The sequence below is a fragment of the Polyodon spathula genome, chromosome 8, assembly GCF_017654505.1.
Source record: "Polyodon spathula isolate WHYD16114869_AA chromosome 8, ASM1765450v1, whole genome shotgun sequence".
NCBI classification, from domain to species: domain Eukaryota; kingdom Metazoa; phylum Chordata; class Actinopteri; order Acipenseriformes; family Polyodontidae; genus Polyodon; species Polyodon spathula.
In genome coordinates, this window is record NC_054541.1 from 34,045,639 (window position 1) to 34,189,817 (window position 144,179).

At 37.3% G+C, this 144,179-nt stretch overlaps 7 protein-coding genes across 12 annotated transcripts in view; 4 read left to right on the forward strand and 3 right to left on the reverse strand.

Moving 5' to 3' along the window:
• Positions 1 to 820: 820 nt before the first annotated feature.
• elk3 (ETS transcription factor ELK3) lies at positions 821 to 14,643 on the forward strand. 2 transcript variants are annotated; one of them, XM_041257697.1, is made up of 5 exons: positions 821 to 1,076; positions 5,957 to 6,165; positions 7,256 to 8,032; positions 11,198 to 11,320; positions 13,988 to 14,643. In XM_041257697.1, exons 2-5 carry the CDS (start codon positions 5,959 to 5,961, stop codon positions 14,084 to 14,086), a joined length of 1,206 nt encoding a protein of 401 aa, XP_041113631.1. In that variant the 5' UTR covers positions 821 to 1,076; positions 5,957 to 5,958; the 3' UTR covers positions 14,087 to 14,643. The 2 variants fall into 2 exon arrangements, with proteins under 2 accessions (XP_041113631.1, XP_041113632.1); XM_041257698.1 differs by having other exon boundaries at positions 821 to 1,070.
• A 420-nt stretch (positions 14,644 to 15,063) lies between these two features.
• Positions 15,064 to 89,208, reverse strand: cdk17 (cyclin-dependent kinase 17). 3 transcript variants are annotated; one of them, XM_041257695.1, is made up of 18 exons: positions 88,842 to 89,208; positions 71,546 to 71,630; positions 47,314 to 47,462; positions 38,244 to 38,408; positions 30,577 to 30,710; positions 23,466 to 23,591; positions 22,810 to 22,866; positions 22,502 to 22,616; positions 21,757 to 21,851; positions 21,214 to 21,276; positions 20,160 to 20,283; positions 19,452 to 19,572; positions 18,708 to 18,805; positions 18,087 to 18,192; positions 17,859 to 17,901; positions 17,624 to 17,714; positions 16,991 to 17,068; positions 15,064 to 16,717 (listed from the first exon to the last, which is right to left on the reverse strand). In XM_041257695.1, exons 3-18 carry the CDS (start codon positions 47,438 to 47,440, stop codon positions 16,680 to 16,682), a joined length of 1,581 nt encoding a protein of 526 aa, XP_041113629.1. In that variant the 5' UTR covers positions 47,441 to 47,462; positions 71,546 to 71,630; positions 88,842 to 89,208; the 3' UTR covers positions 15,064 to 16,679. The 3 variants fall into 3 exon arrangements, with proteins under 3 accessions (XP_041113629.1, XP_041113628.1, XP_041113630.1); XM_041257694.1 differs by lacking the exon at positions 71,546 to 71,630 and having other exon boundaries at positions 88,842 to 89,207; XM_041257696.1 differs by lacking the exons at positions 47,314 to 47,462; positions 71,546 to 71,630; positions 88,842 to 89,208 and adding an exon at positions 44,980 to 45,196.
• Positions 89,209 to 91,771: 2,563 nt separating this feature from the next.
• Positions 91,772 to 99,102, forward strand: phyh (phytanoyl-CoA 2-hydroxylase). Its single transcript, XM_041257700.1, has 9 exons — positions 91,772 to 91,960; positions 92,492 to 92,547; positions 92,877 to 92,987; positions 94,216 to 94,384; positions 94,734 to 94,815; positions 95,591 to 95,772; positions 96,670 to 96,819; positions 96,977 to 97,111; positions 97,531 to 99,102. Exons 1-9 carry the CDS (start codon positions 91,895 to 91,897, stop codon positions 97,582 to 97,584), a joined length of 1,005 nt encoding a protein of 334 aa, XP_041113634.1. The 5' UTR covers positions 91,772 to 91,894; the 3' UTR covers positions 97,585 to 99,102.
• A 1,879-nt stretch (positions 99,103 to 100,981) lies between these two features.
• On the forward strand, positions 100,982 to 106,185 carry LOC121319843 (unique cartilage matrix-associated protein-like). The gene is made up of 5 exons (XM_041257701.1): positions 100,982 to 101,800; positions 102,167 to 102,235; positions 102,343 to 102,438; positions 105,228 to 105,326; positions 105,659 to 106,185. The coding sequence occupies exons 1-5, from the start codon at positions 101,743 to 101,745 to the stop codon at positions 105,754 to 105,756; spliced, it is 420 nt and encodes a 139-aa protein (XP_041113635.1). The 5' UTR covers positions 100,982 to 101,742; the 3' UTR covers positions 105,757 to 106,185.
• A 198-nt stretch (positions 106,186 to 106,383) lies between these two features.
• Positions 106,384 to 113,601, reverse strand: LOC121319841 (protein MCM10 homolog). Its single transcript, XM_041257699.1, has 11 exons — positions 113,498 to 113,601; positions 112,908 to 113,048; positions 112,529 to 112,727; positions 110,922 to 111,087; positions 110,488 to 110,655; positions 110,202 to 110,318; positions 109,867 to 110,063; positions 109,372 to 109,460; positions 109,050 to 109,157; positions 108,639 to 108,759; positions 106,384 to 107,534 (listed from the first exon to the last, which is right to left on the reverse strand). Exons 2-11 carry the CDS (start codon positions 113,023 to 113,025, stop codon positions 107,495 to 107,497), a joined length of 1,323 nt encoding a protein of 440 aa, XP_041113633.1. The 5' UTR covers positions 113,026 to 113,048; positions 113,498 to 113,601; the 3' UTR covers positions 106,384 to 107,494.
• Positions 113,602 to 116,060: 2,459 nt separating this feature from the next.
• Positions 116,061 to 127,754, reverse strand: optn (optineurin). 3 transcript variants are annotated; one of them, XM_041257705.1, is made up of 14 exons: positions 127,553 to 127,754; positions 123,552 to 123,688; positions 122,983 to 123,170; positions 122,424 to 122,579; positions 121,931 to 121,998; positions 121,371 to 121,508; positions 121,046 to 121,193; positions 120,428 to 120,543; positions 120,076 to 120,225; positions 119,888 to 119,972; positions 119,190 to 119,345; positions 117,677 to 117,819; positions 117,445 to 117,539; positions 116,061 to 116,999 (listed from the first exon to the last, which is right to left on the reverse strand). In XM_041257705.1, exons 2-14 carry the CDS (start codon positions 123,679 to 123,681, stop codon positions 116,878 to 116,880), a joined length of 1,695 nt encoding a protein of 564 aa, XP_041113639.1. In that variant the 5' UTR covers positions 123,682 to 123,688; positions 127,553 to 127,754; the 3' UTR covers positions 116,061 to 116,877. The 3 variants fall into 3 exon arrangements, with proteins under 3 accessions (XP_041113639.1, XP_041113638.1, XP_041113637.1); XM_041257704.1 differs by lacking the exon at positions 127,553 to 127,754 and adding an exon at positions 126,860 to 126,962; XM_041257703.1 differs by lacking the exon at positions 127,553 to 127,754 and having other exon boundaries at positions 121,931 to 121,995; positions 123,552 to 123,714.
• Positions 127,755 to 129,099: 1,345 nt separating this feature from the next.
• LOC121320257 (coiled-coil domain-containing protein 3-like) overlaps positions 129,100 to 144,179 on the forward strand; it is a 20,097-nt gene continuing 5,017 nt past the window's right edge. Inside the window, exons 1-2 of the mRNA XM_041258508.1 lie at positions 129,100 to 130,063; positions 131,874 to 132,048. Coding sequence (XP_041114442.1) covers positions 129,693 to 130,063; positions 131,874 to 132,048 — 546 coding nt within the window. The 5' untranslated portion in view covers positions 129,100 to 129,692. The remainder of the gene's footprint in view (positions 130,064 to 131,873; positions 132,049 to 144,179) is intronic.

A 144,179-nucleotide genomic window follows, 5' to 3' on the forward strand; every position in this document is an offset into this window, starting at 1 on the left:
GCTAATGCCCAAAGTTATTGCGAAATAACACCACTATCATTTCTTATTACAAAATAGAATGCTGGCTATTTTTTTCTGTAGCCTGACCAGGAGGTTTGTAGAAGGTACAGAATGATTTTATACAGGATACAGGACCACCTCACATTCAGTGGAGAGACTGAGTCTGAACACTTGCCCACAGCTACTGGTAGATTATACAAAAATAAATAAAGAAATTGACCATCTAATGCACGATTAGTAAACAGTTACTATGGGCTAAGCGCAGAAGTATGTTTTTGTAGTAATAGCGCCCATAACCAAAATGACTTGCTGATGAGGGTAACAGCAGCAGTCCTTCTGTATTGCTCCGATAAACCTCAGACTGAGACCAGACATTTTTAAATGGTCAGACACGAGGGTGCAATTTAATGCACGCAATGCAACTACTCTGATGTGGAAAAAACACTGTTCCCAGCTCAACACTTACTGCATCTGTCTTAAATAACAGTACCCCTGGAACTAGCTTGTAAACAATTGAGCCATCATATCTGCAGTTAAACCCAATGCATATATAATTTAACTTATTCAGTCCAGTTGTAGCATTTCTGTTTTATATCGCCATTACTTTAGTTCGGACAGAATGGTGAGGGTCACCAAGTCAGACTGGCTGTTGAAATTGATTTAATCTGCTTGCACTTGAAAACCCTGAAGTTTGCTCGCGCAAAGTGAAGCAACAGGAGCTCCTCCCAGCGGTACAGAACAGGAAGATGATGACGTCAGTGGGAACTGTGTGTAGCTAGTGTTACAATATTACTATAATACTGTTGTAATACTAGAGCGATGTTGGACATCATTGGGCAGAGAGAGAAGAGGGGAGGAAAAGGCTGTTTACACAGACTGCAAACCGCCTGGGGAATAATGCAGGAAAGGAAGTGAGCCGGCTCTCTGTCTGACTGCTCCAACTTCCTGCTAAAGCAGGATCTCATTCCAGAGAAACAGAACAGAACAGTTCAGACGACAGTAAGAATGGAAAACAAGGGGATTTTACAATTTTCTTTTTAAAAGTGTTATCGAAGAGAAATACATCACAGGTCTGGGTACGTTTAAATAAGCATGTTTTATTTTCTTATTGGAAGTTTACAGTTTTCAGCAACGTGTTGTAAATAACATGCTAGTATTATTTCTTAAACTTTAAAATTTAAAAAAAAAAACAAAAAACAAAAAAAAACGGAAGATGTACAAACCACAAAAATGTTTCACTGGAAATGCGGCATATACAGACAGTACTGACTGCATATATAATGCTGTCGGATACGTATGTATGTTGTCTGGAAAAGCAGAACTCACTCAGTATTTTTTTTATTCTGGTAAGAAGTAGTTAAATCAACTATATTGAAACCAACGGGGAGTGGTGTATATTGAGTGTGGGCCAATTGTTACATCGGAGATGTCTTAAAATTAGCAACAAGTGCATTTGAACTTCGCTCTTTGCGACGCTGAAATGGTGCTAATCACATTCATTAATGTAGAGACATTTTACAACCAAAACAGTAAAGTTATTATCGTGTGTATTGATAACTTTTTTTTTTAGTGATACTGTTTTTTATGTGAAGGAGATTGTTATATATCTGTAATGGTCAAATCCATTTATTGTTATTTACCAATAGCGTTGTTCCGAAACATACTGTATTAATCACTAACGAAATAAGACGGTACCCCTTTAAGTAGAGTTTCTGGTTTGTCTGGAAACAGCAAGACTAATTGCCATGCGCTTCCGGTTTGAAACTGGCACCAGACAACATCTTGAAAATGAGTCACTGGAGCAAACAAAGAGGCGCACGAGTTTCCCTGTGCTCGGGTTTTTAATAGATTTGCAAGTTTTGGCTGAATTTGTTAGCGCTCATGCTTTCTCTGAATGAGACAAAAAAAACCAAACAAACAAACAAACCCGGCATGTGGCGGTGTTGGTGTTGTTTTCCAAGGGGCAGCTTGTGTTAGGAGAGGTAGGGTGATGCTGCAGAGAAATGAAGACTGGGGCTCCTTGGAGTTTCCACTGGCATCTTACAGGAAGAGAGTAGATTTAGTCATGGCTAAGTAATGTCTGCACACACCAACTAATCTCATTAGGAGTTTCCGTTCTCCAACACAGGAGGGTTTTGTGAAGCCCCCAGAGGCTTTAAACCAATCGAAAAGGAAACAAGTCACATCTTTATTCACAGGCAGCTTGCCTAAACAGTCGCCTTGTGTATCTTTGCAGAGGCCCTTGCTACCTGTGTTGCCCTAAATTGTTTATGGGTAAATCCAGTCCTAAATGTTCATTAGAAGCCTGACAGATTTTAATTATTTTTTGTACTTTCAGAATACTGCAGCCAACCGTAATCACTTTTCAAAAAGGCTTTGGAGAAACTCGATGCTGTAAGATTGACTAATAGTAAATCATGTTTATAATAAATAACTGAAAAAATAAACAAATAAGACTAATAGTAATAACAGTATTGTTATAATTACCTTAAAAAACAAAACGAAAATTAATTTAAAAAAAAAACACATAATAGCAATGTGTATAGGTTTCATCTGCCGTGGAGAATGCTAGAGGTGTCATTACCGTCAAAAACAGCACGCCACCATGATTTCAATAGTACATGTAAAATGTCACCCAGAGCTACTGAAAGTAATCACAATTCAAAAGCTCAATATCTTTTTTTTTTATAATTTAAAAATGCCAAGGAAAGCCACGTTTCATCAAAACTATTAGCAGACCAAAATGTAAGTGGCGGGGAAATTCAGCCCGAACAGGGGAACAATACGCAATTTGCCTCGTATAACATATCCTGTCGTATTTTGTAAAATAACTACTAAGTAAAGTTTTATCTTTGGAAGCACGCTTTTTTATTGATTTTTTTTTTTGCCAGCAGCCAGTGCCCCATCCGCTTGATGCGATGTTTGTTTTGGATCTGCTATGTAAAGTGAATCATGTGATGCATTGTGCGCAGAAATGTGGAGAGCACTTAAAAAAACCCCAAAACAAACACATATTGTCAGTGCATCCTGGTCATTGAAGGGGATAATTGAGTTTACAAAATTAAGGATGAGAAATACTTTTCATGAGAGGGACAAGTAGCTTCAAAGGAAAGTGTAGACCTAAAACAAACTGCCAGCATCATGACAAAAACGTGTGTTGGCGCTGTGGTAAACAAACTCCAGACCAGCTCATAGTGATGGACAATTCATTAACATGCATACATGCCTGTTATTCGTGTGGCCTTGCATCAACATTTTTATGTGTTACAACTAGTTATGAAAGAGAGAGTTAATGAATCACACATAGTTGTTAACTTTCACAAAACCATCTTCACCTTGCTCAGGATTGACAACTCTTACAAAATGTTAAGAAGGTTCCAGGCACCTTTCCCTTTCACCACCTCAAAAACACTGGTGTTTACAGTTGCACAGGATGATAGTGTTTGGCCAGGGTGTAAAAAAATAAAGCCAATTTTCATGCATAAAGTAAAATGCACTGGTGACTTTTTTTTATTATGTTATACCCAATTAGAAATAACATTTTAAGTGTAGTTTGTTTAGCAATTTTTAATGCCACAGACACGGAAAGGAAATCTCCCCTTTGGAAAAAAACTTCTCTTAAAACCTTTCCTGAGATGACTCCTGTGGCAGGAATTCCTACCTTTTTGTTTTGGATCTGCTTTCCCAGGAAGACGCCTTTAAATTAGAATTGGAGGAAGTCCTGATTTAGACAGTTTTATAGTTTACAACGCAGATGCAAAACTCTGAGGATGCTTAGACAGGAAATCTTTTAATTCGCTCTGTGTGGAAAAATCAACATCATTTCATTTTAATTTCACCAGGCACTCCCTGATGCGCAGTGAGCGGCAGGCACTTTTATAAACCCTTACGCATGTTGATATAGTGCTTGGGTTAGTGTTAATGGTGTGGTGGACGTCGGCTGTGCACGTATACAGTATTGAACTATTGTGAATAGGATCCTTCAATACTCTCCTACTCTTGAGAGTTTGAACAAGTCCAACCACATCCCCTCTTTGTCATCGTGAAAACATATAGCCTGCTAGCTATGGGTGGTACTGTTGATCCTGCATTGGTTTGCTTATTTTTGTAAAGGCCATAGCTCTATGACATATATTTGTAATTGTTATTCCGCAGCATTTGATTTACCCCTACCTTCAAATCACATCCCCTTTTCCCCCCTTACGTGCGACTCTGTAGTTAAACCCCATTCACAGGAGAGCAACGGTACTGAGCTACTAACAAGGATACCCATTTTAGATTTTTGTTGAGTATTATTAAGGTCTCCATACACTGGACGCAATGCAATTTGTCCAGCGATACAATGGTAACTTCACACCAGTGGCGATGTCTTGGAAAACATATTAAGAAAACATTATTTATGCATCAAAACAACCAGCATTTAATCAATGTAATGTAAAGCATCCTTAGATGGTAACAAAAGATAGAAAAATATCAGCATTACAATTAAATACTAACAAAAAAAATGCAGATATATTTGAGTTTTCACTGTTTGACAGACACGCATGGACTCTGATTGTATCATCAGCCTGTTATACAGCTAATAAAAATGTATACGTGATAGCTTTTTAGAATGCTTTCAGTAAAGGTAAAAGAATCATACACACCTGCTTTATCCAGTTCCCTGGAAATGAATTCCCAGATGTTCTCTCTCATTGCAGTGTCTTTAGAATTTTTGTGTCTTTTATTGTACAGCTCCATGTATTTTGATTCTGCAAGAAAATCTTTTCTTCACCATTGTTTACTGAAGCCTTCAAGACACACAAGGCAAGCTGTTCCTCATTGGTCAGTTCCCCAGCTGTTGCCTGATAAAATCATAAACTTGGACACCAATTCTATTTTTTCTGCGTCGCTTTGGTGTCGCCCTTCTCATCGCAAGCAGTGTGACCCTATCAAAAATAAATGATTTATTTGTTTTGTCGTGATGTGGTTGTCATACGACACATTCACTTGTTGCATCGTGTCCGGTGCGTGGAGACTTTTACTTATTTTACGTTAAAAACAATTGACTAAGGATTACCAGACTTGCTGCTGGTAAAATATATGCAAGGATGGGATTTAAACTTGGGATCTCTTGGCTCTTGGTCCTTTGACAATTGAAGTCACTTGGCTGTGGTTAAGTTCCTGGCTTTACAATTTAAAGGCAGCTGTACATAAAATATCTTTTAACAATACCTGTTTGAAATCAGAAGGCTCTCTGTATGCATCAAAGCTGAGAGTTCAAAGCGCAGCAAGTTTCAGGTCTTGGCCTCAGTGGATAGCACACGTGGCCTGGTTTTAATAATTAAGAGATGCCTTGGCTTCTGACTGACCACTTTAATGCCACATTAAGGGAACTGAAAACCCAGCCATGTCTCAGAGTCATTAAAAAGACAAAGGTCAATGGTAGCTTAAAGTATACAGACAACTGTATGGTGGAAATGTACATTTTGTATAAAAAATGTACCATTACAAGCAAAAAGCCAAGTAAATCAAACATTACAGCCTATGTAATGCAGAAACCAGAATTGCATGTTTAATTTGTCTCTAGATATCATTAAAACAGACCATTATGAAACTTGCATATGTTAAGAGCATGCTCTCAGCTCTCTGAATACAAAGCATGTCCACCATTGGCCTGGTTCACTTCCTGTGGCATTGAACTCATGACCCCACACATACTTCTTGCTCAAATATGACCCTGTTCCTCAGGAATACTCTTCCTTAATTTTAACTGGACAAAAAAGGTAATATTAAAAAAAGGAAAACCAGTAAGTTTAATAATTCTTGCATTTCTAAGAAGCTGTAACGTGTAAAAAATATTAGTTAAAACAGATATATAAAAAGTTTGGATTGCTATTTATGATTCACCATAGGTTGTTCAAACAGCAACTGTCCAAATCACGTTTTAATGGTGATCTGTCCCTTTGCCCTGCAGTTATGGAGAGTGCTATCACACTGTGGCAGTTCTTGCTTCAGTTGCTTTTGGACCAGAAACACGAGCACCTCATCTGCTGGACGTCCAACGACGGGGAGTTCAAGCTCTTAAAGGCGGAGGAAGTGGCCAAACTGTGGGGACTTCGCAAAAACAAGACCAACATGAACTACGACAAACTTAGCAGGGCGCTCCGTTATTACTATGATAAGGTCAGCCTTGCTGTTGTGACGTGTGTTTACTTTCTAACATTGTTCAATATGCAACAGTGTCCTTTATCCTAATATTTACTACGTGTTTTCAACCCCATAATAAATTACAGGTATATCTAATCAATAAATATACACTTACTGACACCAAAATAAAACGGAAAAATAAGTTTTGTTGAAACAGCCAGTCACTGAGTCTGGTTCGACCACATTTTTAAAAGGGAAGAGAGTTCCACATTAAATGCCATAGCAAGTATACTTGATTCACTGTAGATTTTTATGTTTATGGGACTTTGAATTGTGTCTGGAAATTTTCCCTTGAAAGAGTGTGAAGGAGTAATTAACCCAGAAGCACAGCAAGCTGTGATGGGCTGTTTTCCAGACATCAATTGAGAGATAATGTACTGTAATGTACGGTAGAGGAACTTGTAATGCAAATATGCATATTAAGTCAACTACGGTATCCCCCATCAGGGAGCATTCCATCATCGTGTAAGCCTTCAAGGAGTGTTTGTGGTTTTGAAAAAACCTGATGACAATAAACCACTTGGCCAAAGCTATGGGAGCACAGCAGCCTTCAACTCAGACCCCTGTGCTACACTAAATGCCTGTCTGAAATTGGATAATCTGAAGTGCTTCAACAAGCTTTCCCAAAAATGATACCTGCCACCTCCAGTTCATCTCTTCTTATTTATTCTAGCATGTACTGGTAATTTAAGGAAAGAGCTTTTCCAAGAACAACACAGGGGTCTCCCGAACCAGTAAATCTTCCAGCATCCGTGATCCAGCTCTGGGTTTGCCATCTACATGCAGTTTCTCCTTCCAGTAGTTGTGGATGCCACCTCATTGCCCGTTTTTCTCTGACAAGCAGTGCATTTCATGTTTCAATCAAACAAAAATCCTTATTTCAATACTTAACGTTGTGGGAACAAGATTGACTAGACTGTTTTTAAAACATAAGGATTTCATGCTTATACTATTTTTAAGTATTAGTTTCTCAATTTATTGACTCACATTCCATTCAGCCTATTGGGGAAGATATAAATTTGCATTTTTTTTTAAACCAAATGAAATGTACTTTCTTTCTTTGCAGAACATTATCAAAAAGGTGATCGGACAAAAGTTTGTATACAAGTTTGTCTCGTTCCCTGAAATCTTAAAAATGGACCCCCACACAGTGGAGCTGGGCAGAGAGAGCATGCTGTTACAGGACAGTGATTCTCTGAGTCTGGAGACCAAAGAGCAGCAAACCCTGTCGGCCTTGAGAAACACCGGCCGCAACGACTATATCCACTCAGGTCTCTACTCCTCCTTCACAATCAACTCACTACAGAACCAGGCCGAGGTTTTCAAATCAAAAATGGAGAAGCAAGACGAGAAATCGGATGACAAGCTGCAGGGGGACGAGACGCGGACTGTAATCCGCTTTGTAACAAACAAAACGGAGAAGCCGGTGGTTTCCATGCCATCCTCTCCTTCTATGTCAGCTGAGGCCGTGGCTTCTGCAGCTTTCTTGACATCCTCTGCCTCTGCCAAAGCTTCCCCAACTTTGATGTCGGCTCACGCCACAAACTTCTCCTCTCCCTCCCCCAGTTCTTTCCTGTCAGGAAACAGGAGCCCCAACCCGGAGGCAGATGATTTGGAACTCTCTTCCCAGCCTCTGAACCTTTCTGCCAGCCACAAGGCCAGGTCTCCTCAACTGTTTGAGAAGAGGAATAGCAACGACTTTCCCCCAAAGGCCAAGAAACCCAAAGGCCTGGAGATCTCAGCCTCCTCTTTACTATTCTCAGGCACTGATATCGGCTCAATTGCCCTCAACAGCCCCGCACTTCCCTCAGGGTCTCTGACACCAGCTTTTTTCACTGCACAGGTAAGCCTAATCCATGTAGATGTTAAAGCTGTACACAACTGTTTTTCATTTTTGCATGTGAAGTTAAGTGGAAAAGTGGTCCTATGTCGGACCAGGTCCGACACTACAATTTTCCAGTCCTGTCCGACATCATCAAAAAGACGTAAAGCACAGGTCTCTAGTCATTTTTCATCTTTCAAAGGTCGAGTGAGACCGATAGGAACCGAACAAAAAAAAAAAAAAGGTTGTATCTGATAGCCCCATCCATCACATAGATAACATGGACATAAATAAGGGAGCTAGCTGCTTCTGCATCCAGCGCTCAGAGAATATCACAGACATTTGCAGAGCTTTGTGAGATGTTATAGTAATAAAATAATGACTTGGATCGCATACTGAGAAGTTTGGTGATAAAACGAGTGATCAGTATGCACGTCTACAAAGAGGTATGTGAAAAATACAGCGAACAAGGGGTGGGGCTTGGCTGGAGATACAGTACGGAGTGTCCTTTTGCGATTCAATGCCTTTTAAACCTGTATTACTCTGAAAAAAAAATATTGTAAACTGTGTGTGTAAAATAAACAGAGCGTGTGAAAATAAATAGGACCTGACTCGTCTGACAAGCGCTAAATAAATGGACTGCAAAGGGTTAAACCAAAGCTATAAAATGTAGCTCTCTGAGTAGGCATGGGAAGGGGCTAGCCAATCACACCTGTTTGGTGTATCCGTTGGCTTCTAGTTCCAATAATAATGGAACATTTTAATCCACAGAGGTTTGGAGTTTTAGCACTCTTTTCTTTTTACAAAGTTTAGGATTCAGAATAGGTTCATAGCATGGCTTACTATTCCAATTGAGGAGTTGGTGTTGCGTGAGCTCTCAATTACTATAGAAGCCATATAAGAAGGGAGAAACAAAATCATTATGCATTCCAGCACATCAGTCACAAACAAAGAACCTAATCATCTGCTAATTAAATTTTTTGAAGTTTTGATAAATATCCTTGGTGTTTCTTTGGCAGTGCTGTAATAAACCCATCTATTTCCTTACGAGTGGATTTAGTCCAGGCCATGAAGTAATTTTCCCCAAAGTAAAACTTAAAACAAGGCAACCGCCATAAGAAAAAACTCCCTTGCATTATTTTGCATTGTAAATATTGCTAAGCTATGGTGTACTGACGTTGTACTCGGCTCTTTAAATATATTATTTTTGTTGGCAAAATGATACACATCCGGCTAAAGTACAGCTCTGGGCAACGGTTTTGCATCACCTACAGTTTTAGGATTGAGACTCAATTTTCAAACAAAAAAACTGTCCTATAACAGCAGCCTCTGTCTGCCCAGCTCCACTGCGTGTGGGTCTATTTTTAAGATTTCATTTATCATGATGTAATCAAAGAAACTTCCAAATGATATCATAAGCACTAGCTGAAGCCATAATAGGAGTACAGTATTTCATTTTCGATTTAAAAAATGTCACATTTGTCAGTTTTTCATTAAAAGTGGTATTTAATTCAATATGTTAACGTAACATTATTCTGTCAGGTTTCACTCACCTTTCATGAAGCTTTTTTTTTTTTTTTTTTTTTTGAAATTCTGTAGGGTGATGTAAAACTTTAGTGAAGAGTGCGACTTGAATGGGCATTAATTGAAGATTATGCAGAGCATTTTAAAGCAACCAGTACACAAAATGGGTTCAACAGGAAAATGGAAGACACACAAATATTTATCTAGTGTAGAGCACTGTATAAGAAAAAAAAAAAAAAAAAAAAAAAAAAAAAAAAAAAAACACATTTAAGTGATGCCACATGTTCTTATTACCATGAATCATGAACCAGAGTCTTGGTTTCTTAGTAACACTAGCTCACTTCATTTAGGTGACAGGGAAAAAAAAAAGTTAAATTGATTTCATATGTTTTTTTTACGAGCCTGATTCTAAATCTGACCTAGGGGGTCGCGCAAATCAACAGCGTAATTTCCAGCAGTAAACTCTTCCTTTTATCTCCTCAGGGCTCAGAATAACTAGCCATGCATACCTTGTTGGATTCCTGCACAAATAAACTTGCACTTGTTTGGTCTAGTAAAGCTCTGTATTATCAGAAGGCAATGACTTTGATTGCAATTGAACCATGCTTGCAACAACTAAAGTTTTTGGCCAGTTTGCTATTGCATCTAAGACGAGTGCCGTGCAAGCCAATGTTCTGTGCATTTTGCATGCCCGTGTGTCATTCTGAAAAGTTTTTATTTTAATTTGATTTATTTAAACCAATTTGGAAATGCCGAATTTGAATATCGGGGTGGGGACAACTAGACAGGACTAAATATCAGCCCTTCCAAATCTACTGTTCACCCAAACCCCGTTGGACATTTAAGATACTGAGCTGAAAGCAAGGGCACAGCCTGGGAAGCTGACCAGTAGGGGGCATCGCTCAAGTGAGATGAACAATGGTAGCACAAAAGTCAGTTCGGCACCACCAGCATTCGTACTAGGAAGCTCCTGATTACACAGCCGGTTTTTCTTTCAGAAATAGAAATAATGATAATGGCAGCAATTCTTCATTCAGTTTTATTCAGAGATAGTGAAAAAATACTAGGAAAGCATTCTTCGTTTTTCAAAATGTTCTTGTATCTAACTCCAAATATACAGTCTCATTTTAACTCTCTAAGGACTAACCTTTTTTTTTTTTTTTTTTTTTTTTTTTTTTTAAGTTCAGAAACCCATGTTTTTCATATGGCCCTTTACAGCACATTAAAATAAAAGCCAGTATCAAGGTCTCTATTCATTATAGAGAAGAGGTAGTAGGTTTGGTGTCTAGGGGGATTGTGCAGCTTCTGTTTTTGGTCAGATGGAATTCACTGTGGAGAGACATTTATTCCACTCCCAAAGTGATGTTTTTAAAAGCAGTTATTGAAAGAAACCGCTTACTCTCACAGCCCCTCAATTCATGTAGATGTGATACACAAAGATTACTATTGTTAGATATGTAGGTAATAGCTGGAGGTTGTAGGTCCTGTTTTAACAGAATCTGAGTAGAATACAGTGATTAAACTGAGAACTGCTCTATCTTGCTGTAAAAATGTCACTGCACCCACATCCAGACATCAGTGGCAGAAAGATGTAGCAGTTGAATGTTCTGGGTTGATGAATAACTATAATAGACTTTGTTTTATATTGTTTTTACATTGCAGACACCTACAGGATTGTTGTTAACCCCCAACCCATTATTATCCAGTATTCACTTCTGGAGCAGCTTAAGTCCTGTGGCTCCTTTAAGTCCTGCAAGGCTCCAAGGAACAAGCTCTTTATTTCAGGTAATGTTTAATAAAATATTTTATTACTATATAATAAAAGTCTTCCACGCAAAAACATGTTATCAAGGTTGCTGTTGTTCCATGACACCAAAATGTATTGTCAGAATGCAGTTAAGCCTTCATGAAGTTCTGGAGTTCACAAAGCAGAAAGGAGATGTTCTTGTACTTGGACGATTTGAGTTGGTGGTGCCTGTTTCTTGCCATGATGACACACGGTCTATCTGAGTGACGGATAATTAGCGGTTGGATATAAAAGTCTAGACTGCAGTTGGAAAAGTTTTTCATTCATGACTCGTTACCTCAGTTGTATTACAACCCTTATGGCTAATATGTTCATAGCTGACGTGTGTTTAGGGTTATCTGCTTCACTGCTGTTTACTGGTCTGATAAGTTCAAGATTATTTTCTTATCAAATATTTTAGGTTTTAAAACCCTGGTAGGGTTTCCAGGAAACCAAAATGCTGGCTCAGTAATTCACATGACAACTTACTAATGATGCACTAACCTTCCGGAACAAATTGCAATCAGTCTTAGAAAAACTAATGATAGCTCTTTCAATAATATCAAGTAGATAGGGGCGGAACTCAACTTGTGGCACAATGGCCTTTGAACTTTACATTGTAGTTAACCACAAAGTTACCACTAACCAAATACAAGTAATGTGTTAACAGCTTAAAGCATTTACAAATTAAATCCAATATTTTTTAAAACTTGGGAGAGAAATTATGATGCCTGTATATGAGTTCAAGTGAAGACAACAACCCCTCTGTTGTCTGTAAGTTAAATGTGTTAAATGTAAATGTCTCCACTGGATTTTCCCTCCCCCACTTTGAGGCATCTGACCATTGTAAAGGTTATTTTTCAAGTGTGTGTGTGTATGTATGCATGTATGTACAGTGCCTATAGAAAGTCTACACCCCCATTCAAAATTGGTCACCTTTTGTTGCCTTATAGTCTGGAATTAAAATGCATTAAGTTTTTTTTTTTTTTTTTTTTTTTTTTTTTCATTTATCTACACATCCTACCACACAACTTCAAAGTATAAAAAATATTCCAGCAATTTGTAGAATATTAATTAAAAATTAAAACTGAAATAGCTTGGTTGGATAAGTGCCCATCCCTTGTAAAAGCAATCCTAAATTAGCTCAGGTGCAACTAAGTTAAGTGGCCTCCCACCTGTGTTAAATTCTAGTGATTCACATGATTTCAGGATAAATTCAGCAGTTTCTGCTGGGTAGTGCATTTCAAAGCAAAGACTCAATCATGAGCACCAAGGCACTTTCAAAAGAATTCCGGGACAAAGTTGTTAAAAGGTCTGTATGGTAGGGTGGCAAGAAGGAAGCCATTACTCAAGCAAGCCTACCTTGAATCCCATTTTGAAGTATGCAAAAAACACTCAGAAGATTCTGTAGTCATGTGGCAAAAATGTTGTGGTCTGACTAAACTAAAATGGAGCTTTTTGGCCTAATTGCAAAGAGTTATGTTTGGCACAAACCCAACACTGTGCATCACCCAAAGAACACCATCCCTACTGTGAGGCTTGGTGGTGGCAGCATCATGTTATGGGGACGTGCAGAGAAGTCCTTGAGGAAAACCTGATGCCCTCGGTAAGAAAGCTGAAACTGGGAGAGAAGCCCACCTTTCAGCATGACCAAAGCACACAGCCAAAGCTACACTGGAGTGGCTAAAGAACAAAAAGGTAAATGTCCTTGAGTGGCCCAGTCAGAACCCTGATCTAAATCCAATCGAAAATTTGTGGCATGACTTGAAGATTGCTGTCCATCAACGCTCCTCAAGGAAATTGACAGAGCTTGAACAGTTTTGTAGAGAAGAATGGTCAAATATTGCCAAATCTAGGTGTGCAAAGTTGGTAGAGACCTATCCCAACAGACTCACAGCTGTAATTGCTGCCAAAGGTGCTTCCACCAAGTATTAAAAATCAGAGGGGTGGAGACTTATCCTATTATGATATAAATGGAAAAATGCATTTAAATGCATGAAACTGAGGCACTGACACAACAAAATGTGAAAAGTTTCAAGGGGGTGTAGACTTTCTATAGGCACTGTATATATATATATATATATATATATATATATATATATATATATATATATATATATATATATATATATATATATATATATAGTGTGTGTGTGTTACCTTTCCATTCAACTGGAAAGTACATACAGCTTGCTTTATATATTACATATCTCACTATCTCAGATCATAATCCTGCCTGAAAACCTGGAGTCTTGTATTTTTTAGCTGGCAAATGTTACTTTGTCCTAGGATGACCGGTCGGGAAGCGCGTACTTGTTGTCAGCTGCTTTTATACTGAAAAGAGCTCTCAGGGGATACCATTAATCAGGTGTTCACAAAGATGAAGTCATGAAATTGAACAGTAAAAGTCAAGGACAGAGAAACAAGTCATCCAGGAATCAAATACAAGCTCAGCCCCGAGACTCAATCTTTTGCATCAAATTTACTTCAATATTATTACATTTTTCATTTTAAAATATATATTTATTTTTATTTAGTTTTTTTTTTTTTTTATTTGGAAGTCCTTGGGGCAAAAAAGATTTAATTTTAGTACGCAACAACTTAGCTCACAACATGCATGCCAGACCACAAGAAGCAATAATTCACTATCTTTTGTTTTATTACAGTTCCCCTCCTTGTTAAACGGTCACTTACCGATGCCAATTCCGGCGATGGATGGGTCTTCTTCACCGCTGCTACTTTCTTCTAATGGTCAGAAATCCTAACTTTGCCCAAGTGAATGCTTAACCGAAGACAGTATTCTTTTTTTGTGCAATGCAAATCACTTTTGGTTCTGCACATTTACAGTATACAGACAGATACTGATTATTTTTTATTTTTTATTTTTTGTAAGGATTTGTATAAGGATATTGTTAAATCTTTGATAAACACCTTACTGTTTTAAGTGTTTAACATTAAGAAATGGTGATCCTTCTAATACTGTGTTTAAGGTTGCCATTGGCGGCTGTGAATCTATGTTGCTTGTCCTTTTTTAAAATTTTTTATTGTATGCACTGTGCTTTAACGTTGTAACCGGCTGTGCCTTCCCACGTATACAATTAAATATATCATGTAAATATATTCTTTTTCAGCTTTAAGAAACAATTTATAAAGACAAAATTCCAGTAAAGTATAAAGGCTCTATAATGGCTCTCAATTACTATTTTCATAAAGGAATTGATAAAATGTATTCTCATATTAATTTTGTGGTTTAACAGTGTAGAAAATATGCCTTATATTTGTTGTATAAATAAAAGTGTAGCATGGAATGTTCCATTAAAAAGAACTAGTTGTCCTTTTTATAACCGTCTTTGTGCGATGCACTAATCGTACACAAATCCTCAGTAAATCATATAAAGTACTTACTGAAATCAGATCTGTCAGTACAAGTGCTTTATAAAACAAGGTTCAAGTTCTGTGTGTACATGTTAAGGTACTTGCATTAACTCAGGTTGATGTGCTTGCACAGATGGCTCCAATTACAAGGAAGAATGACACTGGCTTTAATCTATTACTTTATCCCACTATAAGTGTCCAATGTTATTTTGTGCCTAAGTAAAATTTACACTAGATTTACTTCAGTCCTTATATGGAACAAGTACACAATCTATTCAAACAAATTGTTAATATTCTGCCTTTGGTCCCCATATTTCATAGAATATCTACACAACACAGGTTTTGCAATAAGCCTCCACATTAATGGTAAGATCATGTCATTTTTATACTTGAAAAAAGTACAATATTAATACATTACTGTCGAAGACACCACAGCAGTTTGTTAGGCCTACAATTTCAATTTGAAATCTTTTTTCTTCTTTATGTACAAATGCTGAAAAAGAGTAGTGGTCCAATGGATATCATTATACAATAAACAGTTTTTAGCAAAATTCCAATTTAAACCTTTGTTTTTGGCAAAAACAAAAACAAAAAAAAAACAAAAAAAAAACACAAGACACTAATTGAACACATTTACCCCAACATGCCACGAGCACAATTCACAAAAAGTTAAAATGTAACATACAAAAATTCTCTTAATACTGTTAAATAACTACATGATTTTATATTCATAAGCAGAAATGGTAGGACACCTGAACATGTTTACAGTGAATGCTAGAAATGAACTCAAACAGGGTGTTTATCCCCATAAGTGGCCAAGCATTTCAAATGCACTAAACAATTAAATTCTTAAAGGCAAACAAATGCATACAATTACTGCTGCCAAGACCTACTTAAGATACTCACTGAGCTGCATTAGCAAGGTAGGGAAATTATTACAAAATGAACCAAAAATGACATGTAACAGTTCAGAAAGGTACATCTTATTCTCATTTAGAAGTTAATTAAATAAGCTGATCACATCTTGTCATACTTAATCTTGATGCCCATTGTTAATACCTTGCTCCAGTGTATTCTTAAACTGTGTGCTTCATCAGTTTAGGAAAGGCGCAAAAATAATGGAATATTGTTTTACTTATTTAATTGTTTCATAGGGGTTTCCCTACAATAAAATCTAGGTATTTATTACCTACTGTAATGTTAGTTTTTTTGTGAAAATATATTTTTTCTAAATCTCCCTAAATACTTAAATAAATACACATACTTGAAGGTCATGTATCCTATCAGAAGACCAAAACTTCCTGAATATAGAGCACTGTTTCCATTTAGAATACATCCATTAAAATGAAAACTGCATGTATGAGGAAAACTGAAGAAAAAATTAGGGTTCATACACATGCATGTGCCAAGTACAGAAGAAAGTTTTGTAGGTATAGTCTATGAATTCACTTTCTGTAGCCAAGCAAAGCTGACACTAGAATTTAAGAAAAAAAAAAAAAAAGTACAAAATTTCAACGATTCAACACAGCTCGCAAAGAACAGACGAACCAGTCACATGATAAAAGCCACTGCAACTTCTTCAGCTATTCCAACGTGTTAAATATAGACAGTAGTGGTTTAGCAGCAAATGTTTCCACAATAAATAACACACTGTTTTAGTCCTGCTCAATAACTGCGGCAGCTACAGTTACATCAGCTGCTGTAACCTACTGGCTCCAACAGCAGAGGAGAACCTTAAAACCATCTGTACAAAATAAATGTGTCACACTGTGACAGGTGAGTATAAAACACAGTTCACATGCCTAACAGGAAATAAGACGCCTTTGTAAATAGGGCAGTGTTGACGCAGAGAAGTCTTGCAATGAAGTCCACTCTACTGATCACAAGGAGATGCCTTCAAATAAGTCCTTGACTGGACGGTTGCTTGGTTGGTTTAGATAAACAGAAGAAGGTCATGTATCCTAAACTGTGTTATCAAATAGTCTAAAAGAGCATACTCTGTCTTCTGTTTTTGCCAGGTCCTTAAAAACAAACAAACGATTTCAAGTCAGTTATTTTGCTGGAATTTTTTTTATATTGAATACTCCTATACTAAAACAGATATACAAACTGGAGCACCCCCTCCCCCAGCATCTCTTACTCATTCATTGAGGAAAAAAAATGAAAACTCTTAGAACTGCCATCTTAACATTACTGCTCAGAACGTAGTCGCTATGGTTTATATTCTTCTAGTGTTTTGCATTTCCCGTGGTGTTTATATGTACATGACGTTGTTCAAGATGCTTTTCCATTACCTGTTTCTGGGTACGATGAACTTCGAAAGCCTGGGTCCTTCTGTAGCTGGATTTCCTTCAGAGTAAATACTGACACACCTGATAAAAATAACAAAAAACAAAACAGGACAGTCTGGTCATAAAGTTACAAGTTGTGATTTCAGCCGGCAAGATTAGTCAGAGAGTTAAGCCCCCAAACCCCACCCCCCCCACCCACGTGACTAAGTGTTTAGCCCCTTCGACTCCTGTAGACATGTTTTCTCATGTGTTGAGACGCCACCTCTGGTAAATGCTGATATTCTTTGTATGGAGAAATGGTTTTCCCCAGATACATCTCAACATTACCGTTCATGATGGCTGCAGGAGGTAATACAGTCAGAGGCACAAGTCACAACTGCGTTTTCATTAAGCGGTTTGTCGATTCCATGTTCTAAGTCAAAAAGGATTTTCTTTATTTCTTTAAAAAGGATATGAATAAAAGTAAAACTACATATTTCAAATATATTTATATATTTTTGCCAGTTGCTAGATGGTTAGCAAGGATTAGCAGGATTTTTTTTTTTTTTTTTTTTTAATAAAATCAATAAAATCTTTAAAGTGCCTAAAGCATTAGGAGTCAAGTTCAGGCCTGTGGTATTAGGAGAGGGCACTTACTCTCAGGCAAAGTGTGTACTCGTGTTCCAAGGCTTTTGAAGTAGGCTTGTTTCATTGACTCATCTGCAGAGATTCGCTTCTTAGATTCATACTAGAAAGAAGGAAAGTAAACAGCATATTTTCAATTTAATAAAACATCTGTGATACCAACAAGATAAAATAAATATGCCCATAACTATTCCTTTAATTTTTATTATATATATTAACTAAAAAAAAATAAGCCCAAGAGTCTTACTTTCAAAAACATCAAGACCAGTTCAGTTCCTTCAGAATCCAGTCTGGGGGGAAAAAAAAAAGAACATTTGGTTACACCATTTTCGTATCTGGGTGCATGGTTAAATACCTGGGGGCATGGTTAAATACCCTGGTGCATGGTTAAATACCCGGGTGCATGGTTAAATACCCGGGTGCATGGTTAAATACCCGGGTGCATGGTTAAATACCCGGGTGCATGGTTAAATACCTGGGTGCATGGTTAATCAAAGGCTGTGGTTTATATTTGGGAAAGTTGTATGATTTAAATTCTTCAATGGACGATATCCCTGGCCAGTTGTCTTCCGATGGAGTGCCTATGTATAAACGGGAGAAAAACAACAAGTTACCAAGTACACAGGTGTTTTTATGGGATTACTTTTTGAAACAGTTTATCTTAACTACATCATTTCATAATTACATACATTTAATTTCTATATATTCACCTTTATTAATATTGTGACGAGTGAATAAATTAATTTATTAAAGCGCCAAATAATTTGTTAGCTGTACCTGGCTATTTATCTGTAATGTAGGCAAGTCCTTTGCAATTTATTATTTTACAGATCAGGTTAATGATGATGTGTTAACAATAAGTTCCCCAGACAGTTAACCTGAGATGCTTGCTTACAGTGAAAATGCCCAAATCCACAGATTCAATTTATACGAGGATGACCTCCACTACGTCCACTATCAAACGAGACCATTGGTTTGTCGTGCTGGAAGGCACCTGCTGAAGTATTCTCACAGACAGGAGTCAGAGAGGCTTAGTCCCTAAGGAATGGCCCACAATAAACAGTATTTGGTTTTCATATAGAGGAGAAATGCTTACCCAAGAGCCTAAAAATTAAGTGCAATTCATCTTCTACTGTTGAACCAGGGAACAGAGGCCTTCCGGCAGCCATTTCGTAAAATATACAGCCCACTCCCCTGAAGGGAAAAACAAATTAGGCACATTACATATTTTTTTTTCTCCCTTCCAGCCTCATGAAGCTACAAAGCCTTATCGCAGCAGACATATTTCGAAATGTTCAAATCTGGTTTCGCGGTTATGCACACTGACATCTCAAAGTGAGAGCTGTATCTAATTGTGCATACGGTTAGTTTTAAGCCATGTTCAAACATACAGAATTGGGCAGCTGTCATATGAGAACCAACAGAAAAGCTCTGAGGATTGTTAGCTGTGTTTTGAACAACTGATGGTCTGCATTTGTCCTCGCATTCTAGGTTGTTCAGTCTGCATTTCAAAATGTTGGTCCTCGACACTTATTTCAATCCCTGACCATGTGGTTATAGGGTATAACATTTAAGATGGTCCTTAATGTAGATCATTATAAAACAAAAATGCTTGTGGTATAGAATATAATTCCAGTGTAACAATGTAAAAAAACAGGAACCAAAGACTCATGACAAAGCAACACAATAGACAGTTATATTGAGCATTAGAGAAAATGCAAGCATTAAAACAACAGAACTTGGAACATTCTAGAATGATTGCAAACATCCTAATAAGACAAGAGAGTGATAAATAAATCACACTTGCATCTGCATGTTCTTTAAGCAATAGTTTGCTTACCACATGTCAATCTGGGTGGAATACTCTGAAGATCCCAAGAGAACATCAGGGGGTCTGTACCATAACGTGACAACCTCATTGGAGTAGGTCTTTGTAGGGACTGACTTGGCTCTTGCTAATCCTGCACAAGAAAAGCCTCTCAACTTCAACACAGCATAACTGATCACAATGACAGCACACAAATTAAAAAATAAAGTAAATAACTAAAACAAGCAGTAAAAGGTATCTCACAAGAAATACAAGAAAGGTACAAAAATAGGAACCCACCAGCCCAATAAAAACCCAGGGTGACAGCCAGCCATCTTGATCAGATCGTCTCAAAAATCTAATCATCACACTTTTAAAAGGAAGGATCGTTGCACAATAAAATGTGAAATAAATTAATTTAACCATTTGGAGCTAACAGGATAATCAAGAAAAAAAGGGATTCGACGCAGCCATATAGGTAGAAGGCTAAAGTCAATATAACCCAGCATACAGCGATAACCAATGCCAAGCACTAATCAGATAGACTGCTCTTCTGCTCCTGTGCTGCTACAAGTTCTTTCAGTAACTGGCTTCTTGTTAGAGTGCTGCGTGTGGGTTCTTACATTTTGTACCACATTGTATCGGTTCCCAATATACCCAAATACAAATAACTTGGTAACATAATACATTTAACAGTGCAAAAGGAAAGCAAAACTCAACCATGTATTCAGTATTACTTACCGAAATCAGCTAATTTTAGTTCCCCTCTCTCATTAATGAGCAAGTTCTGTGGCTTCAGGTCTCGATGTAAAACTTTCCGCCTATGACAGTAGGCCAAACCTCGTAAAATTTGAAATAAAAAGATCTGAAAAAAAGGAGAGAGAAAAGAAAATAATATAAACAGGCGGTAAGTTCTTATTCTGCAGAATAACAAGTAGGGCCTTTCCAAAACATTTTACAAACAACTGACAGCTTCAATTCAGGCCTTATAACCAAATAAGGGCTCAAATTGAACTGATCTAAAAAATAATTAAGTTAAGACTTTGAAAAAACTTTGAAATGGAAATTAACCAAAAGAGGCTCCAGAAGGATTTGCAAATTTTAAAGGCACACTGAGGATTGTAAATCTGAATCTGTAGGCTGCCTAATCTATGCAAAAGAAAATGGTGATTACATTCCAAATGCAGAACAATGTTTCCCCCACATTGTAAAATTGACTACATGGAAATGCCAAGAGTGTTTTTTTTTTTTTTTTAACAAATACATTTTACAAAAATATACTTGCATAATAATGGACAATAAAACCTGTAAAGTGTAATTATCCTTGTGATTCTCTGAAAAAAGCAGTACATTACTCAAGGATCTAATGTAAACAACATTAAAGGATTAAACAAAACATGAACTTCAACATATTGTATTGAAACATTGTGAGCCTTTGAATTTCATTTACTATGCAAAAATAAATAAATAAATAAAAATAATAAAACAGACATATACAGATTGTAATCGCCTTGGTTACATTAGCAATCTAATCACTTGAAAGGCAGGAGGAAAAACACACAAAAAAACACATCAGAAAAACAACCTTTAAAAAAGTATTCCAGGCTGGCAGTACAATTAAGAAGCTCTCAGTACTTATCTGTCAGCAGATAGGCTGATTGATGAGTTATTGAAGCCCACATAGTTTTATATCATGAAGAGCTTTTAGAAAACAGGGGTTTGATTACTTGCAATACAGGAACTGAGGCTCTGCTACTGAAAAAAACAAGCCCTTTCAGTATGTATTAATGCTTACCTTCACATTGTGCATACTCATAATGTTTCCACAGTCATCCATGTACTGCTTCAGATCCTTGTCCTATAAATGTGGACATAAATGAGATAATTTGACATATAATTTAACAATCATTCTACCGTAATATAAATGATCAATGTTATCTCATAGGGGTATGCACAGGCTTTAAGAAACGCATTAAGTAAAAATACAAGAGTACACAGTTTTTGTTTTTTATTTTAAGTATTTACTCATAATAGTGTTCATATTGACATCAAACTACCATGTGTACGTCCACACACATCTGAGAACAGTTAAATATGCATATAATAACTTGATAATTACAACTGCCTAAAAGTTGTTTTTTGGGAAGGGGGGGCAAAAAAAAAAAAAGCACTGAAAAAAGACACAAAGTACCTGCTAAAACCACACACACACCAGTTACTGTGAAGCTGTTCTTAGACTAATAATCAATAGCAACATCTCGCTTCACAAGCACGTCATCCCACTTCTCAACACACATCATTGCTTCATCACGATACTCTCATAACGAATAGCCCTTACCAAGTATTCAAAGACTAGTGTCAAGGATTTGTCCGTGTGAATGATATCATGTAAGGTGACGATGTTCGCATGCTTCAGATCTTTAAGCAACGATACTGCAAAAGAGAGAAAAAAATGACATTACTTTATGCACTAGAAATGTTTTACATTCCATTCACAAAATACAAACTCACTTGTTTATAATTCATTTCAAACATTATTTAATTTTAAAATAGTATCAATCTGGGCACTGAAGGGTTTTTAGTCTTCAAAGTGGCTTTAAAATGTCCAACCATAAAGCACTGGATGTGTGTCAGATGGATTTAGGAAAACGCTGCCCTTGTTGCACCTCAGCTCCTGGTGTCAGATTTGGCATGACATTACTGTATATAACACTTAAAAAGCTTTGAAGAGACTGTATATTTTGGAAATCTGTTTATCTGGCTTGTTTACAAAGCAGTTAAAAACAATCAGCATGTCTACACAGTGGAGGGGACTTTTAACAACTCGTCCAGGCTCAGCATGGGTTTGTACTGTAGGGTGACAAATGGGATTCTAAAATGACCCTGTGCAGTTATTTTTGTTTTAAACTGACACCCTCAGTTTGTGTGTGCGTATGAATGAAAATCTTGCTCCGTGCACTCATTTTGAGTCCCCAAATGACGTATTCAACCAAGTGACTCTCAGATACCTTCAAATTTAACGAGGGCACATTTGTACTGTGTCTACCCACCCACACAAATACAGGTACAACAGTTTCCTTTACCTTCTCGGATAGCTGTGCAGGGCGCTCCCTCTTCATGTTCCAGTCTGATCTCCTTAAGGGCTACCAGGTTGTCTGTCAGTTTACTCCTACCCTTAAAAACAGTTGCATATGTTCCCTACAATGCAAAAGAAAAAACACAACAGTCTCGTGATAAGAACAACATAACTGCACCATTCACAATGAACTTTATAAAAGACAAGGTTAAAACAGGAGAAACACTAACTGTTACAAAGACTGCATCAGAAAAGCAAAGGCTGTACACTGTGTACAGTAACATAAAACAGAGAAACTAATAAACCTAGACTAACCTCTCCCAGTTTGTCCAACTTGATGTAGGTCTCGAGCTTTCCAAATCCAATTTCAGACTACAAACACAAGAGAGACATGGCTTTAATAGGATTATGTCATTCATAATGCCAAACAGACCAAAGTCAGCATTTCATATACACTGTTTTAACACAGTTATTATGTGTTTCTAATTGGTTTACTATCCTGCATGTCTAGTTCTAATGTAGATGTACTCTGGTCATTTCTCATCTCCCCCTGGCTCACTGTTGCTTACTGTAGATCAATAAAATAACCCCCTTTGTACTGATAAAACAGCATTTTTCAATGGAAGTCCAGCTGGCTGCACATCCTCGAGATTCAAGATGTTCATTTAGCATTGGTTCAAGACGACATGAATTCAACTGACCTAACACAACAAATAACTGGGCTGCTAAAAAAGTAGCACATAGCATAGATAATTGCCATCAAAACAGAAATGAGAAATAAACCTACACTTTTTTTTTTACATAAACATTTGTTATTACTATATTGTTAATTCAAATTTTGGATAAATAAATGAGACCTACACAGCTTGCAACACAGAGCTATACTGTGCTGTGTTACCTGTGTGTCAGTGAAACGCCACCTCAGTAGCAGACAGGTTAATCTTCACAGAGTGCCATGGAGACAGACTCACCAGTGATGCTCTGCGAGACCGCCTGCTCATTGGCTGGTCGAATTGTGGGCTGTTCAGCTGCAGCTTCTCCAGATACCCGTCTGGTATCCTAATGTCTGCAGGCAGCGACAGACGCTTGTTGAGGTCCTAGCAAGCACAGACAAGCGCGTGTATATTAAACAACACTTGTCAAGCCAGAAGTGCCTCTTACTACATTTTCAAACATTTTTTAAGCAAGTACTTGAGCAACAACATCCTCCACTTCAAGCAGATCTTAATTAATTACCTTTTTCTGTAAACAGTTTGCTGGTCAGGCTTTAGAATCGCAGAGTAATTATTATGGTATTACTGGTAATCCACACATTTCTTAGGATTTCAAGTAAAACACTGCAACATTTTCATCCAATAATGCTTCCAATAATATACAGCCTGGCTAATATACAGCAGTCTTATCCATCTTCTAACTAAAGGTACATTTTGTATGTAGTATAGTTCATTCTGTAAACTAGTCACACAATTGCAGTGGAGGCCAACAGCAGGAAACAGCTGTTTCAGTCACGACTAGTAAGTGATTATTGGTCTGCGAGTCAGTACTGTATTAGTGCTTTAAAACTGTTTGATCACACAACCTTCCCAGTTGGTGTTAAGTCAAAGAAATACCACAAGCACCTTAAAAAGACACAAGACCTCTCTGTTGTTAGCTGTAAGCAAAGCATTATGCCAATTCGTTTACTGGTAGTTTCCAGAAAAGACCTGTGTACAGCATTTTAATTACAGGAACTAGAATCTGGGAAGGAAGTTAAAAACAGATACAAAAGATCTGAATAAACATGACAATGTAAATAAGGAAAATAAAATGTTTCCATTTTGAAACATGGCACATACTGTAGTTCAGCAGACTGCTTCTACAGACACTCCAACACTGTTATAGTTACAGGCTAGAAATATATATATCTATATATATATATTATATATATATATATATATATATATATTATATATATTTTATATATATATAATATATATATATATATATATATATAAAAATTAAAAATTAAGTTCAAAAATTAGAGGTATTAGCATTTTTCAAATGGCAATAATTTAATCTAGAATATTACATGATGCTTTTTATTGTTAACGTTAACTAGAAAACAAACTATACCAGTAACAACCAACTCAAAACAGTGTCCAAGCTGTTTGTTAGATGAACAGTTAGAAATTTGCACTTGGAAATCTGTTGCATACTGGCTTATTTTGGAATGACCAAGTTCACATAAAAACAGTATAATGAAATAAATAATCACTTCTATGGGAAATGTGGTTCTGTTATATTTAGAAAAGTCTAATTTCTAGTCTGAGTGGATGAAAGTAATCCTAAATGTTATGCCGCTTCATTTAGAAGAAGAATATGTTTTTAAATGTCTTGATTAACCCTTTTTGAAATGCAAAATGATTGCGTGAGTTTCAACTCTCTACCTAAATTAAACCGCACTGCTCCAGTAGGAGTACAGGAACTCCAGTCAGCTTATATGATGCCTCCAGACATGCCACCAAAACACTTTCTGCACAATGTCCTCCAAGGAAGGTTACTTTACAAGCAGAGTAAGTTCATGTCCAGATCATCTTCAACTCCTCTATCAAAACTGACCCAAGCTTCAGCATGCATGAGAATTGCATCACTCAGCCACCAGGGCCTTTTAGCTTGAATCAGCAAGGCACCCCAGTTGCCACAAGCATGTGCTGAGGCGCACTGATACATCCTCTCCACGTGTGACTAACACTTGACTTAGATCCCTCAGTGTGCAGATCCACAGCTGCAGAACGGCAAGATTAGAAGGATGACACGTCACGCAGGGTCCAAGATTATCAGGCTAAGCCATAAAGCAAGGTATAAGACCAAGTGCATAAAACACCACTGTAATTTGAGTAAATAGAAAAAACAAACTGCCTTTACAAACTGTCTACTATATTACAAGACTACTAGACCTATTGGATCTACAGGAGAGCAACGGGAAAAGGGCAAAACTAAATGACTTGTTAGCAGCAAACAACAAAGTATTTCAGTTAAGGTGTTTATCTGTAACTGTACAACTGTTTCTTTAGAAACTGAACTTCCTTCACAGAGATTAAATTTGCATAACCCAATGAGCTGACATAGACGATCTTTGTGAACTGCTGTTGCCTTTATAAACTGCTGGTGCAGCTTGATCAGTGGGTCCTGCAGTGAGCTGCAGACCTGCTCATGTCCCAGCACAGCTGCTGAAATGTGTCCCAGCCTCTTCTGAGCACATGCTTTTTCATTGACTGCCAGCATACAGCATGTTTCCACACCAGACACTAGTATGGCAACGTGCTATGTTGTTTGTTCGGGTGCAAGGTAGCCAACAGTATTTAAAAATTGGACGTAAAATGACACTGATGCAACATGAATACACTTTAACACAAATGGATAAACATAAATACTTATTTTGAGATTGCACACTTGCTTTCTTGTTCCTTAACTTCAGTTATTCAACCTTTTTTGCCTGTCACAATGCCTATAATGATGATTCCTTCAATATAACATAAGTATCTCAGCACTTCCATGCCAACATGTAAATACATATCGGGTGGTACGTCAGTAGAAGTAGTCATCTGATCTGAATAAATTTATTAGTTTTAAAACATGCCGCCTGAAAGACATTCAAACGGATGTATAAGAGCCCTCTAATACCCAATTTCATTTATTTAACAACAGTAAAACAGTGTAACTGTGCTCTGTGCTGTGAAATCATCCTCCACCAATCCTGCACTAAAGTAGTATTTCTGTAATTTGCATGCCTGGCTACTGAAGCAAAATACAATGTCCAAAAGCTGTAAAATCACTCAGCATCCCTGTACAAACCAATCACTGCAGTATTAATGTTACTGTTATGGCAACAGTATTACCAGACACGTGTGGCTATTCCCAACTGCCGATGCATACTGTTAGTCACCAGAGGGCAGTAGCTATCAAGCAAGCACAGAACACTCTTTTGCATTGATGCAGTAGGGATTTGCTACTCCAATTAGGATTACCAGCAGTGCTACAGTAAGATTCTTTTGATTATCAGCCAAATTCATTTACAAAACAGAAAAGCACCTAGCATTACCTACTGACGGGGATCTTTCTGTGCTGTACTGAAAGGAATTATCAGGGTAAGATAACCATAGTGTCCCAATATTAACACCCACAGACTGCTCCAATGAAAAATAGGAGAAATGTCAGCCCTGTTTACAGAAGCAAGGAGTCGTTACAGGCTGTTTCGGCAAGCAGCTTGAAAGAGCGATTAGTAATGCTGCTGCAAACGAACATATACGTCTGAAGATTCTAAACAACGACACCAAACCCACTGACACGCTAGCCCTATCACTACCATCAAATTAGTATTCTGCCACTAAACAAAACCTGTTTGTCAGTACCCAGAATCAAAACTCAAGTGTAGTGCTCAGTTTTTAAGTAGTTGCAACCTCAAATTGGTGCAAATTTCAAACAAAACCTGTGTTTTATGGGCTAGTGAATAACATAAAACACTGCAGTAGGTGTATTTACCAAATGTAATGATTTATAAAATGTATTTGCAGTAAAACTACCACAGGATTTATGAGGAGTATTTAAAATGTCAGTGTTCCAGCTATTTGTGTTGGATTACACTTGCAACCAAAGATATTGTCACGCCCTTATAGAACATCTAGGAGACTTTATTTAGGATTTATTGTTCAAAAGAAGTAAAAGCTACGAAAGAAGTTCTTAGAACCCAATGAAAATTACTATGGTTACCCTATACATTTATATAACATGTCAAACTAAAAATAGCAGAAGCAATTGAGACTGGATGTGCTGAAACACAATGTCACTTGTGTAATTGCACTGTAAAAATAACAGGTACAGTAATTCTTAATTACAACCTGTGGTTTCCCTCGATATTCACTGACACAAAAAAAACAAAAAAATGATATATACCTTTTAATTTAGCAATAGTCGTGTAAGCAGAGAACACACAACACTCTCTTTCCAGTGTTTTTTTCAGGTTTGACGTGCCTGCCTTTAAATCCACCAATTTTATTTTAACTTGGATTTTGCTACTCTATTCGTTACCTTGTATGCTGAATTCTCAAAGAACTGTACACAAAAAAGGATGAAGTGCTTTTTAAAAAAGATGCCTCCTGTTTTATCATGCAGCTGTACACAACGATATGACAGATGAATCGTTGCTTGTAGCACACAGGTAAAGTTTCATACAGGTTAATTACTTGCATCATGAACAGCATTGCTTCAGATTTTTTTAAATTTCCCTTTGTTTTTTTTCTGGACATGCCCTCAGTCTACAAGCTGAACTTGGGACAGAAAGCCTAAATAGAGTAATTGAGTAAAAACTGGGCCCAATTTCGATGAAAATGCAAATGTAGAGGGCAAAGGGCAAAATTATGTTTGCTCTGTCCAATAAAGAAATGCTGCTAGCAAATAAAAAGCAAGTGACATTCCTTTAAGAAAACAATGCCTTTGCTGTGATCTCGATGAAGAAATTGCTCTCTATTGCCACAGCACCATTTGTTAATGCATTATTTTGAAATATTTACATTCATTGAACAATTTTTGCACATGTGATTGCAGTGTTTCATTATATTCATAATCATAAAGAGCTTGCTCAAAATCAGGGGCAAATGAGTTTTGCCCTAGTGTTAGAGGTTCACCCATTCATCAAGATCAGGCCTCAGACTTCTAGGAATATCAAGAAAGGAAATAAAAACGCCATTTGATAAACTCCTGATATACTCCTTCATTGTATTTGACAGTACATGCCTGCACAACCTGTTCTTATCCAGTGTTATATAACTTTAGCATAACAGAGGCAGAAGTGTTAGAGGAACTAGGAGCTCTAAAAATAAACAAATCCCCTGGGCCAGATGAGATCCTCCCAATAGTACTCAAAGAAATTAAAGAAGTTATTTACAAACCACTAACTAATCATGCAACAGTCTCTTGAGACGGGGGTTGTACCGACATACTGGAGAATTGCAAACGTAAAACCGACCCACAAAAAGGGAGACAAAACCGAACGAGGTAACTACAGACCAATAAGCGTGACTTCTATTATATGTAAGCTTATGGAAACTATAATAAGATCCATAATGGAAAACTACCTATATGATAACAGTATCCAGGGAGACAGTCAGCATGCCTCTAGGAAAGGGAGATCATGTCTAACTAACCTGCTTGATTTTTTTGAGGATGCAACATCGATAATGGATAATTACAAAGCACATGACATGGTTTATTTAAATTTCCAGAAAGCTTTTGACAAAGGCATGCATTAAAAAGCAATTCTCAAACTGAACCCAGTAGGAATTGAAGGAAATGCATATGGATTAGGGAGTGGTTAACATGTAGAAAAAAGAAAGATTAGAGGAGAAACCTCAAAATAGGGCGAAGTAACCAGTGAAGTACCACAGCATTAGATCCTCTGCTATTCCTAATCTACATTAATGACTTGGATTCTGGCATAGTAAGCAAACTTGTTAAATTTGCAGAGGACACAAAAATAAGAGTGGCAAACACTGCTGCAGAAGCAAAGGTCATTCTAGACAGCATTCAGAACTGGGCAGACACATGGCAAAATACATTTAATTAAGAAAAGTGTAAGGTACTGCACATAGGCAATACAAATGTTCGTTATAGATACCATAGGGATACTGATATTGAAGAAGGAATCTATGAAAAAGAGTTTATGTTTTCTCAAAAATGTCTTCATCTAGACAATGTGGAGAAGCTATAAAAAAGGCCTAAAAAATTCTAAAAAGGTTTTTCTCTCTGCAGCTACCTCCGAGCTACAGCTTCAGAGGACAATGCAGCTCTGGGCAGCGTACAGGCAAGCCTGCAGGCTCCTGGCCAGTCTACAAGGGTTGATGGTGCGCGGTGAGCTGGGGACACCATGGCCGAACTTAAGCCCTCCCCACCCGTACGACGCTCGGCCAATTGTGCGTCACCCCTTGGGAGCTCTCATCCACAGTCGGCTGTGGAATAGCCTGGACTCAAACTGGTGACCTCCAGGCTACAAGGCACATCCTGCACTCCATGCGGAGCGCCTTTACCGGATGCACCGCTCGAGAGCCCTCTCTTGCCTATTCTTAGCAATAGTCAGTGAAGCAGGATCCCTCTACAGGTATCTGCAACCTTGGTTGGGTTTGCTGCTGGCAAGTGCCTGACTGAAGAAACTTTTACATATAAAACTACAGTTCTTTAACTGTTTTCTACTAACGCTGCAAGTGAATAATTGCGTCATCTACACTGGTTCAAAGACATTTACCGGTAAATTAAGGCTGCTGTAATAACTAACAAATAAACAATTTAAGACAAAAGCTTGATATGCATAAAAATCCTTATTAGTTGTCTCTTTCATGCCTTTAATTTGATTGAGAAGTGTTAATCTATGTTAATGCACTAGCCTGCATCACGATCAAAATAGAAAACAAACCGTGCCATGCAGCACACTTTACACTTTTACAGGCTCTTAAACTCATGAAAATGCATGAGTAATGTGTTAGCAATGGCCTTTGCGCCTAAATGAACTCAACACAAGCGGAAGTATCCTGCCGTTTGAATCTGACGCAGGTGTTTTAGTACACAAGACTTGTAAACCGCTCATTACAAATAAATAAAAAAAAAATAATTAAACAATTTAAATAACTGGTGCAAATTGAGGAAATCTATTGTATAAATCAGGTTAAATTGGGTTATATTGTACATAATTATTCCACCCGGTGAAAGAAATAGAATACACAAAGAGATGCAATCCCAAGTGCTGGGAACAAGCTGGGGTTCCAGGAGATTAAGTCAAGTTATAAATCTGCGGCTTTCTGACCACAATAGTGCTACAACTGAAGACACCAAACTGAACAGCAACAACTGTTCGCTTATTAGGCATGTTTACGTAACAAGCTGACAGTATCGACTGCTTGCTGCTTATGTCACTGAACTCAGCTGGTTTAATGTGACAAAAGACCACGGTGAAGCTGGCCTTGTTTTTAGATCTTCAGTTATGACTAGGCTGTCACCAGCAAGGCTTGTCTTTAAAGCGTCCCCCAAATCAAGTATCTACTGAGCTGTGCTCACCTCCATGGAGATCCTCCTTTGCACTCGATTCCTTAGACACACTCCCGTAGGAGACTGGACCTCGTCCGACGATGTTCCAGACGCCTGGTCACTTTCTCCATCGGAGCCGATCTTCAGATTCTCATGCACAATGTCTAAGCAAAAGCAAGGGCAGCAAAATAGATTAGTCATCTGAACTTAATGTGATTGAGTTTCACTTAATTGAGAATCACTGAAAAAGAGCGATAATAAGTACAGGTACCCCCCTCCAGTCTTTCCTACTGGCAGAAAAAGGATTCAATTAGAATGTGGAACATTCACAGCCAGGGCTGGATTAAAGGGCATGGGGGCCCTACTCTAACCCATATTGTGGGGGTCCTGTGCATTACTATGGCGAATGGTGTTACTGGCATATTGGCTAACCAGCCCTGTGTTGGGGACAGAGTGAGTGAGCCAACTGTATATGGAGCAGTGGTACGGAGCAGGGTAGTTGCATGAGCGGAGGGGATATTTCCAGCCCACTGTTTCACAGCACCTGTTAAAAACCTGCAAGATGATATTTCCTAACTTTTACTTTGTTTTCACTTTAAACATTTTTTTCAGTACCAGTCAATAATAACGAGGAAGCATCTTTGAATTGAATTAGATAACTTATCGGAGCACTTTGGGCTTTTTTCTCTGCTGATCATAGCTGGGCATGAGGTTTTTAAACTGTGTATGCCTTATATGACAGAAATCACATGAGTGATAATAATTACATCTCATTGTTGTTAATGATCATTTTAATTAATATTCAAACATCCGTGGGAACATAGAACACAAAAGGATGCAATATGGATCACAGACATAAAAAAGCTAGCAGTTATAAAATAACAAAATTAACTGAAAGCAAGCTTCTGTGCACCTCTCTTCCTGTTTGTGTGGGCCCGTCCACCCGCATGCATTTTTTGTAAAATGTCCCAAACAAAAAGCAACCTCCTGGGGGCCCCAATTCTGCTGGGGGCCCTATGCTAGAGCATAATTTGTGTATAGGTTAATCCAGCCCTGTTCACAGCATTAAGGTCATAATATAGTCCAAGCTAGCTTTCACTTTTTTATTTTATTGACAAGGCATACAATAGAATGCTGCCTTTTTACAACACTTAGTATTCTGGAAACAATTAACTTTATAATATATGCAATTAAAGGATCTAAAGGCTATACATATGGTATTTAGAATTTATGCTTGTTAACACTCCTGACCTTTGTTAAAAAAGATAGTACATTGAGTGTATAAAAGCTGGCATTGTAGCTTTGGAAGCAGGGAAAACTAAAGGTTAGAAATGTGGATTCAACTCCACAAGATCCTGGGTCTTAACTAGCATAGACATTGATAACTGTGCCCAAAGCAGTTGATTTCTCACTACACAGCGTTACCAATTGATTGCCAAATGATTTTGTTCATAAATGGGCGTTGGTAGGATTGCTGGTATTTTCTATTTTGCGGAAGGATCTATTGGATTCTTTCATTACCGCTGCTTCTTGTATAATACTACTTGGGCAGTGGTAGTAAGATTTTTCGAGGAACCTCTTTTTTCTTCAATTAATACATATTTGTTTGTTTATAGGAATTTATCCCACCAAACTGATCTTGATTAATGACAACAAAGCAGACAGAGAGGACCTAAAATGTGTCTCATCTATTAGAAAGGCCCCCTCCCCCACATAACTCACTGGTACCGCTCTTTGTTTTCAGTTTTTATTTTTGGTCATGTGATCTCCCTTTAACGTTATATTTAACCATCTCTTAAACTCTTGGAAAAGCATTGATTGTAAAACCAAATCACTTTAGTTTTTTCTCCTGTAACTTGAATGAGACTACGATACTGAACCAGGTAACTACAGACCAGTAAGCCTGACTTCTATTATATGCAAACTTATGGAAACTATAATAAGATCCAAAATGGAAAATTACTTATATGGTAACAGGGTCCTGGGAGACAGTCAACATGGTTTTAGGAAAGGGAGATCGTGTCTAACTAACTTGCTTGATTTTTTTGAGGATGCAACATCGATAATGGATAATTGCAAAGCATATGACATGGTTTATTTAGATTTCCAGAAAGCTTTTGACAGTCCCGCATAAGTCCCGCATAAAAGATGAATTCTCAAACCGAACGCAGTAGGGATTCAAGGAAACACATGTACATGGATTAGGGAGTGGTTAACATGTAGAAAACAGAAAGTACTGATTAGAGGAAAAACCTCAGAATGGAGTGTGGTAACCAGTGGTGTACCACAGGGATCAGTATTAGGTCCTCAGCTATTCCTAATCTACATTAATGATTTAGATTCTGGTATAGTAAGCAAACTTGTTAAATTTGCAGACGACACAAAAATAGAAGGAGTGACAAACACTGTTGCAGCAGCAAAGGTCATTCAAAATGATCTAGACAAGATTCAGAACTGGGCAGACACATGGCAAATGACATTTAATACAGAAAAGTGTAAGGTACTGCACACAGGAAATAAAAATGTATAAATGCATAAATAAATATCATATGCGAGATACTAAAATTAGAGAAGGAATCTATGAAAAAGACCTAGGAGTTTTTGTTGACTCAGAAATGTCTTTATCTAGACAATGTGGGGAAGCTATAAAAAAGGCTAACAAGATGCTCGGATACATTGTGAAAAGTGTTGAATTTAAATCAAGGGAAGTAATATTAAAACTGTACAATGCACTAGTAAGACCTCATCTTGAATATTTTGTGCAGTTCTGGTCACCTCGCTATAAAAAAGATATTGCTGCTCTAGAAAGAGTGCAAAGAAGAGCGACCAGAATTATTCTGGGCTTAAAGGGCATGTCATATGCAGACAGGCTAAAAGAATTGAATCTGTTCAGTCTTGAACAAAGAAGACTACGCAGCGACCTAATTCAAGCATTCAAAATTCTAAAAGGTATTGACAGTGTCGACCCAAGGGACTTTTTCGACCTGAAAAAAGAAACAAGGACCAAGGGTCACAAATGGAGATTAGACAAAGGGGCATTCAGAACAGAAAATAGGAGGCACTTTTTTACACAGAGAATCTTGAGGGTCTGGAATCAACTCCCCAGTAATGTTGTTGAAGCTGACACCCTGGGATCCTTCAAGAAGCTGCTTGATGAGATTCTGGGATCAATAAGCTGCTAACAACCAAACGAGCAAGATGGGCCGAATGGCCTCCTCTCGTTTGTAAACTTTCTTATGTTCTTATGATTCTGTTTCATTGATCATGTTAATGAGACTACGATTCTGTTTCATTGATAATGTTAGAAAAACAGACAGTACCTTATTTTTAATTCAAACCGAACACAAAAAGAAAGTTCTGTTACATTGCTTTTCCTGGATTTAAAATCTTTGCAAAAATGTTGCAACCTGTTTTGCAAATAATAGTCTCTTAATTATGATTTAATTAAATCAATTTAACTTCACTTGCTGTTTGAGTTCGGTTTCAATTAAAAAATAAGGTGCTGCCTTTTTTTTCTTTTGCATTCTCAATGAAACAGAATCACTCTCAATCAAGTAACTAAAGTGAACTGGTTTCACAATCAACACTTTCAAAGAGTTTAACTGAGTCGGCTCAAAAAAAAAAAAAAAGGAACGTCACGTGATCAAAAATAAAAACCGAAAATGAAAGAGCCCTACAGATATGCCAAGTGAATTAACAGTGTTTCTGTTGTTACCACCAGACTTGGTTTATCGGATTACTGCCACACCAAAGACAACATTTGAAAAAAAAAAAAAAAAAAAAAAAAAGATGCATTTTAGTGATGACAGCTCTAAACAGTTCTTCTACTGTATGCAGGCCAGGTGTCTAACCACAGTAAATATTACATAATAAAATTACATGCAATAAAATTGAATCAAAGCGAAAATAACTGATATCAAAATTACCCTTGTTTGACAATAACCTTAGTGTGCAAGGGACGATAATAAAAGTATATACAGGTTAATTAACACTTGGACGTTACATCTATAAAAATAATAAAGAACCAAGAAATTGATCCGGTGTACAAGGGCCGTCACACTGCTTTACCGATAACAGTGTAGAGAAGAATATAAACCCGCTATCAACACACGTGTAACATAACTGCTTGTATTGCAAATAGAATCTAGCTCCTATCCTTGTCAGTGAAGGAACACAGTCACGCTTGCCATAATCTGATCACAATCTGCACATCTGCACTACTGACATGTTCTCAAAGAAAATGGAAGCACTTTTCAGATGCAGAATAAAAATCTCCACCATCATCTCCAAAGAAAACTTCTATAAAAACAACAAATGTAAAATCAATTATAAAAGAACAGTACAGGCAGAAAATGTTATGCACTCAAAGCACAATAGTGATCATCATAAAGGTCAGGTAATATGCCTCCCAATGGGATACATTCACCCTGGTGTTCAGATTCGTATACCATCTGCTGCAGGAGAGTGACACAACCGCCTCCTACACTGCATACCCTGTCGTTATCCCGGCCTATTTCATTCCAACACAGCCTGCCATGTTTTGTGAACAGATTTTTCTGTTTTGTCTTTAGAGAAAAGAATACTTATTTCTGTCTCGTATCTAATCAGCCGAGCCCGTTTGGGTCCACGTCAGTCAAAATCTAAAACAAGCTGCCATAAAAGAACTGGTGCTACACAACCCTCAAACAAGGCCTCCCTGTTTAGATTTTATTTTTGAAAGCCTGCCAGTTACAGTAGTTCTAGCACTCATTTATTAAACATAATATGTAATAAATTAAAACAGCATGTTACATATACAGGAGACGTGGCAGAAACGTACACTATTTCTGGGGCTGATTCTGTCTGCTTTACTTGGCATCAGGCATCATAAAAACTACAAATTTCCACTTTATACAATGAATTATTCATAAAATTATTGCTGGTACATGTGAATGGATTTTGGAACATTCTATCAGTAACATAACTGTGGCCTGGTATGTTTAGACAACAGCACTTTTAGTCCCCCCTTTTTGTTGGTAACAAAAAGGCCCTTTGTGAAAGAAGGCATTCATGCTCTCCCTTACAGAAGTGCAGCACTCAAACCTCTACAAGCTAAATGAAATCATTCACAACTGTTTATAGGTCTGCATATGATTAATTAACAGCAACTTCTGCTAAACTTGCTTAAAAGGGTAATGTCTTAAAAACAAGTGCCCATAATGTTACTTTGAATTGGGATACTAGAACTTAATATACTGTACATGGCACAATAATTGAAAGGTAAGTATTTTTTAATACATAAAACTGAATTGATTAATAGGACAACTGTTGAAGAGTTCATATTTGCTCAGTGAACAGAAAGTGAAAGTTACATTTCTGAATTATCAGAAAGTGTCAAAGGAATACTTTTCCCCTCGCTCAATGGAATATGACATGGCAGTTGTTAATTTGATTGACACTGGAAGTTAAGTTGTTACATTTTAAAACTGGCTTCCCACACAGCTCTGTTAGAAAGACCGGAGAATTTCCCAACATCGACGTCATCACGAATGCTCAGAGATTGGCTTTGTTCTGTAGGTGTAAACACCTACACAAGTTTGGCAGAAGCCATGCCAAAACATCTCACCCCCACAGTGTAGCACTGATTAAACAACAAACAATAATGCATGCAGAAAAATCACAGCACGACTGTATGCAGGTGACTAAGCAAATCAAATGGAACACATAAGCTGTTAATATTGTAATCATCTTAATATCTGGTTACTGCAACTACCTCCAGAACCTGTCTAGCATAATCAGCACTCCCTCCTGTCTGCAGAGCAAGAGTGCAAGACACAAAATAGACACTGCCAAAAACAAAAGCTGCAGCCACAGTTTCCTGTCTCAGTAGCTGCAAATCTCCTGTTCTTGGCACTATTCAGTGTGGAGGCGTACTCTACTACAGATCAGCAAGACACCGACTGACTTGTGTTCTCACCTGATTTCTATTAAAAGGATCATCATGCAGACAGAACTCCAGAAAGCAAAACAGTGGCTACTTTAATGCAGTAAAGTTAGGGAAGGGTTTGGCTCTGGTTACAGAGTTCAGGGGTACAACGGCGTACACTGATCTTACTTCCATGTGCCTTCTGCACTCATAATTCACACCACTGGGTATGTTTTTAATCTGTATTGTTATTGTGTTTGATGAGTTGAAATTTGAAAATTACCCGAATGACAGATTGCCTTCACACGACCTCACACACTGCAAGTACATAATATGCAACTAGCACAAAAGACTTTGAAAACCACAATGAGTGTTTCAAGTTTCTAGTAGCTCTCAGCAAATTCTTAGAAAACCATTGAAAACTTCCTTATGCATGTTGTTTCAATGGCAACATAAACTTGCAAAATCAATATTGTATTTTCAAGAGAGAGAGGGAAAAGAAGAATATGCATAGCTAAATGACTTATAGTGTTGAACGTAATTGAAGATGATAAAAATAATTCCATAAATCCAAGCCATTTTGCATGTTGGCTGCTTAAGTCAATTATAGGAAACACATATTACAGCACACATGTATTTTAATTTTAAGCTGTGATAGCTGGTACTACTTTAGGTTAGGAAGTTCTCAGTTTCTATGGCTTGTCGGTTTGCACTTGGTCATTTGACCTCAGTAGCATCTTTTGGGTCAAAGTATGGCAGTCAGTAGGGGAAGCAGCTGATTGGTTATTGACCGGAAACTACAGTAGCCTGTGAAGGGGAAGGGACAATGTCACTCTCCAGGTAAAAGGACCCAGGAAGTACAGTACAATTTGGTACAACGTGGCTTGTAACTTTGTGTAGAACCAGATATCATGTTTTGAAATGAAAATACATGCTTCCTATAACGTGTGTTCCTTTCAAAACTGCACATTTGAGACGTTTAGAATGAATGGATGTGTATGGCTGAGGGATGCTGACATACTGACCTCTAGAGGACAAAGGCCAAACCTGCAGGCATCTGTCTTTGAGCTTATTGGGGGCCTGGCCAGCAGCGTTCGCTGTAGCGCAAATGAGGAGAAACAGACGGTTTTGCTTCCCTAACCCACAGGAGCGAAGGAGCCAATTTAAGGAACTATTTTGTTAGCAACAATTATTTTAAAAAGGTAATGCACCTTTTAAAAAGGTTCTGAAAAATTACCCCAAAAATAACTAAAGTTTGTGCTATGCTAGCAAGCTGGATGTTTACAGTAAATAGCGTGGAATAATAAATTGTGTGTACAGTTCACACCTTTGCTAACTGACAGACTAGCACTTTTATAGATATCTGCATGTGTGGTGCAGCAGGATAACTCTGGCAGGAAGAATGCAATACACTCATTATGCATACGCTCTGGTGCCGGTGCTGGGATACAGTTTACAGACCACAGTAGGTTACGGTCTTTGAAGATTGCTTATTCTCACCAAGCCAAATTTGAATACCTTCAGGACGGAAAAGGAAATGAAAAAGAGCTTGTACTCTTTGTGAAAACAGATGACAGCTAAAAAGCATAGAACATGAACAGAAACACGATATAGATGAAGACTATGGCAGGACGATGATCAGCAAAAATTATCCAGCATTTCAGGGACTGAACTGAAGACAACCAGCAGGAGACCACTTATAACAGTACATGACTAATAACATGATTATTAAGAAAATGTTGCACTGCAATGAAATACAGAATGTGTCTAAGAAATTACACCACAAACTTACCTAGTCTGCTTCCATTCCTAGTCATGGGCATGAAGGAGCCAAGGCTTCCACCGATCACACTGTGTGGCCTCCTCAGGGGGGGTTTCTTGAAGGAGCTGGTGTACTGGTGGAGAAAGGAGTGCATGCTCTGTGATGTGGGGGGCCTGCCGTTCCTCACAATCGGCTCTGGGATCCAGGGAAGCACCAAACCACCAGGGGAGACAAAAACAAAAAGACACTCATGAATATCAGAACAAGCACAGTGTGGGTTTTTACGCCCATGAGGAAAGTACAGAACGCTTATGTTCAGATACAGATGTTATTATAAAGATCCTTATTCAAAAATTGTTTTTACAGCTCAGGCAAGCCTAGTAGTAATTGGAGTGCCTGCATGACATCTACATTCCACCTCTACATTAACAAGAATATACAAATGCATCAGACAACAGTGAATTCAGATTCCGAGTAAAAACACCTCTGAAACAAAACTTTGTAGTTTTAATTTGATTTGAAATTAATTCTCGTCAATAGCAGCTGCAAACAAATGAATTATGCCCCAAAACAGTGGACACTCTGGGAAGAACCAATTTAATAAATTAATCTGATCTTAAATTGTAAACTGAAGCAGAGAACTGTAATAGATTGCACAGATATAGTGGGGTTTTCCCAATCAGGGTTCTACAAACTAACCTAAGACAATGATCCAATTGCCTAGTGGGCAATGAAGGCCATTCAACCATAATATAAAGATCGTAGTGATGAGCAAGATAAGAATCATCGGTTATAAATCTTACAGCAGAATGGTATAAAGCATCAAGCTTCCCCAAAGCAGCTTTCGAGGCCATCTTGTAGACAACATCACCATAATCCAGTACTGGAAGAACTGACATCAATACTAGAGTATATCTAGCGGAACGTGTAAAACATGACTTATTGTGAAAGAGAAAACCAAATCTTTTTATTTTATTGTGTTACATGCTCCCATGTGTTGCTACAACTGTTTACGTAAGGTGTGTGTATTGGTTTAATTATTATTATTATTATTATTATTATTATTATTATTATTATTATTATTATTATTATTATTTTTTTACATTTTGACCACTTTAAAACTTTTAAATTGCACTCCCTGCCTCAAAATAGTTTCCCATGTACCCGCATGGACCTCTCAGAACTACATTTCCCATCATCATCCTCCTGCTCACTGCTAAATCAATCTCAGTTACATATGTGAGCAGGAGGATGATGGGAAATGCAATTCTGAGAGGTCCATGCGGGTACATGGGAAACTATTTTGAGAAGCCATCTTGAGGCAGGTAATGCAATTTATGTTTAAAAAAACTGGTCAAAATGTAAAAAAAATAATAACTGAACAAACACCTTATGTAAACAGTTGTAGCAACACATGGGAACATGTAACACAATAAAATAAAAAAGGTCCTTATCTACCCTTTAACTCTTTCTTCAATAATAAATAAATACAAATAAATAAACAAATCCCAGAGCGTTTCAAGCCACCATACTCCCAGTAGTAAAATTCAACCCTTATGATTATATTAAGAGATTTATTCAGTCAGGTAATGTACGTTTTACTTCCTCTGGATCGATTTTTTTTTATCACAAACATTTCATACAATAATGTGGTCTACAGCATTTTACCCTGAAATCGAGTTTTGCAGTGAATAGACCTGTGATGAAACAGTAACTAATTACAAATTTGGACACAAAATTAAAAAGAAGGCTTTGTGTAAATCAAATGTTATTCCCCATGCCAACTCCAGACAGCAGCCTGAGGCAGAAAGGGAAAATCTGGTACTGGAGGAGCAGCTGCATGTGCTACCAGCAAAGTATATGAATAGAATAATAAAACCTCAAGTGCTGATGTATTAATTGCAGCTCATCTAGTAGATGGGCATACAATATTTATTTCTGCCCAGTGCTGTACAGCAGTAAGGGGTAGACAAACAGCAGTGCTTTTTCATTCAGGCAGGCAATGCTGTGCAAATACAATCCATGCACTTAAAACAATTATTCTAACTGTTATAAGAGATCCCTTTAACTTCAGGTCAGAAGTAAATATTTAATACTGGTGCAATTAAGTTGTATCTTTTAAGCGTAATAGATGATTTTGATGCTACCCATTAGTAACAGTACAATAACAGTAATATGTGAATCGATTCACAGTCAATGTCTAACGAAACAGTTGCTTACTGCAAAATTTCTGTTAATTTACATTATGTAACAAAATATATACCACTACCCCGTGTGCAATAACATAGGGTTTCTACTAGAAATACACCCAGTTTTTCTAATCTAATTCAGATTCATTTGATAAATTATAAGGCTTGTATGTAAAAAAATAAAAAATAAAAAAAAAATAAATACTCATAAGCAACAAAAACATACAGCTGAATTTCCCTTATAAACACTACTGCAGGAGTAGGAATCTCTAGGAAAGCGTTGCTTAGCAATAGAATTATTTTAAGATAGGGGCTTGCGCATCAGGACCTGAACCAGAATTCAGTGTATGAATGTAAACCCAGTCACCAAGTGGTAACACAACAGCTAATGGCCATTATTAATAAGCATGAGGCTGGTCTCAATTGTGACAAGTGTTTGTAGGTAGCACATACTCCATTAACAGTTCCCATACAAGTCCAGATAAGAGAGACTATTAAACACTGTGCTTTCGTATAACACATACCAGGCTGAGAAAACAAAATTAAGTTTTTCAAATTGTCTGGTTTTGCAACAAAACAAAATTATATAAAGATACTCGGTTCAGCATTTATCAGAAATGTAAAACGTACCCAGTAGCTAATTCTGGGCCATTATACAAATTGAACAAACATAATTAAAGCAAGTATGAGAACACAAGGATAACTGCTGTTAGCTCAGTGTTAATGAGATTACTGCTTTTTATCAGCTGCCACTCCAGTTCAATTATTGAACACGTCAGAAGATGCTTCATGTAATTGGCCTATCAAACCGTAATTAAACTGTAGGAAGAAATGTAACTGTTTATTAATTTAATTTATTTACGTATTTAGTTACCTATTTGGTAATAATGCTAGAAGTACCCCTCACCCCCATTAATTACTGTACTCCTTGTTTTACTGTAAGGCTTTCTCAAACAGGAGACCTAGGGCTACAGTCAGCTGGTGAGAATGCAGCTGTGTGGCTTGCAGCCATAGAAGGAAGTCAGTTTCTCAGTGAAACCATTCACACGGACAGACAGCAAAAACACTGCCGTGTGCCACTTGGAAAATGTTTACAGCTGATTTTATTTTTGGTAATCTACAAATTCAAACCCTGCATCTTATTGACTTTTAAACTGATGATTCAAGGTCCAGTGTGATTAAACTACTAATAATTTTCCAATTGAAATAGATAACTCACTTCTGTTAAATACAATAGGCGACATTCATAAAGTATTTACCACCATGCTCATTTTACACATTTTTTTGTGAAGTGAAAATCTAACAGATAATGTTACAGTTCTAGATACAAACAACGAAGGAACATGTTGAATTCCTTAAATGAATTGCCTGAGTTTTTAAAATTTTAAGCCTTTTAAAAATCAACAGGCATTTACATAACAGTAATAAATACTTTGTGAAAATGGTCCAAAAATCTACACAGAAGCAAATGTCAAGGCTCATGCTGCCTAAAGATAGAGTGCCCAATTGGAGCCTATACAGTAACCTAGTTGACCCACAGGAACTCAAAATGTCTCCCAAGGCTTTGTTTATTGCACAGTACAGTAGTTTTTAATATTTCATTGCTGGTTTAAATGTAGCTTCAGTGTAGAGTAGGTGGAACTTTGCTACAGCATAAACTATTTACTGTCAGGCTCAAGTTCTACTGAAGCACAAGCTGAATGATTACACTATGTGTTGTAACCTTTTTATTTGGAAATGTCTAGGAAAGCAAACATTTGCTGGATTGTTTGCAAATACAAGAACCTCTTATTTATTTATTTATTTTTTTAAAAGTTTGATTATACTGCTAAAACAGACAGCTCACAAACCTCCCATATGAAAAAAAAATAAACAAGGAAGGACTACCGAAGGCATAAACTGAGGGAAACTATAAGAAGCAAGTCAAGACTATACATATTAAACTCTTCTGTAACTCTTCCTGTGGAAATATTAAAGAGGGGTTATTTATAGCTTTGGTGGACTTTGAAGAACAGGCATCACTCAGGTTACAAGCCTCAAAGAAAACGACTGCAGGGAACTTTTATTAAAATACATTAAACAGACAACAGCGGTAGTACTTCAGACAACTACAGAGCTAGCTTTACACCTCATTTCCATAACTCCACTAACAGCAGCCACTGTCAGTAACATGCTGCTGTAGTTATCCATGAAATAAATCAAAAACACTACCTGTTCTACTTATCACCCAGAGTGCTGGACTTCAGTTTTCAAGGTTTTCAGGCTATGTAACGATCACCAATTAAAACAGGATATAAACTAAAGAACATGAACAGAAATCACATTGGCCCTCGGCAGTCATTTTTTGTTTCTAACATAACCCGGTGCTGTTAACTTTCTTTGCCAGTATAAACTGATGCTGTAAATTTGGAAATGGAAAGATGTCAGTAATGTGTGTCCACAATGAAAACGTATTTCGGCCAATTCATTGGGTGCGTTTTCCTTTCTGGGGGACAAAAAAAAAAACACAACTAGGCTCATGTCAATTTTAAGTTAATAACTTTCAGAATCTAGCCCAGAGTTACTAGTTACAATAACTGCATTTCTCAAACAAACACCATCAGGATTTCATCTCTTCAAATTAGATGAAATGATTTATAATTGAGAAACCTTGGAAGCTCTAATAAATTTATTTAGAAACAGCCATTGTACCTCTTTGTTGGCTTTGTCTGTCAGAGCTACTAAAGTGGGCGTGGAAACTTAAGATATACAGTCGTGTCTTGACTCCAGCCCTGTCCCATATTTAGGTCTAGCATTTCACATTTGCGTTTTTAAGACACCTTTGCGCGTTCACATGTCTGACTGAAAAGCAGGCCTAAAATGTGGCAAACTGCTTGTTTTTTTTTTTTGGGGGGGGGGGGGGGCTTATGGAACGACAGCCTTCACTCAGAATGGAAGAGCTACCAGGATACAGTAATCCTTATGTCGCAGATGTATATTATTTTTTTTCTTTTCCAATGGAGCACAGTAGCAATTTTATGGTATATATTTAAAAAAAAAAAAAAATATTGCCTATTTTAACTTGCTGTTATGGTGTGTAACAGGGTGACGGTTCGAGCTTACCCCCACCCACAATCACAATATTCTCTCAAAAACACAGATGTATTTAGAAGGCAGGAAACAGCAACTTGCTAGTGTTCACGGGTACAAATGTTAATTTTCGTAACGGACACTACACTCGGATTGCAAATGACTTATCAGCTTGTACACAATGACTGACATTCACAAGACAAACTCACGACTGACCACCTAATACTACTGCTCCCTCCTAAGGAAAGAAAAAAATTATATACATTACACATGCTTCTTCTCATTTATACATATTTGTTTAACCTGCATGAACAGCGTCTTTGTTTACAAACACGATTGTTAAACTTTTCTATCGTTTACTCATTATTATTCTTTAGTCCCTAACCATTACTAGTAAAGACTGTACATTAGCATTACCCCTTGTCTTGGAAGATTACCAAACATATGGCTAAAACAAAACCTTTGTTCCACATGTAAATGACAACTTCATTAAGTGCCATAAATACAGCAATACACTGTCACATATCAAACACTCTTTGCTCAACAACATGCACGATACACAGTAATCCACTGCTCTATCACCAGTAGAACAACATTAACAATAATAAATCACAATAACGGGCATTGAAATATTAGTGAGGGTCTCACCCTTGCATGGTGCATCAACAATCTTAATATTTGTTGATGAGAACAATATTTTATGTGTGTGTAAAAGCAAGCAGCTAAAAGAAATGATCAGCATTTTAATGTAAAGATGCACATTTCTGTAGCAATGCTATCGTTGCGTGCAAAATAAACAATGGTCACCAGCCCATTATTGTTCATTGAGATCCTCAATCCTGCAGTTTTTATATTTATCTCTTAGTTAACAAATAACAGGAAGAAAATGTAATTGTGACAAATTAAGCATAATTATGAATGCACTGCAGCTCATACAGTATGTGAAAAAAAACAACGTGAACATTAAACATTAAATGTAGAAATAATTACCATTCAATACTGATCCACTGCTGTCTTGCCTAGCACAGCACTCAGCTTTCTATTCAACTTTTCGCGCACATGGGCGTGTCTACTGAGCTACGTAACCACAATGGTAATGTGATACAAAAGGCCAACCCTAAATCTGCTTTGGTTTCATACATATGTAAAGGCCGGCCCTGGTTTCGGATTGCCGCCCCTGGGCTGCCTTTTCTTTTTTGGAGCTTTCACGTGAGAAAAGGCGACCCTGGGCCGCCTCAAATTGCAAGCGTGAAAGGGGTCTACGATGACTCCAGAAAGCACTATGCCAATGAATGTGTCAATATGATCACACGAGTAAAATCAAAGGCAGAGCACAAATCAAACCAATGACCCTGAGGTGAATGCCAGTTTCCCATTGCCAATCAACCGTCAATCAATAGCCAGCCCCCATCTTCAATAGACAAGTTAATTTTAGTTGACTTTGAATGGCAACTTCTCATCTACCTCTCACTGTAGTTAAGCTTTTGAAGTAACATAATGGTTCTTACCTGTCGCTGTTTATTATGCCGACTTGCAAACTGCCTTGTCATTTTCGATTAAGCTATGCTAAAATGTTCTCTGGGTCAATCAAACTGCATCAACTGAGCACTTTAAAACTGGAGGACCTGTTGCTGTTCCACATGGAATTGGCACAGCACTGGGTCTGACCTGCCATCTATATCAGATTTGCAGCATGCTATTCCTCTCTGATGCCTGTAAGGAGTCAAGTGCAGCTGAATGCCAACATTGCCAGTTTACAGGGCTTCATTTACTAAACATATTGGTTCACATCCGAGTGCTCTTTCATTCTAATTCTGTTTCCTTTTTATCTCACTGTGACTCCTCCACTCATCATAAACAGTGTTATTATTTGTCTTGTGTAATTGCTATCACAGGCTGCAGCTGCATAGCCCCATCCACTCTGCTTCCCCAATTTAACTGCCAGATAAAAGGTTAAGTGAGTCGTAAGCAATCAAGAGCGACAAAAAAAAATAGCATTTTACACCCAATGAAGGAAACAAGCCAATGTAAATTGTGCAAAAGTTGTTTATGTGTGGAAGTTAAAAAGACACAAGTAGCGTGTACATATCTGATGTGGGTTATTGGTTGGGTGGGTGGGAGGTATTGTATATTTTCCAATTGCCTCTCCCTTTCATGTATTTTTGTCTCACTTAACTGCTTAAAGGGTTTCTTTGTGTAGCTTACAGAAATTCTAATTGTAGAATGATTCCCAGTTTACTAAAAAACAAAATCACCACAGGTTTTTTATCGGATTACTGCAACACTTTGTCATAAGAATTTCTGTACCCACCAGTACAGGCAAGTTTCCCCAGCCTTTGGCACAACGCATAGTCATTTTTGATTGGGTGTCAGATTTGATTGACCCAAGGTTCAGAAAGCATGTATCGCATCCCATTAAATGAAAAAAACGTGTGTGTGTGTGTGTGTGTGTGTGTGTGTGTGTGTGTGTGTACCTAGATAGTTGTGCTTATGATCATGTTTGTTCCATAGATTTTCACACTCTGAAGATGACCTTTTCTCTTTGTATCACTCAAAGTAGTGATACAAAGTGTTACTCTTATATTCACAAACAGAACTTTGCCACATTTTTCATTACTAAAAAAGTACTTCTTGGTGCCAAGACATATTGGCAACTGTATAGTTTCAGCATTCAAGCCTTCAGCTGACTGAAGCATGCAGTCTTGGGTGATTTGCTTTGAAGATGATAGAGGGAATCTTAAAAGTACAAAGAGTACAAAGATGCAATGCATAATTTGAATACAATATCTACAAAACACTGAGGTTTCATACAACAATCTTTTAAATACAAAGCTGAAACTAGATTAATAACACCCTTGATCTAAGATGATGGCTTTGGGACTGGTTAATTCCATCTGGGTTAGAAAATAATCTATTGCTGGCAAATTGACTCCCACCAAAAGCAGCATAAGCCTCAAACCGTCTGCTGAGTTGCAACACTGCCAACCCCACAGCGTTAGGAAGACAATATAAACCTGCTTCACAATCAATTCTTCTGAGGACCAGCTCTTATCTATTTATATTCCTCACCCAAAATCTTATCTACACTACTTCTATTGCTAAGCCATCAGCAAGTTTGTAGTAATACTGACTGCTTCAAAAGAAACAAACATATTTAAACTGGTCTGCACAAAACTGCCTGTTTTATGCTGCTCTATAAAACTCTAAAACCATGCTGTTTGTATACAGCTACCATTCTCAACAGCAAACCGTTACTTCGAAACACCTATAAAAAGAACTATGAATGGAGATGTGTCGTTCAGGTCATGTAATAAAGGACCCCTTCGTGTTTTCAGTCTGGGACAGTTATTGGGCAGTGTTTTGGGAGGGCTGGGGTACTACTCTGAGCTGTTGAGATCTTGTGTAATTTGACATTCATTTCAGGTAATGGCAGAGCAATCTGTGCCAAAGACTTTCAGAAAATAATTCTGAAAATATTAGGTACAGTAAAATCGAGGAAATGAACTCACTGAACTATTACAAGGTAAAAGCAAGGCCTCTTTTTTTTAAAGCACAAGCTATGTTTGATTTGTCCTGAAAGCACCGCTCTATAAAACGGTTATACGATGTAATACTTTTAGTACTAATTGTCTGTTTCTGATCTCCTGGGGGCAACAGGGTAAATTGTTATTATTTGTTTACTTAGCAGAAGCTTTTATCCAAGGTGACTTAGAGACTAAATCAATTCAGCCACCTTGTCCTATACTTGGTCTCCTAACAGCCTCCCAACAAGGGTTACTGTGACAAATCCCTCATCAACACAAGAATCGCATGGGCGTTGAAACGATCACACTGATGCTCACCGTTGTCTTTGCTGCTGTTCTCTTCCACAGTCATTTGCTCAGCCAGCTCAGACAGTGACTCGTCGATGGTCTGGCTCCCGCGCAGGGTGAGCGAAAGCCGTCTTTTGAACTTCTTCATCTTTTCCATTAAGCACTCCTCTCACAGATGCCTGCAAATCAAGCACATTTACAACATGAGCACTAAAAAGCATGACTCAGGAGGACGAGCACAGCAGAGGCTCAATATCGGTCTCCTGTTTTCAACTGAAGTTTGAAGAACCCACGCAATTTCAGAAGCAACTCTCTCTAAAGATAACAAAATATATACATCTCAATGAAAATAAAATGTCCTGGGCTGGACTGGAATGAAATTAAATAAAAGTGAAGGAGAGTAGAGTGTCCGCAGTGGTTTGAACTGAAGGAATTAACATACAGAGTACTGTATAATTAGGGCTTCTGGTTTTCATTTTTTATTAATTGTATTTTTCGGTGCTTATTTTTAGCTATTTTCGAGTTATGCAATAAGGTTTGTTCAGGGCTTTTGTTTTTGATATACTGTATGAAATTAGTGTTTTCGTTTACTTTCCAAAATGCTTAAGTGTTGTTTTTTTTCTGTCAAAATTTGTATAGTAGTAACTCAACAGTACTTGCACACTTAAGTTGTACCTTCTTTACTTTGCTGTCTTCCCCAGCGAAATCACTAGTGTCACGGGCACATTCTTCTGGGTTTTTTGTGTCTAGGCAATTTTGTACGTTTAGCCACAATTCTGTTTTAAATCCTCCGTATCTTAACTGTAATACAGCTTTAACAAGCCAACAAGCTAACCCGCTAACAAGCCTCCATTCCTGATTGTAACCTCGTTTAAAATCTCACAAGCGGAGTCCCAACACAAATGTAGGAATTTGCTGTCACTCAGTAGTTGGGGCGGGTTTAAAGTGTTCAGAACAAATCAATGATGGATACAAATCAGGAAGGCGGGACATTGCCCAGCAGCACTGCAAAATGTATTTATTATTATTTCCTTTTTTTTCTTTTTTTGTATCGAGGGTGTTTTAAAAATCAGGTTTTAAATCAGTTAAAATCAAATCAGAAGCCCTATGTATTATGTATGGCTATATTCTCACTTGAAAAATTAACTAATTGATTGGTTTTACTTTTGAATTCCCAGAGGAGTTCTTTCTATGCCTTGTATAAATCACAGATTGCAAGGGAAATACAATGGTAATGCATGTGTATCCCTCCACATCCTACTCTCCAACCCGCTCTGCAGGATGTGGGCCAGCCACAAAGTGTTTGCACACATGTTCACACCAGAATAAGAATTCTCAGACAAAGCTGTCCACATGTCATGGTGCAATTGCCACCCCAACTCAAGTCTTAAAGCCCTACATTTATTTTCCTTTCCTACAAACTTGCAACTTATCAGCTTGTAACAGGTGCTAAAGCCCTTTGTGCGTTAATTACATTAAATAATGTTATACAGACTTACAGTACTTGCTGTTATGCATTGAATATCTTAATGCATCTATTCCTGTATGCAAACATCTTATACTGCATGACTTTGGATATAGGATACTAGCCTGCACATTTGTTCTGTGTGGGAGATTGTCAAAGCTCGCCTTTCTTTTAATATTACAAATTTTCTACATAGTACCCTCTTGTGCTATATTTATTGATTTGGTTTTCTAATCACTTGCTTCAAAGCCTCCTTTCCATTCTATCAACATCCAATTGAGATTGTCAAAGCTCGCCTTTCTTTTAATATTACAAATTTTCTACATAGTACCCTCTTGTGCTATATTTATTGATTTGGTTTTCTAATCACTTGCTTCAAAGCCTCCTTTCCATTCTATCAACATCCAATTGATTTTAGTTAACTTACTGTAGCCACCAGAACATTTTTTAAAGGAAAGTGCGTTCTTTATCAAGGAGACATAATGAGGACACAACTTCCTTGTTAATGGCACTTAATTGGCATGATGGATCAACAATTGCAAACAGTGGCTGAGCACTCTAAAGAGCCATGTACAGTAGTCCTGGTGAGGGGGCAGCTTAGGAAGAAGACCAAGATCTTGAGATTCAAGAACAGTTTGTAGAAAAATTTAACAAACAAATCGTGCCGACATCGTGACACAATCACTGATTTTTCTTTGTGCTAGACTTTCATTAATAATAAGTTTAAAAAGTTGTCTACTGTAGTACTGCCGAGTAAAATAAACCGTATACCCAAACTTACCCATGCAAAATAGAAAAGTTCACATGAAAAAAAAAATAAATAAATTGCGTGAAAGCCTGATGGGGTGCAATACAGTACAGGATTGGCTACAGTGCCACCCATCCATCTTAAAATGAAATGAATCATTTGCTGCAAAAACCCTTAACGGCCATTAAAGTAATACATACCCACTGTAACACTATAGGCAGTGCTCAGAAACAGGAAACACCTTGAGAGAACATTGTCCTGAAACAAACTCTTAACCAGTGAGCAATTTCCCACTGCATTGTGTCCAGCTGCTTTGCACTCCCACTCCACCTCCACAGCCAGCTTCAGCAGGGACCAGTACAACCTGACGCTCACCTCCTTAGTCAAGCGTCAAAACAGCTGCATACTGTGACCCGCAGATAACATTTAATAAACCCTGCTGGCATAATACATCATCTACCGATAAGATTACACATTCAGTTAACTAGTGGCACTGTGGAGTTGAGCAACCTGTAATTTACCAGATTTGTACTCTTTCAAGGTTTTGGTTTTTTTTGAGAACATCACACAGAAAAGACAATTAAAATCCTCCACCCCCCTAGGACCAAGCAAGATAATGTTTGCTTTTAGAACTGTAAATATAGTATTTCCTGCAATGTGTCAACTGTACAGTATATTTAAATATAAAACTGCCAACCCTTTTCTTCAAATGAATAGGCCACTAGAGTTATCTTGGGCTCACCTTTCTGCTGTCTAGTGTCTGAAACATACCGCCGAAGGCCAAGCAGAAGATTACAAATAATGGGCCAGGTTTACATTTGTGATTTAACGTGGTGTCAAACCTGCCCAACTGGATTGCAATGTCGGAGCAGACAAACAATGACAAGAACCTGACTAGTTCCTGGACATCCATTGCACAATGGCAGTGAAATCAAAAGGATGCACAACTGGCGCTTGAGATGCTCAGCGCTGGTTAAGCCTGCGAATGCTGATGAATTTGCAACTGGCACAGACAGGCACAGCTCTGGCTCATCTCACAGCTGTTCAATTCCTGCCTCACACCAACTGTACTGTAGCTGCAGAAATGTTGATACAGCCTATGGTTGTAAGAAGGAATAGTTCTGAATAGTTTTATATGTAAATGAGTTAATTACTCATTCATCCTTTATGGTACATTAAGATGTTTAAATTACTCCTAGCTGTTGGCAGTATGAATATAGTTAGATATAATTAAAAATACCATATTCCTTCGAATTTGAGATGCTCTTGTATTTAAGGAGCAGTCCAAATTTAACACCCTCAATTTGAGGAAAAAATAAATCAAATAAATATGCATTTACAAAGATATAACCTCAATTACACTGTTGTATCGTACAAAACTGACATGAAACAGTGTTGTTGTAGATTAACCACGGAGCTTGTTTATTGTGCTGCGCACTGTATAATACTTAAGATGTCGTCTCTGTCGTACACACACCACCACTCACTTACAGCATCACACATCCTGGCAACAGCAAGCACGACACAACACTCCACAGCATCAGGCAACATGAAGCCCAGCAACCATAACAGCACTGAACTGTGGTATTGCTTGACATGTCGAAAAATACAGGGGCCTGATCAGCACTTCCAATCTGTCCAAGCTGGTACGGTTTGTTAGAAATGCTGAACTTCTAAATGTTTCTCTTAGAATTCCTCAGAAAGCTTGGTTTGTCTTTTCTCAGCAGTAAGCCACATTGCTGCTTGTGTATTTGGATAGTCACGTCGTTTGTTAGCGATTTTAATGCATGCATCACTATACTGTACTCAAATTTAAGACACAGGCTATTTTTGAGAAGCAAAAAATGGATAAAGAAGCACATCTTAAATTCGAAGGAATACGGTAGCTGTACTGCATAACCCTTATACCTAACCACTGTTGCTGTACTGTAGACCTGTGTTGGTACAACCTGTTCTGGAGAATGCAGAACACATTTAATGTGCAGGTAAAAAAGCAAACAGGTACCTTTGCCTTCAACCAGACTTCTGAAATGTTTATCAGAGATTTAAAAGCTAACTTCAGCCCACAGAGTGTTTCTAAAAGAACATATTTTTAACCACAACTTTGAAAACTAACAATATTCCTAAACCGCAGCTAATGAGCAGATTTGGGTGGCAGCCACTCATTTCCGCTTCCCTTTCTGAATGTCGTCAGCAAGGTTTTAATTAGCTTTGCTGAAACCAAGGGCACCATCTGTTCGACACAGGCAGCTGCCTGTGAGCTGTCAGAGCTGCAGGTCTGAGCGCTCCTTCTCAGTGGGGAAGATGGCCTGTAACGATCAGCTGAAAACAACTTGAAATTCCTTTTACTTCAGATACACTAGTCTAAGTGAAGTAGCCATGATGTCATTAACTTTCAATTTCCCAATTAACTGGCATATGAACAAATCAAATGGGGCAGTGAGGGAGTTTGCTGATTAGGCCATAGGGTCAGAACATGGTGGGAAAATATGCTGTGCCCCAATTCATACTATACCACCGTTACTACAATTTAATGAGAAAAGCAAAGCAAAGTACTACTGTCACATGGTTCTGGCATTACAGGTGATAAATATCTCTTGTTCCATATATTCTAATTTCCCAGTTCTCACAAAGAATGCAATGCTTTCTCAATTGTTCATTACAAATGGCTTTGCAATTAGGAGATAAAGCGCTCACAGCAATGTCTGAATGCACAGAAACAACCTGTGTCCTATACAATGAATACCAACTTGACATTTGCCCCGCCTGCATCACATGTCCTAAGCCAGCTGCATCCCCAGACTCCTACACGATTGAGTAGGAGCATCCAGTTGTACAGTACTCTCTGCCACCTAAAAAATCCATCCCAGCTTCTCTTTCAGAGCTGTAATTTAGCAGTAGCTACATAGTTCTGCTAGACAGGGTGTACGATACATGCATATGTAGGCCTATACTGTAGTTCCATTCAGACCACCAAGGTTTTCAGTGCTTCCATGCATAGCAAAGGGTGCAAATATACAATTTCTGTTTCTCTTTATTAAATTTATTCATATTATTTTCAATACCACCGCACAGGAAATGCTACATACAGTAAATCTCCCTGAGGCAGAGCAGAGCTCTGCCCTGTATAGATTGGCAGTGATGGGGTGAAATTCCCCTACCTGCCTGGGTTTATTGTGCTCAGGTGGCTGGGGTATGCTTGGAGTAATTAACGATCAATCAGCACCCAGTCATCTAACATAAAAAGGAGGCCTCAGCTTCCCATTAGGGAGAGGAGGGAGCTGAGGAAGCAAGTTGATGGTTGTCCTTGCTGTTTTTTGGTTTGTTGTTTTGTTTTTTATTTTTTCTGGTCCAGTGAAGGCATTGCCCAGCCTGGAAACCTTTATTTTTTAAGTTTTGCTTCGTGTTTTGTTATTTGTGTTTAAATACCTTTGTTTTGGCCCTTGTGCCCTTTAATTTTGTGTTTATTTGTTAATAAAATTATTATTTTTGAACTGCACTTGTCTCTGGGCCTCTATCCACTCGCCAGCCTGTCATACTCCCATTGAGATAATAAACTACACTAAGAGACCAGCATTAGCCACTGAAATGCAGCCTGTCTTTCCATACACAAAACATGGTTTTTATGCATTTTCCTCAAACACAATCTCATCAGTGTGTTTGGGTTTACTGTACTGCACCCCTCCCACCGCGACTCACTAATCACCAACCATGTGATCAGAAGGTTAACCGCTCACCCTTTGATGCTTCAAATGAGTACTGACTGCAGCCACAATTGGGGCATGCCTATACAGAGTGCCTCCCTGGTCTGTGATAATACTGGACTTCTCTTCTTCTTCTCATGGACTATGTGTGGCATGTACAGACATTACGTCCAAGTTTTGGTTTTTTGCTGTGTATGTAGCATTTCTGAATGGTGGGATTTACCAGCATGGAAAATGGATGGACAACACCCATGCATTACCCTGCATGCCGTTGCTTAATACTACTGAACGAAGGAGACATTGAAGGAAAGTAATTAAAAAGTAAAGTCTTTGATCGTACAGTACAGTTCAGTACTCTTCAGTGAAGAGGGTTGGAAATGTTAGTAACTAAGCATCAATCTTGTATCACTTGTCATCAGTACATGTTGTCAGGTCATGGAAAGAAGTTCACTGTACGGCATGCTGGAGGGTACAATAAAATAAACCAAAACATTCTCTACTTAAGAGCAAGTAGCAGGGTTCCAAAAAAGACAGTGTTTCATGTTATTTAAACATCAAACTGTAAAATAACGTACCTGTCATTTCACTTTTCATAGTCAACACCCTGACAGCTTTTCACTCTTAGAACTTTAGTCTGTTTCAAAGCTTTGTTTTCCCCCCAAAAGTGGACTGATAGTATAAGGATATTGCCCACATTGTCAAACAGGTAGAACATGATGTGTAGTGTTAAGCGTTTTCGTTTATCTTAAAAAAAAAAAAAAAAAAATAATAATTACTGAGAATTTTTCTGAGTTTATTTTACACATTAAAATAGGGACTAAAAATCAGTAAAAAAAAAAAAAAAAAAAAAAAAAAAAGGTTTTAATTGAAACATCGGTACATAATCTACACATCCTACCCCACAACTTAAAAATATACGCTATAAATTTGTAGAAAATTAATTAAAAATAAGAACTGAAATAGCTTGGTTGGAGAAGTGTCCACCCCCCTTGTAATAGCAATCCTAAATTAGCTCAGGTGTAACCAATCACCTTCAAAATCACACACCAAGTTAAGCGGCCTCCACCTGTGTTAAATTGTAGTGATTCACATGATTTCAGCAGTTCCTGTAGGTTCCCTCTGCTGGGTAGTGCATTTCAAAACAAAGACTCAACCATGAGCACTAATACACTTTCAAAAGAACTCCGGGACAAAGTTGTTGAAAGGCACAGATCAGGGGATGTGTATAAAAAAATATCAGAGGCCTTGAATATCCCTTGGAGCATGGTAAAAGATGATTATTAAGAAGTGGAAGGTGAATGGCACCACAAAACCCTGCCTAGCTCAGGCCGTCCCTCCAAACTGGATGACCGAGCAAGAATGAGACTGATCAGAGAGGCTACCAATGGCAAGAGCTACAGGCTTTATGGCCAAGACTGCTCAAAATGTGCATGTTACAACAATATCCCAAGCACTCCACAAATCTGGCCTGTACGGTACGGTGGCAAGAAGGAAGCCATTACTCAAGAAAGCCCACCTTGAATCCCATTTGAAGTATGCAAAAAACACTGAGGAGATTCTGCAGTCATGTGGCAAAAAGTTTTGTGGTCTGACGAAATTAAAATGGAGCTTTTTGACCTAAATGCAAAGTGTTATATTTGTTGCAAACCCAATTCAGCGCATCACCCAAAGAACACCATCCCTACTGTGAAACATGTTGGTGGCAGCATCATGTTATGGGGATGTTTCTCATTGGCAGGGACTGGGGCATTTGTAAGGATAGAAGGGAAAATGAATAGAGCAAAGTACAGAGAAGTCCTTGAGGAAAACTACTGCTGTCCTCTACAAGAAAGCTGAAACTGGGACGGAAGTTCACCTTTCAGCATGACAATGACCCAAAGCACACAGCCAAAGCTACACTGGAGTGGCCAAGGAACAAAAAGGTAAATGTCCTTGAGTAGCCCAATCAGAGCCCTGACCTAAATCCAATCGGAAATTTGTGGGATGACTTGAAGATTGCTGTCTATCAATGATCCCCAAGGAACATGACAGAGTTTTGTAAAGAAGAATAGTCAAATATTGCCAAATCTAGGTTTGCAAAGTTGGTACAGACCTTTCCCAACAGACTCACAGCTGCAAGTGTGTAGATAAGTGGAAAAAAAATGCATGAAACTGAGGCACTGACACAACAAAATGTGAAAAAACTTCAAGGGGGTGTAGACTTTCCATAAGCACTGTAAGTTTACTAACTAAAGCATAACCATTTTCTGGCAAATATTTATGATTAAGATTGTCAGCTTAGGCAGTACTGTCGCACAAAGTCACCAATACATATCTCTGCAATAAAGGTTTTCTCCCCAATTATCTGTATCCTCGGCTCACTGCTCGCAACCCCCCCGCCGACTCTGAGAATGACAGCTGGTGTACGTGTCCTTCGAAACGTGCTCCTGCCAATCCATCATTTTTCACACTGCAGATCCACAGCAATGTCACCAGACCTATAGTGCTGGTGGTCAACACAAATCTGGTCACTCCACTGCAGAACCACAGGCACCCTATCGGCCACAGGGGTCACTGATACGTGGTGAGCTGTGGATTCCCTCTGCCGACCCAGATGCAAAGTATATTACTCTCTTTTTTTGTACATCTGTTCTACCTTTTCAGTTCAAATGTGTCAAGTAGAAGTGTGTAATCCAAACAAAAAAGACAGACAGACCCATTCTGACATGGGTTTAAGTGGGAGCTATACAGAACAAAGCTTCAATAAACGCTTGTATGAAATGCTGACTCGTTTAACTGGTTTCACCGACATCTAAAAAAGTAACAAACAAATGACAGTAAAAGTCCAATACACTTTTTTTGCTTGTTTGCATTAGAAAATAACAGAGCACTGTCTGTCCCCTCTCTTGTACTACATCTCTATAAAATGGAAATTACTTAAGTGTGCTTTAGTATGTGAAACTTACAGTAAACTGACACCTGGTCGTGTGCTGCTTTGATTCTCTGTCTTTTTTATATCAGGTCTGAATTACCTTTTATTATTAAACTCATGCATCAACTAAAGAGAGACAGCACCCATGCCCCCACTGCCATCCACAAAAGGCACATGCCTTTACAAGAAAAAGATGCTCTTTCAATCAAAGGCTTGGCTTCAGTTACCCTGGCTTTTATCTCTCTGCAGACATGTCATTTCCTCTCTTTCATGCTGTCAGAACAGGGCCATAAAAATCACACCTTGTGCCCTGGGGTTGAAGACAAGATACCCAAAGCCATTACATATTTTACTGTGCCGTTTCCATTTTTTAATTAAAGGGAATTTCTAGCATCAGATGACTATTTTCTTAGACGTGACAACTGTATTTTAGGTCAGACAATAAACTATTTAATAATCTTCACAGCAATATTTCAGACAAAAACTTCCTCCTTAAGAAACTGAGCCCTTTGTAACATACTTTAAGAAGAAACCAACAACAAGCAGCACAAGCCATATGTCACCATGGCAACATGAGCCATGGTGGTCTCTGGGGCCTGCTCCGTAGTTGTCACGATCTGGCAGTTTCATAAAAAACTCATGAATATGGATCGCTCCTATACCTGGCGGCATCACAACCCAAGTAACAATTAAACCAAACTCTGAGCTGTCATTTTTCTATAAAAATTTGAACTCAGTTTTTTTTTTTTTCTTTTGCACTATACATTTACATGAACAAATAAAGTCGAACTCTGACAAAACAAAATGCTGCAGTCATGTACTGTACACGCTACACAAGGTTTTATACAGCAATGTGAGGGGTCTAATCTGAGGGTACTCCACAACAACAAGCTTCTGGATCCTTTTAATAATGAACAAGGAAGAAAGAGAGCTACTGCAGATACCAGCAAGGCTGTCAGTGCAGCAGGGAACCCCTTCTAAATCAAACCATATTCCTTGCCCAGATCCTAGGTTCCGATGCACCAAAATGTTAATAATAATATAAAGCTTATAATAACCAAATTCCTCACATCATTGGCCTTTCATCAGCTTCCATTACTGTTGTAGTCGCTAATGTGTCAGCATGTGCTGCTGCATTACAACTCCCTATGATGACTCTACCGGCAGCAGGGACCAGTTTATAAAATCATAACACTATAAACATCACCCAAGGCTACTACAGACTTCCGTTCTTGACCCTGGAATTAGTTACATGCGTGTCAAATGTGAACACGCAACTTTGAGCGTACAGTAAAATCGTGCAGTAAGCCCTACATACACTTGTAGTTCCTGCAGGTTTTAACCACAGTAAGGCACATGTCGAGAGATTCCTTGGCCCAAGGCCAGTGGGGTAGCTGGGATTTAAACACAAAAGGATCTTGTAGAGTAGCTCTCAGTCCTTTACTCCAACCACACACAGCTTCCCTAGGTATGACTAACACCTTTAATGCAATTCTGAACATAAAGGTATCAATAGTGTAAATTGGGTGAGTTTCATACTTTTATTTAAAGAATTAAACACACCTATCTATCTAAAACCTCTGTGGCTAATGTTTGTCAGGGATGCTTGACATTTTAAAATGTACTCAAGAGGGTCCCTCCCTGTGACACTGTGTTCTGCATTTACAGTCTCATCCACTAAAAACAGTGAATATGCAGAAAATAGGCCAGCTGATCTCCTCTGGTAAAGGAATCTGCTCCTATGAGCTAGTCCTGATACTGCAAAGCATTTACCCACTGCACTGCACGAGTTGCTTTTTTTGTTTGTTTGTTTGTTAATGTACAGTAGATAGCAAAACTGACAGCATACAATACAGTATTTTAACTTAAGACTTTTATAGGAACTGTACAGGATGAAGGGGGGAAAGGAAACAAGGAAATTAACACAGTGACAATATTATAATGATATTACAGTAATTAGGTGATTACACTTCTTTGCAGGTAGTGGCAGACAAGTCTTCAGCATAACAGCACCACATTGTACAATTTGTTGTATTTCAACTTCATTGCTAGAGTGAATGGTTTTCTCAGATCAATACAGTCATGTGACTATTGCTGCTTTGGACAGGATGGGCTATGATGCATTTAGGCAGAACATTGGATTGCAACTCAAGTTAATCCTTAAACCAAAGGCTATCGCTACCAGATATATTTAAGAACCTAAGCCTTCTAGTGGATAACCATTTTGACAGTTATTATACTGGAATCATAATTAACTATTTTTGTCACATACAAGATACCCAGCATGGATTAACAGATAGATACTTTTAGCCCCAATTCTCTTGACGTTTTTAGATTTATAATACAACCCTGACCTCATTTTTGGTGACTGCAGTAATTAATTGCATGACACCTGACAAAGTGAAGCATGGTGCTATACAAGATTGCTGGTATTCTGAATTACATTTATTTTTAAAAATCAATACTAATGCTTTTCAAACAACATAATGTGAGTGCAGCCAGCCTGCCCCCATCTCTGAGATAATATTACAAACCAATCTTGGTCTGCAACACATTACACTATAGTACAGTGAGGCTGCTGAAGGAGAGACCCTCCATTATTCATGGTCAGCTTTATGAAGTGTGTCCCTAGTTCAATTCCTGATAGGAAAAGCTAAAACACATTTCACCCTCCTTTTTCATTTTATTTAAATAAATTATTTCAGTCACAGATAAATTGAACAGTATACTGATAAACATGAAGCACATAACATACAAAATTTATCAAACTCAAGTTATTATTTAAAAGGGGTCAACTGTCATTTTCACTTGACTACAATAAATGCAACAATAGTTTACCTGATTAGCAGCTCCAGGGAACTTACCAATGTTTTTGTGGTGGTGGTGGTGTCATACCTCTGTTTAAATTCTGAGAGGTTAAACATGAGATTCAAATGAAAACATTTTAAAAAAATAATAAATAAATAAAGCTGTGATGTTTGTCTCTTGTTTGTGTTCCAATAAGGGACTAAAAACAACCACTTAATACTGCATAATGTGACCCTGATGTACGTGGTATGTTATTTTTTCCAACAATACCCCTCATTGCTTGAGACCAGCGTCTGCATCATAAGAATAACCATGGTTAGAAAGAATAACACATTTGTAGGGTTTAATTTAATCAAAACAAACAGCAACACACAGTAAAAGCAGCATCAATACAGCAAATCTAATTCTGTTCTCTATAAGGGCTCATCTTTTCTTTTAAGACAGCTCCTTGTTACAACTGAGCAACCAAAGTCTGCCTGATCTACTGTCTTCCCATCATTAAATATGAATTGACAGAGGGAGATGCAGCCTTCATATACCACACACACACACACACACACACACACGTGTTAGGGCTTCTTTTTACATAACAAACTAACTGGTCATGTGAGAGATATGCGCAGCATTTAAGGTGTTTATTTTTTTGTTTGTTTGTCTAAACACTATGCATATCATACCCACCAAAAAGATGTCCAGCCTGCACTTACACACACCATGATTCAGTACAATCCTGCTTACAGTATTACAGCTAGATTGCTCTGTAGCTCAATGAGATGTGACTTGCCCTCTGGGTCACATACTTAAATCAGCTTAAATCAAATGAGGGACAGATTGCGCTACAACTCTTCATTTCCTTTATGGGCCATGTTAATTGGATCTCATTTTTCACCTGATATACAGCAGAAGTCATCTGGTGTGACGACTCTACATACTAAGATTTTATTTGAGCATCTTAGAAGACATGCATATGACTCCCTTTCCTATTGCAAAAGACAGACAAAAAGAAAACCCTAACTACAAAAGGTAATGCAGTATCCAACACTTAATTGACGGTGCCTCATCAAGCAAAACTGAGCACATTGAAGCGTGGGTGCAACCGACACACTAATAGCAGGAAGAGGATATGAAGGACGGCATGCTCAGCTGAATGCACCAGAAATCAAAACATCCAATAATACCTCTAAGCTGGCTGCTTGGGAAATGATGTAAGCCGACTCACAGCCTTCCTTAGATCATCAGCTAAAGTGGGCCTACATTTACATTTGTGGGAGACCCCTCAAATTAATGGAAACAGCCACAGACCATATCAATGTCTTTGAAGCGATACTGCAATTAATGTTTTGAAAGAAACCATGTTCATTTACCAATCAGAATGCACTGCTATTCAGAACTGTGACAACTGCACTGTGCAACCGGGTGTGTAAAGAGGCTGAGTGATGTCTGTAGCATTTGTTTCACAAGAGTATCACAGAAAAACTCCAGCTAAAATAAGGCTCCTGTCTCAACTTGTTAAAATCAGCAGCGCCCGAGATCAGCATAATTTCAATTCCTATAAGGCATGACACAAGAAAGGAAAACCGTTGCTTCCTCTCAAACAAAGTGAACCAACAGACAAATCTATTAGCCCATAATAGCCACATTAAAATGTTAGCAATATACTGCAAGGACCTACATAAGTCTTAAACAGGTTTATTCTCAATGTGCAATGTCTTTAAAGAGTTTACATCAGCCTTAAATTAACTCCTGTTATTTTTAAAAGGTAAAACACCTGTTAATTTGATAAAACTGGAATCAAACAACTAAAGTAACATAATCCAAGTTCTGTTAAGCACTGTCAGTGTGTTCGTTTTGTAACATTAACATTTTCTCCTTTAAAAAAAACAAAAAAAACATTAAGTTAAAAATGGAGGAAACGCTTTGAAAATATGGCCCAGACACTTAATTTCACAAATCCCACTGTGATTAGCTCCATCTGTCTGAGGGTATGGGGTTGCCCTGACTATTTATCCAGGGCTCATGTCACTAGCAAGAATTGTTCATGGTATTACTCACAACTTTAAAACACTCAATCATAAACACAGGGAAAAAAAGAAACATGATTATAAAAGTTATGCATAAGTAATTTATTGTATAGCTTCTAATGACTGTTCGAATGAAAGCCTAGCAGTTCATTCTAACCTCGCAAATTCTCAGCATTTCAGTTCTTCAAAATATGAGGATCAATTTTCCCAATCCAGATAACACCATTCTCCCTGCAGTCAGTTCTGCTCAACAGGACTTTAGTAATCCCAGTACATCCCTTCAAACAGCAGCAGTCAGTGTGACCCAAGGACTCAGTGGCATCCTGCCACCTCATCTTCAGTATACAGTATAGTACCAGATGGGCATACCAAACACACATTTTTTTTGTTTAAATAGAAAATATAACAATCCTATAAAAAATGTACAAAAGTAATAAGATGTTACTTTATTTTGACATAATTTACACAGAATTAAAGCCACAAACAGCTATTAAAACAAGGTTTTATTAATCCAAGACAGCCACAACTGTTTGATGCTATTCTAGACGAGCACGGTACTGTATGTTGCAGAGGAGAATGCCAGTAACACTGTAGTAACCAGACAGGGTTTTGCTGCTATGGTATTGGATTATATTAACCATTTTAAAAGAAATCAGCAAAAGCAATTACAGTGTGGTACAGTACATAATAGGTTTGCATAATTATCGTTTGATTTGCTAATTAATCCCAGAATCAAGCCTAGCTCATTAAAGTGCAGAGATGACATTACCAGTATTTAAATGTAACTGTGCTTGGCTTGTATTTCATAAGCACGTCAATCTAGCAAAAGCTTGAGAGAGTGAAAGGGGGTGTATATATATATATATATATATATATATATATATATATATATATTATATATATATATATATATATATATATATATATATATATTGTAAACGATCCTCGCACTCACGGAGTTCGTTGCCCCTTTAAGACCAGACCCAGGACACGGAAATGGATTTTGAAGCACTGACGCGCACTTTTAATAAACACCAATCAAAAAATTAAACAAAACAAACAAATACCTAGCTCCTTCTTTGGAGCACTAACTAAACATAAGCAGGAACCTAACTATCACGCAGGACGGCTAAACCGTTTACCTGCCACAAACATTCAAAAACACACCCTCACACAATACCTCGATACGACTGCTCACTCACACAGTCAGGCCCTTCTCTCAGCAGCAGCCCGGAACAGACTGGCTGCCTCTCTTAAATACCCTGCACCTGGCTCTAATTTACAATTACCACCAGGTGCAAGGGATTACTAAACAATAAAACAATTACACAATTAAACCCCATAACACCCAAATGTGCATTCTCACAAGGTTTTTAGCAGGGAAGGATTTTAACCCCCTCCCTGGTACCTTACTATATATATATATATATATATATATATATATATATATATATATATATATATATATATATATATATATATATATATATATTGTAGAAATTTTAAAAAAAATAGACTAATCATTGTTAGTAAAATACATGTTTATCATTTAAAATAGTAAACTATGCTGGTTATAGTAATAGTAAATATTGCCGGTTTTTTGGATAAGATGTTTGTGCAAGCTTCATTTTAAATCCGCGATACAGCAGTCCTGTTGGAAAGTACAGGGAAAAACATTCATTTTTGTTTAATTCTGTTACAAAAATACCTACCTTTTTTTACAGTGATGCATTAATGTTTAAACACTACCGCTAAATGATTGTGTTCTGCAGTTAGTTTACACTTATATCTTCGTCTACAAAATTATTATCACCCACAGAAAAACAACTACACTATTTGTAAAAAGTACTGCTTTTTAAACAGAAATTGGACGTGTGCACTGTCAAAATACAATTCAAAATTGTAAATTGTTCAAACCCTGGCATGTCTACAGAGTGGTTCCAAGGAAAAGCTTAAAAGAACATGTGAAATGGACTGATTTCAACTGGTCTGAAAATCTCAATTGTGTTCTCAGACTACAGTGCAACTGCATTTGTAACAACATAAACTGATCTGAAGTTCTTTCTACAGAAACACAAACGTGTCAGACAGAAGTAACTTTCAATTTCTTCGCTGCTGACAATTCTCAGCATTCCTTTACTATCCCTCACTCTCTGTGATTAAACACTGCTCCACAGAGACGCCCAGACTTTCAAACAAGCCAGTGGTAAAGGTCAGAGCTGGCACCCAAGCCTGAGCTTGTCAGAGCCTGCCCAGCTCGATTAACCCCTGCAGTGCCCATCAGCAAAGCTGATCGGCACACACATTCAAGGTAATTGCCCTAACCAGCTTACAGCAGGTGAAAAATTCAAACGTTTTAACTTAGAGTCCTTGTTATATACTCTGTTGGCTGATTTTCAACGTACTCGGCCACAGGCAGGGAATTTCCCAGCTACCTTGAGTCCTGCTGAACTATGGGAATGGTCCATCTATGTTCTGGGATCAGTGGCTACTTCAGTGAAGGCAAATACTGGTTTAAGGTTTCATACTGGCATTCAAGCATGAATGATAGTCTCATTTGTCTCGAGGGAAATTAACCCTGGTCACGCGCAGTGGGGGTGGGGTCAGGTGATAGGTCAGGATGTCTTGCGTAAACAAAGGAATCAGTCAGCCTCTGCTTTATTCCTAGATCAATAACAAAACCAACAGTACTGCCTCTCCCTGGCCTGAATTCACAATATTTTAATTAATCATTTTTTTTTTTATTTTAAAAAGTTTCCAGGCTACAGACTGGGTCCTTCCATAGTTTTGGTATTAATAACGGAGTCAAACCTGCAGTATATAATGTATGTTGTGTGTCCTGTTTTAAATGTAATAAATACAATAATTTATAAATAATAATAAAAGTAATAATAATAATAATAACAACAATAACAATAATGCTTTTAAATCAAGGGCCTTTGTGACACTATAATCTTATTTAAATGTATAACTGATAAGTAAGCAAATACAATGCCAGCCAAAGGATACTGAGATGGGCAATAAAATGTACTCGTACCACAATCTTCCTATATACCTGCTCACACTAACTATTCTTTAGTATGCAGTTGCCAAATAAGCATTGCAAGAAAAGACAAATTGTGGTCAGGCTCCTGGTGTGTTCGATTAACATGCTCCTATGTGACTGTTTGTGTTGGTCTCTGGCTAGATGAGGACAAGCTGTAGATGAAGTGGTGCTTGGTCTCTTCTGAACAGTTTTCTCTGCTGCTATGTCTGCTTGTCACTTGCTACACATTTTAATCTTTAATACAGAACTCTTATTGTGATAAAAAAAAAAAAACAGTGAAAACAGAGAAAGGTGGGTTTGTGTATGGTGCTGACATCTCAAAAGCTATATATAGATAATTCCACACAACATCTTGGAGCAGAAATGCTTGGATTTATGGGCAGCCATTTCTGGTTAATAGTTAAAAATCAATTGAAAATCCACCAGTTACAGTGCCAGTGGTATCCTGTACAATGATGGGAAGCTCTGAAAAGTGGAGTAATAGCAGTTTTTTCCAAATAGCAGAATGAAGCTCAGCCATAAATTAATCTGAAATACAGAAAGTAATGATTAAAACACAACACTCACAATTGTAAATAAATGATTAGTGTTCTTCATTTAAAAATGCTCTAATGTTTTGGCCATCAGCTAGGCCTTCAACAGAGAGCAACGAGAAAACCAATACCACATGTCTTATTACATATCGTGCTAAGTGCATTGAATGACAGCACTCTAAACCAAGTACTATCCCGTAGGACAAGTGGAATCTCTCTGTCATTCCCTGGCAACACAATCCAACAGCAGTCTTGCCGCATGACTGAATGACAAGGATTCAATAGAAGAACTCAAAGACCACACCACAAAGACGGCACACGACACCGGTAACAGACACCGACCCAATTCCAAATCCTGGTATTGTATGATAAAATGGCACAGTACAGATTTTATAAAAATAAGTCATGATAGGTCAATGGCAACAGCAGTCTGCCGCCATGCTGAATGACAGATTCCATAGAAGAGACTCAAAGACAAAGAGGCACAGCACGTAACAGACAGACAAAAAAAAAAAAAAAGGAAATACCCAAACTTAATATAATTAACTGCAGGGCGCACAGTTTACTTGAGAAACAAGAATATTTCTCTTGAGATCTTATCTAATCAGATATCATCCCTTGTGAGACTGTAGTTATCTCTTAAATAAAAGGTGTTATGCAAACCCGACAGGCCCTAACACAAGACAAAGAGACCTATATAATACATCCCACCCCCCCCAAAACTAACAGATTCTTTCATCCCTCAAATATGTGAATATACCAAAACATTCCATTAATCTAACACATATCACTGGCTTATACAATTTTTTTTTAATTTTTTTTTTATTGAATTCCAACAGCCTCTAAAGTGTTATAATACACTTTTAAAAGTTTCCCTGAAGACCACTTGACTTCATAATCAGCAAAACTTGTAGTCCAGTCAATTATTATCGAGCACTGGATCAACAATCCTACTCCTAAAGATAAGGCGATTAATGTTGTTAAAAAGAAGTCTTATGTCTACGTGATCAAAATGTCAATAACACCAACACAGGAGTGTACAGAGGTAACGGCACACACACAAAGTCAGCAATATGGAATTCATAACTTGCCATATATCAGATTAATAACCGGGCTACAGAATCTTAAGGTCTAGTAATGTTTTCCATCCAGGCCAAAGCAGTACCTCGATTCCATTTGCCATGAAAGCATGACTCCCAGGATATTCTTTCCAGAGATTTTGTCTCCATTATGTGGTGAGGGTTTTATAATTTAAACTTCTAAAATGTACACTACAGAGATGAAAATAATACACCTATTGCACAGCAGTTTTCATTCCAGGTTTTGCTACAAGCTTGATTAGCCATAGCGTACAGGCAACAAGCTCAGGTGTGTCTTATTAAACTCATAGTAAAACCAGGAATGGATCTAATTGCTATGCAATGGGAGTCCATTAGCACCCCTGGATTCCTATTCTGGGTCTGGAAAACCCAAATCATTTCTAATCAAAAAGCATACCGTGTTATGCAGTATGATGTTATGAGGCCTTCAGTAATTGACTGGTGTTACATTCAAGAGAGTGTGTAATGTAGACATTCTGTATGAACTGATACTGTGAGGAAATATAAAGCTGTTTTTTATGTTTAAAAAAGGACTGGACATTCACAACCTCATTCACTAAATTCCATATGAAAACCTTAAGAAATTCATCCAAACATATAACCATCAGAGAGGGGTATCTGAAGTACTTGTTGCCCACTTCTCTTGAGTGGATTATTTATTTTATTTTTATTATTAGATCACTTGCAATACCATAGGAAATCCATCATTCAATACTTTTCTGAGAGAAAATTAAAAAAGTGATTAGTTATTTATTTACTCCATATCACTATTTGTGCATTTATTTAAAATATATTTTAAAAATGTCAGTATACCTCTCAATTTGACAGATTAAGCTAAATCTCAAGCAAAAAATTGGCATCTGGGAGTCTACTGGTGGGTTACTAGGCTGCACAACATGACTTTGGTGGCAGCATTTGAGAAACACTGAACTCAATGAAACAACTGAATGTGAGCAAATAAACACCCACAGTTTCAGTAGCAGCTTCTTTAACTGCAGGGCTACAAAAAGACACATCAGACCCTGGAATCTCCCCAGCACAAGCAGGAAATGAACCTAAAACCTTCTGGGCCACAGACTCCTGAGTTACCAGAGTCACCAAAGTACAACTAAAACACCTCAGGATTTTAATCTTCTCACCAATAATGAGTTCCACAGGCAAATCCATTTCAGCTGCTTAAAAATAATAAAAACACAAACCAGCAAATGTTCTGCTCAGTAGCAAGAATGTCATAATGGCTTTGAGGGTAGAGCTTGATTACCATGTGCTTACTGACATCCACCTGGTTGTTTAATTCAAGTGAAGTCCCTTTCTTGATGTCAGTAATCTATTTAATCCCTGCTAGAGAGCTGCAATTAAATCTTCAAAGTGTCTTTAAAATTGAGTTTTGACCTAGTAATATGAGAAATGATATGTACTGAAAATAGGTTGAACCTCCTCAGTAATCAATAACCGAATTTCAAATGGACTTACATAATTGTAATGTAATCGCTTACTAGATTTGAGCCTGGCTGATTGCCAGTGAACATGCCGACTATTTGGTAGCATTATCACAGCAATAAGCATGTGGATAAATGCACTTTTGGTGTGAGCTTACTCATAACTGAATAATGTGAATAACTTTACATGTATCTCTTTGTTTTAGTTATTCCTCTTCGTTTTAAAAGTTATTCTTGTCCTTGACATTATTTGTGAAGCTCATTTGTCATTTCCACCATTTCTAATCCTTTATGTTGACCAGGTTTTCCATCCCCCAGTAACTCCTTTGCTACACGCATCTATGTCATCATAGTTATTGTGTTAGTGCAGTAGTTTCATTCTATTTTGTATGCTTCGCCTGTAGTACTACCTGGTCCAACCTTCTTCTGCCCTTTTACTCCAATCTACTTCTGTTAGGTTTCATTCCTTCATAGTTTGCAGTATTAAATTTGTAAACTTTAGCTCCAGTCTGTAATTACAACCCACTTCAAATGAGACCATTGCAGTCTGATTTGCCCGTGGTTCCCTGACCTCTTGTTATTCTAACTAATTGGGTGCCTTTACAAATTGTGTTAGGAAGCAGTCATTTGTCATTTCCACCATTTCTATTTCATCCTTCGCGCTACCCACCGGGTTTTCCCATTTTAAATGGGGGAAGTTGAAATCCCCATTAGTATGGCTTCTCCTTTGCTTTATGCATTTCTAATGTCATTGTATAACAGATTATTGTGCTCACCGTCTGAATCTGGCTTCTATAGCATGCTCCTATTATTATGCCTTTTGAATTTTTTTCTGTTATTCTGACCCATATTGATTTTTTTTTATTTTCTTTGTCCAGGTTTAACACCTGGGCTTCAAGACTGTTTCTTATGTATAGCGCTACCCCTCCTCCTCGTCTGTCCTGCCTGTCTTTCCTATACAGTGTATACCCACAAATATTATATTCGTCCCCATCACTCTCAGATAACCACGTTTCTGTAACACCTATCACATCATAGTTACCTGTTAGTGCAGTAGCTTCAAGTTCTAGAATTTTGTTTCTGATACTTCTAGCATTTAGATAAATACATTTAATGGTTGTCTTACCTGAGTTGTTGTTCTTGTTTTGATGCGGTCTCCCTTCTGTTTTTTTGTTGATTTCTCCCCCCTTTCCATAAGTTTGCATATAATAGAAGTCAGGCTTACTGGTCTGTAGTTACCTGGTTCAGTTTTGTTTCCCTTTTTGTGGATCGGTATTACGTTTGCAATTTTCCAGTCTGTCGGTACCACCCCTGTGTCAAGAGACTGCTGCATGATCTTGGTTAGCGGTTTGTAAATTACTTCTTTCATTTCTTTGAGTACTACTGGGAGGATCTCATCCGGCCCAGGGGATTTGTTTATTTTAAGAGCTCCTAGTCCCTTTAACACTTCTGCCTCAGTTATGCTAAAGTTATTTAAAACTGGATAGGAACTGGATGACATGTGGGGCATGTTGTCAGTATCTTCCTTTGTAAAAACTTGTGAAAAGTTTGAGTTACCAGAGTCACCAAAGTACAACTAAAACACCTCAGGATTTTAATCTTCTCACCAATAATGAGTTCCACAGGCAAATCCATTTCAGCTGCTTAAAAATAATAAAAACACAAACCAGCAAATGTTCTGCTCAGTAGCAAGAATGTCATAATGGCTTTGAGGGTAGAGCTTGATTACCATGCGCTTACTGACATCCACCTGGTTGTTTAATTCAAGTGAAGTCCCTTTCTTGATGTCAGTAATCTATTTAATCCCTGCTAGAGAGCTGCAATTAAATCTTCAAAGTGTCTTTAAAATTGAGTTTTGACCTAGTAATATGAGAAATGATATGTACTGAAAATAGGTTGAACCTCCTCAGTAACCAATAACCGAATTTCAAATGGACTTACATAATTGTAATGTAATCGCTTACTAGATTTGAGCCTGGCTGATTGCCAGTGAACATGCCGACTATTTGGTAGCATTATCACAGCAATAAGCATGTGGATAAATGCACTATGGTGTGAGCTTACTCATAACTGAATAATGTGAATAACTTTACATGTATGTATGCATGAGAGTGTGTGCATATATATATATATATATACACATATATATATATATATATATATATATATATATATATATATATATATATATATATATATACACACATACAGTGTTACGTATTATATATATATATCATATATATATAAATCTATATATATATATGATATAAGTTGTATATATATATATATATATATATATGACCCTTTGTACTTACAATACCACTCAGTCTACAGTACAGAGAAAATACAGCTGTACTTGAGAGGAACAGTAGCTCAATCCCATCTAAATCCACAATACTCTGACGGCAGTTGGTTCAAATTTTCTGCAGTTCTGTTTTGACTGTGCAGAAAGTCCCTCTGCGGTAAAGCTTGCTACCCAACGCTGCATTCCAGCACAAAGGGGCAAGGATTTACTATGACTGAGGAGCATAAAAGACCAGACCTCCATCAGATAACGGCAGGTGGGGGGGGGGCTCCTCAGAGATGTAGCCCTCTGGCACGCTGCCAGAGAAGATGCGGCCTAATGAGCTGTGAAAACTCTGGCTGAACTATTTATGATGAACTATATATAAATCTCGCACTGAGCACGGCATATTCCTCTGCAGCTTGTCAGATGTGCCAGAATCATGCACATGGAAACATGACAAGCACACAATGAGTGTTACCCGCTGTACACTGTGGGATTTTTACAGTACTTTGCGGTAAGTAAATCAAAGGAAAGTGATAGTGAACTTGGTTTCTGAGCTTTTGAAAGATCAAGTATGAAACTTAACTGTCAACATACAGTAAGTCAGTGAATTAAAATGGCCACCTTCCTTTAAATACGTAACCAAAGGCTTTCATTATAGTTCTAAATGAGGCGGGTGGGAGTACAGTTCTAAATGAGGCAGGTGGGAGGTGGAAATTGCTGTCACAGTGTAAGGCCTTTTCTCACAGTGTAACAATGGAGTTTATACATTTCTCACATTAGATGGGTAGAAACAGAGCAAACCATATTTGGATGTGCCAACAATGACAAACGCAGCAAAGCAGTTGTGGTCGGTTCGTACCTCTAAAATTATATTGTTTTCCATTAACAACTTTAATGATTTATCCGGAGGTGCTGAAACCCAAGAATTCCATTATTATACTGGATCAGATATTTTAAAATGGAGCAGACTCAACATTTTTTACAACAGTTGTACAGATTTTTTGTGAGGCTGGTCTTCACTGACATGTTCACTGAGTAGAGAAAATCACCACATTAATGACCAGCTTTTATTTGCCAATTACAGCACTTTGAGCTTTTTCTTTAGCATTACAAAGCATGCATTTAGTACACTGCACATCTAATCCAAAGAACACGTAAAAACAAACGCTCTTCATATACGTCATGAAATGATCCGACTTAGTCAAAGAATGAAAAGTCCTATTATTAATGCAGATGCAGTTTCTGCACAATCAGCTGGTTTCACAGACCTGGTTAGCATTAATACTGGTCTGTCTTCTAGTAACATTTCATAATCTAGGTTTAGAGTAATTGGGATGTGTGAATTGATTACTGTGCCGTCTTTTGTTAAGCAACAAATTCAAGTTTGACTGAATTTTGTTATTTTAATGACATTTTTGTTTTTAAGTGAACAATTTAAGTTGTGCTGCATTTTTAAGCAGTGTTTGCTTAAAATAAGAATTTAACAAACTTTGTTGTGTTGACCTTGCATAGGCTACATTTTTCTTTTCTACTGTACAGTATAGGTTGAAGTTATAATATGCAACGTTTGACAGTAAGTGGCTATAAAAGTTAATGCCATAGCACATATTTTTTTCTACAGAAGTGTTTTTACTAGTACAAATGCAACTTGTTATTTGTGTGACTATGTGGTAAAACAAACATAAATTGCTGTCAAGCACACAATATAATGGCTTTAGACTAGACTAATGAGCAAAGACAAAAACAAAGGTTCAGGAAATGTATTGTAATAAGAAGGCGAGATTAACCAAGGTTGCTATTAGACTGCAATTTTCAGACCATTCCACAGCACTGCCTCATACAAAGAACGACTCCAGGATAATCTGAAGAGACTCATAGGGCTGTCAGAAACAATACTTACTATTCTGGCATCTCCTCCCTGTTACCTTTTGACCATGTGTCAAATTCTATACAGCAAGAGGAGACACCCTCCCCCTGGGCTAGGTCTGTTGGATCAAATTCTCATCACTCAAGTCTGGCAATGATGAATCACAACTGAGTAACGCAATGAGGATTGGGAACCGCTATGTCAGGATAGATATGTGGTCTGTGCACGTATGGTTTTGTTACTGCAGTAATACCTGTCACATTCAATATCGTATTAACTTATTACAGTATTAAAAGTATTGTACATTTCTAAGCGTTTTAAGTAACCCACCTTAAGATGACGAAACCTTCTTGTGTTTCAACAAGAAGCCCATTTTCACAGGGTATTTTCCATTCCCTTAAAATCCCCATCTAGACTGGAAAAATTAGAAGAAAAAAAAAAAAAAAAAAAAAACACAACTTGGAACCACCTGCATTCAACACAACACGTTACCAATGGTCATTTTTACAATTTCACTCAGCTAAACCAAAGTATAAACAGGAAGTCTGTAAATTATAACCCAACGGTAAGTCTGCGGGTTCAACAGCATTTGAAACATCCTGACAACACACAGAAAGCTCTGTCATCAATGTGTGTCATATGAAGATCAAAAGCTGACCAACCCGGATGTCTTTGCAAAGCAAGACCTACCTAAAATAATACCTTGACAGATCTAAAAGTGGATAGTGCTGGTCCACAGAATGTACAAAACACAAACTGCTAAACAAGGATGACTAGAAACTATACAGTATCTATTGAAACAAGATTTAAGACCAGTAATGTACTCAGAGTATGTGTTAATAAGCGTGCTAGTTTTCAGTCCTACAAAAAAAAAAAAAAAAAAAAAAATACAAAAAAAAGATAGATGGAAAGACGAACTGTCTGTCAGGAGAGGTTCCTTGACTGATTACAGTTGCTCAGCGAGGACATAAAATATGTAAACAATGCAGTGGCAATACCACTGAGGGCATTCCAGAGATCTCAGCTGTGATATAACATTACTAACCAGCACATTCAGAGCACTCAGTTGTGTTTAAAAGGGCTCCAGGGGAGTGGACCACAACATAACTGCATCAGGGTCTCTTTTAGTGACACTTAACACTAATGTACAGTACAGGGTCCATTTGAAAAATCACTGTTTTACAACGCAAACATTCATCTTTTAGGCAGGTGATGAAATATACACGCAAATCTGGCTTCTACATAGATTCTAAGTATAGAAGGAATAGTGGCTCAAAACACATTTCAGAAAAATAGTTTTCCAAGTATATAGAATATTTGGAAAACTGATCACATCTGCAGCTTCGCTGGTTAGACTTCTGCCACAATTATATTAAGAATGAAAAATGAAACAGGAACTCTTTACAATATCTACTACAAAATAGCCAAAACATACTAAAAACTTCACAGCTACTGAAGTTGCTTAGTCCTTTTACAATAGCAACTTCAAAGGGGAACAACTTTCTATTTTCTATTTCATTAGGTACAGCAAATCTAAATTATCCCATGCAGTCTACAATTTAAAAATTAAAACACCTGCAATTGTATTTCTAAACAGGAGTGATGTTTTCTGCACAAATTTGAAAAAAAAATATTATTTTTATTAGAGATTTATTCCAATATCAAGTTAACACACACTGAAAACACAACCCTGCAACTGCAATACCACTTTCTAGTTTGTAAAAGCTCACATAAAATACCCTTAAAATAAAGAACAGTTGCTTACAGTGTTATGTGGCCATTTACCAAATGCTATACATTTTCATTTGGTTGAATTATTGTTTCATTTCAAGTCATTGTTTTATGTAAATACTAATCATTGACAATAGCAAAAAGAACTGCACAAAAAGAGCATTATACTTTTGAGGAAGCTACACATATTAGGGGAGTATGATGCACTGGTTTGCTGCACCAAACAGACTACAAAAGGAGTAGGCAGCAGTGAAAGGATGCGATGGGACTGCACTGGACTCTAAGACCCATAAATGCAGCGTGACTCAGTCTTAAACCTTTTGCAGCTTGCCCCCAGCCGTGAAGAATTCTTTGAAATAAAAGGCTAGCCTGGCTGGCTCTCTGCATCCATACAATTCATCTCGGAATTCCTGGCAAGCACAAAGTGAAACTCTGCTATCTGGCAACCACATTGATGTGCTTGCCCTCTTAGCGAAGGCTGGGGGTGTTCTTGCAAGTGATGAGATGTTCTGGTTTTTTTCTTTTCTTTTATGCAGAAATGGCTAAAACTGCAAATCTCTCAGCAACCAGGCACTGCATGTGGCAGTGGATCTTGGTGCGATAAATTAGTGTTCGAAAAGAAGATTCAAGTACCAGTTTCCTAGTGTTTGTTTATAAAACAGGTCTTTTAATGACGCTATATTATTATTATTAAATATGTGCAGCTGCATATTGGTATCACTGAGAAGTACCAGGCAAAAAAAAAATACATAAAAATAATACTAATGCTATTGGACATTTGGACATGGACATTACTACGCAGAAGAATACAATGCCAGTAATTATTTTGGTTTTGTTTTCACTGCAGTACTAGTCATTGGCATTAATTTTCTACAGCAATGCCACACATGGAAGCACATTGTTATAAAAGATAGATAAATAAATAAATAAAAACAACCTTTGCAGCTTTACGTAGGTCCTTGACAGGTCATTATTTTATAAAAACACAGGGTGGCACGTAAATATCAGCCTGGCATCAGATTGTCCACAAGGTTTCAATACACAGACACATTTTGAAAAGGTACCAATTGTTCTTCAGACTTACATTTGCTTATTAACCATAGCATGTTTTGGCTTTCATTTCATAGACTGGTCAATATTAGCCCCCTTGACTGCCAGAAAGTAAGAGGGAAACATTCACAAGCCTCCACACCAGGAAATGCAAAGCTTTACGCTGATTTACATAGGGCCAAGGGGTTTCATTGTTCGGCTGCATGCTTCATGCACAATTCTGAATGACTTCTGAACAGAAATAGATGGTTTGTAAGAGCCACTGCACATCCAGTGCAGCTGAGCTGCAGACTCAGCAGCTCAGCTGCTCAGCCAAAAAGGCTCTTAAGGTCACTAACTGGGCACAGCATACGTTCTCTAATATCACTAATGAATACAGTTTGGCTACAGTTAAAGCACAATCATGTGCTTCTCTCCCAATATTCTCTGCATGGCAAAATAATTGCCATTGTTCCTTACCCTCCTCTGTCCATTCAGCGCAAGGTAAATTAGAAGAACCCTATTTTCAGTAGTTAAAGGCATTGGGGTGTTTTTGTCTCACACTGCAATATACAGCTCTGGCCAAACGTTTTGCATCACCAAGAATTCTAGGACTGAGATATAATAAAAAGAAACTACATAAACATAATTTAGATCTTTTATTTATCATGTAAATCAAAAAAACTACAAAATTATACTGCAAGTGTCCACCTGAAACCATAATCAAATTTTTCAAATTGTCCATTTATTATTAAGTATATGGGGGAAAACTATAAAGCGGTATGTAATTCAATATGTTAACGTAAGGTCATTAAGCAGGTTTCAATCGACTATGAAGCAAAATGTGTTCATTTTATAGGAGGATGATAAAGTTTGACCATAGCTGTAGGTCATTTATTTAGATACTCATTTTATGCCTGAAAATCAAGATGTTGTTTTTAGTTCAAAAAAGTTTAGAGCAGCACAGATTAACCATATGGTGGGAGAGGGGTCTACTTTTATGAGCTTTCATTTCTGACCCAATTAAGGTAATTCGCTCTGTCTCAGCAGATGGTGGCTTCTGTTTGCTAACAAACGGAATGCTTGAGTGCAGGACTCCGCCAAGATTATGTTAAGAGAATGTGTGGCACACATCAAATACAACAGGAGTCTCCAGCCAAGCCTTCCCCTATATTTTTATCTGGCACTATGACATGTTGATGATGGAAAGGCCTGGCAGACCCTCAGACTTACAGCTGGTGCTATCACAAATGGGCCACACCCAAGGTGCTGCTGGAAAAGTGTCAGGATGTGATGCGAGCGCTTCTAAAGAATAATCCAGTCAAAGAGAACACTTGGTAAGTAGAAAACTAGCCAATGTTTCCAAATTCACTCCACAGGGCTTGCACAAAACCACACTTATTGTGTCTCAAAAAGGGTCTACAAAACAAAAGCAAAAAATGTTTTCTCATAAGAACATAAGAACATAAGAAAGTTTACAAACGAGAGGAGGCCATTCGGCCCATCTTGCTCGTTTGGTTGTTAGTAGCTTATTGATCCCAAAATCTCATCAAGCAGCTTCTTGAAGGATCCCAGGGTGTCAGCTTCAACAACATTACTGGGGAGTTGATTCCAGACCCTCACAATTCTCTGTGTAAAAAAGTGTCTCCTATTTTCTGTTCTGAATGCCCCTTTTTCTAAACTCCATTTGTGACCCCTGGTCCTTGTTTCTTTTTTCAGGCTGAAAAAGTCCCTTGCGTCCACACTGTCAATACCTTTTAGAATTTTGAATGCTTGAATTAGGTCGCCACGTAGTCTTCTTTGTTCAAGACTGAACAGATTCAATTCTTTTAGCCTGTCTGCATATGACATGCCTTTTAAGCCCGGAATAATTCTGGTCGCTCTTCTTTGCACTCTTTCTAGAGCAGCAATATCTTTTTTATAGCGAGGTGACCAGAACTGCACACAATATTCAAGATGAGGTCTTACAAGTGCATTGTACAGTTTTAACATTACTTCCCTTGATTTAAATTCAACACTTTTCACAATGTATCCGAGTATCTTGTTAGCCTTTTTTATAGCTTCCCCACATTGCCTAGATGAAGACATTTCTGAGTCAACAAAAACTCCTAGGTCTTTTTCATAGATTCCTTCTCCAATTTCAATATCTCCCATATGATATTTATAATGTACATTTTTATTTCCTGCGTGCAGTACCTTACACTTTTCTCTATTAAATGTCATTTGCCATGTGTCTGCCCAGTTCTGAATCTTGTCTAGATCATTTTGAATGACCTTTGCTGCTGCAACAGTGTTTGCCACTCCTCCTACTTTTGTGTCGTCTGCAAATTTAACAAGTTTGCTTACTATACCAGAATCTAAATCATTAATGTAGATTAGGAATAGCAGAGGACCTAATACTGATCCCTGTGGTACACCGCTGGTTACCACACTCCATTCTGAGGTTTTTCCTCTAATCAGTACTTTCTGTTTTCTACATGTTAACCACTCCCTAATCCATGTACATGTGTTTCCTTGAATCCCAACTGCGTTCAGTTTGAGAATTAATCTTTTGTGCGGGACTTTGTCAAAAGCTTTCTGGAAATCTAAATAAACCATATCATATGCTTTGCAATTATCCATTATCGATGTTGCATCCTCAAAAAAATCAAGCAAGTTAGTTAGACACGATCTCCCTTTCCTAAAACCATGTTGACTGTCTCCCAGTACCCTGTTACCATATAGGTAATTTTCCATTTTGGCTCTTATTATAGTTTCCATAAGTTTGCATATAATAGAAGTCAGGCTTACTGGTCTGTAGTTACCTGGTTCAGTTTTGTTTCCCTTTTTGTGGATCGGTATTACGTTTGCAATTTTCCAGTCTGTCGGTACCACCCCTGTGTCAAGAGACTGCTGCATGATCTTGGTTAGCGGTTTGTAAATTACTTCTTTCATTTCTTTGAGTACTACTGGGAGGATCTCATCCGGCCCAGGGGATTTGTTTATTTTAAGAGCTCCTAGTCCCTTTAACACTTCTGCCTCAGTTATGCTAAAGTTATTTAAAACTGGATAGGAACTGGATGACATGTGGGGCATGTTGTCAGTATCTTCCTTTGTAAAAACTTGTGAAAAGTAATCATTTAACATATTTGCTATTTTTTTTTCTTCCTCTACGATTTTGCCATTTGTATCTCTTAAACATTTAATCTCCTCTTTGAATGTTCTCTTGCTGTTGTAATATTGGAAAAACATTTTGGAATTGGTTTTAGCTCCCTTAGCAATGTTCATTTCTATTTCTCTCTTGGCCTTTCTAACTTCCTTTTTGACTTGCATTTGCAGTTCTGTGTACTCTTTCTGTGTACTTTCTTTTTGGTCCTTTTTTAATGCTCTGTAAAGTGCCTTTTTTCGCTGAATATTTTTTTTAATTGATCTATTAAACCATTTTGGCAATTTAGTTTTACATTTAGATTTGTCTACTTTAGGGATATAATTGTTTTGCGCCTCTAGTACTACGTTTTTGAAGAACAACCATCCTTCTTCTGTGGGTGTTTTCTCTATTTTACTCCAATCTACTTCTGTTAGTCTCTGTTTCATGCCTTCATAGTTTGCTTTTCTAAAATTGTAAACCTTAGCTTTAGTCTTTACTTTTGAGGATTTAAAAAACACTTCAAATGAGACCATGTTGTGGTCTGAGTTTGCCAGTGGTTCTCTGACCTCTGTTTTAGTTATTCTATCTTCGTTATTTGAAAAGACTAAATCAAGGCATGCCTCCCCTCTAGTGGGTGCCTTCACAAATTGTGTTAGGAAGCAGTCATTTGTCATTTCCACCATTTCTATTTCATCCTTCGCGCTACCCACCGGGTTTTCCCATTTTATTTGGGGGAAGTTGAAATCCCCCATTAGTATGGCTTCTCCTTTGCTACACACATTTCTAATGTCATTGTATAACAGATTATTGTGCTCACCGTCTGAATCTGGCGGTCTATAGCATGCTCCTATTATTATGCCTTTTGAATTTTTGTCTGTTATTCTGACCCATATTGATTCGGTTTTATTTTCTTTGTCCAGGTTTAACACCTGGGCTTCAAGACTGTTTCTTATGTATAGCGCTACCCCTCCTCCTCGTCTCCTGCCCTGGTCTTTCCTATACAGTGTATACCCACAAATATTATATTCGTCCCCATCACTCTCAGATAACCACGTTTCTGTAACACCTATCACATCATAGTTACCTGTTAGTGCAGTAGCTTCAAGTTCTAGAATTTTGTTTCTGATACTTCTAGCATTTAGATAAACACATTTAATGGTTGTCTTACCTGAGTTGTTGTTCTTGTTTTGATGCGGTCTCCCTTCTGTTTTTTTGTTGATTTCTCCCCCCTTCCTTTCTAGTTTAAATGCTTCCGAACCTGTCTCTTGTCAGTTTACTCTGTACATGGTGTAATGTTTTGATGAAAACCTAAATTTTATTTACAAAAAACCTAGCTGGTTTGAGCAAACACACACACACACACACACACACACACATATATAAATCCAGAAAATCATCCCTCTACTTCACAAGAGAGATCAGAACAAAAGGCAGGAGTTCCAGTATAAAAATACAATCAACCCAACAAATAAAATACTGCATTCAACTTCTGAACAATTCAATTGAAATACTGGTCAGATGCTTTAACCCAATATTGGAAAATGGGCAACAGGAAGGAGCTTTACCTCACAGAGTGTATTGTTTGAGACCTTCCTTGCCTCATAAAAAAAAAATGGTTTTCCTGCAATTCACAATGGGAGTCTCTGGAAATTTCTTGCAAAAATCCCTTTGTTTGAACGTCTAATACAATTGTCTGTAACTAAAACAAAAGCTAGCTGGAGAATGTGCACATCTCTTAAATCACCAACTGCATGATTCATCACTCAGCAACTAGCGCTCAGTGTTTAAGAGGCTGGTTGTCGTGATACAAGCAGTGTACAGTATTTCTACCACTAACTCCAACCGTCTGTTCTGTTTAATGTGTTTTGGTCTTGTGTTGCTTTATATTTTGTTTCCGTTACATGCAGATTCCATTCGGCCATCATGCTGGCACTTAGTGTCTGGGTGGGATATATACTGTTACTGTACGCCCTGATAAAACCTGTACTTTGCTTCTAAGCTTAACAGCCAGGGTGTACTTGTTTCATTATCACTGTCCAAACATTCAGGATTAGTATTCTTCCCTATAAAAACATGTCCAACTAGGGAGGGGTGCAGCTGTCAAGCCTCTTCTTCTCCATTTAATTGTGGAGGGGTAGAACTCTCCAGTGTTTCCACATTTGTTTTTCAAGGAACCAGTTTTCTTTCTGTGAACCATGTGATTATGTAGTTCAACAATATTAGCCTATATACCCGAAACACTATTACAAGGACTTACACAACAGTGTACAGTTCATCACTGCTATACCTGAAATGTACATACAGACCGCCGTTACGTGAGGCAATTTCAGCAGTTTATCTTTTTTACCCATAAAGCAGTTTAATCTTTTACAAGCGGACGGGCATCTTTTTGACGAGGGAGACGGGCCAACCGGATCAATTTCCAATGCATACACACCGTTTCAGGGGAGAGTTACTTTCGGTAAGCCACAGCACTGTGATGTGGTGCAGTCCTCAATATCAAATATTTGTGGTGATCACAATCAAAAAGTCTTGCTCTTGTCTGCAGGATCTTTTGAATTATTTCTGATTTATTTTTAAACCTGCATGAGCTCAGCTGGACAGAGGGTGATCCACAGGCATTGACAAGCAAAAGTAAGTTGTCCCTGTCAGCTGCAACAGCACCACCTGACACCCGACCCTTGTTCCACAGCCCTGCACATTGCTGATTGCGTGAAAGCTTCCAGGTTAACTTTAAGCTACCAGCACATGGCTTTCAGCACTCCACACACAGAAACAGATAAAGATCTCAGCTCCCAATGACATTTCATGGACCTTAACCTGAATAGTTGTGTTAAGTAGATGTCTATAACAAAGGGGGGGGGGGGGTGAATAATACCTGTAAAGTAGACTACATATGCATTCTTACAGACCTCAGTAGTGACACAATTACAGCCACTATATCTTAAGCAAAAAGCAATTACCACTTTACCAATTCACATAATGTACTACAGTATAATGATTCAATAATCCATGGAAGTTCCGTTACATGATCTTGGCCTCTTGTATAATAGATGGTTGTGTATTATGTATTGTGTATAACCAAAAGCAATAGATAGCTACTTGTCATCCACCAAATGGTCCATGAATAATTAATCAATGTGATTTACAGGTGGTTTGAAGTCAAGCTCTCCAGATCTAATTTCCGATTTGCCTTTCAATAAAATGTAACTATGATGACAACTGGATCTTCATACACCGATCATGACTAGGCCTACGCTGTACACTGCAATACATATTGCCATACATACTGTATTGTTAGTCATAAAGCCTTTTTGTCTCACTGAAACAATCAGTTTTAGGATTGTCATTCCAACCCTCATGCAATCCAACTGAAAGCTGTATCACTGCATCTTAACGTACCCCAGGCATGCCGATTCTGAGCTATGGCAGTCTCAAGAACTGTGTTTGTCATCTGAAGATCCAGTCTATATTCCAGTTTCTAGATCCTTGTGACTGGATCGGCTACTGTTATAAAATATATCCATTCAAATGTATGGCGAGAACTTATTTGCAACCATTTAATATCCCAATTGCCAGAAGGGTAGTTTCAGTATTTATTCAAACAAAAAAAGTCCAGACAGTGTAGACTGTCATGTAAAAAACGAATGCAAAGACAATCGCAGTATTAGCCAATTATCTACAGGAACCATTAATCTAAATCTTACAAAAATCAATATAACTTCAAAATCTTTAGAATACAACTTGCTTAGAGTCACATGGAACAAGGCGGTTTAATCTTACATGAGCCACTGTATGTTTTATACCAAAGTTAAAACAGACAATGTTGAGGCTGTGAGTGGCAATATTCCTTGCCCAGCCTCCCAGTACCAATTACATTCAGAGGCCCTTTTAACCACACCTCTGAACTAGCTTTCCCTTTCAATGCCATCCTGCCACTGAGTACAAGTGATATTTCTGAGGACACAGCAATCACACTCAGTACAGATTAGGGCACTGGGTGATTTAACTGATTTGCATTCCTCAGTCTCAAACCAATTTCAGTCTTGCAATTCCCAAATGATGATTATATAAGCATAATTTGATGAACCAAATCAAGTATGTCAATTTATAACGGATCTTTTTGAGGGCTGCCTCGGGGAGGAAAAAAAAAACAACATAAAAACTAATAACCAAACTTTTTTTTTTTTTATTATTATTATTGTTATTTAAATTGGAACTAGGCTTTGTGGAAATCCCAAATGTGAGATGTGCGGAGGCTGAGAAGGTAGCCTTTCAACAGTAATCTAAGATTAAATTAACAAGGACAGCAGTGGACAAAGAGGGAAGGAAAGCAGAATGCTGGCAAAGATCACAGGCCGTGCTAAGCAGGTTTCTACTGTCATGCATGTATACAAAGCACCTACTAAAACGCATAGCATCTGCCAAGGACGTTAACCAAATAATTAAATATTTACTGGAAACATGAACCTGCAGCATATAGAATTATGTATTATGCTATGGCACCTCTCATAATACTGTAATTTAATAAAGTGTTAATACAACTCAACGAAAATCTATTTAGAAATCTGAGGAATGTGCCAGCAGTTTGGGATGGGGCCTGGCCAGTGGCCACAAGTCCACCAACATGTGACCACCTGCCTCAAGAGAGGGGCAGCCTGGGATTAGGTAAACCGCAAGGCAGCTGACAGTGCTGATTACGAAGCAGGGCTTGCATTAGAGGACTGTAACTGGGACTCGCGTATGTTTTAAAATTGAGTGCATAGGGGCCTAGCATGGTTCATGTAATCTTTAGCTGACAAAAGTGACAATGAATAGGTATAATTAATGCAAGAGATGCTAAAGCCACATTATAGAGTACATTGGCAATATTGACACGTCCACGCATTCTACTGAAACACGGGTGAAAAGTCACATTTAAAATGTTTTCAAATATTAACTTCGGCAACTATGGATACCAAGGGATCTGGTATCAAAAGAAAAACGATATAAAAAAATAAACAAAAAATTTGCATTACTGTAGTGAATTTTTGCACAGTTCCAACTTTTCTAGATGTATGTTGGTTTAATCTTGTATAATAACCACATTCTGACATCCGATTTTCGTCATTAAACTGTGATGCATTATTTTCAAGTTTCCCTGTGTTTAAAGGATGTTTACAACAATGATGGTGCCAACAAAATGCTCTAACATTGCGTCCTTTAACACATGTTGTAGGGCAATGCTCTTTAGCTGTAGACAAAGTACAGCTCTGGAAAAAATTAAGAGACCACTGCAAAATTATAAGTTTCTCTGGTTTTACTATTTATAGGTATGTACTCTATAAACTACTGACAACATTTCTCCCGAATTCCAAATAAAAATATTGTCATTTAAAGCATTTATTTGCAGAAAATGACAACTGGTCAAAATAACAAAAAAGATGCAGTGTTGTCAGACCTCAAATAATGCAAAGAAAATAAGTTCATATTCATTTTTAAACACAATACTAATGTTTTAACTTAGGAAGAGTTCAGAAATCAATATTTGGTGGAATAACCCTGATTTTCAATCACAGCTTTCATGCGTCTTGACATGCTCTCCACCAGTCTTTCACATTGATGTTGGGTGACTTTATGCCGCTCGGCTTTGTTTGATGGCTTGTGACCATCCATCTTCCTCTTGATCACATTCCAGAGGTTTTCAATGGGGTTCAGGTCTGGAGATTGGGCTGGCCATGACAGGGTCTTGATCTGGTGGTCCTCCATCCACACCTTGATTGACCTGGCTGTGTGGCATGGAGCATTGTCCTGCTGTAAAAACCAATCCTCAGAGTTGGGGAACACTGTCAGAGCAGAAGGAAGCAAGTTTTCTTCCAGGACAACCTTGTGCTTGGCTTGATTCATGCGTCCTTCACAAAGACAAATCTGCCCGATTCCAGCCTTGCTGAAGCACCCCCAGATCATCACTGATCCTCCACCACATTTCACAGTGGGTCCGAGACACTGTGAGACACTGTGGCTTGTAGGCCTCTCCAGGTCTCCGTCTAACCATTAGACGACCAGGTGTTGGCAAAGCTGAAAATTGGACTCATCAGAGAAGATGACCTTACTCCAGTCCTCTACGGTCCAATCCTTACGGTCTTTTGCAAACCTCAGCCTGGCTCTTCTTTGCTTCTCATTGATGAAGGGCTTTTTTCTAGCTTTGCACGACTTCAGCCCTGCCCCTAGGAGCCTGTTTTGAACCGTCCTCGCCGTGCTCTTCACCCCAGCTGTCGTTTGCCATTCTTTTTGTAGGTCACTTGATGTCATCCTACGGTTGCTGAGTGACATTCAAATGAGTTGGCGGTCATCTCGGTCAGTGGAGAGTCGTTTTCGCCCTCTGCCGGTCTGTAGCTTTGTTGTCCCCAATGTGTGCTGCTTGACCTTGTTCTTATGAACCGCGGTCTTTGAAATTTTAAGGATGGAAGCAACCCGACAATCACTGTATCCCTCTGCCAGTAAAGCCAGAATTGAACCCTTCTTTTCCTCACTCAAAACTTTCCTTTTCAACTATTTGGGCATGGTCAATAGTTGTTTTTTGATTCCAATTACTTTTGAGGTACTACTAGCACTGTTTTGCCATCCAGCTGGTCCAATTGCAAGAGGATAGTGATGACCACAGGAGTGGTTTTTATACTTTTCCTCGTTAAATAAGATTTGGTTCAGGTGATCCCCTAATCAGTACCTCATTCAGTAGAATGAGGTGTGCCTTGATTAAAAAATAGAATTCATTGCATATGTCTACATATATTGTAAGGCAAACAGGACATATTATTCTGTACATCCTAATCATTTTTATCATTTAGCTATTTGTTTATTTACTATATTGCTGTCAAAAGGCTGTTTGAGATTTTGTAAATAACAGTGTGCACTGGTCGACAAAGTGGGTGCTCTTGTGCTGCGTTTACATTGCCACCTCGGACCTAAGCCAACTCAGGTCTAGCGGATCACAGAGAGTCTTATCATTTTTCACGTAGTGTTTACACTGCGATTGTGCCCTGAGCCGGCTTAGGTCTGAATGCGCGCGCATACCACCTAAAATTACAGTAAATGCTCGGTGACGTCACAATGACCACTGAAGGGATGACGAGTTTTCCTGTCCCCAAACCACAAAGGCGGAAGAGGCAGAGTGGTATTGCAAACAAACAATACAGTGTCGTGTTCATATTGCAGGGACTCATTTTGAAGTCCACGAGAAAAATGGTTATTCGTTTAGAGAGTGTTTGACACAACATTGTGGTTCCTGACCCTCCACTCACAACCCCCGGAAACTGTCTATCTTCTCTTCCCTCCTCCCTCCTCTATCTCCTCTGACGACTTTGCCTCTTTCTTCTCTAAAATCTCTGATATCAGCAAACTCTTTAACACCTCTCCCTCCCCCCACCCCCTCCTGCTCCAAACCCAACATCCTCTGTCTCTCCTACTAACTCACCCTCCTTCTTTCCCCTCTCAGACTCTGACCTCTCCCCTGGATCCCCTCTCCACTCACCTCTTTCAAGCTGCTGCTCTTGGCCTACTCCCCTTCAACTCCTCCCTTCTCAACACCTCTCTCCTCCCTGGCCTCATTCCCTATGCCTTCAAAACAATCCTCTATCAGCCCCTTCTTCAAAAATACAACCCTCGACCCCACCTCCATCCAGAACTACTGTCCCGTCTCCCTCTTACCTTTCCTCTCTAAAATCCTCGAGCGGGCAATACACCGCCAGCTCTCTGCTTTCCTGTCTAACTACTCTCTGCTCGATCCTCTCCAATCTGGTTTGCGCTCTGTTCACTCCACTGAAACTGCTCTCTTGTCTGTCACCAACTTGCTAAACTCTGCCCATGTTACCTCTTTCTCCTCTGTCCTAATTCTCCTTCATCTCTCTGCTGCCTTTGACACTGTCGATCACTCTATTCTCCTATCCTCTCACTGAATCTCTGGCACTGCTCTGGCCTGGTTCTCCTCCTACCTCTCCATCCGTCACTTGTCTGTTCCAGCTCATCATGGTGTTCTCTTTGCCTCGCTTCACACACGCTACTCTACTGCTCCGCTCACTCCACTGGCTCCTGATCACCGCTCGCATCCAGTTCAAGACTCTTGTACTCGCCTACGATGCTTGGACCAGACTGCACCCAGATACCGCCAGACCCTCATCTCTCACTACCCCCCACCTGACCTCTCCACTCCGCCTGCACTACAAGACTGGCTGTACCTCCTCTACGCTCCCCTGCCTCCATAGCCCGCTCCTTCTCCACCCTTGCCCCGCAGTGATAGAACGACCGTACCTATGGATGTCAGCACTGCCCAGTCCCTGACCACCTTCCGGCGCCTCCTCAAGACACACCTCTTCAGACAACACCTGGAAAACTCAACTCTTCCCTTCAGGACAATATACCACTCTGTCCTTAATACACTTTAACTTGCACTTAGCTGCTCCCTATTTTACTGTATTTAATCCTGCACTCAACCCAATCTGTAGTATTTCACTTGCACTCATGTCTAACTATCAACACTGTTACTTGCTCTCCCTTATGGAAAAAACATATTTTTAATATATGGTAGAAAAGTGTGCTCTTATATTTTTCATATATAGAAAATGGCCCCTTTTATATATTTAAAATATGAGATATACTTAAAATATATATTTAGTCTGTAATCCATATATTTATTTAATTTATATGTTGAAAATATATGGTGCACCATATATTTGCATTAGTCTAATCCATATAAAATAAATATATGAACTACAGACTAGAATATATTTTAAATATAGCCCATGTATTTTAAATATATAAAAACCGGCCATTTTCTATATAAAAAAAGTATGCTCCTTAGATTTTTCAATCATATTAAAAATATATGTTTGTTCCATAAGGGCTTGAACTGCCCCTATATCAAATCATACTGTGTTTTGTATTTGCTCTTATTAGGACTGAAGTCATTGTATTTTGTATCTTGTTCTTAATTGTACTGTAATTCTTGATATGTATTTTCTGTATACAACTGTAAGTCACCCGGGGTAAGGGCAACTGCTAAGAAATAAATAAGGGTTTCACCTTGAGTAAGAAGTAAATTTGCTGTTTACTACTGTAATAACAAAGACCCATTTGTTTTCAAAATAACTATTTTGTTTCTTAACCATTATTCTCTCATCTTGTATAGATACATAATTGTAAGATGCATAAGTACTTCATTTTTAGTTAAAATAGGCTAAGCAGCTGCAGGAATACTGGAGAAAAAACAAGTACTGTATACAATTGCAGTTAAATTATATTTTTTCAAATTAACCTCGTTACAAATACTACTACTGCAAATGAATAAATACATAAATAATAATAATAATAATAATAATAATAATAATAATAATAATAATAAATACACTATCTAAATTGTAATGATGATAAAATGTTGAAATGACAGGGAACATAACATGTAAAACGCAATTGTGTACAGATCAACTATAATCAAAAAGTATATGTACTTATTTTGTGTTTCTGGATTTGAGTTTCACCCCACGCCGCTATTGGCACCTCTACTTTCTCGCTCTCCCCAGTGCAGTTGTCAAAAAAAGCTATTCCGTGTTTTTAAGCTAATCATTGGTACAATCAAAACATTTATTTAAACACTTAGTAAATTCTTCCTGTTTAGATTATGTGGGGGAGAAACCGATCGGCACTAACGTGGTACGTGAGCAGTCCTAAAGTCGGGTGAATTTACACTGCTTTTCGGACTGACCTACGATGGCGCTGATCCGCATCTTTAGTTGGCCGTTTTTAGTACCGCTAAGAGTAGGCTGTGTTCGTTTAACTGCAGAAAAAAAGACGTGAGACGGCCCAAAGCCGTCCTAAAAACTGCCAGTGTAAACGCACCACTGCAGAGGCCCCAGCCCTCTCAGCCAATCACTTGCCAACAGAACCCACATACAGCTCGACGCAGGTGTTGATCTTTATTCACAACAAAAAGTTACTAAGAGGTAGGTAAAATCTAATAGTAATTATCTTAATTTGTGTTAATCTTTTTTTTTTTTCGTAGAACATCCACAAAAAAAAGAAAGTTACTTTAAGTACTAAACTCATGACTGATGACGGTAATCAAGTATCCTTACAACCCACCAAAAATGTTTTTTTTAAAAAGAAAAAGTTGTATTATTACTGCTATTACTATAACAAATGAATCGGGGCAGTATGGAAAAAAAATACTACGATGTAATATGTTTAACTGAGTCTACTGTTAATGCCGACTTCTAGATTATAAGAGTAATAAATACGAGAATAATGTATTGCTTCACTACGCCTCTCTCGGGCGATTCGATATTTGGTATTAAGTTAAGCACAAATTATTGTATATCTTTTTCTCTTGCAAAGGAGTGCAGCGCACAAAGCTTGCAAGAAGAGGCAGCTTAACGACGAACTGGACACCAAGGGTATGCGAAATGGTCTCTCTGCTTTAATGCAACATACTGGGCAAGTGTACAGTTCAGTAACACACACTGCCTGGCACTGTTACATTTCTTTTAATTATTAATGTGTGTGTTTTTAAAATGTTTTTAAAAAATTAAAAAAACAACTTTGGATACCATTCACGCTTTCAAACGAGACCGCAATCTGAAGATGGTATTTTAAACTACCTAACTAGTGAAAAATGTTTTTATCAGTTGTACTTGTACAAATAATTTTTTTTTTCTATATTGAAGTAGAAATTTAAAACTAATTTAACATTATTTTTTACATTTCTTAGTTTACATATTTACTACATTGACTTTTCATTGCTTTGTATTAAATGTACGTTATAAAGAAGTACCTCTGAATCCTCTCTTATAAGCAGTTCAAACCTTAAACTGGGGTGTCTCGACCCCTAGCATTTTCACTTCACTAGGCAATAAACATCCACATGGGGTTCTCCCAATGATTTGTTTCCAATTCAACCACTGTGAATTAAACTTGCCCCCCTCCCCTCCCCTCCCCTTAAAATGAACTCGGGATACACAACACAACATTATTGACACGAACCGTTGTTCAAACATCCTGCTTCCTGTCATTATTACCTTAAACCAAACACTGTTACTGTACTATTAGATTATACTACACTGGTAACATGATGTAGTCAACCTTCTTGTGAAGAAAAAACATTTAAATCGAGGTTAAAATAAAATACACCTTTGTGTTATTCTCTTTAAACTGGATGCACGATTGTGCTGTTTGTATTCAATAAATTTATAAAAAAGTTTGCAAAAACACGCAACCACTGTATCGGTGCTCCTACACTGAGAAACAATTTGGAACGCAGAAAAAAATGACTGATTATAGAGGAAGTTAAACGTTATTTAGCCATCTGTTGCAAACGTTTATAATAAGCAGAAACTCGCTTTTGTTGATTTTAAAACCTAAATCGAAAATACAGTTATTTTCACGTAGCAAATATTTAGCATCAAAGTAAAAGCCAGAAAAGCACTGTATAAAAAATGAAGTATTCGGTTTAAACAATTTAAATAATTCAACAAATATTTCCCTATAAATTTAGATTTTTTATTTTCTTAAAAAAAAAAAAAAAAAAAACGTTTTCATTTTAAAATAAGTTTTGCCAATTACACAATATAATGCAGTCGCTGATGAATCCGAATCGCCACAGTGCTGGATGCTGTAACAGTTTCAAGTCAGCGTATATTGTATATTTCTTCCATTCCTCGTTTAACACATAACAAAAAGGACAAAAATCGATGAGATAGAGTAGAGGCTTACCAGAAATAGAATGTAGATAATTGTTCAGATCCCCTGGCCTCGTTGTTTCTTCGGAGGCCGGATACCGTCCTTTCACCGCAATTCAGTCGTTTCTGTGTTGTAGTTTTATTTCAGTGTCACTTTAATCCGGCAGAAAACTCCATCGAACACGGCTAACATAGGGTCTGAATTGCCCTTTCGAAACACAAACTACACGTTGAGATTGATTTTATCTCCGTTTCTTAAAGATGATATGTGGTGAAACTCCCGGTGCTGGTGTGTTAGTAATCTCATGATATGAAAGAGGCTGGTGTTTGTCAGTAATCCAGGAGGGAAGGGAATTGTTCCTCTGTCTGCATATTATTGACGCCTCTGCCTCGTAGTGGCAGCTAGAACAATGTGGTCACCAAATGATTCAAAGTCGGAACAAAAAATGGTTAACAGCGACGCCTATCGTTCGATATTTAAAAACAAAAACAAAAAATGATTGTTTCACGGCGCTCCCTAGTGTGTAAAAATAAACGTGCAGTGCACCGCCATCAAACGTCACCTTGCAAGCGGTGGACTTTAATTAATAAAAATTGAAAACGTTAATTGTTTTTTGCTAAGAAAAGAAAGTTGACTCATACCAACAGAAAACAAAAGTATCAGGTAAGCTGTGTGTTTTATTTGCAGTCACACATACACTGTAACGTGTTGTATGTACATTTAACAATTATTTCTGGAAAGTGTGTGCAGTATATGGTACGGTATATCTTGTGCTAATGGTCTAATAAGCAGGCTACGACAAATAAATAAATAAATAAATAACATAGTTTCAGTTAAGTTTACCATTATAAATGTGTGTGATATTTTTGTAATAAATCAGACAATAGATGTATGACACAATCCCGGTTTTTGCGATGGAACCACATAACAGTCTCGCGTTTTGATTGGTCCATGTCTGTCACATAAATACGTCGTCACACGCGTGGATAAGCTTGCAGTCATTTATAACATTACGATCGGAGAAAGAGCGAGAGATTTGCTTTCCCCAACCTTTCAATTAAAATATAACGTGATATTTTGCTGTACTAATATAACAAACTATGCGTTACTACTTTATATTTCTTATCATGTTATTTTTTTTTTCTGTAGTGATGTACTCTTTTCTTTCAAATAGCATATATCAGTCGTCGTTTGCACAGTGTATTTTAATATGAAATATATACACTATTGCAGGTTACAGGATACATTAGTTTATCTCAAATGTAATCACAGTTTTAAATATAGACTGCATTTACGTCCCAAATTCTGGGCCGATTTGATTTGCAGATAACGTCACAAATTCTGGGCTGCTTTGGTTTTTAGATAATTTTCTAATTCAGCCCAGTTTTTGGGACTCAGCTGACAGCCAAGTTTCTAAGCACACACCACCGTGCAACCCCTGCACACTGCACATCACTAAGCAAGCCCTGCAAGCACACGCCACCATGCAAGCCCTGCAAGCACACACCACCATGCAATGGGGAAGCTTTGGTGCATCAGGACCTGGACGACTTGCCATCATTTGAAGGAGCCACGAATTCTGCTCTGTATAAAATAATTCTACAGGAGAAGGTCAGGCCATCCGTCCGTGAGCTGAAGGTGAAGCGCAGCTGGGTGATGCAACAAGACAATGATCTGAAACGCACAAGCATGTCTACATCAGAATGGTTGAAAAACAAGAAATTTTAAGTGTTGGAATGGCCTAGTCAAAGTCCAAACCTAAACCCCATTCTTCCAAGTCACTGTGAGAGACTGATCAGTAACTACAGGAAGCGTTTGGTTGCAGTTATTGCTGCTAAAGGTGGCGTAACCAGTTATTGAGTCTAAGGGGGCGATTACTTTTTCACACAGGGGGTATTGGGTTATAATTTTCTTTAATAAATAAATGAAAGAAGGATCAATTTTGTGTTATTTGTTCACTCAGGATCCCTTTTATCTAATATTAGATTTTGGTGGAAGATCTAATAACATTGTGTCAAAAAAAAGCAAAAATGCAGAAAATCAGACGGGGCAAATACTTTTCACGGTACTGTAAGTAATAAAATAATATAGTGTCTCTATGTAGCTGTAACTTCAAAGGTGATATGACCTCAAAAGCAGCATGAAGACTTCATTTTTCTTGTGTCACTCACCACTGACTTTGACCTATGGAATCTCAGAATACATGTGTGTACTGAATATGAAACCAATATCTGAAGCAGGTTATACATGACCCCCAATCTTAGGTCACAGATCAAAGTGAAGGATGCTGTTATATTTTACTTGTAGAAAATAAGCAGCTTATATGGTTAGTACAGGAGCAATAAGCGCCTTCAACATTGTAGAATGGTCACTGTTATCATAGAAACCCTTCAGGTTAGATTTTGAGACATTACATTTTGCAGTGTGGGATACAGAAACACCTTCCACCGAAGTGCTTACTGACAGTAATGTCAGAGGCTGTCAGATCTGCTGCCTGGCCCAACATTATGACAGATTAAACTTTTATATGTATCTATATATCTATAGTTAACATTTGCATAAAAATGAACCATGGCTTTATCAAGAATGTGTGCTACAGTATATATAGGTGTTTTTTTTTTTGTTGTTTGTTTGTTTGTTTTTTGGTCCAATCCCTTTGTCAAGCTTGAATATGTTAATTACTTCTGAAAAGCAAGGGACCTGATATTTGTGTTTTTACTGCATGGCATCACTAGCTTCAAAAATAATTGTTTACAAACATTTTTTTAACCTTATTTATTTACCAAAAGTCTTTATGCATACAAATATAACTAAATATATACCGTTATATTTTGTAAATAAATTAATATGGTGTAGGTTTTTTTTTTTTTTTTTTTTTTTTTTTGTTGTTGTTCATTATGTATTACTTTAGACTCGACAACTATTAACTGCTTGCTAAATACATAAACTAGTGGCCTTGTAAACGGTCCTTGACCTTTTCCCCAGTGAAAGATCAGTTGTTAATCTCGTGGTAATTATACGTAATAGTTCTTCTACGTGTACAACTATACTAACTTCACTTTTGGACCTGAGTGGATATTTTCAAAATGTATCGAGCAGCTGATCGTTTGAAAGTTGTTCTACGGCATTTGGATCGGCCGAATTCCCGAATTGTATCCTTTTCTGATCTGCGTGTGTTACATTACGACAATCGGATTTGCAGACGAATTTGTTAGCCGGCAATTGCAGTCTGTGTATGGGGATCCATCCAGGAAAATCTGAGGCTGTGAAGTACACAGACAGGCCAAGAAAACAAGGTCTCAGTATTACTATGTTCTCTACAGTAGTCATTCATTGAAACTTCATTTTCAGAACACTTTTGAAATAAATCGTCAAATTAACAGATTTGGTTGCTATGTAGATGCAAATGTTTCAGTACTGCAATTTATCTTTCTCCATATCAGCAGAAAACGTGGAATGCAGTGACACGGATGTGAGTCCCTAACTTGGCATTTGCTGGGAAAGGAAACTAAAATATGCTGCATTTAAAAAAGAAAACAGTACATGCATTTTTTTTTTTTTTAAGTCACGTGTTTAAGTTAAAAAAGACTGGTGGTATGATGCTGCATGCGGAATCACAACAACAAGTACTGATACTTTTAAAGGTACTCTTTATTTATTTCTGACCTTAATATTAGCCTCAGAAAGCTTCTGCCACTTCAACACAGGTTGCAGCCTATTCCCGCCCTGTGGAATTCCGGTATGTTGTGAGATACTTATTTTAATCAGCAAGCCTAGTATTTTTGGCTGTCTGCTTCCTACCATCTTTTTCTAAACCTACTTTTACTTGGCTTTCATTTGTGCCCTGTCCTCATAGAAAATTCAGTGTGTAAACTAAACATTTGTCAAATTAACTGTGATTATTTGAAGATGATAGTTGTATTAACAAATATAAAGGATAGCAATGGCATATTATTTTTATAAGCAACCATACATGCAACATTAATCTCCATTCTTTCAGTTATTCTACATTCTTTATGGTTACATATGATTTGTCCTCGTTAAAATAGTAGATTTCTCCTGTTTCAGCTACACTATGGACAATGATGTCCTTACCCCTGAGCAGAGACTCTTCTATGAGGAAAATGGGTTCCTTATAATTAAGAACTTGGTACCTGATGAAGCCATTGAACGCTTCAGGTAAGTTAACAGCAGGCAGATTACACTGTGCACTACATTAAAAAAAATGTACAGTGCATTTATCCTATACAGAATTTGTGTTATGTATGTGCAAAATACAAAAAGGTTTGCTGTTCATACAGTCTTTATAAATATACTCAATAATTGCCATTATCTTTCTGTTTAAAGTAATTACAAAATAACTCCATTCCATTTTGCACTTTCATTAGCTACATGATGTATGTCTCAAATGTCTTTTTTTTTTTTTAAAGAAATACATGTGTTAAAGCACACATGCATTTTCAGCTTAAAACATGATGTAAGGTACTACTTTAGGTGAAAGGTTTCTATGCCATGCACTCTCTGGGTCATTTCACCTCAGCAGTGTTTTCTAAGTAAAAACATATTACAGGCTGAAGCAGCTGACTGGTTATTTTCAGGTAATAAGCCAGTGAAGGGGCGGGGACTATTTCACTCTAGGCTACACAAGGCGAGACCCAGGGAGTACAAGAGGTCGAAAAGCATGGCTTCCAAACAGAGTTTTCTTTAAATTACTATAGTACCAGGTGTCATGTTTGGAAATGAAAATACATTTTTTCTATAACATGTGTTTCTTTCAGAATTGTATATTTGAGACCTGTACAATGAATAGATTTATGGAACTATCTTGTTAGCGACAGTTGCTTTAATTAGATCAGGATTTACAAACATACTTCTTACCAGCTGTTTCCACTTGAATAATGGGTTATTTCACAATTAATCAAGTACCTTTTGTACTGTAGATTCCTGTTTTATTTATTCTCTTGGTATGTACTATGATTTTATATATATATATATATATATATATATATATATATATATATATATATATATATATATATATAATAATATAACAAGTAGCTTTTCATTATCGTTTTTTTAACAGTGGATTTTTCTGTTTATGAATGACTTCTAATTTGAAAAGGATTTACTGGGCTTGCATTATATGTATTTTTTATGTTTAAATATTGTGTAGAATTGTTTGGTGGGGTTAATGTAAGACAAAATCTTCATAGCTTCATAGCTTCAAACTTTGTTTTGATAGGAATTACTATATACATGTATATGTCATGCTGAGTACCAAAAGATCCCTAGCACAACACTAGTGGTACCTTCCATGTGCTGAGAATTTTTTGTCTCTTCATTTGATTTTAAAGCTTTTATTAGCTCTTCCTTAATGTCCTGATGGAGCTGTGCATCTTCATTTCAGAACTGAGTTTGAGAAGATCTGCAGAAGGGAGGTGAAAGTCCCAGGGCTGTTGGTTATGCGGGACATCACAATCGCAAAGTCAGAGTTTCTCCCGGACCAGAGTGCGGTGTCCAAACTCCAGGATTTCCAGGAGGACCAGGAACTCTTCAGCTACTGCACACTGCCACAGGTCCAGTGCAAAACAATAACAATATATAGTAGACTCTGATATTGATGGGATACAGCCATCTGAAACCAGTTTGCATAAGATAGCTTGTATCTTCAAACTGCACTTGAGTTGCACTGTCTTCACAGTGTGATTTTCATGAATGGTATTCAGAAACAAATACAGACAGTTTGAATATGTTCATGGTGGCGTAAATATCTCTCAAATGTCTTACCTGTACACTTTCAGATACATACTGTTAAATTAATCCTGTTGCTGTTTTCTGTTTAAATATATACTGAAATAAGTGTTTACAGCTTTTTAAGGCAGAGATACACCTGCTTGCCATTCTGTTTTTTAATTTCACTTCCAGATTTTGAAGTATGTTGAATGCTTTACTGGACCCAACATTATGGCTATGCACACCATGTTAATCAACAAACCTCCTGATGCAGGTACACGTGCATATTTTAGTTACATTAAAAAAAAAAAAAAAAATAATAATTTAACCACCTACAGAGATTAAATTAATAAACACACGTGTCTACTGGCTGCCCTTTATTTAGGATAAATATTATTTACAAATTAACACGTGTTACCATTCAACCTCATTGTGAAAAGTGTTGAACTTAAATCAAGGGAAGTAATGTTAAAACTGTACAGTGCATTAGTAAGACCTCATCTAGAATATTGTGTTCATTTCTGGTAACCTTGCTACAAAAAGGACATTGCTGCTGTAGAAAGAGTGCAAAGAAGAGCGACCAGAATTATTCCAGTTTTAAAAGGCATGTCATATACAGACAGGCTAAAATAACTCAGTCTATTCAGTCATGAACAAAGAAGACTACGCGGCGACCTGATTCAAGCATTCTAAATTCTAAAAGGGATAGGCAATGTCGACCCAGGGGACTTTTTTGGCCTGAAAAAAGAAACAAGGACCAAGGGATACAAATGGAGATTAGACAAAGGGGCATTCAGAACAGAAAATAGGAGGCACTTTTTTTTTACACAGAGAATTGTGAGGGTCTGGAACCAACTCCCCAGTAGTTTTGTTGAAGCTGACACCCTGGGATCCTTCAAGAAGCTGCTTGATGAGATTATGGGATCAATAAGCTACTAACAACCAAATTAACAAGATGGGCCGAGTGGCCTCCTCTCGTTTTTAAACTTTCTTATGTTCTTAAGCACAGCAATATGTATTGATTTTACTGTACAATGTATGTATTTTAGGGAAGAAAACATCTCGCCACCCCATGCACCAGGATCTGCACTATTTCCCATTCCGGCCTGTTGACCACATTGTGTGTGCCTGGACCGCCATGGAGAGAGTGGACCGCAGTAATGGGTGTCTGGTGGTACTGCCTGGAACTCACAAGGGGACCCTGAAACAGCATGACTACCCTGATTGGGAGGTAACTGCTGAGCAATGTTTGTCATCAGCCAGTCCATGTTACCAGTACAACCAGTGCCTGCAGTAGGTAAAAAGGGTAGGACATGCTGCTCATTCAGTGAGAAACATCTGATCCAGCACATTCACTGTTATTTTAGAAGAAATATACCACACCATGTGATCCACTACTAGCTATTGGCCAGTGGATACCCAGGAATCCTAATCATTTGTGGGGAACATGTCTAGTAAGTACTTCACACACATTCAGCTTATTTTAGCTCAGTAAAATTGGCATATTTTCTCACACTAAACCTTGCAGCATTTGATATTGCTTTAATGCACTTTACTGATAAATTTGTGAGCATACAGCTCTATATAATTTGATAACTAAATGTGCTGATTAGAGGCTGAAGTGTAAAAGTCCAGTGACTTTTCACAGTTTGATGACCTGGAAACATGTTAGATGGACTTGTTCCAACTGGGGCCCTTACCAGCCACTCCGCTGAAGTCCACAGTTCATTTTCCCCAGGCTGCTGAGGCACCATTAAAAAGCTGTGTCTGTCTGATACAAACCCGTGCTTGCCAGACAATTGGTCAAATTACTTTGATTGCAATCCCTAACACACACTTATTGTAAAACGGAGTGTAAGTCATTTCCACTTGAATAATGGGTTATTTCACAATTAATCAAGTATCTTTTGTACTGTAGATTCCTGTTTTATTTATTCTCTTGGTATGTACTATGATTGATAATGTATATACAATATATATTAGTAGCTTTTCATTATCGTTTTTTTAACAGTGGATTTTTCTGTTTATGAATTACTTCTAATTTGAAATGGTTGTGATTGATTTGCAGACTCTTTGGCAATGTGATTTCATGACTGCTATTCAGAACCCTTTGTTTGTGTTTGTTCAGGGTGGAGTAAATAAGCTGTACCATGGAATTCGTGATTACGATCCAGACCAGCACAGGGTTCACGTGGTGATGGAAAAAGGAGACACTGTTTTCTTCCATCCCCTCTTAATCCACGGATCCGGAATGAACCGCACCCAGGGATTCAGAAAGGTACAAGGATTGTCTGTGTGCTTTAATATGTGTGCACAGCTTTATAAATTTAATGAACATCAATAACATTGTTTTTTTTTTTTTTTTTTTTTTTTTTTTTTACCAGTACCTGAATGCCATTGATGAATTTAAACAGATATATTTTATTCATTCTTAGGCAATTTCCTGTCACTATGCAAGTTCTGACTGTTATTACATTGATGTAAAGGGAACCTCCCAGGAAATCATTGAACAAGAAGTCAAGGAAATTGCTCAACACAAGTATAACACAGGTTCAGACATCACACTAAAGGTATTTGCCATTGTTTTACATAGTGTGCAACTAAATACAAAATATCAATCAAGATACCAATACACAGCAGCTGTTCAAAAGGCCAGCTCGTAAATACATCAATAATTATATTTTATATGAATTGTATTATTTAGCTTTTTAGTCTGTCATCAGCGATGGTATGGAAAACATCCGTAATATTATCAATTATAGCTTTACGTACATTTAGTTTTGTATTTTTGTCATAAAAAATAAATAAATAAAATAAAGTTAAAACCAGGACAGTTAAAATATAATGCTCAATTTATTTTAAGATTTTATTTTTCTTTTTTTTGTCTAGAGACTTCAGATAGATCTCAGTACAAAGTAAATAGTTAAAGTTATTAGTTTTGACAGTCGGTGTGAAAATGCTAAAAAACACATCTTTGTCTGTTTTGAAGGATACCTGGGCTTTCAGAGGGCGCCTTGTGAAGGGTCAAAGGACCTTGCTGTGAGCAGAATGGAAAAAAAGTCCTGTGTGAACTAACCATTTAATTGAAATCTTGAGTGTTCACTAAAAAAAACAAAAAAAAAAACACACTTAGATGGTAATAATGTTACTGATTACAAATAAGTAAATGAATCCTTAAAGGTGCAATTATACAGATGATTTTTAACAGTACACGAAAATGCATATGAGGTGGAGGAAGGGTCGAGAAGTAAGCACTTAAATTGAAATTAAATTAATCACCGGGTTGTAAAATACACATGAAATGTCTTTTATGATGAACTAATTGTAGGCTTTGTAATGAATAATTTTTTGAATGGTATATATTATAAATTGAAGCTCCCATCCCAACACTAATTCTAAAGTGATACAAAGAAAGCTTTTATTTCTTTGTAGTTTCTTCTTCATGTTAGTAAATAGGTTCAGGGAATTCAGCACTTGCCTTTGCAGACATTGTGTCTTCATTTCAAAGCTTCCTGTCATACTGGAATACTGTGCATGAAAGTGAATGCACCAGAAGAATGTTAGACAGACGAAGATATTGTTCTGTTAAATTAGATATTTTATAGTAAGTGGAATACGGTGAAAAAACAATGTTCAATTGTAGATATACATTAATAAATCAATAAATGCTTGCTGTCAGTTATACTTTATCAGTGTGACCCATTTCTTGAATTCTGTTGTATTAAAATTGCTATGCACTAGAATTTTTTTTTTTTTTTAATTTGAGCTCCTCCCAGGATATAATTTGTGTGACCAAGCACTAATGATACAGCTGTGTAAATTACTGTAACTCCAATATACTTACTATACTGCACTGTTTTTAAAAACGGAAGCATTTATTTTTAAAAAGAAGAAAAAAACTATATACATTACAGTGCATTTGTTATGAGGCATGTTTATTAATCTCCAGTAGAAAGAGTGCACCACTTTTGTTAAAACTGAAAGTGAAGAAGAAATGAGAAACAAATGACTTTAGTGCTGGTATGAGTAAGTGTTTGCACTGGAGCAGTTTAATAAATTGGGCCCAAAGTGTCAGTAAGTCATAGTGACTTGTCAACAGTTTCTGGCTAATCTGTGCTCTGCTTTAATAGTGTACACAATGCTGGGTCTATCTGGCCCACTGAGATGTTTATTGCGATGTAGTCCCAGACGTCAGTTTTCTGGTTTCCTTAAACAAGCTGGGATTCTTGTTGTAAAGCAAGATTACTGTATGTGCAGCTTGATTTTAAGTATTGGTTTTTCTCTAAATACCAGAGAAACTACTTGATGTGATGCTACTGCATTAAGATTAAAACACTCTAAAAAGCAACATCAGACTGACCTCAGATGAATTAATAGTATTCTCAGAGTGATTGTCAAGAGGCAATGTACTGCTTTTCATGGAAAATTACCTGCTGTTAATTGGATTCCTCTCTGCGGGACCTCACACTTAAGTAATCCAAAGCACAGGACTGCACATATGAGCTCTCATTGGATGGATGCTGTAGTTTTCAATAAAGGTGTGACTTCTTTTTGAAGGAGAGGCCTGTTGTAGTTTCCAAAGTTTTTTATTTATTTATTTGTTTTTTCTACTGTGAAGTTGATCATATTCAAAGGTATTTTTAAGGTATTTTAGCTATTGTTTTTGCTCAGCATTCCCTCTTAGTGGTTCACCAGCTAGAATATGAATGATCTATATTTGGATTTCTATATTAGGAGTTTCAACAGATAAATTGTATTGTAATAAGGGATGAGCTGGAAGACAGTGTCACAATGTGGAATTTTAGGAAGGTATATAAGCTGGACCTGATTCAGCTCATCTACATTCCAAGTTTGGACTTTGATACAAATCAGCCAGTGCCTCAGCTGAGAGTACCAGTCAGTGCAACTCGGGTTCAAACAAAAAATTTCAACCTCTGAAATTCTGCAGTGCTTTTTAAAAGTGATTAATTGGGCTGGATCCAACCATGTTTAGACCTGTATACAAACATTAAAGTGCACCTTTGGGAAGCTTCAATCAATTTTGGTAGCTGATTGAAAAACAACTGATTAAGACACTGGATAGTCTACAATTGTGAGTATGTGTGAAGTGTTATTAAGCATAACATTAAAAAGGCCTAATCATACAACTGTGGCATATACTGAGCTAACATATCCCCTGTAATTGAATGATAATGGCACTGGCTTCTTTAATAGCACAGGGTCTGCAACAAACAGCTTTTGAAAAGCAGAAGTCCGGGGGTTTTTCTTTTCCTGACTGTTTCTTAATTTTTACTTTTGATCTGTATAAATTATCAAGAAATTAAACTTAACCTGCAGTCCAATTAAATGCAGTCAAATAGTTTAGAGTGATGCAACCCACAATTACAAGCAATCTGACAATCTCATGCTCGACTGTGTTTTGTTTTATACCTAGTAATTTATAAATAGCGCAACACTGAAAACCCAGGAATATTGCTGAATTATAGGACAAAATCACTGGTGAAATTTCTAGCTAACTGGAAACAAAGTTGTATTTATGGATCACCCTCTTTATAGATGCTGAAATTTCATGATAGAGCACATTTGAGTAAGAGACTACAACATTCCTCCCATTAACTTACCTCTAATCATTGTAAATGCCCTTAAAAATAATTTTCAAACTTTTGGATGGAATTGGTACAGGTATGAGTGTGTCAACAACACACCTCAATATGACAGGCAAAATCATATTCTAAACTCATATGAATAACTTGGTCCTTTTCAACCTGTTTCTTATCAATGTGACCAACTTATATTTTTTCTTACAACTCTCCAATCTACCATTTTGTGGGCGGTGCTAATAGTATTAGGAGCTGCAAGGCTTTAATAACCCATTCCAGATCATTACACTATTTGTAAAAACAAACCATCATTCATCTTTAAGCAGCTTACTAATGTCTTTAGTTTCTTTCAAAGCTGAATCAAAATGGGGGTGGGGGTGGGGGGCTAATGAGGCAATGTCTGGCCCTGGTATTGTTTAAAACCTAGGAAAAGAAGCATTAGAACTGTAAACTGTACATGGTCCTTTTAGGCTGCTCGAGGTTTTACTGTTTTTCTTTGTACCAAGACCTCTCTCTTGGCAGCTTGCAAAGAGGTTATACAATTTAACCTGGTAAAATGCTGAGGCAGTGATTGATAGCTCACTCTCACATGCACTGACTGCACACTGACTGCACTGTTACACACAGCTGGTGCCAGGCTGTCACTGTTAACCTCTGGAGAGTTTAGAAAGCAATCTAAACATTCACTGGTTTTTGGGACCATTCCAAATTTTTAAAGGAAAAAAAAAACACAGAATGATGCCTCATCGAGATTTAACTAGAGAAATGGTTCAGTGAGACTTTACAGTAGGATATGCTGTATGTTCTGATATGTTTTAAGATTTGGGGAATTCAGTGAGCCTAAATACCGATACTGTTTAAATGAAATGTCACAAATAGTGTTGAGGGCTTCATTAGTAACCACAATATTGTTTGATTTTAAATTCACCTTTATTCTGCACCATTTGTCAACAGTTAGTAGGCTGGTTACAGTGGCTGCTCGCTAGGGACAACACTAGTAAATATTTTATATAATACATTTTCTTCAAAGGTGTAAACAAGACTGTATTATATTCACATATTCATGCCCACAGTATAGAAAAATAAAAATAAATGAAATTGTAAAAAGAAATACAAAAAATATACATAGCTTAAGGCTATACTGTGGTACTGGAAAATAGCAGCTCTTAACTACTTCTGACAACCTGAAATCATAAGGACCGAAAAACATGTGAGACAACATTCATCATCTTGTTCCCCTCCTGTTTCTGTGTTTAACCCATGTATTCTGAATGAAAAAGAAATAAAAAAAGATGTAATGTTCCTGTACTATAGCATACATGTCAGTGGCATTGACCTTTGCCATTATATGTTGTCAAACAAGTACCAGCTCCCTGTCACACAACTATACCAAGCATAGTGACCATTGGGCTTGGTGTTTAAATATCTTTATGTTCTTGTGGTGAAGACTACATTGGAGTAACTGCTCAGTGCACCTCCCCTTTACCCATGAAACCCAGGCTCCTAGCCTGTCTATTAAACACATGAGGAATTTCCACCCCAAACTGGTAGACTGACTTCATTCACCATTGTTCTGGTCCCTCAGTGAGAGCTCTGCAAAAATGAACTGGAATCAGATCATCTTCATTTCTTTGCTTGCAACGGTTTTAATACTGGCAAGTAAGTAAAGTGTATTCTGCTTTGAATAAAATGTAGTAAAACATACATGGGAAATGTATTCTAAGGTGAATTTGGTAAAATATTTAAATAATATTTAATATATAAACATAGAAAAATGCTAAATAAAATACAGTTTCTAAAAGAAGTTTGAAGTACTAGTCAACTGAAAATACAAAAGCAGTCCTTAATTTGAAACTATTAGTTTTTTATAGACTAATATGTTCAAAACTGGCTACAATATATGAATATGAGAAAAAGGTATTAATCATCCAGGTAAAAAAAGTAAAATAAAATATTGCTTATTCATTTTTACTATGCAAAGTATGTCACTGAATAATGAGCTTTTTTATTGTTTTCATTTTCAAGTTGCTAATGAAGCTGAAAGTGCAGCTGTCCGAACTGACAAGTCAGACATAAAGACAGAGGCTGGGGAAAGTAAGTAGAATCTGGATCACTTTTCTTCCACCTTAAATTGAATTATATGCAATGATACATTCATATATTTAAGTTGACATATTTAAAAAGTTAGTTTTGAATTGCAGATATGAAAAAGAGGATTTTCATGCAGGAATCTGAAGCAACCACCTTTTTAAAACGACGTGGCAGGAGATCCCCAAAGTCCAAAGATGAAGTGAATGGTGAGGCTGTTTCAAACATTCTCAACGTTTTTGTGCCACCTTAGATTTCCCCTGAAACTTTGCGCTCTCTAGGCTGCGGACAGATAAAGAAGTAAAGAAGATAATTCTGTCTAAAGAATATAGGACAGTAACACTTTATTGACATCTATCAGGAGATAAACCACATTTTAATCCAAATAGCAGCTGATGTAGATTAATATTAAGATTTTTTTGTGTTTTTTTTTTAATTATTATTATTATTTTATGCAGGTATGGATAACATACTTTAAGTATGGATACTACTTTACTACTAGAATGTTATTTATAAAATGTATTTTAAGTAATTTCTTATTTGCAGGAGACAAATGCATGATAGTTGCTTGATAAGAATTATTATGTTATTTAAAGTGTGCACTGGCTGGACATACTTTGGGGATATACAAGTTTTCTTATTCAAATATGTTTGAGGCGCTGTGCAGCTCAGTAAAGAGAAATACATTATGCTTGTCTCTAGCAGGCTGTTGTAGGAGGCGCAGGGCAGAATGGAGAAGTCAGCACCTTGGTTTCTTACATAAAACATTTGGGGAGCACTAGATAAAATAGATATTCCTTAGTAATTTTGACCAATTTCTTTGCCTCTAAAAATATTTTGGTCATGGTACAAATTCTATTTTTTGGGGATTTTTTTTTTAGCCTAATTAAAGAAAAGCTAGTCTATTCAAAATTTGGAAAAATGGCTTAATGCTATTGGTAGGTAAGAAATGTGTATGCTGTAGCTGGAAAAGTTAACCCCTGGAGTGTAAAAAAACAACTCTGCAATTGGGCCGGGAGGTGGTGAGGAACAGTGGAAGGCTGATTTAGTCCATTTAAATGCACTATTGTACAATCATTTTATTGAGTTTGCCCGGAAATGAATTTTATAATTTTGAACTGTTTCTACTTCATTCTTCTTCAGTGCTGTAAAAAATTAAAAACAAAATAAAATAAAAACCTACTATAACTATAAAAAGTAGTGATAAATAACTGTTAACTAAGTCACTTGAAGTGTTGGCCTTTGATTCATTGGTAGAAACAGAGTGAGGATAGCTTGATAACCAGTAAGCAATCATCCTCAGTGAGAAAAACCAATCACTCCATATACGATCATGAAGTATTACATTTATATAAGAAGTAAAATGTATGTTGTTTTAAATAAATGTTTAAAAATCTACTGTATTCAAAGCTAGACCTTTCAAAACTTGCTGTATAATATACAATCTATATATACATTGCATAGATCTATATGAATAATTAAGAGCAACAACTTCACAGCGAAGGGTTTAATTGAAAAATATATATATAATCTTGAAGTGGTGTGTGTGTGTGTGTGTTGGGGGGAGTCTTATTGTCTTATTGTTTACCAGTTGTAGAATGTGGCACTACCTGGTGACCTACAACTGTCTTATCCAGGCCTACAATCTACACCCCTCAACATTCATTGGTGGTTATAAATCATTTTCTACCATATTTAGTTATTACTTAATGCTTCATGTTCAAATCCGGATGTTGTTTGCAACTTTACCACAAGAAAGATGTGGTAAGCCCCAGCTAAACAAGCATGAAATTAATGGGCTCTGGTTTTTAGTTGACTGCCATGATATATATACACACACACACACACACACTGTATTGGGTTATGGAATGCTGTGGTTATGTGTTTGTACTGTGCCCCAGAAAGGTCATAGCTTTGAATCTCTTCCCCCTTTAAAGCAGTCTTCAATAACTGAAGAAGGAAGCCAACACATTGCTTTTGAATTGGTTCCTGATCTTAGGAGTTAAGAGTAATGTTCCATGAGCCAGGGATGTGTGGCTACAGGCAATTGCATGATAGCATAAGATTACTAAGCAGAGGCAGTAGCCCTCCAGCAGGACTAGTTTCCAGTCAAGTCTAGACAGTAAAAATGAATCATTGATGAAATGTGCCAGAAAAACCTTTGGTTGCCAAATAAAACATTTTAAAAAATCAAAGTGATCCATGCTTTATATTTAGAATTTGTATTAATCATGGTAATACAGTTTATTTATGTACTCAAAGAAACACATGCTGTATTTGCTTAGTGCACATTGCAGCTGAATTCAAAATACTGGTTTATCAAATCCAATATATTAGTCATCTTAAACAAGCAGTTTACATACTGGGAGAAAAAGTAGATCATGCTGATCACACTATAACAAAGAAGAGCATGTCATGATGAAATTGTTTAAGAGGTGTGCTGTACCATAGGCTTCTACTGGAAATTATTTTACACAGGCTTGGGAATAATAAAGAATCATAAAGGTGAACGGAGAAAAAGGGGTAACGGCAACAAAAGACTCTACAGTATACATTTATCAAGTGTGCGAGACACACTGCACATTAAACAAAGCATCAGGAACATTACCAATCGCATCTGCAAAGGAGCTGGAAGTCAGGAGATATGCATATGCATTAGCTGGGTTTGATAATCCCAAAGCTAAACTTGGCACAAGATGGCATTCCTTCTGTCAAACACGTCACATTTCTATCGTAGGCTGGAAGCAGCACAAAGACAACATTTTGATGGAGCCAGTGAACACACTTTCAGACAAAATTATGGGACACAGTTCAGATAAAGGGGGTCGACTGCAATCTTTTTTTTATTATTATACCAGTACATTTTTAAAGTTTAATTGATCTGTAACATCTGTTTCCAATGAAAAACTGTGTTCAAATAGTGTACTGTATATTTTTGTTTAATATACTGTTGTATTAAACACATTTCTAAGTTTTTTGAGCTTTTTTGTTACTGCAGCCGAGAACAGGCAGAGATTAGCTGCGGATGAACGCAGGAGGGAGTATTACGAAGAGCAGAGAAATGAATTTGAAAACTATGTAGAGGAGGAGCGTGACGGTAAGAAAACAACTCTTCCTCTTTCCTTTTCACCCACTTCACCCTTTCCTAGCCCTGGAATCAGCACAACATATAACCAGATTATCTTTGTGATCTTGCAAAAATAGGCATTTGAACTGCAAGGCAACTGCTTATTTTCACAAAAGTAACATTTACGCAGGATATAGAAGAACAGAGTTGCCAGAGTATTCATATTTCATCCTACAAATCATTTCAATATTTTTTTTTTTTTTTTATCAGCTTCCCACTTCTGAAGTAACATTCAAGTAGATAACACTGTTACCCATTAGTCCCTTTTGAGTGTCACTGAAGCCTTTACTGTTGCCCTACAGAGCAGCAGGAGAGAAACCGTGAGAAGACTGAACAGTGGCGTGAGTACCACTATGACGGCCTCTACCCATCTTACCAGTACAACCGCCACCACATTTAAACCCTGCACTGAACACAATCGACAAAAAAGGACACCATGCCAAAATCTACATCTCACTAATGTGTGGTTACACATGTTTATATTATATCAAACAATTAAGAATAACGTATCAGCTTGAAGTCATTAAGAAAAAAAAAGTATACAGCTTTTCATAGTGCATTTCTTTAGCCAATTTAGCCATGTCAGCCTTCAGAAACTTGTTTTGTAAAAATGTAACTAGATTCATATCAAATATTGTAAAACTTTTATTATGTAGATTTAAAGGCAATGGTATATTAAAGGTTTTTGTATAAAGGTAAAATAAGGCACAAGCTATAATGAAACAAAAAGTTTAACTAGCTTTGTAAATGTTCAAGACAGTTTCTTCTAGTGGTTTGAAAATTGATTCTTTTGAAATGGAGGACTCAATAAAATGATCTAAAGTGTAAAGATGTGTGAAGGTATCTAAATAATAGGTCTTGAACTGACAGGCCATTTTTAAAAATTTACTTTAAAATTAAATTAGATGCAGTCACCTTGTTTGGACATCTTTGTGCTTTATATTATAACATATTGTGATGTGAAGACTTATTGCATACAGTCTGTATTGCAAACCATGTATAAAAAATACATACTCTAACCTCAGCAAACTTTGTTTAATCTATATAAAAACTAAAAAATATACAAACATATCAAGACACTGTGGACAAGGAGCTCTCATGAAACTGAGGAGGTAACATTTACAAATGAAAAAGACACAGAGGCTGGATCTTCTGAAAGCTTGAACAGTGCCACATATTTACCATACATTCCTAATCTTAGAAACAATGAAAAATAAGTCTTCAGTATGTTTATGTACTCATGCCGTGGATGTGGAATACATATTATTTTTGAAAGAACAAGCTGTTTTTCAAGTTTGGAAACCTCAATGACAATTTATGTGTATTTTAGCTGCTTACGTTATGCATACGGTATACATGACCAACTTAAACAGGTTTGGCTCATTAAGTATTGTATACACCAGTACATCCGAAGCACGTTTATTTACACATTAAATATTTTGTTCTTAAAATAATTTTACAGAAGAAAATGAAATGGTCATTAACCTTGTACAGTGCAAGCACATATGACAGTTCTGCACAAAGGATATACAAACAAAACCTAATTGTATTGTAATATGTTTGCATTACAAATATCACTTGTGGAACAGCAAACAAAAATACAATGGAACCATGTTTAAAATAGCATTTATTTCTATGAATGGATATCTTATTGTACATCATGTTTTATTTAAAAAATGTATATAAAACAAGTTTGACATATAATCTCCACCCACACATTCCTTCTTATAAACAAACTTGCGTGTTTTCTTGTTCACAATGGTATATTACACCTATGAGTACACTTTAACGGTTTGAATGTCAAACACACTGCATGAAGATTTCATTGGGTAAAGAATCTTCAGTTCACATCATAGCCACAGCAAAATGAAAATACTAATCAATAAATTTCACAATAAGAAATTCATTTTCATGAACACTAGCCACCTGTCTTGAAGGAGCTTCACTTTAAGCACAAGGACATGTATGAAACAGCAGACACATTTTAACCAGACACCCTGTTTTCTGGATTAAAAAAAAAAAAAAAAAAAAAAACAGGCCAAACACCTGGGCCATGGTAATGTGGATCTGTGTGTAAAGTATCAGGGCCTGTAATCACTGTAAACTGTTGAGGAATTTTGGCTGCTCCTCTCCTCTTGTCAAAAGCAGCTCTGCACCAATTTTGGGCCCTTTCTTCTCCTGAAAAAAAAAAAAAAATGATGTGGTTGCATTAAAAAACATTAGAAAAAACATTTATACAACTGAAAGGTTCCGCATTTAGTTGGAATCATTAGTTAAAAACACCAGCATTAGTAACAATTCGCTCTTGTACCACGATCTGTAGAGCACGTCGTTTTTAATACGTTACTTGTTATTATGTGCATAGTGTAATAGGGATGGGACGGTATAACAATGACATTATAAGACATTGTTACTGACATACTGTATAGCATTCTTTCCAAAAAAAAAAAAAAAAAGGGCAAAATGATGGCGATGATTATGTGGATGGAAAGTTCAAGTGAGAGAGCAGAGTAATAAAAGAAGTTGTGCAGTGGTGCAGGGACTGTGTATTGCTCAGATCTCCCCCCCCCCCCCTTTTTTGTTTTTTGTTCCGCTTCTCTAGGCTCCTATTGGTCTCACTCGGCCATTGAAAGGTTTTCTCTGCTTTTTTCTGAGAAAAAACAACTAGAGACTTGTGCTTGGCGTCTTTTGATGATGTCAGACCCGAAAGGGAAAATTGTAATGTCAGACCTGGTCTGACACAGGACCGCAAAGGGTTAACCATTATATACCGTAATAATGATAATCAGAATGTATGTATTTGGGAACTGTTATGTCAGCAGGAAAGAGTAAATTACCCTGACAAATCACTTCACATGCAGACTGTGCCTGAGCCAACTGAATAATTAACAAGCAATCAAGCTCAGTCACGTATGTATAAAAGAAACGGATTAGCCACTCCTCTGGGTTAAGCGTGCTAGTGATGGAACAAGAGACGTGAGTTTAGAAGAATATCAATAACAATTGCTATCCCTGCTGGTTTTACACCAGCGTGACACTTGTCTCTGTTTATTTGCAGGTATTTAATTTATTTAACACACACACACACACACAACAGCGCTTCATACCTCCCAGTACTGTGTGTGTGTCTCCTTCCTGGTCTGACGTCACCTGTAAGCCATCTTGCCACACTGACCCATCCCTATAATGTAATGGGGGTCCAGAAAGATCCCTGAACAGTACAAAGTACAATTTCTATAATGAAGTGGTGTCAAAATCGTTGAACGTGCTACAGTAAACTACCTTCTTTGAATATCTTCTGATCGTTTCTTCCTTGCTTCCAACATCTGTTGCTTCTGTTGTTTTAATAGCTCGGTTGCTGATATAGACTGGATAGCTTGCACTGGCTTTCCATTTAGACCTACTAAAAAAAAAAAAACTGCCATTGTTACTTTACCTTTGCAACAGCCAGTATCGAATTTAATACGCTGTAGAGATTATGTCCTAATATGTCTCTCTGACCACCCCCCAACACCAAATTTCAGCAAAGAATAATAAAAGATACATCTGAATACAAAGATCCTGTAATCAAGAGAGACATATCCAAGACACAATGTCTAAGTCCAATATAGTGATGCTTGTGAATTTGTTTAATTAAAGCAAACTAATCACTACTAAAGCATTATACAGAATTTTTATGTAAAATGGATTTACCCGAAGCTTGGGTTAAATGTCTTTTCAGGTTCAGTGCACCTGGCGTTGGCACATCCATCAAGTTCTTAAATTCATCTGAGCATACTGGTGCCCCATTCGACTGCATTGCTAAACACATAGACATAATCAGGGGCATTTCCATTAACCTTTGTCATTATTATGTTACTTTTTGATATTTCTTTTAATATGTATACCCTTTTTAATGTCACAAAACACTATGTGATTGAATCCAGTTAACACATTCAACAACATAACTGTCTAAAAATAAAGAGATCTGTCCCTCGTTCTATTTAGAGCAATTACAAACGGTTCTGTCTCTTACCGTTTTTCTGCGCTTCTTTGGCAATACAGTCCGCTCCTTTAACAAATAAATTACTCAAAGTCGACTGAACCGGCTTCTTAGAAATAGAACTGTGAAAAAGGAAAAAACACTAAATTATAAGCCTGGAAAAATGTCTAAACTAACACAATACCCCTTGTTACAGCATGAGTACACACAGAACACAGACAATTTTATGCACTATATATTTATTTATTTTATTTTTTACTAAGAAAGGTTTTCATAATAATAAAGACCAAAACATTTTTATGACCAGGTAGTTACCGGTAATAGTAGAAAAATAAAATAACACAATAGTAATCAACTTAAAGCTGACAGGATCCACCAATCAGAACTAAGAATACCAAGCCAGTGCTACTCAAGACCATCCAAAACCTGTAAAAACCTTAAGCATACAGTAAGTTATGGATAACAAGTGTATCAAACACAGGTAACAAGAGTAAAAAAAAAAAAAAAAAAAAAACACACAATGCTTACAGCGAGGCTGCACAAGATGCTGAAGAAACTCCTCCGTAATGAAAGCCGCCTTGGCACAGCCGCTCCTTCAGACTGCCTCCCTTCCCTTTCTGCTTACCAGGGACTCTTCCTGAGAAACTGGACTGCAGCTCTGATCTCTTGGAACTCAGTTTTTTATACTGTGCTTTCACACGGTACTGGCAGAATTGACACTCGTTCTGTATGGACCAAAATTTGAAAATGTATGAAGAAACTCGTATTGAGATACAGATTAAGTTTCTATTCAGGACAGTAAGTTAAGACTGTTTATTATGGAAAGTAATACATGAGTTTTGGAACACTCCTAAGCCACACACCAAGTTCACAATATGAGTACAAGGATCTCCATTTTTCTTCTTCGCTCTGCAGGTCCCAAAATCTTGTGCCTCCCCCATGAGCATGACCTTCTGCGGGTGATCCACTGACAAACAGACCTGGACCACAGAGGGAAACCAGAACATAAATAATTTTATTTCTTGCTTGAAAGAATACTCTTTGGATTGTAGATAACTACACAACATTTTAGTTAAAGCAGAAGTTCCATACTTACTGCAAAGGGTCTGAATTTTTGCTTTTTGTTGGATTGGTTTGATTCAAACTCACCCCATCCGAGCCCTCCTTTGGTTTCATTGGGTTTGGATTGAGGATGCCGATAACAGTCCCTGGGTCTGTCTTCCAGTGTTCTTTGTGAACATCTCCAATCAGGAACAGGGAAACATACACATCCAGGTTACGAAGGTCAGTGAGACGCCAGATACTGAAGGTTTTACCCTGAAAAAAATAATAAATTAAGTTTAAAAAAATGGCACGTGTATGGAATAAGTATGCAAATAATCTTGTATCCGAATAACCTTATGAATTGGTCTAGGCCACTAAAATTAAGCATTACATATAAGTACACTTCCAAAAAACAATGTTTATTATTGAAGTATTACTGAAACAAACATCATCTTCATAACTTTGAAAACAAACACTGTTGAGAAATAAAGATATTTTCAGTGAGAAACCTTTTCACAGACTAAACCCAGTCCACTTACACTGCTAGAGCTCTGAGGAGTGTATTTATTTACAACCACCCCAAAGGTAACCCAGTCACTCTCATCCAGTTTCTCCCGGGCCAGCTTCTCCGGCAGCTGGGATAGACGGATCATCTTTCGGTCAGACATCTTGCGCTCCATTTCAGTGGAGGACACTCGAGGCCTCCTGGACAAGACAAAACATACAAGTGGAGTGAATTATTTATTTCAGTACTTTTTAAAATGTTAATCAGGCAAATGTTCCCTTTAAAAAAGAAATGGCAAACTTTTAATTATCAAAATAACAGGGATATGAATTTTAAATGTTTAAACTAAAAGAAGTAGTTAAATGTTGAATAATATGTTTAGGTATAACCAGTCACGTGACAAATTTATGCTCATATACAGCCAGTCTGTCGCATATCCGACTGTTCTGGTGCCACATTAAGCCGGATATTATAAAAAGGAAGGGGTTTGGCAATTACCTCCAAGTAGCTTTTCTAATTGCTGCAACAGAAAGATTTCTGACGTTTGTTACATATTTTTGTTATATATTTTTAATAAAATGGCATCTAAACAAAGAAACAAGGCAAAGCCATGTACTTTAAGGCACCGGACAAGAAAAACGTGGTATGTAAATAATTATGCCAAACAAAAGTGCTGTATCACAAAAACACAAGTTCAATGCTTCACCATATGAAATTAAAACATTCAGAAATTACTGTGGATGAAGTTACTGATGGCAGTAAAAAGCAAATACCCATAATAAACAGAATGCCCTAGATGGCAACTGACATTCATTTAGCCATTAGATCCCTGTGAATATGGATAATACGATTTTAAAATTATTATTTTTTTTTTCTTTCAATAATAATAATAATAAATTCTGACTTGCGTATTCATAATACGAAATTAAATGGTATGTGAAAATACGTTTAGTAAAACAATTTTTAAAATTTTTTTTTATTTAGGAACTATATGTACAGTAAACAGTGTCTTATATTATAATTTATTATATATATATATATATATATATATATATATATATATATATATATATATATATATATATATATATATATATATATATCCCATTTTCCCATGTGCCACCGATCCCTGAAGAGTAGAGTTACTATAACAACATATTGGAATCTGTGCTTTTGATAGATTCTGTAACATATGTAAGCTGTAGGTTTTCTTTTTTTCAATTATTATTATTGGTTTTATTTTGCGGTGAAAAATTTGTTTAGTTTACTCACTTTGTGCCTACAGGGCCAGCACAGGTGCACCTCAATAGTGCAGTACAAATACTTTTAAAAAGACCAATTCCCATTGGGCTTATTTTTATTTCTTTTTAGATTCTATTGCTTTTTTAGTAATGCATGTTAAACATAGGGTTTCTTTGCTTAGAAAATACTAACCAGGGCTGTCAGCATACATCTGAATGTAATATACAGAGTGTGTGTGTGTAAATGTAGTTTAAATGCTAACACCTGCATAGCATTTAAACGTTCATAAAAATTTACCAAAAGCACATCCCTATAAAATAACAAAGTGAACCCCAAACAAGCAAGCTGATGAATCATTAAAATAACAGAACCTTTATTGTATAACTGAAGCCCATATACCTGAGCCTGAGTCCTGAGAACCTCTCCAATGTGACATCCTGATCTGCTGCTCTTGAGCTGCTGGCTGTAGGGCCCCGTGTGCCAGACTGCACTGCTGCTGCTGGAGGAGATCTGAGAACAGTGTTGGGTTTATTGCTGCTCCTCAGGGGCTGCGACGAGGGGCTGGCACCCACATTCTTCTGATGGGGGGTCTTGGTCTCTTAATTTATTCCAATGAAATAAATATATAAAAAAATGTGTGCATATAATCCGTTATTTAAACAAAGCAGTAATGATTAGGAAGCAATAGTGGTGTGCACTTGGGTAAAGGTTTGCAACGGAGATTGCGGCCTCACTATTTTAAAAAACAACGACTTCCAAAAGTCTTGTTTCTTCTTACCTGTTGTTGGATGCTTTGGTTCACGATCTGTTCTTTGCTTGGATTTCAAAAGGCCAGTGCTATTAAGCTGTGAAGAAAAACAAGGGGAGTCCTGAAGCTTCTCAGCTTCATTTGTCATCAGGGTGATGGGTGTAGACTTACCTGTAAATATATAAACAAAAATAAATCGTATTTTAAGAATAGTACACAAAAACATATTCTGGCATCACATTTAAGCCATCACTACATGCACTCACATATGTTTCATCTAGCAGCCAACCGCAATATAAACAGTGGACCACATAAAAACCAGCTCACTAATTAAAACAATGCTCTCTCAGGCTTTTCAATCTATGAAGTCAGCATATCCCCCTCTAAGGACCAGTTTTCAATTAAGACCATGACAGGAATTTCCCACTGTATTTATTTATTTTGCCTCAAATTTCCTGAATGAAAAGAGTTTGTTTACATCTGCGACCTAAGTCGTATTTATAAGAAAATATCATCGCATAGCTTGGACAGATGTGTGTACTGATCACACAATCATTCTAACTTTTTTAATTATCATAATATATACTTTATTACAATGCAAATTACTTGAAAAACCATACTTAATATTCCCGATGATCCTGCAGAAGCAAAGAAACACTGAAATCTGGCGCCAATCCCAAGCCCCAACAACAGTAATAATGTAGGTGTCCTTAAAGGTGCCTGTTTAGAAAATTATAACCAGACCGGAGACTCCTCCCCAATCTACACACAACAGCGATTTTAAATTGTTTTTATTGTAATTAAAAAAAAAAAATGTTTTACCTATTTATAGTGTGCACTCAGTTTTAATTATAGGGGTACAGAAATGTGACCTGTCAGGCGCACACAGACAGCTGACGAAGATGTTGAAACTGAGGAGGTTCGTTAACGGACATCATTCTGCGCAGATTCTGACCAGTTTAGGTAAAGGGTGAGTTCACAGAGATCATTCTTACAAGATCATTGGATAAATTGGCCAGATTCTGCACAGAGTCAGCGCAAAATGATCTCCGTGAACGCACCCACAGTTTTTCTGTTTCAGTTCAGTCTAGAATGGGTGTTTTTTTCGCAACATTGTGAAGCCACTATAATTTAAATGATCTAGCGCATAGATATATATATATATATATATATATATATATATATATATATATATATATATATATATATATATATATATATAATGTAGCGATCCGTGCATCTATGTAATTGTGTCTTGTGAACTGTACTGTGCTCCTTTCCCCCTCTGTGTTCCCTGCAGTTGCTGGTTGAGTGTCGTGTAAATGCATCCTGCAGGTGCTGTCTGTGTCCTACTGTAATTGGCTGTTGTTTGTTTGTGCCCATTGGTCCTGGTATGTGGCGTAGGACCAATGGGATATGTGTAAGCTCCAGTACGGGATTAAAATAAAGGCGGTGAGCTACGTTATAAAAGGGACATGCACAGCTGTGTGTGTGTGTGTGTGTGTGTGTGTGTGTGTGTGTGTGTGTGTGTGTGTGTGTGTGTGTGTGTGTGTGTGTGTGTGTGTGTGTGTGTGTGTGTGTGTGTGTGTGTGTGTGTGTGTGTGTGTGTGTGTGTGTGTGTGTGTGTGTGTGTGTGTGTGTTCTGAAAGTTGGTTGCTGTTCCAGGATTGCAGTGAAGCAGACAGAGCATTGGTCTCTGAGTAATTGAACTTGAATCAAGTGTGTTGTTTCCTTCCTTCCTACCTGCCTGCCTGCGAAAAGCTACACTTGCTTCAAAACGGGATAAAGAATGAAACACCCCAGCATCAAGCAGGAGCGGCATGGAAGTAGCAAGATGGAACTGTGCCAGTGCCTCCGACAACTCAACACGGACATAGTCCGGGAGATGGAACGACTGTCCCAGCACCTCTGGGAACTCGAAACGGACATCGCCTGGGACATGGAACAGGCCAAGAGCTGCGCTGAAGAACGACGGTCACAAGTGGCAGAGTGCATGGGGCATGGCTGGGTCTCACAGTGCCGCGCAGGATACGTGGAGCAAAGAGTGGTGTGTCCAGATTCGCCCAGAAGAACAGTGGTCACCGGTGGCGGGGCTCAGGGGGCCCGGAGGCAAGCAAGACCATGGGCTGATCAACCAGATGACGTTCAGAGATCATTCTGCGCAGATTCTGTGCAGAATCTGACCAGTTTAGCCAGAGATCAACCAGACGGCGATGGCAGTGAGGCAGGACGGCTGGATGCAAACCTGTCCAACTTTGATGGCGCCACAAGCTGGGAGGCCTTCAACATGCAGCTATCCATAGTGGGTAAGCTGTGCAAGTTGAGCGAAGACTACAAGGCACAATAGCTTATGGTGGAGCTGAGAGGGGGGCTCAGATGGTGCTGCTAAATCTGGCTGAAGAGGAGATGGACAAGTACCACAACTTGGTGGCCACCCTGCAACGCCGGTTCGACAGTACAGGGAAACCAGAGCTGTTGCGAGCCAGGTTCCGCAGGTGAGCATGAACAGCAGGGGAGTCTCTGGCGAGGAAGAGGGAAGGGAGGAGGGAAGAGGGAGAGGGATGCCTGGTGGGCATACGCAAATGCTGCCGCCCGAGAGCAAGAGGAGCAAGCCCGGAGAACCAGTATCAGAGCACCTCTCCGTCTGAACTGCAAGGTGGAGGGCATGCACTGCACCACACTGAAGTCTGGATCGCTGACATCGCAGGACCAGTGCATCCTGGGGCTGGACCTCCTTCAACAGGCGAGAGGGCGGCTAGATCTGGCAACCAGTGCAATGTTTAGCGATGCACTGTGCATAATTATTTACACAACATACCAGCAAACTTTAGGTCAAAAAAGTAATATAGAGCTAATGTAGCATTTCAAAATGAGCAGATTTACACACTCTGAAAATAATTGTGTACAACCCAGCGAAGGCTGTATCTAGAGACCAGCTGTGTTCACATTCACAGACAGCCAGCTAAACTGATTACCTCCTTTATTTGTACTTGATGGGTGTTTATGGCTACCACAGTTCTGTACAGAAAGTGATCACGTTGAAATATGTTTTGCATTAGAAGAGGGGTCAATACAGGCAAAATACAAAACTGTTCACTGTAGAAATTAGTGTAAAATATCAGTGGAATTGCCCAACAGATTATGAGTAAACAAAACACACCAAGTACACAGAGTACAACTGAACTTTATAAATATTATTTTATTTTGTTATTGGATTAATTAACAAAAGGAAACAAAATAACAATTCTGTCTATGTTGTCAGTGATAAAATCCCTGTAATGAACACAATTAGCTCTCTATATAAACTTTGTCTGCTTTCAGTTTTCAATTTATATGTTTACAGTATTCACTCCCCCGTCAAGGTTAACAAATACAAAAGCCGGTTAGTTCACTTTACTGATTATAGCATAATTATACTTTTACAATTCATACATAACATTACTGCAAACAGCAGCACTAGTTTTATACCTATTAATAGCCATTTAAAATTATGTTTTCTGGAGTACCACAGCTGTATATAACATTATATACTGCTCAGTCTCATCTAATTTGTGCAAGATTATTCCCAGAGATATCATCATAGATCAACTTGTAACAATGTAATTTAAGGTTATACTACAGTTTAACTTATTTCTGGATGAAATCAAAATTATACTGACACCATATCCATTATAAAGTATAGTTATGGGAGGGCTACAGTAGCTTCACATGCAATTCTGGCAATTTAGTTACTTTCCAATAAAGGGTCTGGAACCTCTATACTATCCTTTTCATCAATTAAGTTATACTTGCATTTCCATTGTACTGTAGAAAGGAGACATACATAAACAAATTAAGAACTTACAACCAAATTGTGAAGAAAAAAAATATCATCTGTTAGCTCAACATATATATGAAGTATAGTGACTTAAGATAAGAAGGGCATTCAAAAAAAAAAATGTCTAGAAATTATTCCTTTAACCAGTGCTTAGTTAGGTGGTATTATATTGTGGCAATTTCTTTATATGATGCAGTCCATGACGTGTATCTGGAGGCTGTCGATGTCAGGCAGGATTTCATTACATTTAGGACATGCACGCTCCGGAACATCCATCTGCTGTTGCCAGTCTCGATTTTCAGCACCTGAAAACAAAAAAGGGCATACTGATGACATACTACGGAGCCAAATGGCAATTACATTTCTTGTTTTATTTGTGCAGTATATGCATTGTAAATATATAGAAATGGCAGTGGTATACCACAGCAAAGAACACAGTTAATGAAAAAGTGTCTCAGGTAATTTAAATAATGGAATATTCTTTAAAATAACAATTAAAAAAATCAGTTTTTTTTTTTAATTAAAATTTACTGGTTCAAAATGTTATTACCATTTTTATAAATACTATTAGAAATCTAATGAACGAACACGATATAAATGCATAGAATATGCACAAATTTAGACAAACACTGCCCACAAGTGCAAAGTTGGTTTCATGAGAGGGATTACTGTACTAGTTGTTCTCAACCTTTAAATCAGTTCAGAATTGACAGAAAACCCATCCAATGGCTCCTGCTTAACTGTTCTTACCTCTTGCTCCTCCCTGCACATTCGGCTGTTGTGCATTCTGCTGTGGACTTGCCCCTCTGGAAACATGGCGACGCTGCATCTCACTCAGCGATTGCCTGAAATAATAAGACACTTCCTACTTACAAACAGCAGGGCTAGAAACACAACAACACTTGTAGCAACGGAGGAGCCTGTGGATTGTTAACCAAGGACAAGTATTATTTTGAACATGTTTAATGAAAATGATATCTACCTTCCAAAAGACTCCATCTCCTCTTGCAGTTTGCTGTTCTGCTTCTTTAGAAACTCCAGTTGTGCTACAATTCTCTCCTTTTCTTCGTGTATCTTTTCTCTTGCTGCACGCTCAGCATAGAAATCTGAAGAGTAAATGTCAGCCTGCACAATGGGTAAAAGATCATAGTACAGTTTCACTCATTGTCCGTTCTCACTGCAATGATTGAGGCTCAGAGATGTAAACTGATGGTAGTTAAACTCGTGTATTTATTTATTTATTTATTTACTTACTTACTTATTCTGTCCTAAAAAACATCCCTGAGCTACATACAGTGTAACTTACAGGTAACATTCGTAATCTTGTGTGTCAGCATCTGACCCTGATGAAAGGGATTTTTTAAATGTTACTGTTTGTTTGAGCTTTTAAAGTGAAAGTGATGTTTTCTTCATCACCTTGTAAATACTGTAAAAAAGTGTGCCGAGGTGCTTAACAATACTGGAAGTCTCCACTTGAGATTGCTACACCTAGAAGCTTTGGTTATAGTGGTCCTCCTTTGGGACACAATATTACAATTTATACCACAGGTGTGGGTAATCTAGTGTTGTTGTTATTGCACTTGAGCAGGATCATGAGTGGGATAACATGCTTACCGGGACTAGTTTTAAATGTGTCTTTGTTTATATTCCATTCCAGTGGCATGCTGCTGAAATTCAGGATGGAGCTGCCTGTTGGCATTTCAAACAATACTGGCACCTATACAAGTTTTATAACAACTTTAAAAATGTCTGAAATATCATATTTTTATTGTTGTTTTTATTTGGACTGCCTATCTGCCTGCGTCTGGACTTAGAAAACTAACCCAACAAACATCCAATCTCTGGCTAGCCCTGTTCTCTTTGCAGCCAAGTAAACACTCCAGTCCAGTTACAAATCCAAATGGAACCATCATCAGATGTGACTACCAAAAAAAAGGAGACTATATTAAACAAGCTGTTTTATGACTTAGTAATGCATTTCCTTATTTTATTGACCTGTATGGCTTTGTATGGAAGTTTTAATATGTTCAATGAGTTTAAGCATTTAATGTTTAAATATAAGTAACGTAACTCATTTCTAAAGTCAGTGCAATACCTCGAGCCATTAAAGAACCTTGCAGAACACAAGTGTGATTGTACAGTAGTTAAAAGTAAGACTGCAGTTATAATGGAAGGCTCTTTTTTCATGCCTACCCCATTACCATTAAAGATTGTATAGTATTTATCACGATTACTCATGACTTCAAGGTAATGTTGCATTTTACCCCCTGAAAATACATTTTACTCTGTGCTAAAATTAAAGGGTAAGTTGCTCCCAGACCTACCTACCATACATACATATACCCTCAGCATACCTACTTTGCAACCACAATGTACTAGCAGTTTAAAAAAAAAAAAAAAAAAAACAATCATGGCTCCTCTCTTTAGGCCAAATTCAAGCTGATGCTGTAGATCATTTTTGCTTGTCTTAGCAGTTTCCTTGTCCTGTTCATTACCTGAGCCTTGAACAAAGATACAGTCTCCAGCTCCTGCTCCTGCTTAAACATCTGCTGCTTCATTTCATCAATCTTCTGCTGCTTCACTGCCAGAGCTTCCTCAGCAGCAATAAGTCTATCATGCATCTCACTAATTTCTTCTTTCGACAGGTTAGACTAGGAAAAAATGCAATTATAGTAAAAAAAAACAAAAAACCTCCATATCCAGGTTGTCTCTCTCCACTGCTATTCTTTGGTTAAGTATAGTTGACAAATTCACTTTATACACCCCCCTGCATGATAGAACCTGCCATGCTGGTCCATATCATTGATATGGCCAAAGTTTAAAACAATGCAGGAGTAAAATGTTAATTTTTACTGGACAACACAGGTAATTGAACTTTTAAATGAGAAAATTCCAGAATACAGCCGTGTGCCAAAACTTAAAGGAATATCTCACACATCTTTAAGAGAATATTAGGTTTTTATCTTCCAAAAGCCAAAAAGTCACATGATCACACTATGGAAGCTATGTAATGTCACAGGTCAAAATGTATTCTTTGTTTTGACTATGGGCACCTCAAATAGTTGGAATGAACAGTTTAGATAGTAGGGGATTGACAGAAACAGAAGCTACCTCACAGGGATGCTTATTTAATACTGGAGCATTTAGCTGGACAATCTTATTGCATCTGAAGGATGTTCATTATTGTTCTTACCTTCATTCCCTCCATTGCTTTCATCACTGCTGTATAATCTTCAAACAGCTTGGCATATGCATCCTGTAACTGGATCAGTTTTCTCCTGTTCAGGAATAAAAACAGGGTTTTATTTGCATCAAGTGTCATTTCAATTTTTCATGTTTATGGTTGTCAGGTATTTACATCTTATTCTGGATGCAACCTACTTTTCATCCTCTGTTTTTATCTGTTCCATTTTACACATTGATTGCAGGCTGTCCACCTGAAGCTTCAGTGTTTCATTCTGATACTGAACCTCCTGCTTTTTGACAAGTTGCGCACGAAGGGTAGAAAGATCTTGCTCCAAATCATGACACCTAAAAAGATATCATAAAATATAGAATGTGTTACAAACCATTTCACAATTAAGGAATTAAGCTGAACTTTACTAAACGAGTAGAGTTATTCTTGTGATCATCAAATAAATCTAAACAGTCTATAGAGACATACTTGAATGGCAACATGAGCACTACTATATCTAAAGAGGTGGTGGAAACTACTTGTAAACCTGTAACTTGCCTAGCTTGCAGGCTCTTCTTCATCTCTTCAGCCTCATCCAGTTTGGACTGTGCCTCTTGTAGGTCTTCAAACAATGACATCATCTGTGACTTTAAATTCTCCACCTCAGAAGCAGGCTGCAAAAATGTGAAAACATTATTTACAGGATGGCGGTACAAAGCCTAAGTTGAACAATCATGGTGGTAAAGTCCAACCAGGGTATATGCATTTGCTTTAAACATGTATTATTTTCCAGAGCACATTAGATAGCATTTACTGGCAGACTCTGAGACTTTAAACAGTGTGTAACTAAGCTAACAGTGATTCTACCTAGTATTTAGAACCATTCAGGGATTTAGGGTCATCTGGCTGTAAATATGATCCTGAATGAGCACACATAGCAATAATAGACAGGGTTGTATTAATTAATACATACAAATCAACATTTGAATTACCTTGATGGTAGGTACTGTAGTAGGACCCCTTATCAATGTTTTATATATATATATATATATATATATATATATATATATATATATATATATATATATATATATATATATATATATATGCGTTTATATATATATAATATATGCGCAAAATGAAAAAGTTCATTAAGATAAATGCCTTCATACTTACGACATCATGTTGAGACTCTGCAGTAATTTCACATGTGGTTATAGCCTCCACTTCCATTGGTACTGATGAGGGCTTCTCATCAACTATCACTTCTGTCTGAGTCCCACTCTCAGCAACATTTAATTTTCTTTTTTCTAGATCCGACATTCTAGTAACAAAAAGAGCGTATCTGTAATCACTAAAACAAATGCACTGGAACAACCAGAAACACATTTGAAGCCCTGTTTTAAAACCTGCATCAATGTGCCACCTCTTAAAACATCTTCTGCTGGTAACCATCAACCCTTTACTGTACAGAGATCTAATATTCCAATAAGGCCTGTACCTTTCTCTTAAAGCCCGGAGTTCAAATTCAAGCTTCTCCACCTTCAGAGTCTCCAGTCGCAGGGACTGAAGCAGCTGGCTAACTGTTAATTCTTCAGACTCCAAACGGGTATTTGCTTCATCAAAACACTTATGCCGACTTGAAAAAAAAAAAGAATTAAAAATTTAACTATGTAAAGTTTTGGGTATATCTGCCCGTAATCCATTATGCAAACAAAACATAATGCAATATTTTAAAAAAAGATACTAAATATATTCAATTATCAAATTATCCAGAAAGGCAGCCATCTCTATGTTGCACTACATCTCATTACTGAATATTTCATTTCAGTCCACAGAATAACATTTACAATTCTACGAAAGGGTCTATCTTTCTAAGCAATTACTGAGCTACACTGAATGAGTTTAGCCAGCACACAAGCTTCTGACATTGGAACAGTCATTAACAAGCATGGATTGCTGTTAAATATCAAATTCTCCTGTGCCTAGTACCTGCTGCTATGAGCCAGTGGTACTTGAGTAAAAACAAGTGCATCAAACAACCTGTAACACCGGACTTACATATAAGAAGCAGAGGGGTCTGCAGGTTTATTTTGCAAATCTTTAGTCAATTTCAACTCTCCCTCCTGCTGAATTAACAAAAGAAAATATATACTGACAATCAACATTGCATATATAGAAATTGAATTTAGAGAGATATGACTCAAAAGAAGCAATTTTAGAAATGTAAGCAATTGCATAGAACTTCTTGAAAGCATCAGTAAAGATTAAACGATTGAAAGATTAAACTCTTCAAAATTGAACACAATCTGGGTAACACGGTGCTACTGTTTTCCACAGAACACGGCTGTAAACATCAGCGTAGACTCATGATAACATTTGTTTTTATAATTAAAATGTCTTTTTTAGTTTTCTTCTTGTTAGATGGGTTTATTTGTTACACCTGAAGTTGTTACAGTTGTTTTTTAAACCAATAGCAGAACTATATGCAATCTGAGCTTAACCCAGAAATTGCACAACCAAAAATGCTGAAGGACCTTTTGCTTTCACTTACTGCAATCCTGATTTCGATAAAGGAATCCTCAGGTGAGTCACTTCGTTGTTTTAACTGCAGCTCTGAGTTCATTGCCACCAGGTCACATTTCTCAGCCTGCAGGCGAGTGATCATAGCCTTTAGCTGCTCCACTTCCTGACTATGAGCAAGAATACCCTGGAATTTAAAAACCAATACATGAATCAATAAATGCAACATTCTTAGTGATTTTAATTCCTAGCATGGGGGGGGGTTTGAGGCTCCGAGATATGTAATATATCATCAAACCAAAGTTCACAAATGTCCATGAACGTTCATGCCTTGCTGAAATGCATTTTTTTTTGTTTGTTTGTTTTTTTAGTAAAGTTTGTATGTGAATTTTTTTTTTAATACTTTAACAATTAAAAAACTGAAAATAGTTTTTAAAATTCAGTTTCCTTTTCTTCTTTGTTATGGGTTTTTTTGTGGTTTTTTTGTCAGTTTTAGCAACACATTGTACGGCACCTTATGATTTATGCCCTCTACTGGGAATACATACATTAAGTTCTACTGAAGATTTCTGTAAAAAGAAATGCCAGACCTGAGTCCCTTCAAACATCTGGATTTTCTTTCTCTGCTCTTCATTGCGTTTGGTGAGGGCTGCCACACGTCCCTTGGCTTCTTGTAGTTTATCCTCCAGAAAATCACGCTCCTCCTTCTGTTTCTCCTTCCAAGAAGCAAGGTCCTCAAAGCGCTCCTTCATGGATGTGTTGGTGTGCTTGAGAGCTTCTGTTTCAGATAATAATGTTACCTCCAACAACAATATAAGAAAGTCATAGTAATACTGTATCAAGTCTTCAAGATCTCTTTCGAAAATGCCTGTTTTTCATTTAATGTCTACTAAGTACAAAAAGAAAATACCACTTGCTGTTAAATAAAGGACAACATCTCCAACACTGACTTAAAGTCAAGTGGTCTGTAGAGCAACCACCTAAAAACAGCATCACCCTTAATTTTTGGGGGTTATCCTCTGTGTAATGAACGGTGACTAGACGTTATATTTAGGCTTTCAGAAAATAACTAAACAAATGACTTTTTTGCCTGTATAACATTTTTGTATAAGGCTATCCTTTTCTTTGCTAAAAAAAAAAAAAAAAAGGAAGACCTCACCTTTGAGGTCGTTGTTCTCCTTGATGAGAATGTTCATTTGTTGTAGAGTCTCTTCCAAGGTGCTCCCAAGCGGAGCTGCACAGTCCGGACCCCCCTGCCCATTCCCTCGTTGCATCTCCCCATTCATCATCAGAGTACTGGAAGACATTATTGCACAGGTTCTTAAATCTACAACAAAATACTGTAAACACTTTAAAACAATAAAAAAAGACAACTGAACGGACAGTCCTTGATCCATTATTACACATATGTTAAATGAGTAAAATTGAAATCTACCTTAATTATGTTATTAAACATTTGCATGACTGAGCTTATGCCACCCTTGCTGATGGTGCTTACTTTGACTGCTGTATCTAGGGTTGCCACCTGTCCGGGTTTGACATGGACAATCCAGGAATTGGAATCTGTGTCTGGGAGGCAGGAATTAACAAACCCAGACGATGTGAAATGCATAAGAAACACCAACCTTGCTTTGGAGTGGAATTTATTTTAGCTTTATAAGCGGTTTGGATTGGATCACCAATAATACTTCCACCAATCAGAGTGGCATACAGTGTGTGATTCCTCCCTCTGACAGACTGGTGCTATGCAGCACAGGTTAAGAAGTGTGCACTGGACAAGGGACAGAATGTGCCAGCTGTCAAAGTGAATATGAGAATGGCAGTGAGTGATGACGACAATTTGCTTAAAAAAATTAGAAACAGACCGGCCATTTCCATCAATGGATTTAAGAAATCTGGAATTTATGATGCGATCAGAAACTCTGAGGCCGTGTAAACTGCGCCTGCTACTGTGGTACCTGTACGACCGTTCTTTTTTAGGTTAAGCAGTTTTGTGTTTTTTTTTTTTTTTTTTTTTTTTTTTTTTTTTTACAAGGTTAGTTAAGTAGCAGCCACAATTATGCCAGATTTGAAAATCTCTAACAATGGTGCAAATTTGCTTTGGGTTGTTTAAGGGCCGGCATCGGGGGGGGTGCGAGGGATGCGACTGCACCTGGGCCCAGCTTCTGCCGGGGCCCACACCACAGAGATTCTAGAATATCTTTGCCCATACCATTTTTTTTTCAAAGTCCATTATCAAAAACAAAACCAAAAAAACTGTTCTCCCCGTGGTTCAAAAATAAAATAAACCATGGCAAAGTTGTACTGTCAGTCAAAACACATATTACCAAATCAGAGCTACTTAGGCGGGACTCAGCATGAAACATTATAATAGGTCAGTGTCAATTAAAAAACAACAGACTGTTCCATTTGGGGGGGGGGGGGGGGGGGGGGGGGGGGGGGTGCATTTCTTTCACAGCTGCTGTTTATAAAGATTATAACAAACAGTTTACTAACAAGGTATATAATCATAAATACTTCTGAAAAAAATAAACACATAGGCCTATCAGCCAACTTTAATTCTCTGTGCGAACTCCTACATCACACCCCAATTTTCCATAACTAACTTGCCTGGTAATAAAATAAATAAATAAATAAATAAAAGTGCTCAGTGGAAGTAAGCTAACTTTTCCACAGTTGTGGTAGTAAGTACATAACGTATGGTATATCGAATATGCCATCAAAACACAAGTCGGGTTGTTCAAAGCGAAAAGAGCAGAAGAGAGAGCTAGAAATTTTCCAAATAAGAAGCAGAAAATCCCCCCCCCCAAAAAAGGGGGGGTACAGTAAATGGTTTAAAAGTGGAAGTATAGTGCAGCAGTAGAACTGCCAACCTCCTTGCACAAAAAATAAATAACAGTTGAGCCAGAGGAAAGACCTGAATCAGAGACATCCGATTTTGGAGATGTACAACAACAGCAAATACAAGGTAGTGAATCATGTATCGTAAACCTGGTACCCAGTCAGTCACCTTTATGTGATTTTTATGATCCGGCTACTTGGCTTGACGTTGGGTGTCTACTTCACACTCTTGCACCAGGGCCCAGTGGATCCTAGCCCCCCCCTGGATTGTTATTGTCGATACATGGAGATACTAGTATCTACCGTGCTGGTATCGCAAAGTCCCTAAACAATATGTTAAAATAAATTAGTTCTGCACTGTATTAAAAAGAAAAAGCTGATTTTGCCAATGCTTGCCAGTTTTAAATTTAAAGGGCTTTACTTTCAGCTTTACTGTTAAAGATTTCACACGTGCAATATAATGTCCTACAATTACTACATGATACTGTGATCACTCCACTGTGTTATTTTAAGGAACCAATGCTAAGTTTTAAAACTGTCAGTTAGCAAATGCCTATCATTAAAGTGTACTGCAATTAGTCATCCTTTCCAATTACCGATATCTTAAAATTTAATGCCCATATAAGAACGATAAATATTGTAACTCATTTTTAGAAGGCCCTCTTTGTTGTTCTCCAAGTTGCTGCAGTGACATTGTAGATGCTGTAACTAGTTACTGTAAATTAGACACCGTTTTAGCAGACACATTTCATTAAGTAAACATGTATTTGAATGTTTTTTTAATTAAAAGTAGAAATACAAAACTGACATTTTTCTTTGTGAACGTGCCAAGTAATAAATGCCAATTCAAAATCCGTGAAAATCTACCAAGGTAGCAAATCTGCAAATTTAATACCAGCTAATATTTCCAGTTATACGGTACATTAATGGCTTAAAGGATTTCCACTCTGTTAGAAATGTAGCCTACTGTTTAGCTCAGATCTGTACTGTGCCCCCAGTATTTGAATAATGCTTTACACGACATTGATCTGCGTGTGATTAAATACATGACCTTTACACTAAAATATAGGTGGTTACGTACTATACATAATGGTAATTAAACCACATATATGCGTCCGTGTATTTATTAATATTGCACATTTAGCGGTAGCACGAACCAATTTTTTTTTTTTTTTTTAGCGACACACAACCAACAGTGCCGTAGTTTTTAACGTCTATTTATAACGTTTGTTAATATTTATACAGGATCGTCGCTTCAGAAATTGCATTGATTTGCCACAGCGTTATTCATCAACACGGTTACTTGTCTCAGGTAAGGTTAGCCTCTAACCTACCATGATATAGCTACTATTTTTCTGGCTTGCAAGTTCGATTGCTAGAAATATCAAGAGCACAACAATAGTGTGCATACTGCATGAATATTGATTTGTAATGAGATATGATGTTATTGTTTTAAACTGTATTACTGTATACTGCAGTTTTGATAGAGCTAGGTTTACTGAGAAAAATGTCCGGGTTTGGTCTGTGGAAAAGGTGGCAAACCTTAGCTGTATCATAGCAGATAAAATGGTCAGGTGTTTTTGTTTGACACAGCTGATATGTAACCCTCGCCCTCACCGTATTTACCTGATAAAATACAGTTGATCTAGTCTGCAAAAAGCCAGTTCCTTATATCCCATAAAGCACTGCCTTAGCAAAATAAACAGCGCCTCTGAAAATAATAACAATGATGTTGATTAAACAGCATTATTTAAGAATAGCCAACTAAAGAAAAAATAAACATTTATTACAAAAATAAATAAAAAAGGTTAAAAGCTCAGGTTATGAAAATTGTCTTTAGTTGATGCACTTTCATCATGCAATAGTGTACTGGGATATCCTGGGGAATAGCAATGCATCTTATTAAACTCTTTGCGCCCTTATCCGTGCAATTCGTGAATTAACCATTCGAATTATACGACTGCTATGATCGTCTGAAGTCGTAATTTACTGTGACGCGGTATACGGAAACTAAAATGAACTAGGCCTGCAGTAATATGTAGTTCAGTGGTTTATCAGTTAAACTCACACAGACATAATAAGTAAATGATTTGTCCATCTAATTTGAAGTCTGATTTTATTATTTGTATAATTTAACCTTGAGTTGTTTTTCTTTTTTTTAGCTTTCACTTTCAGTTCACGAACACAACAGATCCAATCACGACCATGTTTGTATTTCTAACTCCATGCAGTTACAAAAAAAAAAAAAAGTATTGCTCTATTAAACAACAACACACAGCTAACATTTGTAATACTAATGTACATAGTTTTATTTCTTACCAGATCGGGTACAAACTGAATTCACTGCAAACTTAGTCCTTATTTCCTATCTTTTTCCAGTCTTAATCTAATGCCGAGTTAAGATACTGACTAAAATAAATCATTATACTGAGATATGTCGCTGTCCTCCTTCTTTGGAAACACTAACATGCATTTCCTTGTTGATTTGTTTGCTTTGACTAATGTCCTCTTAGCTCAGCTGACAATGACGTCACTGATGTATTTGTGTTCAGGTTCCGCCTAGCATTTTCAGGGAATTCCCCACCAGTCTTGCGCGTTTTCTTTTTTTGTTTCATTCCTGAAATAACTCAATCCAGCACCGTAACATTGGATGTCTTTATAGCAATTTTAATTTTAATTTAATGAATATGTTTATTACACTAAATACTGCATTCATATATTAATAACTAACAATAGTGTTTAGTTTGTTATTTTAATGGTACTACACTTTGTCGACTTTCTTTAGCAGTCCTAACTAGCAATATGCTACTATTTGCAATATTTGCAAATTTACCGTCGGTGCACACTGCAGAAATGTATTTACAGTATAGTGATCGCTTGCCATACGTAGTAGTATCAGCAGGTGGTGCTGATATACAACTAAATTCATGAACTGCATTCCAGTAAAGTTTAGCATCAAACAACCGGTGCCAGAATATTTTTTTCTGGCTTCACCCACTGTTCAAGCCAGCTTTGCTGTCCGAAAAAAAGCACACTTTACTAGAGATATTCATGAAAACAAGGAGATTGTCAGTTTCTGCATCTTCCCAAGTAGTACATACTAATTAACAGGGTTATCCCCCTTGAAAATGAATTGCTGTGATGGGAAATGTGACATTTTCCAGTCCAAAATAGATGTTGGTGCCTATTGTACAAACATGGCATTCTTACCTTAACTAAATAAGCACCACGTAGTTCTTCGAGGACAGAATGCCACCACATTTATCAGTGAAATGTTATTAGGATAGAACCCGTTCTCATAGATACAATGTAATGCTTATTCTCCTGTGTCTTTACAGTTACCACACATTCCCCTTCAACTACGTGTATTTATTTATTTATTTATTTGTATAATAGGCTATTCTTAAAATTACAATTATCCTTTTGTCCAGCTTTTCAAACATTATCAATACACTGCTATGAAGCCATATTTCACCCACTGTTAAAGTATTTTTTGCTCTGGACAGCAACATTATTAAAGAACGAAGCCATCAATGCAATACAACTACAAGTGGAGGCAAGAAATAGCAAGAAAAGTTCTGCCACTATGTAAAAAAAAAAGGTAACTGTAATTTCGTTCGTTCAAAGACATTCATCTAACAAGAACTATAGTATGAAGTCTGGTTTTTTAACTAAACATGAAACTAAAGCACCGAAAGTGAGCTGTTGGCTGTTTCCATTCGAGTGATCTCTCTCTCTCTCTCTCTCTCTCTCTCTCTCTCTCTCTCTCTCTCTCTCTCTCTCTCTCTCTCTCTGATTGGCTTTTTAAGCAACCTTGCTGGATTCCTGCTCTCTGAAAACTTTTGACTGGATTGAGTAATGTCTCAGAGCGACTCCTTGCATCTCTCGCAAGGGGCCGGTGATCTCTGCGCTCTATCAAGTACTGTAGTTTGATTTTTTTTTTTTTTAGAAAACCGTGACCCATAGAGGCTGTGATTGGTCTTATTTTGATGCTACGGGATTTTATTATTATTATTTTTTAATTAAAGAAAAAAAAACAAAAAACAAAAAAACTTGGAGGAAATAAAGCAGCAGAAATTCAATATATCTTTCTATTCCGATCCGCAGCTGGAGGCAAGGATTTGTGTTACTGGTTAAAAATTACATGGAATGAAATTCTTTCGATTTGAAATACGTTACCTAACATGAGTGAGAGTTACTTACAGCAGAATGTATTACGTGCGTGATTGACAGCAATTTGACAGAAACGACATGCAAAAACTAAGTTATGTACTATGGAAAAGCTGTAGGAAAATAAAGGAAATAATTCACCAAATTCTTTCCAGGCATATAACAGTTAATCCATTCTTATAGAAAGTTTGGATTCTAACTTCTGTCGGACAAAATATATTAATTTATATGTACTGTAATTACGTATCTATTCAACCAGGGGGGGTTAGAAAGTTCATTCAACAGCAAGATGCTTCCAGTATTAATAACCGTGTGCTTTATAATATATCAAGTGCGACCCGGTCTGGGGTGCCAGCTTCCTTCTGATTGGAGACCCCTCAGTGAGGGATGCAGAGCTGAGCTTGCAGAGATTATAGTGTATGCCAAGGTGTTGGCTCTGCATCATGACGTGTACAGCATGTACAATTACTTACCTTACCAATATGAAGGCAGCGAGGGGGATCTCTTCTACTCGGCAGAGATTGAGCTGCTTTGTGACCAAGCCTGGGGCAGCATGTTGGAGGTGCCGGCTGGATCTAGACTGAACCTCACTGGCCTGGGCTACTTCTCCTGTCAGTCACACACTGTTGTACAAAATTACTCCTACGTCTTTTTTCTTCGGTAAGTAATCCACAATGACATAATTACATAATAGTTATCATAGTGGATTCAGATACTGAACTAATTAAGTCGATAACTTTTCTTAAATTTAAATTGGATAATGTGTTCCATGCAATATTATTAGAGGTGCCCTAGTTTTAGAGGCTATTCCAGTGGACATTTCCCCCTTATTATGACTAAAACAACAAAGCAAAGCAAAAACAACAAGCAATAAGTATGAGTAACATCATCTCAATAAGAGTTTCCCTTATTATAGCTTTTGACATCTGAGGTAGCAACCAATAACACACACTTGACAACCTACAAATCAACACAGTAATGACTCCACAACAGCCACAAACTCACCTTTGTAATTATTGCCAAAGATGTTTCATTGACATTAGGGTGTGTTCAAGCATTATCTATAACACAGCTTACAAAAGCCATTTTAACCTCCAGTTGCTGCAAGTGGATAATGGGCATGGTCAAATTTGCTCAGTAACATTTAGCAAGGATTTACCTTTGGGGCTTGCCATTGGTGCTTTGTGACCAAGTTAAGTGCATACAAGGCTAAACTATTGATGAAGGCTATTATTTTGTATGGTAAAAGGGAACATGAAAATGTAAATCATTTGCAACGTATAGCTATTGAATATGCAGATTTAAAACTTTAATTCAGAGTTTTTCTACCACCCCTATATCAAGTCTTTTAGTAAATTTGTAGTAATTCCATTGTAGTGTTTCTGTACACAGACCTAGCTTTGTTTTAATGTATTTGGTCATGAAATCTCTTGTTTTCTAGTGAATATGCATGGGGACACAATATAAATACCCCTATAGGAATTACTGATCCATTTTGCATATTGCCAACGTTATACACCTGTGTGACCTGTTAATGAAATATTGTAATAAGATGCCTTACTTGTATTTAATTATTGACCTAATACTCACTGAAAATTCAGACATTAGAAAAAAAGAAAACAGAAAAAAAGGTATGGTTCACAGGAACCCAGGAACAAGCAGTTTTAATGCTGCCACAAAGGTTACAACTTCGAAGTTTGTTCACAGCCACCCTTCACATTTAACCACTTACAGGCCTCTGCAGATCTCCACTTAACAGAACTCAGCCCTCACCTCTCAATAGAGCTGAACAAGTAACAAGTGTTTTTTTTTTTTTTTATATGAAAAGTATTTGGAACAATAATAAGGCCCAAGTTTTCAAGTAAATCCCAAGCTGCTATCGAACTGCTAGTGTCCGGCTTTTCTCTCACCCACTGGAGAAAATATATACAAGAAATATATATATATAATTAGAAATATATATATAATTAGAAATATATGAATATTTCTAAGAGATACATTTTCTGCCCTTCACAATAATTCTACTTATTGTATTATAACTACCCTGAATGCAAATATAGATCAGAATATAGTGTGCGTAAAATACACTTTATCAGTGTATAAAATATTTAATAGGTGCAGATTTGTATATATTTCTTGATAGATAGATACAGATCATTCTGATTTTTTTCAGTCCCATTTTGGTGTATGGATCGTAATCTGTACCATACCTATTTTTTGTTTTATGTTTTTGATACAAAAGTCAGTAGTAATGCTTTAGAAAAAACATCTATTAATGTTATTTATAACTCAGCCAAGTTACTTTCAAATGACACTCTACTACACATATGCTGAGCAAAGCAGTTTGGTTGGTGTTTTCCATCATATTCAAATTCACCTGTGATAAACATCTTTCAAACCCTGGAGAAGCAGTTGATAATAAGACGGCTTACAGACACTGGCCTTACAGTTTCATTTATGTCCTTTGCAGCATGGATGAAAACTATAACATACTTCCTCATGGAGTGAATTTCCAGGATGCGATCTTCCCAGACACTCATGAAAACAGAAGGACCTTTTCCAGCCTCTTTCAGTTCTCCAATTGCTCTCATGGACAGCCCCCCCAGATCTTCAGCAATGAGTGGGAGGTAGAGGAGGACAGCCGGGTAAGTATTCTCAAACTCTGCTCTGACTCAGCCCTGTTATAACACTGTGCTGTTACTTTACTGCTGTAATTAGAGCAGGGTAATTGTACGCTCATTCCATCGGGGCATGCTTCTGTCTTTCTTTCTGAAGATCTGTACTGGATTGAAAGTCAGTTTGTCGCTTTGACTTGCTTCTGTGAAAAAAAACAAACAAACATTCCTATCATATGTGAAAGATGCTCTCTGTCAAGAGATGCTGTGTATCCCTATGAAAATGCAACATTCTTCGTTTTGCAATGCTGTCGTGCTTATGGCAGTAACACTTACTCGTGGGGTAGTAGTCTTGTTGTCCTTAATTTGGTACATATTCCTGCCAAGTCTCATTGCTCACAGTATGAATAATCTTTTCAGGACTATAGGCAACCAATTTGGGCTTTCTGAATGTAAAACACTACAAATACACCAGCCTGGGATAGGGGGGAATCTTTTGTATTATTATTTTTTTTTTTTAACAAATTCTATTTAATATAACAGTCCTTGGTTGAGGAGAAATCATGTGAAAATTATATTTAAAGAGTTCAATGTTACCCTATATGGATTTAATTCTAAATAAAACCAGTAACAAATTTTGTATAATACTATGCATTATTGTGGTTTGCAACTTAATTTTTCAAAATATATATTGAATGAACAGTGCCATAAAAAAAAAAAACCCCAAAAAAACAACTGCTTCCAGAGTACAGCTGGTGCTATAAATTTTTGGCGTCTCTTAAATGTCTGTGGTTTGCTGGTAAATCTGAGGTTATATGTACAACAGAACATTCTAATTGGCTTCTCTTTACCCCCCCTGCAGTGGGAGAGCTGGGATACATTAAAGTCTGCCTTTACGATGGTGGTTTCTGTGTGGAGCAGCAGGTGCTGACTCGCTTATTGTGTGCCAGTTGTTCTACCATTTTCATCTATCATAAAAACCTCAGTTCAGACAACAAATAAGCCAATAATAGTGGTACTATTCTTCACATGCAGCCCATTTTCACCCTTTAATTTGCTACAGTAATCATCTTCAGTCTTGACTAACACCAAAGGTTCTTAATTTGAATTGCAATGGTCGAGGAGCTTTTTATTGGCAGCAGTTTCAAAATACCCTATAAAAGGTTACTAAGATGCATCATGACAGAGAAAACATGTTAATTCTGAAATAACACGGCACAGCTTGCTAAAAGCCATGGTTATCCATTGTAAAGCACAGTAAATGTATAGGGAAAAGCAGGGTAAACAAAATTTGCCCTGGTAATACTAATGACTAACTCTCCATTTTCTATTCTGTTTGCACCAGTGAAGTTCTTCCCATTTTCTATGCTAGGTTAATGAAAAAAAAACATACAAGAAACATCTCTGAGTTCATATAAAGTTGTTTCTTGTTGCACTGGGGCAAACAGAATGAAAATGGTGCCTATCAAGTGATCTTCCGTGACAATGCAACCTGTATTGGATGGGAAAATTATAACACAAGGACATCTGCACTGGTTGGTAACATTTTCATATTTTTACTTACCAATGGTATCGCAGTGGTATGAAACAATACACACTGGTAATTATTATTATTATTTAGTCATTTAGCAGACACTTTTATCCAAAACGACTTACAGAGACTAGGGGGTGAACTATGCATCACAACAGCTGTTAACAAGCCCGTCTTTAACTACTGGACCACCAAGCCTCCTTAATTCATTGTAGTACCTATATTAATAGTGTTCATTGCCCAGCACCACTTTGTGCTATTGTTCCAGATCCACTATGTTTTCATTGCTGGCAATGCTGTGGAATTATACTAGAATTTAAATGGTATTTTCCTAACTTTTTATTAAGGCCAAATAAGGGCACAAGACATTATCTGATCAGGTACCTTCAGTCCAGTCAAGCTGTCAGTTCCATTAGAGATGAAGTCACAAATATTGAGCTTCATGCAACATAACTATCACTATTATATAACTTCTATTTTGGGAGTTTTAGTTTGATCCCTAGCAGGGCCGACATCAACGCTCAGGCAACTTGGGCACTTGCCCTGGGCCACATCAACAGATGCTCAAAAAATGCCAACTTTGTCTTTTCAATTTAGCATATTTTCCCTTACACAATGCCAACAATCCCATGTAGTCGTCTGGTAACAGCAGAGGTCGACTGTGAGCTTTCTTTGTGCGCTAAACTTCATGCAAAGGATAAAGGAAAAGCAACAAAATTAATACCGGCATACATGCAGAAATACAATTGCAAATATAAGTAAATATAGTATTTCTGTGCCAGCTCTCCTACTGAAGCCTTTAAGCCTAAAAGCATTTAGTTTTCACTAAACTAAACTGTAGTGCAGTGAAACTTTTCAACTCCCATTTTTTCTTTTTCTTCCTGCTTGCATCCTCTTTTCCCTTTGTCCTGCCTTCTTTCTCACTCCTTATTGGCTTCTGTCCTCCTCAGTTTTTCATAACGCCAAAAGCTGTTGGCTGATCTCGCCATACCAAGGTACTGGGGTTTCCCTGGGATTTATTTTATTGTAGTCACTAGTGACAAATCCTTTCCAAAATATTGAATATATGTTAGAAAAACCGTAGTCACTAGCTCAAGTAGAAATGTACAACTGCTGTTTACCTTGTCCAATTTAATTTTCAACATACATTACATTTTTTTTTTTGCCCACTAGTCTTAACATAGGTAACAAACAGCAAGTTAAAGCTTATCAATGTTTATCTCTGGTCACAGGTGTCACAAGAACAATTGGATGCATTGGCTCTTCTCTCAATTGAGTGGAAAGAAGCTGAATCAGTTAACTTTGACACCATAATTTACAAATTTACCTCTGAAAGTCTTTTGTTGATTTGACGGATAACTGTCAGTTCACCACTGTAAGAATGATTTTGAAACCTTTTTTTGATAGAATCACATTTTTGATTTGGGGGTGAAAGTGGGGGGCCCACTGGAGTTCTATTGATTTGGGGCCCACAAAAACTTGACGCCTGCCTTGATCCCTAGGATGGCTAGCCAGCTTAGACTTTCACACAGATTGGAAGTTGAGTCTTCTCTGGTTTGAGAGAAGAATGCTGGCGCGGTCTGTTTTTCTAATTCTGCGGCTTCTTTCCGTTTACCCTCCCCTCTCATAAGCATTGGCGGCAATGACAGAAACTCCTCTATTCTTTTTTACTAAGTGAATCCCATTTGAAATTTGCTTATTGGAATGAATTCCCTAACCATAACATGAGCTGACAAAAGCTGTTTTTCTTTAAGCTTTCCACCTTTTAAAGTGGAGGGTCATCGCCAAGATAACAAACAACACAATAATCATTGCTAAGTGGATTAACAGATATGCAGTAATCTTTATGTATAATATTTATGATTATGAAGGCTGATTTTGAAAGAGGAATAATACATTTCAATTTATAAAGTTAGAATAAACTGCTTATTGTAATAATGTAATCGTTCCATCCTGCAGATGCATTGTTTCTTGCTTGTTTTACCCAGTTGCAATTGTTTTATTCCAATTTTCTATAGATTTAAAATAGGGGTCAAAGCTATTTGCAAGGAACAGATTCACAATTCATTTGAAGCCTGTAAAACAAACCATGTGTGAAATTGTTTAAGGGGTTTGATAGATTTTGCGGGTTATTTTGAATAGCTTCTCAGGTAGTTGAAAACACTTGGTTTTGCCTTTGGAATGTATAGTCATTTATGTGTTTTTAATTACATATTATAGCGACACTCATTTTTAAGAGAAGATACATTTGACATTTTCATTCTGTTCACAGTTCTCCATTTGTCAGAGAAAATGAACTACAAATGATTTTGTTTTTGACCTGACAGGAATAAACAGTTATCATTTTGATCTCCGCTGAAATACCAACAAAAGGGTTCTCAGGTGTAACAGTCTTAATCCCAATATTGCTTTGGGCCTTTTATCAGAAGGTTGTTGAGTTCACATACCAGTTGCTCACTGCTAGTTGAGGCATTCCGCGCAACCTAGCATTGTTGCGACCAGGTTTTGTACAAAGCGAGTATCATTTTTGTAAATGTGTGATACGGGGTGAAGACAGGAAATTACTGGTTTCCTACTTAAACACTTAATGATAACCTGCATGACTGAAAACACAGATGTGCAAGTTGTGGTCGTAATGTAGAGGCCTCAGGCGCTGTACAAGGTGAAAAGAAAAATACAGTTTTCTGATTTGTAGCTGTATTACAGTCTTCCCCAACAACAGTAGTCTGCTGATACAAAATCTGATTCTTGTCAGTATTAAAGTATTTAAGAATGTTCATACAGAAAAGTGTAGGTAATGGATTATACATCTGTGAATTATCTATATTTAGAAATGTTCATGTGATGGAAAACTGAGTGAACACATTATTTACCCAAAATCTTGAAGATATAAATCTGTTATATATCTTCTGGTTTGGGAACCGCTAGCCTGAATTTGGTCCAACTTAGCAAAGACATTTCTTAAACAAGTTAATGAACAAATTGCCCATGTACATCATAACACAGGAGAGAAGCATGTTCTGAATCACATTTTTTAAAATCATTTTATTTACTTCCTTCATAGGGGAGATGTATGTTCCATTATTTAGAATTATAGTGCCTGCTCATTTTGGACAACCCTTTTGAAGGTGTTTTTTGAGTTGCCATTACAGGTCTGTGTTTTTATTTTTTTAGCAACCGTTCAGCTGGCTCCAGAACCTGTCATGTTTGCACCTGCTTTGTTTTTAATAATAAAGCTGTTATTTGGATAGAGGGTGTCATTGTGTGGCGGTGCATGGCTTATTTAGGGTTGGGTAAAATGTTACAATATGGGTTACAGTTACAGTTAGCAGGTAGTGACAGGGTAAAGTTTAAGACATGAATTGCTGTTAGGTGGCACAAGTGCTAAGAGGGATGAGGTTCATTTATGTCTGTGAGTGTTTAGTCAGTGGTAGCACCTGACATGACAGTGAGGTCAATCATTAAAGATTAGAATGCTGAGAAGCATCATACAAAATAATCACTTTTATTCTAGCTTTTGCTCTGCAGTTTGATGCAACAGTAGTGCAGTCTTGCCAGTTTTTATCTGTGACTAGTCTAGGTATTTGTATGTTGTGGCTGCAGACTGCATTTTATGCCCTTGACACAGAATGTACTACAGTGCCTATAGTAAGAATTCACCCCCTTGGACATTTTCACAGTTTGTTGTGTTACAGCCTGAAATTTTGATGCATTTAAATGGATTTTATTTCCTTTGATTTACACAACCTACTCAACACTTTGAAGAGGCAAGATAATTTTTATTGTGAAACAACAGTTAATGAAAAATAAAAAACTGAAATGTCTTGGTTAGATAAGTATTCACCCCCCCTGAGTCGGTACTTGGTAGAACCACCTTTGGTAGCAATTACAGCTGTGAGTCTATTGGGGTAAGTCTCTACCAAGTTTGCACGCCTGGATTGTGCAATATTCACCCATTCTTCTTGGCAAAATTGTTCAAGCTGTGTCAAGTTGGATGTGGATTGTTGGTGGACAGTAATCTTCAAGTCTTGCCACATATTCTCAATGGGATTCAAGTCCGGGCTTTGATTGGTCCACTCTAGGACATTCACTTTCTTGTTTTTAAGCCACTCCAGCGTTGCAATAATCCAGTCTGGATGTTATGAAAGCATGAATCAGTCTCTTTGCACTTTCCATGGAAACGAAGTGTCTTAGTTTAGCAATATTTCTTGAATTAAAAAAGACACTTTAGTTATTTTTCTGATATGCGGTTTGAATAAGAGATTTGTGACAAAAAAGACACCCAGATTTCTCATTTCAGACCTCAACTTAAATGGGAAACTGTCAACTAGAAGAACATCTGAATTTGTATTGTTTAATTGTTTTTTTGATCCCAGTAGCATTACCTCTGTTTTGTCAGAGTTTAACAATAAATAGTTGTTTGACATCTATTGCTTAATGTCAGCCAGATAGATAGTAAGGATATTTGCGATTGAGGTGTCATCTGGTTTAAGGGATAAATATAATTGGGTATCATATGCATAGCCATGAAAATTGACCTCATGTCTACGGATAACGTCACCCAAATGCAGCATGTAGAGGGAAAACAAAATTGGCCCAAGAACAGAACCTTGTGGGACGCCACATTTAACTTTTGAGAAATACACAACAACATCTGGAATGGTGCTATAGAGTCAAGATCCCAAATTCAGAGTTTCTCTATGATATGCAACCTCTAAGTTCAACTTTTAAATCCTAATGATCTATTGGTGACAGAATCCTATTACATGAGTGACCTTTTATACTGTTAGACCAGTGTGGAACTATTTGCTATTCGGCACATGCCTGGGAATTCCCATTCACACTTTGATGATAATTTTTTATTTTACTGCCATCATAAATTAGATTAGGGGAAGTTGGTTTAGCACATACTTTTTAAACAGTGGTTACATCATGACTTGAGAACTCATCCTTTAACCTAAAAACAGGTAAGAGTCAAAGCATGATAATGAAATACTTTGTTTATCATGCCTGTCTTCATATTTATACTATGCTTTGGAGATTTAAAAAAAAAAAAAAAAAATGGAGGTTGGCTGTAAAATTTTAGATAGGAAATTCAATCAGATATACTGTATTTGTTTCCCTTAACAGCTGTCCAATATGTTGAGCTTGGCACATATGAAAAGGGTATTTTAATTGTAGACAACAGGCCCTTCTTGCCAGTCCATCTCTCGACATGTCTACAGCAATTGCTTTTGCAAACTTGATACCTGGAGGATTATAAAATCTTGCAGATGTTATACACGGTAGACGTGATCCATAGAACACAATAGACCCTGATCTAAAAACAGGCCTGAGGGATTAAACGTTTCTCACTTTACAAATTTGAGACCCAAGCTGCAAAATGGTAGGAGCAGATTAGTGCTTACTGTACGGTAAACACCCCCACACAATTATTTTTAACTGTTCACCAGGCTAGCAGTTTATAGTTTAAATCAACCATTCACCTGTTTAATTCTGAAAGTTAAGCGATATAGTCATAAAAAGCATGCAGTTCCTTTAAAAGCAGTTATCAGTAACTAAACTGTACAGTTTAGCGCAATAGAATTGATTTAGTTTAGAAACCCCTCTTTGATATTCCCTAAAAAAGGGTCTGCTGATAAGAGAGACCAAATGCATTCAATCCTTCAGGGGCTATGGGTTCGTCATTGTTTCCTGTCAGCCGGTCATAATTTCCTGTTAATTTCTTACCAGTGCAAAACATGAGCTCCCGATATGATGAATCGAGCTACATGAATGTGTGATTGAAATGAACATAACGTAAGTCTGAGCACGATGAGCTGTTTCAGTGCTATTGATTGATTGTCTGTCCGAGTCTAAAAGATTTTTCCCATGCAACTCAATGTGAGATAAGAGAAGCAGAGTGTCATTAGGAGGTTCTCTCTGAGAATAGAGTTATTTTCACACAGTCCTCCAGCAAGACCTTCGGAAAACTGCCAATGCCATGGCCTCCATAAACAGTGCAGTCTGCTGAATTTTAAATTTTGTTTGACTATCTGCTAAACTGGATCATGTGGCATAATTTCAGTATTTGTAATGCCTTGCAAAAATGATAAACACACTAAAATGATGTCATCATTACACAATCTTCTTGTAATTGACTACAGCATGATGCATAGCACAAATTATTCATAATGCTTCCCTAAAATCCGAGCACTTGCCAGCACATTTATCAAGTCTACCCTTGCAATGACAAACAACGGCAATCGTTGTTAACTGTTCCACAGGAATACCTCAGAGTCAGTTACAATTGAAATTGCTGAAATCAGAACATTCACCAATTGGCTCATTAAATCTTCCTGGGGGAACATCGAAAAAAGCAAAACACTAAGGAACTGAATGAGAAGCACGGTGTAGCAGTTTACATTATGGACTCACTTCCTCTTGGAGGTTTGGTTATCAAACATAAGTGCAGTCTGAAAAACACATAAGGCACAAATCCGGACCCATTGTCAAATTAGAATTATTCATATTTGTGATATTGAGTAAAGGAGCAGTGTGTGTTCCATGCAAGTCAAATGTCATATAGCAAGTCTTAGGATGCAAATATATTTTGTCTAGGAATGATTTTGAACTCAGTGATCATTTTCAGCATTTTTAATGCTTGTTAACTGTCTCTGTTGTTAGAAACTAAGAGAGTGTTTTAAACCACAAGAATAAACTCCAAACCATTAAGCAGTTGAGACAAGTCTTAATAAATATCCTATTGAGTTTTCTGCCACCATCATCTTTACGGTTAACGTTTAATGTTATTACTTATTACGAGTAACAGACCGACGATAACAACCCCCTTCACATGCCTGCTGGATGCTGTCATATGCAGCCAGACAGTCAAACATGGCCTCCATTATCCCTGTTTTATAATTGAAAGCAGCTGGCCATTGCTATAAACATATGTACTTTCCCCCATAAATACCCAAAACTCACCACAGTCACCCCAGGGTCAGTCTTAAACTAAATCCATCAACATGCTATTTCTGGAACTGTATTTTTACAACACACAGGGGCTGATCTAAGGATAGGTGCAGTGCAAACAATTGTGGCTGCAAAATCCAAATTGGCTAGCAGCCAGGCAATTAGTTTGCACTGCAGCTTATGCAAGCTTAATTACTAAACATGCACAAATAATGAGCTGCAATCATGACAATGAGGGTCGCAATGAGCAGAACCTGTGCATCGGGCGATTCGGCGGCCCCACTTACAGCCCAGAGGTCAGGTGAGTTAGGAGTGCAGAGAGCAGTAGGCACTTGTCACGGATGGCTAGAGTAGTGCATGTGGGTGGTGACGTCAGGTTCAGGAAGCAGTGCACAGCAGACTGGTCTCACAGTCGGAAGCATTTGTTTGTCTTTCTCTTACTCACAGTATCTTTCCACTGTCCTCCTCTTAGCTCTCACTACTTTAACAAGTCAAGGTGGTCTCTTTTATATCCTGTGACTGGAGCCTTAACTACCCATTGATCAAACAATTACCTTATTAAGGCTACAGCCACATTCTCACATGTTTATTTAAGAAAGTAACCCCATCCTTGCCAAATAATAACAATAATGCCGGCTTTTCGCAGGTCACATAATAATAATTCATAATAACAGATGGTTTTCGTCCGCCTGCATAATACAAAAATAATAATAATAATAATATTAATAATAATAATAATAATAATAATACATTACTATTATTATGGCTTCTGAAGAGGAGCTGAGTCATTACGATTGAGGTCACTCAGCATGAAATTGAGTTATTTGGAAAAGCCTCAGCCAACATCAGTTATGCCTCCAAAGAGGCCATATGTTCCTTTATAGAGGATAAAGTCAATGCTGTCAGTGTTACCAGGAGGACAGTCAACCCGATGATGAAAAGTTGAAATTCAGCTATTGGGTCTAGGATGACCTTTGGAGTGAGACCATAAAGCCTTACCACTGCATCCACCAGCATCCTAAACAATGTGACCCTGGGATTGAATATGTTTGGTCTTCTATATCTTGCCCTTCTCCTCAGAAGGTTTTCCTGCCTCTCCTCAACAAGAGCCAAGCGTCACCGCATCAGGAAGTGCACCACACCAGCCATCCTGAGGCCAATGACGGGTCTCTGAAGGTGTGTAGTTTTATACAGATCTTAATCACTTCTACAATGGTTTGCACCTTCTAAGAGGAGAAGGAAAGTTTTTGGAGGGTCAGCAAGTGCCCAAGTGCAAGGCAAAATCCTTACATCTCATTATAATGTTTGCGTCCGCTTATTATTCCAGATCCCTGCCCAATTCCATGCTCTTTCCTTCATTTAAAAACATTTAACAGTATCTAAATGGATTAATAATGGCAAAGTGCTAATTTGATAGCTGGTGCAGAATGGCAGGTGAAAACCATTCTTTACATATGCCGCATTTACTGCAGCTAAAAGCAGTTTGCACATGCAAAATGTTGATTTTAGCTGCAATGTTTTTTTGCAACTGCAAATCACTTTGCACGTATCCTTATATCAGCCTCATAGTGGACAAAATGAAAGATTGTTGTAAGCTATATTTATATTTATCAATGGTTATAATGTAATGAACATGCATACAAAAGTCATGATCGATGACTCCCTTTTCATTGGATTTTGCTCTTGTATAATTTTTATTTATGGTCACACGTATGATTTTGTTAATATATAGGCAACCTAAACCAATTAATTATTCAGGGTAAGCTTAAAATAATAAATTGGGTTATTGGTACCTGTCACAGAGACGGCCGAAGTGGGCGGCGTCAGAACCAGGAAAGGTAAGGCAATACACAAAACACAGGACGGATGAAATGAAATGATGAAGACGCCTGTTGGCGCCGGTTTAATACAAAATAAAAGGTTTAACAAACACGAAAAACACAGGACACGGCACTCTACGCCAAAATAAATAGACAAACAAAAACAGACTAAACTTAACAAAACGGTGTACGGACAGACACGGTGAGCGGATACTTTCTCCTCTTATTATTACTACGACTACTGCTTATTTCCTCCGTCTCCAATCCCGTTCTCCGCTCACCGAACACCCAGCCACCCGTATGTGACAACATGCATCTATATATACTATTGTGCTGGGATTCAATTACCAATTAATTATTCACTTGAATCCCAGCACGTGAATTAATAAAGTGCAATTCCCCGTGCTCACATATTACTACATTTTACTTGCACGTGAAGTGCTGTGCAATCCTCGTGCCTAAATACACATATACATTTTTTAAACACTCGTGTTACACAGACCCGTTTATATCCCGTGTACCAATGTCTATACACCAACATTTAAACACACCACACGCAACACATAACAGATAATATACACAGGGGCGGGCACTTTGTTACAGTACCTCACACAAAGGGGCAGAAGGATGCTGTTTCAGATATGGAATATACAGTTTAAATGATATCCTAGTGCTGAGAACAGGAAATAATGTATTTGCTTTTCTTCAGGTGCCAGAGTTCCCTGACCACTTCCCACATACTGCTAATATAGTTCAAACCTAGTGCATAGACATCATAGAAATTATGGAAAAAACATATATTTTTAATATATGGGAGAAAAGTATGATCCTTATATTTTTAATATATAGAAATTAGCCTCTTTTATAGATATTTAGAATATATGGGATATATTTTAAATATATTTTAGTCTGTAATCCATATATTTATTTTACATGTTGAAAATATATGTTGCACCATATATTTTTACTAGTCTGTAATCCATGTAAAATGAATATATGATTACAAACTGAAATATATTCTATATATTTTAAATATATAAAAAGGGGCCAATTTCTATATATGAAAATATATGTTTGTTCCATAAGGGATGACACGTTCAATTTCCTTGTACAGTATGTCCTGCTAACAGCTTCTTCTGTCATAAATACCAGCAGGCATGCAGTGTCTTGTTGAGAAATGCATCCAATTTCCAAATGCTACCTTTATTACCATCATTTGAGTAAAAGGAGCTTTGCAGTGAGAATTTCTAACTTTTTTTTTTTATAATGTTTATGAGGGTTTTCAAAGTTTGACATGTTTAAACCTGACTGAATTTAAATTAAAAACATGCAGATATTAGGAACAAGAAACTGAGGAGAGTGCCATGAAGTGTGCATTAAGCTCACCACAGTATTGTATGAAGTGAGTGCAAAATTTGCCCCTGTTTTTCTGAAAGTAAAAGACCAACATTAGTTTGTTTAAGGAGCAGTTTGTCATCATGCTAAATTAGTTCTTGAAAGGTTTTAAAAAAAAAAAACAAAGGGTTAAAAAAGGGTACGAAAGTTGCCAATGGAAATTTTTGATTTGAAACAGCATATCTGTGTGCATGTTATCTCTGTTTTGCCCACAACTAGTTTGATGTCTACTATGGGAAAGCAATGAATAGGTATTCCATTAACTCAAAAAAGATGACATCATTAAAATTTGGTTGTAAATGATGACCTTAGGGGTATTATTTCTGTTTGGTGATGAACAGGTATGGTAATTATTTATTCTGAAAATTTGCACATTTGATCTGCTACAGGCCAACATTTCAGTATTTTACAAGTAGTTTACAACTGAGACACAGGTCTTCTTTTCAATTATGTCAGGCCCA

Excerpts from the sequence above, each read along its gene's own strand:
- LOC121319843 (XM_041257701.1), top strand. The coding sequence starts at position 101,743 with ATGAACTGGAATCAGATCATCTTCATTTCTTTGCTTGCAACGGTTTTA. Across the intron at positions 102,236-102,342 it reads AAAGACAGAGGCTGGGGAAA|ATATGAAAAAGAGGATTTTC; the intron begins GTAAGTAGAATC and ends TTTGAATTGCAG. Across the intron at positions 105,327-105,658 it reads TGTAGAGGAGGAGCGTGACG|AGCAGCAGGAGAGAAACCGT; the intron begins GTAAGAAAACAA and ends GTTGCCCTACAG.
- elk3 (XM_041257697.1), top strand. The coding sequence starts at position 5,959 with ATGGAGAGTGCTATCACACTGTGGCAGTTCTTGCTTCAGTTGCTTTTG. Across the intron at positions 6,166-7,255 it reads TCCGTTATTACTATGATAAG|AACATTATCAAAAAGGTGAT; the intron begins GTCAGCCTTGCT and ends CTTTCTTTGCAG. Across the intron at positions 11,321-13,987 it reads GAACAAGCTCTTTATTTCAG|TTCCCCTCCTTGTTAAACGG; the intron begins GTAATGTTTAAT and ends GTTTTATTACAG.
- LOC121319841 (XM_041257699.1), bottom strand. The coding sequence starts at position 113,025 with ATGACAAATGAAGCTGAGAAGCTTCAGGACTCCCCTTGTTTTTCTTCA. Across the intron at positions 109,461-109,866 it reads GCATCTTGTGCAGCCTCGCT|TTCTATTTCTAAGAAGCCGG; the intron begins GTAAGCATTGTG and ends CCTTTTTCACAG. Across the intron at positions 109,158-109,371 it reads CAAAGAAGCGCAGAAAAACG|CAATGCAGTCGAATGGGGCA; the intron begins GTAAGAGACAGA and ends CTATGTGTTTAG.
- phyh (XM_041257700.1), top strand. The coding sequence starts at position 91,895 with ATGTATCGAGCAGCTGATCGTTTGAAAGTTGTTCTACGGCATTTGGAT. Across the intron at positions 94,816-95,590 it reads CAACAAACCTCCTGATGCAG|GGAAGAAAACATCTCGCCAC; the intron begins GTACACGTGCAT and ends TATGTATTTTAG. Across the intron at positions 97,112-97,530 it reads GTTCAGACATCACACTAAAG|GATACCTGGGCTTTCAGAGG; the intron begins GTATTTGCCATT and ends TCTGTTTTGAAG.
- optn (XM_041257704.1), bottom strand. The coding sequence starts at position 126,912 with ATGGGATATAAGGAACTGGCTTTTTGCAGACTAGATCAACTGTATTTT. Across the intron at positions 123,171-123,551 it reads GGAGAACAACGACCTCAAAG|AAGCTCTCAAGCACACCAAC; the intron begins GTGAGGTCTTCC and ends TATCTGAAACAG. Across the intron at positions 120,226-120,427 it reads AAGAAGAGCCTGCAAGCTAG|GTGTCATGATTTGGAGCAAG; the intron begins GCAAGTTACAGG and ends ATATCTTTTTAG.
- cdk17 (XM_041257695.1), bottom strand. The coding sequence starts at position 47,440 with ATGGAAAAGATGAAGAAGTTCAAAAGACGGCTTTCGCTCACCCTGCGC. Across the intron at positions 23,592-30,576 it reads AAAGGAGGATCTCCATGGAG|GACCTCAACAAGCGTCTGTC; the intron begins GTGAGCACAGCT and ends TGTGCTTGCTAG. Across the intron at positions 19,573-20,159 it reads ACTAAAATTAGCTGATTTCG|GATTAGCAAGAGCCAAGTCA; the intron begins GTAAGTAATACT and ends TTTCTTGTGCAG.